The sequence below is a fragment of the Taudactylus pleione genome, unplaced genomic scaffold (assembly GCF_031769625.1).
Source record: "Taudactylus pleione unplaced genomic scaffold, aTauple2 ptg000274l, whole genome shotgun sequence".
Taxonomy (NCBI): Eukaryota; Metazoa; Chordata; class Amphibia; order Anura; family Myobatrachidae; genus Taudactylus; species Taudactylus pleione.
The window spans coordinates 3,191,751-3,313,646 of NW_028284676.1; the positions used below are offsets into that span (position 1 = coordinate 3,191,751).

Genomic DNA, 121,896 nt, shown 5'->3' on the forward strand with positions numbered 1-121,896 from the left:
TGTGGGTGGTAACCCACAGCTATGCGAGCGTCCATGAGGACGCTCCAAAAAAAGGTAGGAGGGCCCTGATTCAGAGCGAGTGCTCTGGTCAGAGCGTTAGTCAGCCAGCTAGCTCTGTGCAACCTTTCACGTAAATTAAATTAAAACAATAATGTGAGCTGTGAGGTGGTCAACATTGACTGGAAATGAATGTTATTGCAGGGAATAATACTGTAGGAACAAAAACAGGCCTAAATTATGTGATTTTTAGCTGTTTTTATAAATTTTTAAAAAAATACAAATCCAAAACCAAAACTCATGGTTGTGGCAAAACCAAAACCCGATGATGAATTAGAACCGAAACCAAAACACTGGGGTCGGCGCACATCTCTATTTTAAAGCACCTGAAACTTTCTATCAGGCTTTAGCCAGGCCACTGTCAGAGTGTCTGCGAAGTGAGAAAATGGCAGCAAGTTCAAAACATGTTTTTTTTTTACACTTAGACAATGAAGCCTGTCTCAGAAACCTTCTCGTCCTAAATATTGAAGATTTAATGGACTGTGACAATCAAATCCTGTATTCCCAACCAGGCTGATCCTCCCAACGTGGATCCTGGAGTTCACCCTCCTCCTGGATTCCCCAGAAAAGGTGGTTTGATGGGATTTAGGACACGTCCTAGTTAAGGACGTCCCAGCGGAAGCTGCTATCTGGACCATGGAAGCTGAAACCTTAGAGAGGCATTTCTTTATATTACGGGCCCATAATAGTTACTTGTATGAGGATGCTAGAGCTCTGGGAGAGGTTCCTGGGAGAAGAGAATCACTAACCTCTGACTGTTTATCTACCCTTCTAGAAAGGTCCGCAGTGGCCTCTGCCATGGACTTAGCCCAATCCAGGATGGTGGACTCTTGCAGCACCCATGGGTGGTTCTTCATGCACCCTAGGAGCACAAGGAGTGCAGAGGGCCCCTGGTTCCATGTTACCTTCAGATACTTTGGCATCATTCTTACAGCATGAATATAAAATGTGGAGGAGTAGCTCCATTTAAACTTTGAAGCTTTCTCCCCCTATTCCGGCCATGTTGCCTTAAGCTGTTTACACACTGGCAGATATATTGTCTGATCAATTGATCAGCCAATATATCTGGTGCCCGTCGCCCAGTGTGTACCAGCGATATGTCTGTGAATAACGGAATTCACAGACATATCGCGCCAGCCCTGCTGTACAGCCCCTGCCCAATATTTCTACAGATATATTTGTGCATCGTTCTGTGTGCATGGATGACCCCCCGACATGCAATAGGTTGGCGTTCATCACATCACCTGGGTGGGCCGGATTATTCAGATGATCTTCTTGGAGTCCACGTAGGAGCAGCAACTTCTGCAGTCCAGTGTGCATCCATCGGCGTGGGACAGGATCTCAGAAAGGATCTCGCCGCCAGTCTCCTGGAGGCTTGGTAGGTGAGTAGATTACTTCCAGGGGGTGCTGGGACACTGTTGGAGGGGAGGCAGATGTCAGAAAGCCTGTTTAGAGGGAGCCATAACCTTTTGGGGGAAATATAATCATTGGGAGGCATGGTGGAAGAAGTGAGGGGGAGCTGTGACCTGGGGGAAGGGGGAGGGTGATATTCCGCTTTCAGTCTGAAAGCTGTGACTTGGGGAGGGGGGGTGGCGGTGTGCAGGTGCCGGAGCTGTGTCCTCAGGAAGGGGTTGATGTGTCCATCAAGAGGCCTGATCAGAGGGAGCTGATAGTGGGATCTGTGACAGACATGTGGGTGTGTGACTCTCCCCTCCAATCAATGCAGCTCATTCATCAACGTGGCACTACCAGTAACCCTGCTCTGTGTCAGACTGACAGTGTGAGTACAGTGAGCAGCAGCCCTCTGTGTGAGAGGCAGCCCTCAGTGTGAGCCAATGCCAGCCTGGAGCTGTGACCTATGGGAATGGGGGGGAATACAACCATCGCAAGGCACCATCAGAGGGAGCCTACAGTGGGAGCCTCAACCAGTGGCCCTTTCTGCAAAAAAATTCATTATATATATGTATGCGTTCAATATCCCAATCAAGGGGATTCCGGCTATCAGAATGACAGTCCCAGATTCCCGACACTTGTCAGAATCCTGGCGCTGGCATCCTGACCGCCGGAATCCCAAAGAAAAGTAGTGGGGTTGGGGGAGGGTTAGCGTTAGGGGTTAGGCACTAGGGCAGGGGTGGGGAACCTTTTTTCTGCTAAGGGCCAATTTGATCTATATAACATTATTTGTGGGCCGGATGCAGGTCACGCCCCCTCTGTGTGATGTCACATAGGGGTGGGGCCACAATCACCGGTGATTACAGCAATGCCTGGAGCATCCTGAGGATGCTCCGGGGAGCTGTAAGGGCAGTTTTGTGACTGTCTGAAGCATCCTAAGAATGCTCCAGGCAGCACTGCTGCATAGATTCTGGCTGCAGGATGCCATTCTAGGCACTCTGCTAGCCAGATGAGGCTAGCAGAAAAAAGCTCTGAGGGCCAGACCAAATGATACCGAAGGCCTTATACGGCCCCATGGCCTGAGGTTCCCCATCCCTGCAATAGGGGGAGGATTAGGTTTAGGGTGAGGGGAAGGTTAGGTTTAGGCACTAAGGGGGGAGGTTACGGTCAGGCACCGAGGGGATGCAATCGGGAAGCCGGCTGACAATTTACCGACAGCCGGCTTCCCGACTGTCATATCCCGGCGAGGGTGAAGTGCCCGGCATCTAGATGTAGACGCCGCTCATTTCCCCGACGCCGGGAGACCGGCGCCCGGCATCCCGATCGAAGGGATGCCAGGCGCCACGAGTGGACAGCCGCGGGGGGGGAGGGTTAGGTTTAGGGCTCCCGGGGGGGACTTAGGGTTAGGCACACCCCCAGGAAGTTAGGGTTAGGCTAGGGGGAAGGAGGGTTAGGCACCCCCGGGGGGCACTTAGGGTTAGGCACCCCCGGGGGACTTAGGTTTCGGCAGCAGGGAAGGGGGGGTTAGGTTTAGGCACTTAGAGGGGGGAGGTTAGGGTTAGGCACCCCTAAGGGAGGATTAGGGTTAGGGGGGAGGTTAGGTTAGTTAATACTTACCTAGGGACGATCGGGATTTCCAGCGCTGCCGGGATCTGTGCCAGTGTCGGGCTGCCGCTGCCGGGAATCGAACCATGCGGGGATGGCTTGCTGGGACCTGTACAACTGCAAAAGACAATATTTGTAACTCTTCAATTGCACCACACTAAACACTATCAAACTGATACCCACCGCGCTAGGGGTGCCGGGGATAGCCCAAGGCTATCAGCCTAGGCCTGGTGTGCCCTGGAGAGGGGAACCCATTTATCGGGGGGTGCCCAACTCCCCAGGAATCCCTCACCTTGACTGACTAGAGGTCAGGTGTAATGTTTTGGCCGGGGGACCCGGTGAAAGGGTCCCCCTGGTTGTGGCATTACTCTCCTGCTAGAAAGAGTTTGGTGCTGGTTATGGATAATACAGGGGACCCCTAGGCTTTTTGTCCCCTGTATTTCCGATACCAGGACCGGCTCAGAACCCAGTGCTGGTTGTGCCAAATACAGGGGACCCCTACGTCTTTTGTCCCCTGTATTTAGCACAACCAGGACCTGCTGTGAAAAGCCCGGGGCTGGTTGTGCTTTGGGGGAGGGCACACCATTTTTTTAAATTTTATTCATACACTTATTTATATTTTTTTTAACAGAATCAAGGACGGATCTCACTGATCCGTCCCTACATCTGTGTCTTATTGATTGATTGATTTTTTTACAAAGATGCTTGCATCATGGATCTCCCTGATCTGTGCAAGCATCTGTCTCCTATCATGCACGATTTAATGACATGCTAATCATTAGATCATGCACGATAGATCTTGTGTCACATTGTGCAACTTTTGCTGCACATCGTGTCCTGGAGTGCCGGGGAAAACTGTTACGATATCGCATCGTTGAGCACATCGTACCGTGTGTAGGGGCCTTTAGAATTCCGGAATATTTATAAATAATGACATTCAAATAAAAAATATTGAATTATAATTCTCTCCTGGTGGAACCCAGGCACATATACTACTGTTCTCTCCTGGTGTAACCCAGCACATATACTACTGTTCTCTCCTGGTGTAACCCAGGTACATATACTACTGTTCTCTCCTGGTGTAACCCAGGCACATATACTACTGTTCTCTCCTGGTGTAACCCAGGCACATATACTACTGCTCTCTCCTGGTGTAACCCAGGCACATATACTACTGTTCTCTCCTGGTGTAACCCAGGCACATATACTACCTTTCTCTCCTGCTGTAACCCAGGTACATATACTACTGTTCTCTCCTGGTGTAACCCAGGCACATATACTACTGTTCTCTCCTGGTGTAACCCAGGCACATATACTACTGTTCTCTCCTGGTGTAACCCAGGTACATATACTACTGTTCTCTCCTGGCGTAACCCAGGCACATATACTACTGTTCTCTCCTGGCGTAACCCAGGCACATATACTACTGTGCTCTCCTGGCGTAACCCAGGTACATATACTACTGTTCTCTCCTGGTGTAACCCAGGTACATATACTACTGTTCTCTCCTGGCGTAACCCAGGTACATATACTACTGTTCTCTCCTGGTGTAACCCAGGTACATATACTACTGTTCTCTCCTGGCGTAACCCAGGCACATATACTACTGTTCTCTCCTGGTGTAACCCAGGCACATATACTACTGTTCTCTCCTGGCGTAACCCAGGCACATATACTACTGTTCTCTCCTGGTGTAACCCAGGCACATATGCTACTGTTCTCTCCAGGTGTAACCCAGGCACATATACTACTGTTCTGTCCTGGTGTAACCCAGGCACATATACTACTGCTCTCTCTTGGTGTAACCCAGACACCTATACTACTTATACTTTACAGTTTTACTATATTGTTTGCAGCTTGAAGTAGGAAGCAGAAAAATACATTAAAAAAAATTGTGAGGCAGAGCTGCTCTAATGGGGCCTCCATCTTAGGTTCCTGAAGCCACACCCCTGACCCATATATTAATCTTTTAAAGTATATCTAAGCATAGATAGTATTTATTTTTATTTGCCTTATGACACAAGGTACTATGACTAAGACTAGTGGGCCTATTGCCTTTCCCTGTGTGATCTTCAGTAAGCCAGCTCACTATGTAAATGAAAGAAATATTTGGCACATTTCACAAAAACGATCTGACAGTGTGTACGGAGTAAAAGATTAATTGGCCAATGTCCTCACAATAGATATATCTTTAGATGGCAATGATGGTTGGGCAATGACGGGTGGTCAGTGTGTATGAATAACCATCATCTGCAGATATATCTTTCAGGTGTGTACCCAGCTTTAGGAAAGATACACACAAAAGATAGGTGGAGAGTGGAAAAAAACCTGCCTGATTCACAGAGAAAATGTTCAGATACAAACTATCTTAAAGTAAAATATTAACACAAACCTACCTAAATTCACACATAGACAACTGGAAGAAATGCAATTAAATGCAGTGGATGCAGCAGCACCAACAGACTGAAAACTGTAATCAAGTCTTTATAACAGGTGTGAAAACCCCTAGAAAAACAGTTAAAGTAAAATACCTGTTAGCATTTAGCCTATGTGCATATAGAACAGAGAGTCTAAGGGCCTGATTCAGACCCACTCACAAGCGGCTGTCCGCTCGCAAGTGGGTCGATGTTGTGCACTGAGCATGCGCACGACGGCGGGAGCTCCATCGTGCGCATGCGCCAGACGCGACGAGAGAAGGACTTTTCTTCGCTCGTTGTGTCTGATCAAAGGGGGCGTGCTGTCGATGTTGATTGACAGCACGCCCCCTTTGGTGGGCGTGCCGGGGGCGTGCCTCCCTGACGGGGGCGTTCCCAAGGGAACGCCTACCGTCAGAAGCCGACCCCACTGACATCACTAGTGATGTCAGTGGGAGTGATTTTGGCTCTGATAGAGCCAAAGTCACTCCGGGCCTTGCGGTTGAAAAACTCAACCGCAGGCTCCGGCTCGCAGTGGCGATGGTCGCGATGGTCAAGACCATCGCGGCCATCAAACTGCACGCTCGTATAGGCTGTGGGTGGTGACCCACAGCTATACGAGCGTCCAGGAGGACGCTCCATAATTATGGAGGGCGGCCCTCATTCAGAGCGTGCGCTCTGCTCAGAGCGTACGGCTCTGAATGAGGGCCTAAAATCAATGTAACAGCCTAAGACTGAAGGAGCGTACACATGGGACGATTTTTTGAACGATTTCTCGTTAACGACGCCGTTGATGACAAATCGTTCAAAAAATCATTCAGTATTTGCCCTAAAACGATGAACGAAAACTACAAATGTGTGCTACCTTTTGCCGTTTGTAGTTTTCATTCATCATCCGAACTTCCTGTCCGACCTGACGATATTGTAAGGTTGGACATGTTCGGGGATGAGGGAGGGAGCCCGGCACTGAACGAAATCACTCTTGATTTCATTCAGTGTGTGTGCTCAGTGTCGTTAACGACGATGAGCACACCCCTGCCGGGGACACACGGGACGATGAGCACACCCCTGCCGGGGACACACGGGACGATGAGCACACCCCTGCCGGGGACACAAGGGACGATGAGCACACCCCTGCCGGGGACACACGGGACGCTGAGCACACCCCTGCCGGGGACACACGGGACGATGAGCACACCCCTGTGAGAGTTTTAGAAGTAGAGATGATGCCCATAGCAGCCATTCAGATTCTAGCTGTTATCTTCTAGAAGATGCTAGTTAAATATTAACTAGAATCTGATTGGTTGCTATGGGAAACATCTCCACTTCTAAAAACTCTCACTTTAGTAAATTTCCCCTTTGGGTGTTTTCTTGGGTTCCTCTTCAATATAAGTTGAATGAAAGTAATAGTTCTGCAATCCAAAAGTATTTTGTCATCCTATTTAATATGCATTTTATTTTGACCTGAACAAAGTCCTGCTAGTTAATGAAACTAACTAAATAATGGCAACTTTGTTAAATGACTTAGAATGGTTGGTCTTAATTTTTCAGTAATTTTAATGTTTAAAAATCTTCTAAAAAAAATGAAACAATTAAAACAATTAAAATGACTTTATTACTCTAGTTCGACAGAAATAGTTCTCATATCTATGAGGTTATTTCAATGATCTTTTTTTGCATTTATCCCACAGCGCTCTTGAAATTGAAAAATACATAAACAATTTTGTACAATCGGAGGTATAAATATACTAATAAAATAATATATTAAGGTCATAGACACATGACCATACTATCCTGATGAAAACATATGTTGATGATTTCTGGAGCTCTACAATATATTATTATTATTATTATTATTATTATTATTATTATTTATTATTATTATGGAATTTGTGCTGTCAAAAAATTTAGATATTGGACTTATTACTGAACAGATAGGAAAATGGGCATTTTCAAGCTGGGGTGAGCAATGCATTGTTTCAATTGCGACTTTATTATAACACAACTTATATAGATCAGATAAATTAATATTAATTGAGCTTTGTTATAAAATCCATAAGAAACTCTAAACTGCATGTTATTAATCTCTTATACATTCAGTGCTTGAGTCCCAATTGAAGGTTAGTACGGAGCTGCCTCACTATAAGGTTAATATGAACATATAGTCTACCAGCGGTAATTTACCTTCTTTTGTTGGTATCACTCTGGCTGTCCTCCAGTAGTTTACACCAAGCTTGCAGCACTCATGGGGAGATGCTGGTTGCATTAGAAGCATAGCATGATCCCTGTCAATAGCCAGCCGGTCTGACAACAAAAGTTCTCCAGGCTGCAAAAGCAGACAAGCAATATTACTGATGTTGATTAAACCAGTGGCTGTAGTGGTTTTAATGGTATTTTATAACCAAGCAACAGTAGCAATTTCAGTGGTGCAATAAAAGAGTAGTGGACAGGTCTGCTTGCAATGGTCATAGGTCACAAACAAATACTTTTTTCACCAACACATTTCGTTGGGTTGATACTTACATTTTCTAGATGTACAAAACACAATATAAATTCAATATTTAAAACAAATTGTCATATCCAGTGAGTACATTTTAGTATTACTGTACTTTGTTTTAAGGTTCAGAGACATATATTTAATTACAGTAGTAAAACATTTATTTATTGTACACTTGTGAAGACATAAACACCACAATCACCATGGCAATTTTTTAAGTATTGAATTTATATTGTGTTTGTTACATTTTTATACTGCTACTGGGAGAGAAGAAATTAACACCCCTGTTATTCTGTAACAACTTATTCCTTAAAAAATCGGTTGGAAACATATATACTCAATTTGTTTTATATTTTATTAGTAGGCATAGCATTATGTTTCTTAGTGAATATCCAGCGTTGGAGAAAACCTTTTTGAGGGAAACTATGTTCCTTATATAATGTTTATCAATATCTGTCCTTTACTTACTTCTTTGTTATAGATATTATTATTATTATCCTTTATTTATATGGCGCCACAAAGGTTCTGCAGTGCCTTACACAGTATATAAATGAGCACACAAAAAAAACAGTTAATAGTAATATAAAACAATACAGGACAAGTACATGATTTATGCACATAGCTGCATAACACAAGCAGCAGGGCCTCAGCAACCAAATGTTAGGTGCCAATTGGGGAGTTAGGAGTAAAGATACTATAAGTTGGGGGAGGAGAAGCACGTGAGGAATTAGGGCCCTGCCCGTGAGAGCTTACATTCTAAAGGGGAGGGGCAGACAAACAGGGGTGACACAGATGGGTTAGATAGTGAGGAAGGAGCATGGAGCAGCGGGTTAGGATATGTGCTGCGGAATGTGTGTGTATAAGATGACCTGATGTTATGTCAAACTTAAATTCTTCATACATCTATCTCTATGACAGAAAATAGATTTTGTTTACGTGTTAGTTACTTGAGAGTTGCAACGCTTTAATTTTTGTGTATTCCATTTTATCATCTACATACATCCTGCTAAAAATGCAGCTATTATGGGACTGTCCTGCCATCCTAATACAGTAGTGAATACTTTAGTCCCAGCTGCTGGGTGCTATGCCATGCTTCTGTTAGTGGGTGCATCTCACATGCTATGTACCCTCCTTTCCTCATGTATTATATCCCCCCTTTTCCTTTTTGACATTCAATTTTTCTGTGAAATTGAATAGTTATCAGCCGCTGCCCAGGCTGGCTTCTGTGGCTACATGTCTCCAGGATCTTCTCCCACTCACTCTAAGATGTCTGATACTATGGCAGCGTACTCACGGTCAATGATCGACAGGCTTGGTGTGAGGAACTGCCAAATATCAGAGTGGAAGGTATCACCAACAAGTGTAGTTTCAGGAGCCAATAGGCAAATTTAACCCATTCAAAATGGTAAAGAGTCTAGCCATGAAAAAAACATATTAAAGACAATACACTGCAAGGTTAACTGATTGAGCAGGCAACAGAGATGTACCCTGATGATTTTTTGCCTAAATTACACTTGTTATTGCCCAGAATTCTACTGAGTGATCTTTCAAGTGGTGAGCCCAAAACTAAAGCACTAACACAATTGGGAAGAGGTCAAGCAAGGGTAATGTCTTGGTCAAACCTTCCTTGAACCCACTCAGTCGGCCAGGGCACAATGCATTAAGCACCAGCTATACAGTATATGCTCCAAAGCCCAGCTGGTGGCATCAGTAAACAACTGAAGTTGAGCACTCAGAACTACATAGGGTGGTGAAAAACAGATACCATTAAAATCAGCAAAAAAAGTGTCCCAAACCGCCAAATCAAACGTTATCTTAGCAGACATGCGAATCGAGTGTCACATTTGGAAAATTTCCGGCAGTTTCTTCCTGCAGAGACCCGACCCATCGGGATAACAATGCAGACAAAGTTAAGCAGCCCTAACAAAGACGGAAACTGCCACAATTGCAGTAGTTTGCCTGAAGCCCTGGTGAGCATCATATTCACCTTCATCATAAAAAGTCAGCAACTGTAGTGACGGGTATATGTGTCCTAAATAAACCACCTTAGATGATGATCCTTCCATCTTATACAGAGCAATCAGAACTCTAAATGTGTCAAACAAAGATTGCAACAAGAAAAGGAGGTCACTGTAACAGAGAAAACTGGTCAACCCTACCAATAGGAACTGGTCAAGATAATGAGCTAACCTGACCTCCCCAGTTCTCATAATATGCCACAAATTAAGAATAGTACAGCATGTGTCAAACTAAGCACAGTAAATCAAGCAACCCATGGAAAAGCATTTGTCTTGTGGGAGCCATATTTGAGGCAGAAGACAATAAACCTGAAAGAATCATGATGTCGGGTTAGAAGACAGAAAGCCGACTAGTGTTCACCTTACCTATTAAATCATTGGGGCTCATATACAGTATTTAACAAATGCCACAGCCTCATCAAAAGACTGATAAAAGATTCATCATATATGGCTTCATTCAAGGACACTCTGGGAGGTTGAACAAGGTGCTGGATAAGGCAGGACTTCTTGGAAATTATCCCCATTAGAGAATTAGTGAGGTCAGGCATCATAGGGGATCACACCATGTGGCTCAACCGCATTTCCTTTATTACCTTCTACTTCAGTATCTGAGGTAAGACAAAGGCTGACTGAGGTTTTTAGATATGAACTTTAGAGATCACCCCTGAAAAAGGCAAGTGAAAGCCTTTGCTAAAACCCAAACTAAATAGCCCAGCATCATGTCCTGTGAGGTACAAAGACAGTCAGCGTTCCATAAGCAGAAACGCACAGGACATTGGCCTTAGTTATGGGCACTAAAGCTCAAGGTCTCCTCATGGAGAAGTCCGAAGGACCCTTTGTACGCTACTTGAAGGGGGGGGTTACCCTTTCCACAATGAAGACAGTGGCATCTAAAGCCACACTGCTTGCCACTGGAGCAAGACCTGCTGTTAAAGGCATATCAACAGTCTTTTTACATTACATCCTGACAAGTGTGGCCTAGGAGCAGGACCCTGATGTGTAGTGATGGCTAACTCCGTCTTGACATTCTTGCAACCAATGTCCATAACCTTTAGGCATCCTGTTTACGACAATACACCTCATCGTAAGCAAGCATGAGAAGATCGGGAGAGGCCATGCACAAGCTACATACACCAAAGGAAATTAATATATTCTGCTGGTCTGGTCTCAAGGTAACAGGCCGCAAAGACATTCATGCCAATTAGCATAATCCCAAACAGCCTCCTTACTAATGCCGACCTTTGCCTTGACAGCAGCCAATTCCTTCTTCACTTATGAGATTAGATCAAACATGTCAACATATTTACCTTTGCTAATCCAGTGGCAGAGCCTCCAGCAAAGACCACACAACGCGGATGTGTTGTCAAAGTGGACAAACACATCACATACCAGCACCATCCTACACTGAGAACAGTTTTGAAATCTTTATGAGGAAGGTGGTACTCCAATTTGTTCTGTAGAGTGGGTAGGCAGCAGATTGAGCACACAGATAAGATATCCACTTCTATAACACCACATGAGCTATTCGCAGTACTCTTCTTGCCATTACCAGAGCTGGAAGAGCATAGAGACTGATGATGCAACGCACCACCTTGCTGGCCACAATCCTTACCTGATTGCGACATGACACAACTGAAGTATCCATACAGGAGGGCCATTGCATTGAATCTACTAACATTGCTAACAATTGTTATGCACCCATGAGTGATGACCAATGCGCTACTGGATTGCTTATTACACCTGAGTTACCCCATTCTTGTTGGCAGCCAAGAGGCAGAGCTATAGTATCAGTGGTGGAGGACTCAACCACATCAAACCAACCTGGAGGAAATTTAACCAACTCACAGGAGGTGCTAGGGAGGTACTCCATGCCATGGTCACCTGAGTGCTACAACAGCAACATTAAAGAATCCTTAGGAGGGTTAACAGAGGAAACCCAGGAAACCATAAGAGGGCTTGATTCTTGAGTTGATAAAGGTTGGGGGAGGCCAAAGAGAAGAAATTAAGAATCAACACCAGTAGGTGAACCACTAGTGCCCACATAGCACTGGCTGTGCCCACTGCTGTGAGAATAGTAGATGGGGCTGTGAGGATCCCAGGTTTATATATGCACTTTGTCCTGGTACCTTTTATTGATTCATAGATCACACAGATATGGATGCAATGGTATCTTCACTATACAACACATAGGGAAATTAATTTAATACAGTATACAGTATACAGATATATACAGGAAATGCCAGATATGCTACCAACTCCCTACGGGCACTTTTCACTACCCTGCAGGGTGTGTGCTACATTAGCACTGATAGTGCAAGTTCCAGCTCCTAGTTCCCATGGAAATTACTTTTCGGGTTGTGGATGCATTATTGCTTTGTGGGAAACCCTGAGTTTTTCCAGTTCTTGCAGTTCCAAACCACTTTGGCCGACTCTCCCCTCTACCAATATGGTTGGTACTAGCTATTAATCAGACTTTACTAGGTTTGCCGATCCATTGGCTGCTTCTGATGGATATGGAATAGTAGGACTGGACCCAAGTTCTGCTTTTCTAACAGTTCCAAACCGACAGCTAAGCTACTGTGTCACATCTCTAAGAAAACCCCTGTGTGTGTGCTTGCCAAGAATAATACTAATACTACCATGGTATAGTTGAACAATGATGTTTATTTCATACAGAGTATGTGCAGGAAAATGCTGAAATTAAGCAAGAAAGAAGTAGGCTGAATAAACAGGATCCAAATGATAAGTCTATAAGAAACTATTCCCGTTTGATTGATTACAATTTGTATGGAAGCAACGTCATAATCTCTTACGAGAGGAGTTTGCAGAACTTAACAATCTGAGCAGGGACAAATCCATCTTCATGCACCCTTTTATAAAGGTGGGACTTTGGTGATACAAGACTTATCGACATACAAAAGTGAGATGTACCATTAAGTACTAGATCCAGATGATTATCTACAACTTAATAGCGATCCCACCTGGGAGTTCAAACATGAATTGGATATTATACTATCAGAAGCTCAAGACCAAGGTGTTATAACAGAAGCAACTAAAAAGAATTTACAAATAGAAAAACCATTTGTTCCAGTTATTTATACAGTAAGTTGCCAAAAACACACAAATCTTTGATATTGCCCCCGGGTTGCCCAGTAATCTCTGCCAGATCATCTTTACACAGTAAAATCTCCAAATTTTTGGACCTTATTCTCCAACTGCTTATCATCTATTTATTAATAGGGATGTGCGCCGACCCCCATGTTTTTGTTTTGGATCTGGATCTCCCCCTGGTTTTGGATCTGAATCTGGTTTTGGATTTTTTTCCTTGGTGTTGTTTTTTGTTTTTGTTTTTGGATCTGCATTTTTTAAAAATATATATATAACCAGCTAAAACCACATAAATTGGGCTTGTTCTTGTTCCTGCAGTATTATTAACCTTAATTACAATCATTTTCAGGCATTTCTAAGTATTTTTAACCACCTCACAGCTCACAATATTGATTTCACTATTTTTCACCAATATAGGCCAAAGGCTACAGCGAGCTGGCTGGCTAAAGTAAGCAACAGAGCAGCGGCACAAACGCCCAGCAGTTTAAAAAAATATAGGACATCTATGAAAAATTGCCACACAGCAGTGGCAGACAGGATGGTAGTTTAATAAACTATAATAATGTCAGTCGGCAATGCCCCAAATTGTGCCAAATGTAAAGAAAAGAGGTGCAAGATAGAATTGTCCCTCCCACCCACTCTTATGTGGGATATTAAAAAAAGGACAAACACAGTTTAACAACAAGCACTTTAGCCACTAGGACTGACAATTTCGTGGCTGAACTCCTTGGTTTGTTTGGGCCCTCACAAAACAATTTTTGGAAGAACTACCTTCAATTATTAAGGAGGAGGTTGATGATGAGGGTGTTGGTTGTGGAGATTGCATGTTATGGTCCAAACTGCTGGTAGCTGATACTGGACTGCTTGTTATTAATTTACAAATTATTATAATTTTGTTAAACAAATTGCATGAACTCGCTGCAAATTACGTAACAGGGAGGAGGTGCCTAAATGGTTAACGTCCCTTCCTCTGCTAACTTTAGCTTTACAAATGGAACAGATACCTTCACAAATGTTGTCAGAATTTAGATTAAAATAATTCCACACTCAAGACGTGGGTTTTCTGGCTTTCTTTTTATCATGAGCAACAACTGCTTCCACTGGTGGCTGATTTACGCAAATAACATCCTCATCATCAACATCCTCATTCCCGTCAGATAGGACACAAATTTCTCCCTCATCCTCCTTTTGCACTTGCTCCACACTATCATCCTCATTTTTTGTTATTTCACCATCTAATACTAGTACAGCCATCATGGCATCAGTGATCCGCTGTGAAACTGAGTGTTATACGTACTTCCTCTATCAAAGGACTGTTTCATAGTCAATTGTTTTTTAAATTACTACTAGTAGTAGTCTTCTTGGTCCCTTTCTTGGATGAAGATTCACCCTCAGCACCAGCAACAGGCGTAGCACTCAAGGAACCTTCTAAGGAATCATGAATAGGAGAGGAGTCAGTTATGCTTATGAAATTGGATGCAGGACTACTTCCGATCACGAATGAGGATGTTGATGTTGATTCAGGTGTTGGTGGTGAAGATTGCAGGTGCTTGGATCCAGATAGAGGGGAGAAGCTAGGTGATACTGGACTGATTGTTGTTCATTTTTTTTGTCCCCAAAGTTTTAGAATTTGAAATACCCTTTTCAATTTGATGAATGCGCTGCAAGTGACGTAACAGGGAGGAGGTTCCAAGATGGTTAAGGTTCTTACCTCTACTCTCTGTTACTTGGCCAAGGTTACAAATGGCTTGGCAAAGGTTGTCCGGATTTGGGTGGAAATAATTCCAACATGAGATGTGGATTTTTTGGTCCTTTGCCCAGGCATGCCAACAATGGGATTTTTCTCACCATGGGCAACAACTGTTGCCTGATTGTGATTTACAGTTTGTGCACAAACATCCTCGGCATCAACATCCTCATCAACATCATCAACATTCTAATCATCCTTGTTGTTGTTATCGCCAACTACATAAATATCCTTCTCATCCTCCTCGTGCAATTCCACAGAAGCATCCTCGATTTCTACATCAGCATGTTGACTTGTGCTGCTCATCCCCACATTTGCAGGGGGCACAGAAATGGTGGAAGTACGATCCTCTTCAAGTACAGTATTAGAAATGTCAGGCTCACACATGGCAACCGCGGACACACTTGGACTCTCCTCGGGGATCTGTGACTTTTCGGAGACAAACAATTTTTTTTTACCTCTTCTACAAGCAGAAGGGCTTAAATCATCACAACTAGAACCACCAGTCATAAATAAACTAGACCAAGGCCTTATCGAAAGGATAACTTTCATGTAGTGAATGGCATATTGCAAATTTTTTGTTGCTCTAAAGCTGAGTTAGCTTTAGATTTTTTTACTTTAACAGGGTAAAAGTAGATTTTTTAGCCTGAATTTTTGGCCTGACTTAAGCCCTGGTACATCGGCCTTCATAGATGACGTTGACGGTCTTGCATCGTCATCATGACTGCAGACGGCAACTACAAGACTGGTATGTGGATCCTGCTCTCCAGTCATGTGACTGTCCTCCATACTCACTATGCACACAACCACACACACAAAATTTTTTTTATTTTTTGGGGGGGGCACCAGCCCCTTGACAGACAGGAACATAGCACCCCTGCGCACCTACACCGATGACAGGTGTGGCTAACAAGCACACAAAACAAATTGTTTATTTATTTTTTGGGCAGCAGCCCCTTGACAGACAGGAGCACAGCACCCATATGCACCTATGCTGATGACAGGAGTGGCTAACATGCACATAAAATAGTTTATTTATTTTTTAGGGCAGCAGCCCCTTGATAGGCAGGAGCACAGCACCCCTGTGCACCTATGCCGACAGGTGTGGCTAACATGCACACTAAAAATTTTTTGGTTTTTACTTCTTTTGGGGGGGGCAGCAGCCCTTGACAGACAGCAGCACAGCACCCCTGCGCAGCTATGCCGATGACAGTGACAGGTGTGGCTAACATGCACACCCAAAAGATTGTTGTTATTTTAATTTTTTTGGGGCAGCAGCCCCAGCACAGCACCCCTGCGCAGCTACGCCAATGACAGTGACAGGTGTGGCTAACATGCACACAGAAAAAAATATTTTTTTTTTCAAACTGGGAGTGGGTGAAGACAAGCACCCCTGAAGGACAGAGCACCGCCTGGACAACACAGCACAACAGCCAGCCCCTATATTGACAACAGTAGTCAGCCAGCCCCTGTATGAACAACAGTAGTCAGCCAGCCCCTATATTGACAACAGTAGCCAGCCAGCCCCTATGGTCAGGGGTCAGTGTCAGCAACAGATCCCAGCTCCCTCCCTGTGCACGCTCCACAGCCGGAATTAAAAATGGTGGCGATTGCGGGACCTTTTTATAGAATCCAAAATCCGTGAGAATCCGACAGCAGGATGATGACATTTTGCCTCGTTTTCAGATCCGAGCCAGGCGGGAAAACCCGAGCCGGCTCGTATCTAACTCGGATCCCCGATGTTCGGACTGGTTCGGACCTCTGAGAACCGAACCCGCTCATCTCTATTTATTACCCGCTATTTCTATAGCGCACACATATTCCGCACTGCTTTACAGAGAATTTTTGTCCATTCGTATTAGACCCTGCCCATATTGAGCTTTCATACTATATTCCCTACCACATGCTCACACACATATACACTAGGGTTAATTTTTGTTTGGAGACTATTAACTTACCAGTATATTAGTGGGTAGAAACCGGAGCACCTGGAGTAAACCCATGCAAGCACAGGGAGAATATACAAACTCTAGGGCCGTAGTGGGAATTGAACCCATAACCTCAGTGCTGTGAGGCAGAAATGCTACCATTACACCGTCTTATCATGAAAGAAAGTATGTTTTTGCGTGATACAAACATGTTATTGGAGAAATTGGATGGACTACATGATGTACCTCAGAATTTACTTTTGTGCACTATAGATATGGTCTCATTATCAGGGCCGCAACTAGGGGGGAGCTAGAGGTGCACGTGCACCGGGTGCCAGATTGCAGGGGGTGAAAAAAGCTGACTCAAGGTGGCTTGGGGACTGCAGACTCAGAAAACGGCCATCCAAAAATGGCTGCCGCCAAAGAGGAGACAAATGCTAGAGGTCCTTACTGGCCAGGGAGGTTTATGCTCATTGCCAGGGGGTTTATGCCAGCCATCCGCATGGACGAGCAAGGACAAACTTCAGGTAGAGGAAGGGAGGGGGCGCAAAATTGTTGCCTTGCACCAGGTAACAGATATCCCAGTTTTGGCCCTGTCATTATACATGAGCATCAACAGGGTCTTGATTGTGCCAAAGCATATTTATATGGACACTCTGACTACAATGGACTTGACGTGACATTTTTCATTTGTCTACTTGAAAAGACTCTTATGCATAACTACTTTTTGTTCAATTATACATTTTTTGTACAGCTGCGAGCATGTGCCATGGGGTCATATGTGGACCCCTCATTTGCCAACATTTTAATGTTTCAGGTTGGGAAGGGTTTATTTTTTGAGAATTATGAATTTCATCCACACGTTTCTTTTGCCATTACATTGACGATATACTGGTATTATGGAACGTCACTGAGAATCAATTTATCAGTGCCATGGAACACATTAACCAGCATCACCCAGCCATAAAGTTTACCCACAATCAAAGTCATAAAGAGATTCATTATTTGAATGCAACCATCGAGCTCAATGGGAACACCTTTAATACTACCGTCTATCACAGACCCACAGACTCAAACACGATACTTCATGCTCAGAGCCTCAATCCAATCTCTTTTAAGAGAGGACTTCCGTACTCCCAGTTTTTAAGAATCATACGCATCACAAGAGATGAGAATGTGGCAATTGCAGAGTTTAACAATATGACAACCAAATTTGTGGAGCATTGCTTAAAAGAGTTAGAACTGTCAAAAAAGAAGGTTATGGATCAAACACGTGACGACCTCTTCAGATCCACATCAATGAGAGACAAGAAAAAAATATCAAGAATACCATGTTATTTGTCAATTAATTCAATACATCTACCAACTTTGTAAGTGCCACAGCCAAAGTACTGTATTCTGGTCCATTATTAATACTGACCACAGTATAAAACCTTTGGTAAACTCCATATTGATGATGTGTTACAAAAGAGACAGGAACCTGCGCAATTGGTTTGTTCATAATAATATAGCAGATTCTACTTCCAGTGTGCATCAACACCTTTTAACAAGAAAACATGACTGTTATAAATGTACAGGCTGCACCACTTGCCGGTACCTTTAAACGGGAAGCTTTGTCAATCACCCAAGGTCAGGCAGACGCATTCCTATAAAACATGTGGTGTTGTGTACCAGCAAGTACATTGTTTATTGCATTAAATGCCCTTACAGAATGATGTACATAGGGAAAATCATGTACAGATTCCGAGAACGCATGGCACAGCACCACTCTGCAATTAGCTTGAAACTTACTGGTAGAGAAGTGTATCAGCCAGTTGCAAGGCACTTCAGGAACTTTAAACATTCTCTTGCCACATTAACACATAACACCATAGATCATGTGGCAGTTAATAAAAGAGGAGACTATTACAGTTGGAGTCTGCGTGGATTCATTCTATGAACACCTTGCCCCCATTGGGCATGAATGAAACTCTTTAATTATCTTGCTTTTTGAAGTTACTATGTCTCATTATTATTGACGTAAATGTCCAAAAATGGATGGTGATATGGTAGCAGGTATTCTGAGTAGCACTGGAGCTGAATGCTGTGAACCAGCATTGGAGCAGAATGTTGAGAAGCAATACCAAGTAGGTTTTCTAGATAGTTCTGTATACAGTAGCACTGGAGCAGAATTCTGAGAAGCAATACTGAGCAGGTTATCTGGATGGCAGTTGAGCAGGGTGCAAAACAGAACCAGAGCCAAGGTGCAAGCTTCTGGGAGAGCCGTATCCCGGTGACACAGCAAAACCAGGAGCCCAAGGAAAAGAAGCCAGAAAGTTGAAAGGGTTACCAGCAGCACAGGAATCTGACACAAGAACTTTGACATAATCTGGCCTAGATGGAATTATGGAGCAGGTTTAAATAAGACAGTCACTGGTGCAGCCCATAGCTGCTGGATCAGGTAATTAATACAGGTTTGTAGGATCACCATCATCAGCATATGGAACCAGACTGGCTGAAACAGTGCAGAATAGCACCACTGTGAAACAGTGGTACTGCAGCAAATCGTGACATGCTGGAGCATTTCTGGTAGGAACTGTAATTCCGCCTCCCAGTAATCCTGATCACAAAATATTTTTGCTACTTCTTTTAAAACCTGTTATTTTAACCTATGAGATGACACTCTGGGGTGTGTTTTACAAAGACATAAAGGCTGGTATTGTATGCTTTAAATAAAGGGACTGGCTAGAGGTAAGTCACATCACACCCATGTCTCCTGCTGCCTCTGGCACTAAAAAGTCTAGAAAAATCCCACCTGAAACAATGCCCATTCCATCATGTTGACAATAGAGGTTGGTCACCCAGGTACAATAAAACTACCCAGTTTGTGATGTCACAGGTCATTCGGCTGTTCCTGGTTTCCTGCATGGACCATAGAGAGGGGGCAGTATAGGCAGGGGCAGAACTATGGGAGACAATGGAGATGCTTGCCACCAGGTGCCAGTCCTGAAGGGGCACCTCCTCCATTACCCACATTATATTCACCCCACTTAGGGCTGTAAATATGTACCTGGAGTGTACCGTCATGGCTACCCAATACATGCCACCTCTTCCCGGCACCTGAGAAGCTACCATAACCATATACTAGTGGAGGGCTCCATGTCAGACCATCAGATGCCACTTCCATCTATCTATAGCCTCCCCCCAGTCATTAATGTTGCTGCTCCTCAGCAGCTTCTCATGCCAGTGTGACTTGGGCACCCCTCTCACCGACAACTCCCCGTCTCACTCCTCCCTGGTGGCAGCACCAGCCGCGGACCTGTGCAGCAGGCCCCAGCATAAGGGGGGCTGCAGATCTTCCAGTAGCTGGATGTCAACAAGGATGCACCAGACTGAGCTGTGGGTAAGAGGGCATGGGAGGTGGGGGGCCAGGGGCACCTGTGACTGAATCTGGGGGCAGATCTTTTGGTGGAGCAACTCCCCGGCATGTGAAGCTTTGGGCAGTAGACTGGGTATTTTGTGATTTGTAGTTCCACCACAGTAGCAGTCTTACTGTATCTTGACTCAAACTCAGTCCTCAAAGCCCTCACATCAGTTGGATTGCTCCTCTATCTGGGGTATCAGGAGGGCTCCCCACCCAATCAGTTGGTTTTCCCCTCCATCAGAGGCATCAGGAGGGCTCCATACCCCACATCAGGTGGCTTTCGCCTCCATCAGGAGGACTCTGAGCCTCATACTAATTGCACCATACAGGTCACTATCTTATCTGTGACTAACGCATAGCTGTATGTACCTGAAAAATGGGGGATATCCTGCAAATTTACTTTAGTAAATAAGCCGAATAGAAACAAATTCACATATCTATATCAGTGTTTTTGTGCGTATGTATAGATAGAAATGCACCATATTTATTTTCCCTTTTTTTAAGGGGAGGGGGCATCAAATTATAACTTGCCTCCGGGTGTCTGGGATGAACTTAAGCCACTGAGTATAGGGGCTGAAAGTTTGGGACTTCCTGTCCTGAATCCTGCAGAATACATTAATCACCTGGCTGGATGTATAGTATATCAGGCTAAACATATTTACAGTGTATAACAAGACATCATGAACCATAATATGTAATCAATAAATATACCTTTGGTTACACAACCTTAGTTGGTTCACGCGCATATATCTGTATATGGAAGCAGTATTGTGGAAATACTGTACCTAATTGTCACTGCAAAGCACATTGCATCCCCTTAGTATACCAACTTACAGTAGAAAGCATTGGGTCATTGTAAGTCTACCAAGCACACTTGCTAGGAAAAAAGGTACATATGAATGAAAATTTAAAACAAAAAATTATTTAGAATGTTAATAATGTTATGTATTGTATATAAAATATTTGCTAGATAAACATTTTATCACCAGGTCTAGTCTCAGAATCCTCTGCTGCATATAAGGGTCACTTGTTTAGTCAAAATTCCAGCCTGAGTCTTGCAGTTCCATGAACACAACACTATGGTTAGAATACTATACTGCTAGCATCTCCTGACATTCATTAAGTCATGGAGCATACACACGGTCAGATTTGTCAGATGAACGATTGAACGATTTCAACAATTTCAACGATTTTACCAAAGATTTGAACAATTTGAATGATTTGAACGATTTTTGACTACATTAAAATGAATGGAATCGTCCAAGTCTGACTGCAAACACATCAGATGTCAGATATCGTTATCTGACCATCGGGAACGCGCATCGTTCATCGTCCATCGTTCAGGCATGTCAGATATGTCAGATTTTCCTTCAGATATGAACGACTGAATGATTTTTAAATCGTTATCGTTCAGATCTGAAGGAAAAATCTGACCGTGTGTATGCACCATAAAGCTGCATACACACACAACGATTTTGTTACCAACGATTTTCTGAACAATTTTCTGTCAGATTATCTGTCAGATTTTTTAAAGTGTAATGAACGATTTTTTTGAACTACAAATGATTTTTGCATATTCCCTTAATGAAAATCGTTCAGTTGACAAGTCTGACTGAACTACAAACTACAAATGTGCACACGCATGAACGATAATAGCTCATCGTTTGACTCAGAAAGTGAACGATTTTTTCAATCGATTATTGTTAAACGATATAGTTTAACGATAATCATTAAAAAAATCATTGTGTGTGTATGCAGCTTTAGGGTCTGAGGGCCTGATTCAGAGCTGAACGCTCTGACCAGAGCACTCGCTCTGAATCAGGGCCGTCCTATTTAAATGTGGAGCGGCCTTTTGGATTCTCGCATAGCTGTGGGTTACCACCCACAGCTTATGCGAGCATCCATGATGATGGTCGCGATGGTCAAAGGCCATCGCGACCATCGGGCTTGCGACGAGACCCTGCGGTAGGGTCTCGCTTCCGCAAGCCCAGGAGTGATTTTGGCTCTATCAGAGCCAAAATCACTCCCACTGACATCATTACTGATGTCAGTGGGGCCGGACTCAGACGGTAGGCGTTCCCATGGGAATGCCTCCGTCTGGCAGCCACGCCCCCGGCACGCCCACCAAAGGGGGCGTGCTGTCACTCACCATCGACAGCACGCCCCCTTTGGTGCGAGACCCCGAGCGACGTATTTCTCGTCGCTCGCCGGGTCTCGCGCATGCGCACGACGGAGCTCCCTCCATCGTGCGCATGCGCATTCGCCCAACATCGACCCGCTAGCGAGCGACCTTCGCTCGCAAGCGGGTCTGAATGACCCCCTGAGTCAGAATTGGAAATAGAGTAAGTAGGTGTGAGTGTGTTAGGTATGCTGTCCGCCTGCTGACACTTTTAGTTCCACAAGGTCCAAAGGGCAGGCACGCTGGTACCTGTACTTCCACTGTAAAAAAATGCTAACAATTTATATTTTACACTATTACCCTTGCACCATTGACCAGGGGTGCGGGGAAGAGCCCCAGCTTCAGCGTAAGCCCACGGTGCTCAGGAGAGGGGGGACCCCTTTATTGGGGTGTCACCACCTCACCTGAGATCCTCAGCTTGGGCTGACTAGCTTGGGGTGTTAATGCCTTGGACTGGGAGACCAGGTGAATGGGTCCCTGACACCCCGGCTAGATTTGACTCCGGTGCTTGTTTTAAAAATAGGGGGAACCTCACGCCATTTCTTTCCTCTATTTTTAAAACCAGGGCTAGCTCTGGGAGCCCAGTGCTGGTTCCAAAAATACGGGGGAACCCTACACGTTTCCCCGCCCTCGTATTTTTAGTACAAGGACTAGCTCAGGAGCCCATGCTGGTTATGCTTTGGGTGGGGGAGGGGCACATTATTTTTATTTTTAAATTAACCATTTATTAACTAAAACACACACAAGCAGCCTGCATGTATCTCACTGCTATGTGCAGGTTGCTTGTTCGGGAGGGAACCACGGGCAGGAAACACAGGGATTAAATACGGGTAGTAATGTTCACATACACCATCATGAAAGACGATCTTGACAAAAACGGGAGCTTGGTAAATTCCTGAATATAATTTAAAAAATAGCTCCCGATTCTGATCGTTCCTACACGTATTTAAAAACGGACAGACACGGGGCAATCACGGAGCTTAGTAAATTTACCCCTAAGACAGAGCAAGTAACTGTGAACCTGGACAAACCATGCTGCATGCAGGGGGTGCAAATACATACATTATTTTGCATGTGGGGTAAACACTGGCTGCTTTTGTATGTAGCCCACAAATGCTGGACAGCTTTATTTTTGCACTGCAATTTAGATTTCAGTTTGGACATACCCCTCCCAAATCTAATGCTGGGTACACACATAACAATGTGCACCCAGCCGATGTCATCTGCAGCATGTCCCGGCGGGGGTGCCGGCATCAAGTGCGTACACACTTGCCAATGTCGGGAGCAACGGCGGGGGCCATGCTGCATGCAGGTCCAACAGGCGATGTCATAGACGACATATCGTCTAGTGCGTACTAGAGATGTGCGAGGTAAGAAGAGTTGATACTTGATAATTGGTGCAGCCACTGGCTGAAGAAAGAAGAGTTGATACTTGATAATTGGTGTAGCTAGGGGCTGAAGAATTGATAGTTGATAGTTAATTGTTGATGCAGCCTCCGGGCTGAGTAGTAGTGGAATACAGATCTATGATTAGGAAGGAACCAGTCCTGCAACAGCCTTGTGGGCTGGAACTCTTGGCAAATTGCGGCCGTTACAGCCTTGAGGGCTGATGAGGAGTGACGACAGGTGGCCTTTGGGCCGTGAAGCAGGATGCGGCCTTTGGGCCGTGTAGCAGCCTTGAGGGCTGGGAACCCTTAGCTAAATGTCGCTGTTGTGCGACTTGTGCCGCCGGGTTGACACAACAAGTAGCAGTTGGTTCAGACTTTTCTATAAAAAAAAATAAAAGGGGCATGCAGGAGATACTGTCTGTGGCCATTACAATTTCTGGACATGCATAAGCTATAACATTGAAATGTCAGGCAGCAATGCCCAAACCAGCACATAACGGAAAGGAAAAAGGTGCAAGATGGAATTGTCCTTGGGCCCTCCAACCCACCCTTATTTTGTATATATGAAAAAGGACATTCACAGTTTAACAAACCAATCACTTCAGCGACAGGGACTGCCACTTGTGGGTGAAATTATTAGTTTGTTTGGACCCCCCACAAAACAAGCTGCCAATGCGCAGTGAACATTGGTGGCAATGATCCCAAACACAAACTGGCTTTACAATACATTAAATTAGATGTCGTCATCGTCATCGTCATCCCCATCAGTGTGTGCATCCTCCTCTTCTTCACACTATATTAATTCGTCCCCGCTGGAATCCACCATTACAGAGGCTTCTGTATTTTTTGGATGTAAGTGCTAGTAAAGGTCTTCCTCGTCGAAATTGATGAATTTTAATTTTGATGAACATCATCTTTTCCACATTTTGGGGAAGTAACCTCCTACGCAGATCACTGACAAGGTTCCCGGCTTTGCTGAAAACTCTTCCAGAGTACACACTGGAGGGTGGGCAACTTAAGTACAGCAAAGCCAGTTTGTGTAAGGGACTCCAAATTGCCTCTTTTTCCTGCCAGTAGTGAAATGGACTGTCTGACATGCCTATTTGGATGCTATCCCTAAATGGTCATCCATCATTCTCTGAATGGTGACCTTATCAGGCAAAGTCACGGCAGACATGTCACTCATTGTAGCCAGTTCTTTCAGACCCAACCAGATGTCATGAGGTTTTGCTGACTGATCTGCATAACCACCAACAGTGGGTCTCTTAGGAAAATTTTGTTTTTTCTTTGCAGCTGTAGAAAATGAAGGGGGAGATGCTGCCATGTCACGTTCCGCTTGAGCTGACAATTTTTTCACCACCAGCTCTTTGCATCTTTTCAGATTTATGTTCATTGGAAAGAAAGACACAAGGTATAACTTAAACCTAGGATCAAGTATGGTTGCCAAAATATAGTGATCTGATTTCAAGAGATTGACGACCCGTGGATCCTGTCGAAGCGAATGAAGGGCTTTATCTACAAGTCTGACATACTTAGCGGAATCACTCAATTTCAGCTCCTCCTTCACTTTCTCCAGCTGCTTTTGCAAAAGTCTGATTAGAATGACCTGACTCAAGCTGGCAGTGTCTGAACTAACTTCACATGTGGCAAGTTCAAAGGGTTTGAGAATCTTGCACAACACAGAAATGATTCTCCACTGCGCTGGACTAAGGTGCATTCCCACAGTGTAGCCTTGGATGGCCTTTTTCTGCTCCTCCATCCGCTGAAGCATATAGAGGATAGAATTCCTCCTAGTTACTACCTCTTGCTTCAGCTGATTGCAGGGCAAATTCAACAGTTCTTGCTGGTGCTGCAATTTTCGACACGCAGTTGCTGAATGTTGAAAAGGTCCAGAAATCTTTCGGGCCACCGAGGGCATTTCCTGCATGTCCCTGTCAAGTGTGGTAAGCCATTTTGCAATGATTTCCCTGAGTTTCTCTATGAGGTTCTTGGTGGTATGCCTCTTAATGAAACCGGTGATACACAGAGTAGCCTGCCTCTGAATAAGCTGGCATTTGTTAGATGCTGCTACTTCTGTTTGCACTATTGGAGGCAATACATCTACCCAGTGGGCTGTCACAGTCAGGTAATCTTTAGTTTACCCTGTCCCACTTGTCCACATATCTGTTTTTAAGTGGACAGTGGGCATAACGGCATTTCGGAGGACATTAATAAGGTTTTTTTTAATGTCCTTGTACAGATTGGGAATTGCTATTTTAGAGAAGAGGAATCTAGAAGGGACACGGTAGTGGGGACACAGGACTTCCATTATATTTCTAAAACCCACTGCATTAATGGTGGATACTGGATGCACATCTAATACCAGCATAGCTGCTATGGCGTCTGTAATGCGCTGTGCAACTGGGTGTTTGCTGTGATTCTTGTTTGCCAATGCAATGGATTGTGTGATATTCAATTGCTTGGTTGAACTTGAACTACTAAAAGTAGTCTTCTTCATGGTCCCCTTCTGGGATGAAGATCCACTCATAGCAACAACAGCAGCAGGCGTAACACTCAAGGATCCTTCCTAGGAACAACGAATAGGTGAGGATTCAGTTCTTATGATATTGGATGCAGGACTACTTCCGATCATGAATGAGGATGTTGATGATGATGCAGGTGTTGGTGCTGGAGATTGCAGACGCTTGGATCCAGATAGAAGGGAGCAGCTAGGTGACACTGAACTGATTGTTGTTTGTTTTTTTGTCCCCTTTGCAATTTTATAAATGCGCTGCAAGTGACATAATAGGAAGGAGGTTTCAAGATGGTTAAGGTCCTTACCTCTACTCACTGTTACATGGCAACGGTTACAAATGGCTTGGCAAAAGTTGTCCGGATTTGGGTGGAAATGATTCCACACATGAGATGTGGGTTTTTTGGTCCTTTGCCCAGGCATGCCAACAATGGGATTTTTCCCACCATGCGCAACAATTGTTGCCTGATTTACAGTGTCTACCCAAACATCATCGCCATCAACATCATCCTTGTTGTTATCACCTCGTGCAATTCCACAGAAGCATCCTTGATTTCTACGTCAGCATGTTGACTTGTGCTGCTCCTCTCCACATTTGCAGAGGACACGCAAATGGTGGAAGGAGGATCCTCTTCAAGTACAGTATTAGAAAGGTCAGGCTCACACATGGCAACTGTGGACACTCTTGGACTCTCCTCGGGGATTTGTGATTTTTCAAAGCACACAGTTGGTTCTGGTGTCTTACTCATCTTAACAATTAAAAAATTTTTTGTACCTCTCCTACAAGTAGAGGAGCTTATATCATCACTAGAACCACCAGTCATAAGTAATAAGGGCCAAGGCCTTATCCTTTCCTTGCCACTTCATGTAGTGAATGGCATTTTGCCAATTTTTTGTTTCTCTAAAGCTGACTTGGGGTAAAAGTAGATTTTTGTAGCTTGACTTTTTGGCCTGACTTAAGCCCTGGTACATCGGCCTTCATAGATAACGTTGACGGCCTTGCATCATCATCATTAATGCTGCCGGCAAGGTTGGTATGTGGATCCTGCTCTTCTGTCATGTGACTGTCCTCCATACTCACTGCGGTCTTACAGCAGTGTCACCAAGCAATTATAGCGCGGCTAACGCACACAACCAACCACACACAAAAAAATTGTTTTTATTTTCTCACTGGTGGTGTGGCTAATACGCAATTATGCACACACAAAAAATTGTTTTTATTTTCTCACTGGTGGTGTGGCTAATACGCAATTATGCACACACAAAAAATTGTTTTTATTTTCTCACTGGTGGTGTGGCTAATACGCAGTTACACACACACAAAATTTTTTTTTTATTTTTTTCACTGGTGGTGTGGCTAACACGCACACATAAAAAAATTGTTTTTATTTTCTCACTGGTGTTGTGGCTAATACACAATTATGCACACACAAAAAAAATTTTTATTTTCCCACTGGTGGTGTGGCTAACACGCACACACAAAAAAATGTTTTTATTTTTTCACTGGTGGAATGGCTAACACGCACACAATTTTTTATTTTTTTTTCACACTGGTGGTGTGGCTAATATGCAATTACGCACACACAAAAATTGTTTTTATTTTTTCACTGGTGGCGTGGCTAACATGCACACATAAAAAAAATGTTTTTATTTTCCCACTGGTGGTGTGGCTAACACGCACACATAAAAAATTGTTTTTATTTTCTCACTGGTGTTGTGGTAATATGCAATTACGCACACACAAAAAAAGTTTTTATTTTCTCACTGGTGGTGTGGCTGACACGCACACACAAAAAATTGTTTTTATTTTCACACTGGTGGTGTGGCTAATACGCAATCACGCACACACGAAAATTGTTTTTATTTTCTCACTGGGAAATTGGCTAACACACACACACAAATATATTTTATTTATTTTCACTGGTGGTGTGTCTAACACGCACACACAAAAAATTTTTTTATTTTCACACTGGTGGTTGGATAATACGCAATTACGCACACACAAAAAATTGTTTTTATTTTTTTCCCTGGTGGTGTGGCTAACACGCACACATAAAAAAAAAAATTTACACTGGGGGTGAAGAAGAGCACCCCTGATGGACAGAGCACACCCTGGACAACATAACAGAACAGCCAGCAAGCCTCTATAGAGAGGACAACAGCCAGCCAGCCCCTATGGACAACAGCCAGCCAGCCCCTATGAACTACAGCCAGCCAGTCCCTATGGACAGGATAACAGCCGGCAACAGCCAGCCAGCCAGCCCCTATGGATAACAGCCAGCCAGCCCCTATGGACAGGACAACCTCAAAACAGGCAGCCAGCCCCTATGGACAACAGCCATCCAGCCCCTATGGACTACAGGCAGCCCCTATGGACAGGACAACAGCCAGCAATAGCCAACCAGCCAGCCCCTATGGATAACAGCCAGCCAGCCAGCCCCTATGGACAGGACAACCTCAATTATGCAGCACAGCTCCCAACACAACCTAGTAGTAGTCACAAAAAGTCACAATGCACAACAGCAGCCACACAGTAGTGCAGCACAGCTCCCAGCTCCCTCCCTCTTCACTCTCCACAGACAGAATGAAAAATGGCGGCGGTCACGGGATCTTTATAGAATCCAAAACTTGCGAGAATCCGACAGCGGGATGATGACGTTTTGCCTCGTTTTCAGATCCAAGTCAGGTGGGAAAACCCGAGCCAACTCGGATCTGACTCGGATCCCATACGTTTGGGTGGGTTCGGATCTCTGAAATCTCTAGAGTGTACCCGGCATAAGTCTCTCTACACATTTTACTTCTGTACCACCTGTAGTGCAGCATGGTTTTACCAAGATGTACAGTTACTTTCTCTATCTTAAGCTGGCCACACATCTAAAGATTATCTGTCCAACCAGTTGATTGGTTGGAATGAAAATCTGGTAAGGTATACAATCAGCAATTTGCTCCCAAACGCTGGAAAATGGACCAAAACTGTTGTTTGAACAAATTTTTTAGATCAAACATTTAACAAACTTGTCTGATGACCATTTTCATCTGTTTTCTGGCATTTAGGAGCAAATTGCTGATCATCAGTTACTCCCATACCTTACCAGATTTTCATTCCAACCAATCAACAAGTTGGATGGTTGGATGTAAGTTGATCTAGTGTGTGGCCAGCTTTACTCTATTCCCAATTCTGAATCTAAGTGTGGATGATTATACTATACTTGAAGGGATACACTTGTTCTCAGGAATTAATGATTGGCCAAGTGTTTAAAGTAGGTTATTAAATTCACCTTCAAGTGTAAATATATATCACTAGGCCTAATATGGGGAGTTTGGCTAACACAAGGGCTATAAAAGTACAAAGTTTACAATACTACAGAGGGAGAGATGAGGTGTAAGAATAAATGATCATGGTACATCCCCACTTGTCACAGGGGTCCGCATTTTCGACCCTTACCGGGCTGCAATGGAGGTGGCGCTTTTTCAGACACAAGACAATAAGGATTAATAACCTATTTTAATCACAATAACGATAAAAATGCAAAATACACATATCCTAAAAAAACATTCACATGTACATATTAAATATCCAAACAGTAAAATAAATCTCAGCAGGGGCCTAAAAGATGACCTATAAATCCTGATTCCACACAGTACTAAACAAATAGGTGCCTGTGTTGTTTCAAATAATTAAAAGTTTATATTTATGTAGCCTCTGCCTTTTTGAGAAAGTCTCCATGTGAGGAGAAACATGTTAAGGATACGGAATATATATTATATATACACAGTATATATATATATTATATATATATACTCATTGTGCCTGAGAATCAACCTATTTCTTATTGCACCTTGGATTTAAACCACAGAAAGTGCGGACAGAGACTACAAGTGCCAGACTTGGGACTCCGCTGCTGTTTGCCCCTCACCTGATTACTATTATTATGGAAGCCGTTATTAGAGGGTGCAGGCTGCTATAACTGAGCGTGAATACCCAGTCACTGTAGTAAGAACACTGTTGTTCCACTGCAATTTATTGTGAATACGGACCCTGCTCTCATTACTTTGTTGGAGACGCCGGGCAATTGCTGGAATACGCTGGGTCTCCTAGCAGAGAGCCGCACAGTTTGTCTGGTGCATACGGATGATCTGGACACGTCAGCTCACTCACACATACAGCCTAATTAGTGACGAGCTGGATCATTTCCTACATTATACTAATCCAGGATTGTGAGTCTATGAAATCCACTCAGGACATTCTATAAAAAGGACCTTTTAGAAGTGTCACTAGAACTTTACTACAGTAACGTATTAACTTTACTGCAACATTGTCTGCTACATTATAGACTCATTGTGGCTACATAAATATCAACTTTCAATTATTTGAAACAACACAGGCACCTATTTGTTTAGTACCGTGTGGAATCAGGATATATCTTTTAGGCCCCTGCTGAGATTAATTTTATTGTTTGGATATTTAATATGCACATGTGAATGTTTTTTTAGGATATGTGTATTTTGCATTTTTATTGTGATTGTGATTAAAATAGGTTACTAATCCTTATTGTCTTGTGTCTGATCAGCGCCACCTCACATCACTTCTTTGTTCTGATTTGAAAAGAGAAGATTGGCATACTGTAGCTTCTCGTGCAGGTGTGCAGCATTGTGACACTGTTTTGCAATACACCACTGCTAGCGCCCGGTCCATATTACTGTTTCTTGTCCTGCAATGGAACAGGACCCAGCGCAGAGACCCGTCAGTCAGCCTGTGACAACACCGAGCGCGATCCAAGACAAGACCCATTTCAGACACAAACTCCGTAGTGATAGGCAAGCATGTAAAACCTGTGAGCAAGCAGCCTGAGGGAGAATAAGACACGGAGGACATGCAGCTAGTGTGAGAACCAGCACCATATTTGCCTCCTCTCCCGGAAGTTGCCGGAGGCTCACGATTTTTGGGGTACCCCTACACACCCCAGAAAGAGTAGGCATATCTTCCTTATTCCGCCCACTTCCTAGAAAAGTGGGCAGGATGGGGAGATTTTGCCGGTCTGTAGGGAAGGAGCGGGACTAAATGACTAAAATTGCATAGAGGCGGGGGCTAATTATGTCTACAGAGTGGCCCCGCCCCCCGAAGCTGACAGCAGCATCTCCTCATCGCCTGGCTGCTCCCAGAGAGGATTTTTGGAAAGTTGGTAAGTATGACCAGCACACAAGTGGGAAGACCTTATCAAGGCCCTATTCCCAGAAAAGGTTTGGAGCAATGTAAAAAAGCAAGTTACTATTTTGCACAAAGACAACAATGTTGCAAAGTAAGAGGCACATATACATGTATTATTTTTGCATGCAGGGTAAATACTGGCTTTGCATGTAGCCCAGAAACACTGGGCAGCTTATTTTTACCCTGCACTGATTTCAGTTTGAACACGCCCTTCTCAAATCTAAATCTCTCTGCACATTTTCCATCTGCCCAAGGGTGTAACTAGACCTACGGGCGCTCCATATAAAAATGTTCACGGGCCCCCCTTAGGTCCTCGGCCCCCACCCATCCCACTCCACACCCCCCGCTCACCCCCCTGTGACTTACCTACACTTTGTGGTTGTCTCCTCCTTTAGCAGTGTGCTGTGCAGCGCAGGCACGTCTCCTCTCCCAGTGGGCTCCATCTTTCCTCAATGACTGACACTGGGAGGAGCTGTGCTGAGCCTGCCGGGACATCCCTGGCTCATGGCCATGCCTCCTCCCAGTATCAGTCAGTGAGGAGAGATGGAGGCGGAGCCGACCGGGAGGGCAGATGTTCCTGCCCTGTGCAGCGCAGCACACCGCTGCTGAAAGGGGACGCAACCACGGTTGGCCTAGCAGTGCATCTGCCCCATCTGCATGGTTACTGCTCTCTTCACTTCCTTCATGACTTTCTCCTGGAGCATCTCTGCTGGTACTTAAACCATTATCCCTCTCGTCAATGCCGGAACAGGGCTTTAATGCACTCTGTGCCGGCTCACCACCTTTACACATGGCTGCACGACATCACGCACCCGAAAGCGAGGCATTGCATGGAGCGTCTATTAGATGCTTTGTGCAGCTGAATACACAGCAGGGTGCCTGCCTATGGCATCCACAGGACCCTAAAGGTGGCACTGCCGCAGCGTTACTGACTGCGGCAGTAACGGGCAGTGGGGCAGCGACAGTGCCATCTATAGAGCCCTGCATTCTGTGCAGCAGTACCGGTCACACACCCCTAGTTACAGCTCTGACTCTTTTTATTATTATTCATATGTTTCATTTTATGTTAAAATGCAAAATGCATAAGCATAAACTTTTGACTGAACTGTAATAACGGAATGAGAGAGCGCTCAGGTAGCTGCCTCTACACTGAAATTAAAATGTGCCTAAAATAGAATTATTTATTCACACATTAGGCTACGCACATTAGGCTAGACACATCAGGCTACGCACAGTGGAACATCAAATAGATGAAACCACAACTAGAGATATATTCAGTAAACTAGGTCATAGCGCATAAGAGTCCGTCCTGGCTGATCGTAGCCGGAGATACCAGTGTAGAAGGTGAGAATGCAATAATCAGCTCATCTTATCTGCTGTCTAATAATAGTAATGTAACATAAGATCTCATCCATTAACCTTTTCTGTGCCTTCTTTGAGATCTGTTAGCAGTGAGTAATGCACATTGGTGAGCCCATTGTTCGGTAACGCACTTCAAACTGCATAAACCACCTATAAAATACATTCACAAAGACATTTCTGATACTGCGCTTCTCAATCGCAGCAACGTCTACGTGCGTACACGCTGCTCTGTATGATGTACGGATCACTCTAAGGGGTATATATACTAAAGTGAGAGTTTTTAGAAGTGCAGATGTTGCCCATAGCAACCAATCAGATTCTACTTAACATTCAACTAGCACCTTCTAGAAGATAATAGCTAGAATCTGATTGGTTGCTATGGGCAACATCTCCACTTCTAAAAACTCTCACTTTAGTAAATATACCCCTAATTGTTTAGAAAGTAAAAAAGGCCAAGGAGCTTAGCATGTGTAAAATGGAAAATCATAAACAACACAAGGCTTATCAGAGTACAGCCCCCTCTCAGTAGGATTGCAGGGTTTCGGATCTGGATGGAATGTGATGTCACTGTGATGTCACTGGGTGTGTGCGCCAAGTAGCTCCGCTCCATCAATGATTCCTACATAAAGTTTTTTGTAGTTTGTGGGTACTCAAATCCTGGTGTACTTTGTGAGATAATGATGACAGGCCCTGGCCACGTGTGGTTCCACAAATGCATCTAAGATACTCCCAATCTAATAATACATATAATAAAATGGTAACTTTATGCCTATTTCTGATGTGGACGATATTACACAGCTGCAGGGAAGCGGCTATGCAATACTGAACAACTAAAATGCAGAGGTGGCAGGAGGCGTCTGCAGAAAATAGGTGCCTCATGCATGCATCTGCGATCTGAGTGCTGTGTCCAAAGATGCAGCATCGAGTCACCATTGCGATCACTGCAACCATCGTTGGTGATAGTTGCAGCCCTCTGCTAGACAGCTTACTCAGACTGGCCAGCAGAACTGGTCAGCCGGATCCAGGAAGTCTGCGTCGACCCTGAGCCTGGCACACCTACAAAACGTGGCGAATAGGAATGACGATCATCCTCATCTGTTCCACAAGCGGCATCACAGAATGATTTGAGTGTAGAATTTCTAAGCTTGGTAAATTTCAACTTCGAACAAGATTAAACTTTTAGGTATGTTATGATTCTCTTACTGCTACCAGTGCTGTCTCCCATTAATGGCAAATTGGCGTTCTCTGCTTACTTCATGCATGATGTCAGGGCGAGTTCCAACACTTGCGTACATTAAGGGCTCTATTTATTAACATTACTTTTACTAAAATAAAGTGAAAAGGGGTGTTTTCACACCCTTTTCACATTATTTTATTATCACCTATAGTTATTAAAGGGCAATTGGAGTAGAATTCGTAAAATTCTACTCCAAGCCCTAATTATCACTTATTTTTAGTAAGCAGATCGCATTTCCCATAATTGTAATGTGAAATGTGATCTGGAAAAAGTTACTAAAAATAAATTGTGAAAAAATATCGGGGAAAGCCCTGTGATAATAACGCCACCTGGAGGTGGCGTTATCCAGGGTCTCCCCTGGTTACCGGACTCCTGCTCCGCTCTAACGGGGAGAGCAGAGCCCAGAGCCAGCCCCAGTGATCAGTTGTGTGGGCTACACAGACCACACACTGATCTCTGCTAAAAAAAAAGAAAAAAAAAATAGTAAAAAAAAAAAAAACTTACCTGAGTCCAGGGACCGGAGATGTCCTCCCTCCGGTCAGCTGGTCTCCCAGCCTGCACTGGTGCCTGGTCAGTATGGGATGCCCGGTCAGTATGGGATATCAGCTGACCAGAGCCACCACCGCAGAGGACATCACCGGAGCACCGATGACTGCAGGTAAGTGTAATTAAGGGAGGGGGGGGTCGCGGGGGAGGGAGGGGGGATGTTTGACATCTGTGATGTGCTGTTCTTGGTTTGCTAGTAACAGATCAAATATATATATATATATATATACACACACAACAAAAATAAAGAGTTTCTCATCTATATATTTGCGGAAGAGACAATGATCAGTCTTCGAATGCACAAAGGGTCTGATTCAGTAGCGATCGCAAATGCAACTACAGATCGAGTGATTGTTAGCAATTGCGCATGCAAATAAGCCGCACTGTGCGTGCACTGTGATCGCACTGTGGTTACGCACACACCGAGGATTCCATCGCAGAGTGAGTGACAGGCTGTGAGCATTTGGGGGGTGGTGACGGGGGAGTTGTCGGAAAAACGCAGGCGCGCCTGTCCATTTGAAAACCGTTTCATGGGCGTGCATAAATTACCCACAGAGATACGCAGCATGAGAGCTCTTTGCATGCGATGAGACTGGGCAGACCTGTTGTAAATACTGCGTGACCAGCGATTTGCATCGATGGTACCGATGTTTACACAGAAGACCGAAGTGGGACGGATATGAGAAGGCAGCAGTGGGCGTCTTTATACCGGCTGTGCTTTGGCAGTTATTAGCATATTTTTGCAGCTACGTTCCGTGCAAAATCGCGGCTCCGATCACATTAGCGATTGCTTCTGAGTCAGGCTCAAAGTCCATTTCTAGCAATACAGCATATAGTCTGATGTACCAACAATGGGCCTGATTCAGAGCCAGACGCTATTTGCGCTCACTCGTCCAGAAAATAGGGTTGGCTATTCAAATCAACCGTTCGCTGTTTGCGGTCTGCTCACGCCTCTAGGTCTGAACGAGCGAACAAAACCTGCGGTCGTTTTTTGGGAAACTACGCCCCCTGGCCGCTCGCATCCTACGTCATGTCCGCTATTTATTAGATTAATCGAGTACATCGAACAGGGTATGAGCTGCTCGCTATTCTTGTGGTTGGTTTTTCCTACCACAATTTTGCGAGCAGTACTGGCTATAAAATAACCCAGTGACGTGGTCAATGACGCTGCTGTTTTAAATATGCGCATCCATAAAACGCCCGTTTTGACCTTTAGGCACGCCTGCGATCGGATCTCCACTCCCCGTTTTCAAGCACCTTCCCCTGTTACCACCCACATACGCCTCATCCTGTCACTCAAATTAGCAGGCATTCGCTATTTTGCGAGCACATGAATTTCAGCAGCACTGCCTGGTTCGCGCATGCGTATAACGATCCGTACGCATGCGCAGTTGGGCAAACATCGCTCGGAGCGAACGAGCTGCCGCTTACGAGTGGCTCTGAATCAGGCCCAATGTCCTCTCTGTTTTAGATCATACAAAGCTTTCTTTAAGAGACAAACTTCTCCCTCTTGGAAGATATTTTCGTAGTAATGCTCTGGAGGTTCCATGTACATCTCTTCTGTCAATTCTCCATTCAAGAAATCTGAGTCAAAGTCCGATTGGTATAACAGCATATTGTGCAAGGCAGATAAAGCAATGACTTGGGACCTGATTCAGACCTGCTCGCTGGGATGCGCTCGCTCGTTGCTGGGCGATTTTTGCATTCTGCGCAAGCGTATGCATCACATTGCACGTGTGCGAACCACCGCGATAGACCGGGAATCACTCGCTCACTCAGCATAGACAACCCAGTTAAATGAGTGACAGGAGAGGCCGTTTGTGGGTGGTAACAGGGGGCAGACCACTAAAATGGGGGAGTGGAGGTGCGAATACAGGCGTGCCTGTGTGTTTCAATACAGTTTCATAGGCGTGCATAATTAACAGGCAGCATCATAGTACACATCACCTGGTTGTATTTCACACTGAAGGGATCGCAGTGCTTGCGCCCAGGTATAGTCAACCTCAAGTGCTGCGAGCATATCCGATGGTGCTCGATGTACCAATGTTTTCATTAGAGATGAGCGGGTTTGGATCTCAGAGATCCGAACCCACCCAAATTTTGGGGATCCGGGGCGATCTGAGCCTCCACGGAACCCTCACCCGGGGCAAAACCTCGCGACCCCGCTGTCGGGTCGTGAGGTTTTGTGTTGAGCGGGCTTAATGCTGATTGGCTGAGAGAGCCATCTGTCATGGCTTTCAGCCAATCAGCGTTAAGCCCATTGAAAATGCAGAAGAAAAAGATGGCGCCCGCCATCCCCCACCGCCTGACACAGCCGGCACGCCCCGCTGCCGGTATCCCCACTGGCAGCATCTTCCACTGCCGGCACCCCTGTACTGAGGACACCGTCAGCGAACCCCACACTGCCGACACTCCCACACTGAGGACACCACCATCACCCCTGCACTGCTGACACTGTCAGCACACATGCACTGAGGTCACCGCTGGTACCCCTGCTCTGCCGACACCCTGCTTTGAGAACACCCCTGCACTGCCAACACAATCAGAAAAACTGCACTGAGGACACCACTGGCATCCCTGCTCTGCCGACACCACAGGCACCCTGCATTGAGAACACCCCTGCACTGCCGACACAGTCAGCAAACCAGCACTGAGGACACTGCTGGCATCCCCACTCTGCTGACACCGCCGGTACCCTTCACTAAGAACACTGCCAGCACCGCAGCACTGCCCTTCCATATACTGCGGACACCGCCAGCAACCCCCACACTGCCGTGCCGACACAGCCAGCAAACCTGCACTAAAGACTCCGCTGGCACCCCCGCACTGCCGACACAGCCAGAAATCCTGCAGTAAAGACACCGCCAGCACCCCCGCACTGCCGACACAGCCAGCAAACCTGCATTAAAGACACCGCTGACACCCCCGCACTGCCAACATCACCAGTACCCTTCACTGAGGACACTGCCAGCACCGCAGCACTGCCATTCCATGTACTGAGGACACCGTCAGCAACCCCGCTCTGCCAACACTGCTGTCACAGTAAGCGCACTATTGGTGTATCCAACCCACACTGTATGACACACTGTACCCGTGTTGGAAATTAGAAGCTGAACTGCCACATGTTAGTGCCACCCACTGTGTCACTTAGCTTAGTCAGCCAGCTAGCTAGCTGGATGCAACCTTTTGGCCTTAACTATATGAAGTAAATAATATTGTGAGGTGGTCAAAATTGATTGGAAATTACTGGATATAAATGTTATTGAGGTTAATTATACTGTAGGAACAAAAAGGTAAATTTTATGTGATTTTAGTAGTTTTTATGATTTTTTAAGAAACAACCCAGATCCAAAACCAAAACACGAAAACAAAACACGGAGGTGAGGTTTTGGCAAAACCAATCCAGATCCAAAACCAGGGGGGATCCAGATCCAAAACCAAAACCAAAATACGAGGGTCGGCGCACATCTCTAGTTTTCATGCACTCCCTGGAGATGACGTGTGCTTGTGGGCGTCTACTTACGCAAATTGATCGCTTGCCAAGACATAGTGGGCGTGTTAATGAGCGATCGCATCTAGCGAACGGCTCTGAATCCGGTCCAAAGCACAATGTACTGTATCTACAGGAGAGTAATGCTGGCCATACACTGGACAATTTTTAACATGATTTTGGCATTTTCTACAGGTTGGTCAGACCAATCGTTTCCAAATAGTTGTATTTTGAGTCTTCTGTGACCCCAATGTGTCCCCGCCGTCGTCTAGTTGGACTGCAGATCAGATGGTTTTGCAGAGAGATATCTCAACTGATCGTGTACGATGTGATACACTTCAATGCATCTTATCCTATGATCTTAATGATCAATCGTACACCATTTGACCACATCTAATGATGAATTTCAAGGGAAATCGTACAACTGAACTTACCAACTTTGAATCTCACCGTGTATGGGGGCCTTAAGTTTCACCATAGTCAACTCCAGATCTCTAAGAATAACCCTTTGCAACAAGACAAGCTTTATAACGGCTGATAGTCCCACCTGCTTTCATCTTTTTGCAAAAGATCAACTTTCTCTAGAAAGTTTTGCAGTCCATGTATTGTTGTCCTAGAGCGATGTCATCTTCTTGTCTGTTGCTGATTTCCACTTACACCAGTTGCTTCTTGACTTTGTTTCCTGGTTATTTTGGGGTTCACAGACTCCTCATAATAGCTTTTAGGTGGTTTTCCACTGTTTGATCTTGCAGAAGTTCTGTTCTGTGATTGGATGTCCATGCTGGAAGTTTCTGTTTCAGACAAGCATCCAGCTGCTGGCATATCCAATGTCATATACTTGTTCTGCAACTCCAATTCCAGCTTTGTTTTACCTGGTGCTACAGTATCTTTTGGAATATAATATATCTTCACTTTATAAGATTTCTCTTTTTAGGATTTTAGAGTCTGTACCCTTTACTCTCTTGGCAATATCCAAGCATGATACATTTAACAGATTTGGGAACCAGTTTATGTCTTTTCTCCTTGGTGATAGGTACATACACATTGCACCCAAAAACTTTGAGATGGTGGATGCTTGGCTTTCTTCCAGATCACGCCTCTATTGGTGTATAATAACTGTGGAAACACGGTTATTTAGATACACAGCTGTAGATACTGCTTCTGCCCAAAAGCACTTGCTCAGGCTGGCATCTTTTAGCATAGATCAAGCTTTCTCTACTAAAGTGCGGTTTTCATGCTCACTTACACCAGTCTCCTCTAGTGTGTATGCAATGGTTAGTTGATATTCAATGCCATGCTTTTTCAGGAAGGTTTCAACATCTCTGTTTAGACATTCTCCTCCATTGTCAGACCTCAAAAACTTCACTTTGTAACCTGTTTTAGTTTCTACTCATTTTTTGTAGTCTGCAATCTTGCTCATCGCTTCATTCTTTACTCTAATTAAATAAATGTGTGTCATTCTAGTGAAATCATCAATAAATGTTAGGAAGTCTCTGTATCCACTTATCAATTTCACTTCCATTGGGTCACACACATCTGTATGCATCAATTCCAGGGGTGTCTCAACTCTGCTTGAGTTTAGAAAGGGGTAATGGCTTTGCTTGCCTATTGTACAGCAATCACCAGCTGGCCTTTTTGTGTCACTCACATATATTCCTGACACCATTCTATCAGGAATGTTCTGGATGCTATAACCAAAGGACTAAAAGACATCCGCACAGACTTCTAAACAAGGGCTTAATCATGCACGCCCCTGAAATGCCGTCCAAACGCACAGGCACGCCCGACCACTCCACCGCTACCAACCACAAGCGGCACTTCCTGTCAATCACTTGTCCCTGGGGCTGCGGACTTCGTGCGTATGCATACGCCGTCACACTGGCCGGTTCGCGCATGCGCACTGTGATGCGTACACATGCGCAGAGCAAAACCATCGACCGATTGCGTGCATCTGCATCCGTGCATTCCTTGCTGAATCAGACCCTTAGTGAGAGCAATCACTATATATTTATCCAGGACTAAGAGTTTTAGAAATAGGGAACAACTGTTTGTTATTCCTTCTAGAGCAAGAAAAAGGTAACGCTCCCTCCAAACAAACTGATTCAAAATGGATTTTGTAAGTAATTATACATATATATTTAGATTGGCCATGAAGCACCATGGATATAGGGTCTGATGCAGCAAGGATCACTATTGCAATTATGCACGCAGACGGCTGATTGTTGCGTACTACATTGCATTACATTGCAGTGCGTGAAAACTGCAGACCCATTGCAGAGTGATTGACAGGAAGTGACCGTTTGGGGTGTTGTCGGTGGAACTCAGGCGTGTCAGTGCGTTTGAACGCCGTTACAGGGGCATGCATAAATAATCCACTGCGATGGCATGCGCAGCTTGAGCTTTCACTGCGTGCGATGAAGTGTGTGTGTGAGGCTCCAATGTTACTCGATGTTACCTACGGTTTTGCAGACTTGCAAGGTATTACGGATGTCAGTAAGGGAAAGTGGGCGTTGTTATGTTGGGCTGCAATGGCATTGCGATTGCTAACATTAGCATATTTCGCAGTGGGTCTGCGTGTGTAATCGCAGCTGCGATCGCAATAACAATCCGTAATGATTCAGGCCCAGAGTGCGGTCGCATCTTCATTGGCAAAAAAAGCTCAAGTTCCAGTTTTGGGCCTTTGCAATGCAGCACGTTGGTCATTCATACCTTTTCTGGTCACTATCAATTAGATTTCTCATCAGCTACTGACTTTGAGTTGGGAGAAATGTTCTCCAGATAGCCAATGAATTAATGTTTTCATTATGCAACACTCTGTGGTGTTTGGTATATATGATTGCCCTCCACAGTGTATTGCTTGGGTACTGGCTGCCATGGAGTTTGAAGGAGAAATATCATGAATTATAACTTATTGATAATTCCTTTACTTCAAAGTACTCTATGGCAGCCCAAGTTTCCCACCCATGCTGTTTCAGTAAGAACATATATATATATATATATATATATATATATATATATATTCAAAGACAGATTGGGAGGTCACACGGAGGTTTTCAAAAATCTGTACTTTGACTTGATCAACAGAACCTACAATGATGGAATTATCACTAAATCTGAACACACTTACCTTCATGTAGAACATCCTAGATTGGTAACATTTTATCTTTTACCAAAGGTTCATATGAACTACAATACACCACCAGGCAGACCGATAGTGTCTGGCATTGGGAGTTTGTCTAAAAAAGCTAGCACTTTCATAGATTTACATCTACGACATTTTGTTCTAGAACTCCCATCCTATACAAAGGATACCTCGGATATACTCAAAAAATTACATGACATACATCTGGAGGAAGGGCAACTTCTTGCTAGCTTGGACGTTGAAGCCCTCTATACTAGCATCAATCACTGTCTGGGACTGGAAGCTGTGAGATACTTCCAGAACATGGAAGATCATAATGAGTTCCAAAATTTCCTATTGGAATTATTACATTTTGTGTTGCACTATAATTTCTTTACTTTTGAGGATAAATTCTTTTTGCAGACGAGAGGCACTGCGATGGGTGCGGCTTGCGCACCGACATATGCTAATTTCTATCTAGGCTGGTGGGAATGGGAACATGTGTTCAACGACAACAATGAACACTACACCAGCCATATTGTTGCCTGGCACCGATATATAGATGACACCCTGGTAATATGGGATGGTGAGGAGAAACTCCTCCTTGATTTCATCAAACATCTTAATAATAATAGTCTTAACCTCAAATTGACATATGAGATCAGCAACATTGCAATTACTTTTCTGGATCTGAGGATCTATAAAAATCCGAAGGGAACTCTGGAAACTGAACTTTTCAGGAAAAGCACAGCCACCAATAGTGTCTTGCATCAAACTAGCTCACATTTTCCACCCACAGTGGAGAATATTCCCAAAGGGGAATTTCTCTGACTCTATAGGAATTGCTCTGATTCGGAAACCTTTAAACAACAGAGTGTGACACTATCATCCAGACTTATGGAGAGAGGATATAGCAAGAGATCCATTAAGAGAGCATTAACCTCAACAAGGAAAACTAACAGAGAAAATCTTATTTTTGGAACAAACAGTAAAACAGATACAAGCACAAAGGAGACCATTAGGTTTGTAGGGGACTACTGTCAAAAGTGGAGAACCATAAAGAACATAGTCCAAAAACATTGGCATGTTTTACTTCTGGACAGTGATTTATCCCCAATTCTGGGTGAGAGTGTAGCAATGAGTTGGAGACGATCCCCAAACTTGCGAGATAGCCTCACTCAGAGTCACTACAGACGCACAAATCCCAGACCTCCACCAATTAAAGGATCATATCCTTGTGGGTCCTGTAAGGCCTGCCCACAGATGACTAAAAAGAAAAAAGTGGTTGACAGATATGACGCAATCATCCCAATCAATTATTATATCAACTGCAGAACAAAGGGGATGGTGTACTGTATCACCTGTGAATGCGGCACAAGATATGTGGGCATGACAACCAGGATGCTTAAAGAAAGGATCCTGGAACACATTGGCACCATTAGGAATGCCCATAATGATCTGGCAAGGATGAAGAAACTAACATCCGTGGCCAGACATTTTCATTATAACCATAAGGGGAATTTGAAGAATTTCAAGGCCTTTGGTCTAGAGGAGGTCAAACTAGGCATAAGAGGGGGTGGCCTAACGAAGGAATTACTTGAGAGAGAGTCAATGGACTTTCAGGCTGGGGACCCTCACACCAGGAGGATTGAATGAATTCTTTAACATCAGCTCTTTTTTCTAAATCTTTATGGTTCTCATAAATCATATCACCTATGTATCCCCATCCATTCTTTATCTTGTTGTATAATTAAAATACTTGTTTCTTCATATTTATTTTCTAAATTCTGCTGATCTATTCCCATGAGATATATCTGTATTATTACTGAACCAATTTTAGTCTCTGATCCACCAATCTAAACCGTGTTTGTTTGTTTGTTTGTTTTGGATGCTACACAATTTAGACCTGGTTAACAATTTGAATGGGAGACCAGGCTCCAAAGGTGTTTCATTTATTATAACATAGTAACCTATGCTATCCTTTCATATTAGGTCTGTTGATACTACCTATATTACTCTCTACGGACAGTAGTTATATTATATTATAACATAATACTCTCTAAGTTTGCGATCCTACCAATATTTATATCCCTTTTTGTTTCTTTATTTTGGTTGCATACGAATTAGGCATATAACTCCCTTCTTTTCTTTATCTTTGATGGCTTTGCACGTGAGCCTATCTGATACAAATATATCCTCTTTATCTCCACTTATTCAATAACATAGACAAACAGCCTATATAGAAGGATTTTATACCCATAATGAATAATTATATAATAGATGTCTCAATTTTCTCTATATTTGCCTACTAACATTATATAGGTTTAAGTTTTGCTCTAATTAAATATGCAATAATAACCATAATGTTTATAATAATAATTTGTTTTGATTCTATGTTTGGTTGTATAGAATACTGAAATCCAACAGGCATTGATATCTGTCATGGATGCAATTAACTTAATTACCTCTCATTAACATCCACACGGGGTATTTATACCCGGTCCCACGTACCACACTTCACTGGATGTGAACAAGCCTTTTGAAGGCGAAATGTACATCATCAGTGGTCAGGAAACCTGGAAGGCAGGGCACCATCCCTTCAGACGAGCATACGGAACTTCCCCCTGCAGTCGCATGCCACCCGGCTCCAGGCTAGCAGTCAAGACTGCTTGTCCTCCATGGTCACATAGCTACGCAAGCCATCTAGGCTTATACAAACCTCTATCCACCACCGCAATCGGGATCACCAAGGGACACGGACGCGGGCGCCATACAGCATACCTTGCCGCTACGTTCACCTGCACAGGACTAAGAACCATCAACCTCCATTCAGGGACTAGCAGGTATCAAAATACTATAATGGCTAACCAACACCGCAGGCACCGCGGACTGTACACTGTTACTCTTATTACGGAATTGGGACTTGTCTGCCTATATACACCCCATCTATCGGTAAGATCAACTTCTATACATTTCCTTTCATTTCAGAAATAGAATTGCTGTACAGCTGCCAACAATCAGAGGAATTCCCTATTATTTAGGGTTCCTCCATCTTTTGTCCCTAATCATTTCTATCATCTAGCAGCATACCTACCTCACATTCTCTCATCAGTCAGCCGTTCCTGCCTGTCCTGCAATGCCACAGGATATCAGGATAGCCAGGTTCTGTGCACACTGACAGTAGAAGTGCTCTATTTTCTTCCTTCCTACCAGCTACCGACCCCACTCTCTCATCCCATGTCCTCTGTCCTATACAAGATGTGGAGACAGCAGAAGTGGGGTGACAGGATCTGGGCCCCTTACTCATTACTGTTGCCATCTCTAACAGTAATTACCTAGAGTGGTACCTACGCAGTAGATCATTCCCTTGAATCATATCAGTTTGGAAATCGTATGTGTATTCAACCAATGTCCTGCTGTACTCATTAACCTGCCTTTCATATTTTAGGTGACATAAGTTTCTAACATCATCATTTGGCTCCTTATTTAGGAGGGATTTATATGTCCCTGGAAGTGGAATTAATATTAGAATCCCTTGTGTATACATCTGCCTGTCCAAACCTTTTTATTTACAGAGTGATGCATTAGAAATATTTTCAAGTTGGATCTCATTACACTATGTATTTCTGACTGCACATGAGATATCCATACATATATACCTTACCGTGTCTATCTAATGGTGTATGTTACCAATCCGACTGCATTGGCACATGATTGATTAATGTGGGTGGAATAGCAAGCTTACTATTACTCTAAGGAGTGGAATATTATAGCTATTTTTGCTGTATGTACCATAGTAGGAGGCTGTCTTGATATGCATAACCAATTCCGGTTATTATAATAGTAGTATCATACGGGCTGATACTTTGTAATATTCGCCGTCACACAGACCAACTTATGAATCTCAGTATCTGAGATCGTTTATTTAGCTTGGTGGAATTGCCCATCCATTTGATTTCCTCCAAAAGAGTTTTAGCTCTTCCTGGTATAGCACTGGCCAATGTTTGGCTTCAGGCGTTTCTTCTGAACCGTGCCTAAAAATTATTTTTCAAAATGAGTTTTTTTGTAATTTTGTGTATTAAGTGTCATGTGTGTTTTTGTGTATACAATATTTTAGACTATACAACTATTAAAAGTAAAATTTCAACTTACTTTTGTAGAGTGCCCCCAAAAAACAGTCTTCTTTTCTCTATCTATCCAATAGTGCAATTTAACAAGCTCCAGAGACCGAAAGTTTTCAGAGTTTGTCTGTGTAAGATAACACCATCTGGAGCTAACCTATAGGGAGCAGCACGGACAGAGAAGGATCTTGTGATCTCTCCCCAGCATGTTGAAGCTGAACACGATAGCATCGTTAATACTTTGCACTACACAAGTGCGGCCAGATGCAAACCTGCACGTAAAGTGTTGGCGTTGGCTACAGTATCACTCTACTTTTTATTTACCGCCAGGACAGGCTGTTGTCCTAACCCAGATCCCAGCGATAGCACCATGGTAAATAGCCCTTAAAGAGTTCCGATATGAATTGTTAATATTTGGGGCTGCCCAAAGTATGTTCAGAAATAGGCAATCGAGAGAGACTTAACTATAAATGAACTGTAAAGTACTGTAGTTCTCAACGATTTAGCACTAAATTTTTTATTTTTTATTTTTTTTTATAATTCACTTTACTCTTTTAAATAGATGGCAATACAAACCTGGAGGTGACACAACCCAAGGTCCTCACAGCTGAAGCTGGGCAGTCGGTGACCATCACCTGCTCCTTTTTTAGTTCTGATTCTTATACATATAAATGGACTTTAGGCTGCCGTCATAGTGTGTCTTTCACTGATCAACCTTACTACAAACACAGAATAAATGAGACTGTTCGGGAACCTGACCACACAAAGAATGACTGGGGAAAGTCAGAGAGGCAGGTGACAATCTCTATTGCCAACCTGTCAGAGAATGACTCGGGAACGTTCTGTTGCCACGTGGAGACTGCTCAGGGGGAAAAGGGAACTGGGAACGGAACCCGACTGGAGGTGACACCAAAATCATTTCCTGCAGGTATTGCATTACTAACTGGTATTCTATATAGCCAAGACTGATACATCGACATTTATATTTTACCATATAATGTCTTCTTATAGCACCCATTGGTCTATATGCCCCCCAATATATAAAAATCTGTTTGCCCCTCACTAGTTCTCCCTACCCCTTTACTACCATGGAATTATCCTCACTAATCACACAGGATAAGACTTTTACGTCCACATTTAAATATTTTCTCTGTTCCAGCACCAAATCGAGATAAGGAACTGTTTATTCTCCGCGTCATTGCAGGGACTGAAGCTTTTCTTATAGTGATCCTGTTTGCTGTGGTTATTAAGTATCGCCGGCAATGCAAGTGCCTCTCTCTGGATTTATCTCTCAATAATATTTCAACTGCAATACCTGTGTGATGCAGGCTTGCCTACCCTCCCGACTTGGCCGGGAGCCTCCCGAAAATCGGGTGCAGCTCCCGGCCCCCCCGGAAAGACAGGCAAGCCTCCTGGCAGCCGCCGATCCTCCCGACCTCCCCCGCAATTAATAGTTAAACCCCCGCAGCGGGGTCATTTTGGCTCCGCAACCTGCTCCACAATGCCTGTATTATCGGCATTGTGTAGCAGAAGCGGGGCCAAAATGATGTGATCACATGGCCCCACCCCCACCACGCCCACAAATGGTCATCATCCGCACGGCCACTCCCCCTTGTCCCAGTCACGCCCCCCCGTCGTGCCGACCTGGCTGCTCCCTCCCGGAAGGAGCAGCCAGAAAGTCGACAAGTATGGTGTGATGACAATCTGTAAAGGGGAACAAACATTATTTGAGTAACTATCTCAGAGATTGACCTCTTTTATAGTGTATGCTATATTTGTTTACTAGATTCCAATTTTTAAAAGTTATACATGTCCTGGTACCATTATAAAATGCTCCAATAATTTAATTGGTGGATTTAGTAACATAGTAGAATATGGGCAAAACAAAACACCCATTGCAAAATTTTGAAAGGGATGTTCTGAACTTCCTGCTCCGAGAGGAAGGGAGCATTGGCATTCTGGGGCGTCAAATGCCATGGATTGCCTGTGGTCACTTGGCAGGGGGCACATTGATCTTCCTACTGGATGCAGACACCATGCTTTCTGGTTTAGGTGGTAGAGCAGGGTTGGGATCAGCACAGGTAGCATTTACTCCTATTTATACCTCCTATCATATGGTGGAAGAGGAAAGAACGGCAAACCACCGGCGCCCACTTGACTTAGGCTAAAGATGTCCAAAACTTACCAGGGCCAACTATCCCAATTTGATGGTAAGTGAGATATAAAACACTTGCAAGGGCCAACTCTCCCTTTCAAAGCAAGGGTGGCGGTATCCAACACCCAAGCCAATGCACCATTTGGGCCCACTCGGTTGAGAGGTGCCGCAGACCCAGTAGGGTGAAATCAGCCTAACCAGCGCACTGAAGGGGTGTGCACTGCTACTACTGCAGCAATATAAACGCTTTACAGATTGCCGGTCTTTCTCTGCCATGAAATAAAGCAGACAAAAGATACAATAAGGAAGGGAGGGTGGGAGATCAGAATCAAAGAGGCAGTATATCCTTACAGACATTACCCATACTCCCAGTAACCACTCCCCCTTAACTGCAGCAACCTATCCCCTGTAACTTTAACAACTGTCAATCCTAAATAACTCCTCCTTTAACTTTATTTACCCCATCTATCCCTGTCTAGAGGTTTATATGCCCTCTGTTCTATGCAAACCTCGGTTATCTTTATGAGCACAATATCAGATTGGTTTAAGGGTCCATTACTGTTTTAAAAAAAAAAGACAACATTTATTTTTGTTATTTAAAAAGAGTTTTAATTTGTTACTAAGGATTCACAGTTTCAAACATTTTATAAGTTTCCCAAATTTGCATGTTCCTTCAGTGCTCTTCCATTGTTCTCCTAATTTGTGCTTCGTCCAGAGTTCTTGCAGCCTTCTGATGCAGCTTGTAAAACGTAGTGCAACTTATTGTGAGCGCCATAAGGGGTCTTTATCTATAATGTTATTTAGAGTTGGGCGTATGCCTGTGCTTTACTGGTTGTGAGATGCGCATTCCTGAACTGTGGATGGACAGCAAAAATGCATAGACCAGGAAATAGTCTTCTTGTGTATCATTGCGTCTCCCTACCCCTGGAGAGGCGGATCAGGCTTGGCAAGCACAAGCTAAGTACTGTAAGGAAGTATCAGGCAATTGCAGCACAATTAGACATGGCCTTTCAGGAGGCCGGGGAGTTACTGCAGTGATACACAATGATGATGACTATGTAAAATTTTCACCACAGAGGTTTGGCGATCATGTACCAGGGAAGCCCATTTGAGTGCTGTTGTCTCAAAGCCCCTTAGTCCATAAAACTTTCATTGTCATCTCTTCACACCTCTTATTGGATGGTTACGAAGCCTGGAGCACACAGTCAAAGATGGTCATTACGTCCCTGACAACAACTAAAATGTTCAATGGGTTGACACACTCCCTACTTCAAATTATAGGGATATTAGAAGTCACCAAGGAGTTTTGTAAACACATAAAAGCATAAGGGTGCAGTAAAAAATTTTTCATACAAGTCACATAAATTCAAGGTGACTAATATCCCATAATACCCTACAGCAGGGGTGCACTATTCCATATACTAGGCATAGACAACCTTTGTCACTAGTACCATAATGTGACACTCAGTCAGGGGCGTAGGGAGGGCGGTTCCAGTGGAGCGCAAGCTCCAGGCGCCAAAGGTGTCCTGAGGCGCTGCCCGCTGTGTACCCGGCAGCTGTCTAAGCTGACAGCTTGCCAGACAGAGGTGGGCTGGGCCTGGGGGCAGGGTGCCATGTGTACCCCGGGCCGCAGCGCCTTGCGGGCTGCGGGTAGTCTGTGTCTCTGTGACACAGCTGCACCGCACGCGTAGTACTGACCGGACAGAGTTCGGTCAGCACTAAACAGTGACTGACAAACACACAATGCTCCATCTTCCGGCTCCTGCAGTGGGTAATGGGAGGGACGTCATGACGTCTCTCCCATAATGCAGAGTGGGCCGGCCCGGGAGGATGGACAGAGGAGCAGATGGCGGCAGCGGGAGCGGGGATTCAGGTAAGTGTTTTTTTTTTCATTACGTGTGTCTACTGCTGGCACTACAAGAGGGAGACCACTACTGGGGGCCCTAAAGGAGGGGACTACTACTGGGGGCATTACAAGGGGGGACTACTACTAGGGGCACTACAAGGGTGGGGGGGACCACTACTGGGGGCACTACAAGGGGGGACTACTACTGGGGGCACTACAAGTGGGGACTACTACTAGGGGCACTACAAGGGGGGGGACTACTACTGGGGCACTACAAGGGGAGACCACTACTGGGGACTACTACTGGGGTCACTTCAAGGGGGTGGACTACAACTGGGGGGACTACTAATGGGGCTCTACAAGGGGGGACTACTACTAGGGGCACTACAAGGGGGGGACTACTACTAGAAGCACTACAAGGGGTGGAGACTACTACTAGGGGCACTGCATAGGGGGAGGGGACTACCACTGGGGGCACTGCATTTTGGGACCACTACTGGGTGCTCTATATAAAGGGCAATACTGGGGGTACTGCATAGGGGGGGACTACAACTGGGGCCACTATTTAATGGGCACTGCATAAGGGTTACCACTATTGGGGGCACTGCATGGGGGGCACTATATAAGGGGTACTGCATAGGGGGTACCACTACTGGGGGCACTGCATAGGGGGTACCACTACTGGGGGCACCATATAAGAGACTTACTACTGGGGGCACAAGGGGCATTGCACAGGGGAGACCACTAATGGGGGCACTGTATAAGGGGCACTGCATAGGGGGGATCACTACTGGGAGCACTACTGGAGGCCTGCATATGGGTGTCCTCTCCTGGGGCACAGGGGGCACTGCATATGGAGACCCCTAATCCTAGTTCCTTACAGGGGGCTGCCCCTAATCTTTATTTTTACTTTACATTAATCCCATACGGACCCGCCTCCTCCCTGGAACACTTGAGGAAGGGGGGTGCTGTAGCACGCACGTGCTCTGGGCACCCTGGCTACACGCTACTCCTCTGTGCTCAGTGATGTTCTGCATGGCACCTCAGGGTCTGTCCCTCTCCTACTATGTATATGGTGCTGCGCCTCCTCTCCTACTCCACCTATTTCCCTAACAGAGCAGATCGTGTCACCGCGCTAGACCATTTCCAAAGCACAGTTCCCAAGTGTGGCCTACATACACAGTGAAGCCTGGGCCTCTGGTGAGTGGCCAATTACACAGTTAATCCTGTGGAATTGATTAACATTGCCTACTCCTGCCTTATACTATACTACACAATTTCCCTATTGTGCACTGAGTTGGGGACCTCAGTACTCTTTGTACTCAGTATACAGTACATTCTTTTTACAGGGGTTTATACTGTGTATATTGCGATGGCATTTGACTCAAAGATGGCAGCCTTTTGGTCATTGACTAAGCTGTTGATTTAGAATTGGATACATTTGCCCACCAAACGTACATATAAAAAGAGGTACCCAAAAATGTGACCTTATGTGTCCAAGATGCATCCAGTCCAAAAAACAGTAGTATTTATGCTAGACATACAGTAGGTCAAGTGTACTACTTACTAAAGTGCGGGTTTTTAGAAGCAGAGTTGTTGCCCATAGCAACCAATCAGATTCTAGCTATTATCTTCTAGAAGGTGCTAGATAAATGATAAGTAGAATCTAATTTCCTGCTATGGGCAACATCTGCACTTCTAAAAACCCATTCTCTAGTAAATATACCCCAAAGTGTCTATACTTGCGCCCTGTGAGAGAGATTACAGAGGTTTTTTGACAGTGGGCCTGATTCAGCAGCGCACGTTCCTAGAAATGGGGTGTGTCCTCCCCGTTTTCCTGGGAGTGGCAAGCCCAGGGACTGCGTGGACATATGCAGTCTGCTGGGCTCGCAAGCCGGCCAGCCTGAGTAAGCTCGGCGTCGTCCACCATCGCGACCATCAATCCCCAATGGTCATGATGGTCGCGATGCTGATCTCAGCCTGCAATCTCTGTCGCAGTACTGAATTGCGTATGCAGCAGGAGGTGTCATACACCTCCTGCTGCATTTGCATTATTGCAATAATCGCAATTGCAAAGCTGCCTGTATGCATACATCATATATCTATAGCTTGCGTGCATACATCATATATCTATAGCCTGCGTGCATACATCATATATCTATAGCCTGCATGCATACATCATATATCTATAGCCTGCGTGCATACATCATATATCTATAGCCTGCGTGTATATATCATATATCTATATCCTGCGTGCATACATCATATATCTATGGCCTGCATGTATACATCATATCTCTATAGCCTGCGTGCATACATCATATATCTATAGCCTGCATGCAGCTTTGCAATCCTTGCTGAATCAGTCCGTGTTAATAAAGTTGTATTACCTTATTTGTACACAATATAATAATGTAGAGAAGTGTTATATACACTAGAGAGAATATTATATTTACAGATGTGATTCACATTTAGGAATCTTCTCTCCTGAAGCAGTGGAAATGGAAATATCAAGTTATGTTAATAGATGACTGCCACGTTATAAAAAGCCACGTTATATATAATGATTTAATACTATCAGCTGGAGGGGTCAGTACGCAATAAATCAAACAGAAGCATCTAAACTCTGTAGTTCTGATCATCATCATCATCAACACAATATGCAACAATCTAAATACGGAGGTATGCTTATATTTTGTAGGCAGGCACATCAGGGAAATGTTCATCTTGTGCAAAAGTATAATTAAATAAACTTGCCGTACATCCAATTCTAAACAAAAGAAAAAACAAAGTATTTAGGTAATTCAGATTGTGAAACACAAATTTGCTCAATTATAAACTGGGACGGCAACATACAGTAAAACTTGTTGAAAGAAGCCTTCAGACCCAGCATCCATCAGGAGTGTTTAATCACTTTTTCACCCATCTCTATTACAATAAGTAGCAAAGGTGGCTCCAGAGGTGGTGGCTCCCCTATTTGAATTCTTTACTGTGCTACAGCCCCACCCCTGGAGCCACCACTGATAAGTAGACAGCTTTCACTGTAATGGTATAACACAACAATACACAATCCTTTCATTGCTGAAGTTACCTCCTTGGCCAGTGTCAGTGGTATTTTGAATTGCCTCCAGCTTTACAAGGACAGGAAGTCCATCTCTCTCTCCTGGTTCCAGAATCCCAACCACCTGCATCCTGATGGTATTAAAGTTTAGAGGTTAGGGTTAGGCTACTTACGTACAAGCATTGTGATTCTGGCTGGCGGGATGCAGCTGTCGGTATTCTGACCACCAACATCCTGACCGGATCCCATACCCAACCCAAGAAAACTGTGGTTATTGATGTACCAGTATGTAACATCGTTGGTGATCAGTCCAGGAGATGTTAATATTCACAAGTATATTAATTGTGAAAGGTCGAAGCATGTGGATGGCAGATGGAGATTAGATCAGCTGTGCGCCTTCCCTGCCAAATAATAATATTCTCATATATATAAAACATTGGGGGGAGAACTTGCCCATAGCAACAAACCATATTCTATCATTTTATAGAAGGTGCTAGATAAATGATAGTAAAGGGGCCTATCCATTAGCAGATAAATTGAACAACATCATACATCGTTCAGTCGTTCAATTTATATGCTATGGATAGGCCCTGAACGATGACAGATGCGCACTCCGATAAATTGAATCTTTCATCTCTCCAACATGTTGGTCAATTATCGCATGTCACTGCCAGATATTAGAAATATCTGGCAGTTTATATGCGATAAGCGACGAACGACGAAAGATATTAGCAGCAGCTACAGAGCGCTGCAGAGAAAAAAATCCACTCCCTGAATGAGGTCATGCGATATCGTTCATCGTTCGTCTTTTGCCAAAATCTGTCATGTACATAACAGATATCTTTCAGCACAGCCCCCGGAATTTTCAATAGATATCTTTTGTCTGTCATCGCTCAGAAAAACATCTGCTAATGGATAGACCCCTTTAGAAGCTGATTGGTTGCTAGCATGAAATCAGTAAAGAATTACCAAGGACAATGATATGTACAAGAAGAACCACTTAATTCTATTGCATTTTATCTGTAGGCCCTATTGAGTTCAACAGCCATTGCTGTTAGTATCTGTATTCCTCCTTTAGTGATCTCCACCAGGGTAGTCGAGACACACGGTGATATTGAAGGTGAGTGGCCATATGTTGGAAGGTGTGGCAACGCCTCCTTTAAAAAAAAAATCAATGAGAACTACTTTTCATGATGCTGCAATGCAGTGGGACACGCTGTGAAGGTGAACCTTTGTCCCCCTCTCGAGCTGGTCTGGTGCCCTGCTGGGCCCCGCGAACAGGTCCAAGTAATTAGTACCTGATCAAATCTCCCACCCCGCCTCAGTGCCCCTGATTTCCTCTGTTTCCCTGGTGACAGCAGCTGCCACTGAACATGACCGGCGAGTCAGATGGTGAGCGGGATATCAGCTGGCACATGGAGGACACACAGAGGACCTACCCACTTCTGTGGTAACTACATAGCGCTACAGAAAATGAAAGAGAGACCAGCAAGGGAGAGAAATGACAGGCAGATATTAAGAGAGTCAGTAACAATAATTAGGGCTCTATTTATTAACATTATTTTGACTAAAATAAAGTGAAAAAGGGTGTTTTCACACCCTTTTCACATTATTTTAGTATCACCTACAGTTATTACAGGGCAATTGGAGTAGAGATTGAATTCTACTCCAACCCCTAAGTATCACTTATTTTTAGTAAAGCAGATCGCATTTCCCATAATTGTAAAGTTACTAAAAATAAATTGTAAAAAAATACTGGGGAAAGCCCTGTGATAATAACGCCACCTGGAGGTGGCGTTATCCAGGGTCTCCCCCGGTTACCGGACTCCTGCTCTGCTTTAAAAGGCAGAGCAGAGCCTCGAGCCAGTCCCAGTGATCAGCTATGTGGTCTAAACAGACCACACGCTGATACACTGGAAAAAAAGAAAAAGAAAGTAAAAAAAAAAATTCACTTACCTGACTCCAGGGAAAGGTGGTCGGGGCTCCGGTGATGACTCTCCTCCGGTCAGCTGGTCTCCCATGCTGCACTGCGGCCCGGTCATCAGGTGATCGGGTCCCAGTGCAGTATGGGATATCAGCTGACCGGAGGCATGGAAGACATCACCAGAGCACCGATGACTGCAGGTAAGTGCGATTAAGGGAGGGGGGGGGTCGTGGGAAGGGTGGCGGGGGGGGTCCGCTATCGCGGGGGGCAGGGCTTAGTGTCGGGGGCAGGGCTTAGCGCCTGGGGGGGTAGCAGCGGTGGCCGGTCGGCGCATGCGCGGGGCACTGGTCATGGTATTATTTTGCGAAAAATATCGTGACTAGAGTGCGGAGGGGATTCGCAGGGACAAAGCTTTCTCGCAAGCTCTGTCCCTGCAAGGGATTTGTAGTAAATCCCTGTGATATTGCCTGAATTCGCAATGCGAATTCAGTCGATAATATCACACTATAATCTGCATTACAAATGCGGATTGTAGTAAATAGAGCCCTTAGAGAGGGAAGTATGGGAAGTAGTGGAAGAATGTGAAAGTTAAACAGACATTTGACAATATTTTCTGAAGGGATTCAAAATTAATTAGTTAATGAAATATTTTTTTAAGAAATAATAATCATTACTTTCTTATCATTTGGATACTCTACTTTGTTTTGTAGTTTCCAAGTGCAGTGCCATATTTTAATTACAAGTCCTTCCTTATACTCTAAGGGGTACATTTACTAAGAATTGTGTTCTACCCATGTTTGTCCGTTTTAAAAACGAGTAGGAACAATCAGAATCGGGGGGTTTTTAAAAAAAAAAATTCAGGAATTTACCAAGCTCCCGTGTTTATCAGGATTGTGTTTCTTGATTGTGTATCTGATCGTTCCTACCAATCAACAGCCACATGGGTCACAGCCAATCAGCGGCCGCTCTAGAGTAAGAGGCCGCTGATTGGCTGTGACCCACATTGCTGTTGATTGACAGCCATGTGGTTCTCAGCCAATCAGCGGTCGCTTATTCAAGCGCTGCCTCTGATTGGCTGGCGGCCCGGCAAATGACGAGAACCACCTGGTCTGTGTCATTTACCGTGGTAGAGATATATGTGTTAACAAATATCTCAACATGTCGGAGGGGTCCGTGCAACTAATTTTTTAATTTTTTATCTCATTCGGGGTAGAGTGCGATCACACTGATCACCGCCCCCCCCCCCCTCGGTTTTGTCGCTGTCTTAAAGGCTCACAGCGTCCATCCCCCTCCGAAGCGACGCTACATGTCTTATATACATATATTTATTTTCATTTTATTTATTTATTTTCCCTAAGGGGGGACATGGCCACGCCTCCATATATATATAACCATATATAACCATGACCCTCGGACCGGCTCTCTACGTGCCTGCCCATAGCACCCAATCAGAACATACCTGTACTATTATCTTCTAAAAGGTAGTAGATAACTAAGTAGAATCTGATTGGTTGCTGTGGGCAACAACTTCACTAATAAAAACCCGCACTTTAGTGAATATATACCTTAGGGCAAAATTTACTAATCGGCAGGTTCTAAACCCCGGCGGTTTAGTGACGGTTTGACGGCGGTTTTCTAAATGACACCTAAACCACTGACTAGTAATTTTAGTCCTAGCCCTGTTCTATTCTGTTCTAAAATGTGTTTTGACGGTGGTTTTGCAGCAGTTTTGAAGCGGTTAGCAAAACCGCCACCAAACCACCGGAACCCGCTGCTTAGTAAATTTTCCCCATAGTGTCAACTCTTTGGTTGTGTCATTTTGATATCTCAGATGCCAGAAAGACATATTAGATTGCAAGCTCAATAGGGTAGGTGTTATCCCTTAAAAATTCAATGTATGGTACTGTATAGAATGTAAAAACAATGAATACATAAAATTAAACTATTTTTTCTGCTCATTTACAGGTTCATCTGGAACTGAGGACCAGGTGGGTGATTAGTTTATAGGAATAAATCAGAGGGAAAAGGCTACTTAATTAGCGCACTCAGTGTGTGCACATAAAAGAGTTTATGGCAAGATCTACATACAGTAATAGTGTCTACCTGAAAGTGAGTCCAGCTATGTACAACTGAGCCTGCCTACATAAAGAGTTACAGTGATTGGTGTTGAGTTCCAGATGTCAGAGAAGGCTTATAAGGATGCTATATATTAGTTGGAGGGGAAGCTCTATTCTATAACAGTGTGTTTGTTCTGTGTATATTAGTCAAACTGCATTCACAACTCTTACGTAATACTTCTATTATTTTAAATCTGACATTACAGGGTGCAGAGAAAACACTGGAACCCGAACCTGGACTTCACTATGCTGAGATCTGTAACAAGAGTCTTACTCAACGTCCAAGAGATAGACTCAGTGAGAACAAGGTTGTCTACGCACCTGTGAAGATTCACCAATAAACACATCTGACCAGCTCTTGATTTTGGGGAGCTTTAGTTGAGAAAAGGACAAGTTTGAAATATTTGAACAATGTGATCAGTCCTCAATATAAACACATGTATATAATAAAATTGACTGCTGATAAAAAATTATGTCTTCACGTTGGAATGTAATGACAGTTTTATGAACTCTGACCACTCCCACCAGTATCAGTGGTGTTATTTTCATAACACAAATCTATATAATCCCAGAGCTGGAGTAAGGGTTAGGGGGGCACAAGGCACTTAAGACAATGAGGTCTCTATGGCACAGAGCCATACAGATATGCAAAGTCACACTGACACAGAGTCACATAGACAGGCACAGGGTAACACATATACAGGAGTGTCTGACACATATAGGTACAGAATGAGACACACAATAAAACGTCCCTCCATCTTGTCCTTCTCACCTTTTAGGAGGTCTAAACCCCAGATATTCTTGTTTTCAATTGATAGTAATTTTAAATGGTGCTCCAACCAATCAGCTCCTAACTGTCTGGTTGGTTGGAGGAAGATGGGAAAAAACTGATTGGTTGGAGGAAGACGGGAAAAAACAGCTGGGCAGGACTTACAGATCTCAGTCATATTTAAAATTGATCCACCTAAAATATTCAGCAGAACATTAGGGCAAAATATTGATTGTTAGAGAATGTCGGGAATCACTGTCCATCCCTACTCCAGCCTGCTTATAATTCTGCAGTTGTACCTTAATGGTTCCTTAATGGTCCAGGGACCCAGTGAAAGAGGTAGGGCCCGAGGCACGTGCCAGCAGTGCAGACCCCGTTAAACCTTAATCTGAATCTACTCCTACAGATCCTATGTAGTCATGTTGACATTGTGATTGCTTTGGCTAAAAGATTTACAAGAATATTTAGTAATCTATATGTATAAAATTAAGCAGTGATAAAAAAATAGTATCATCACGTATGGTTAACTCCTGTCCACACCCCCGAATACACCAATGAGACAAAGGTTAGCCGCACACACACATACCTAACACTCATCTGCTTTTGACTGCCACCTTCACTCTATCCACACAGACCTGCACAGGCATAATGGTTCTATTGGTAGAGTTAGCAGAATTGGCCCGGCAGTACTCTGAGCCCTAGGAGTACTGGAGTGCTGGGCTGCACAGCAGGTGTGTAAAATAGGTTATTTGTATGTTAAATGCAGCCTAGAGCTATGGGGCATGCTGGGCATTATAGTGCACCAGATGGTAATGGAGCATACACCATGGTGGTGTGTCATGGTGCGCTCCTTGATACAAGTGGTGGTGGTATAGGGTAACAGGGAGATCTGTCGTATAGATGCCTAAAGAGAAAGATGCAAGCAGTAGTACATGTAGGAGGTCAGTCCTCCTGGCAGAGATGCGGCGGGTCCTAGAGACCACCGGCTCTACCTAAGTGGATGAAGGCAACACTGAGCGTGTCTCATCCAACACGTTCAAACATGTGCCACTGAGACTCGAACAAGTTTTAAAGTTTGCCATCCTTTTCAGTGTTTGGCCATCCCCTAATCTCTGGCCCATGTCATACCAAGATTAAGTGATGTAATAACCACTATCTCTACAGCTCCATCAGTCACAGGTCACTAAGAGACTTCTGTGCCGGCGGTGCCCAGCAACAAAGTGTCACATGCTGGCAACCCATTGCTGCATGGCACAGACCTCCAGAGCAGTGACTTTCACAGAGACCATTGCTACCCCAGCACATCCCAACACAGAGAGGGGGAGTATGAGAGACAGGGACAGGAGACAGGATGCCACCATAAATTGGAAAAGAAGCTGGAAATCGCATCCCGGAAAGTAGCGTGTTGTAGGAAATGGACATTTTCTTTCAGGGAGAGGGTGGACTTGTGCAAGGTTTACCTGATTCCAGTGTTCTTGTACATCAGCTATGTCTGTTTTTTGCCTCAATCAATGTGGTCTAGGATGAATTCATTCTTTTTCCTGATGTTGTGGGGAAACAGGATGATAGTCAAAAAGGACATTACCTACAGACTGAGGGAAGAAGAGGGCAGGATTACGGTCAACCCTGTGGGGTTTTTTTAACTACTTTTCTGAAACTCAACCTTGGGAGCCCCCATCGATGGGTAGAGGGCTTTAGGGAATGGGTGTTGCCCTCCCTCAAAGATTGGATGGAGGGAGGTTGAGCCAAGACTCTCTGAGGTCGGTGTAGATACCTCCCGATCTACGCGATCCTGTGCCTGAAAGTGACAAGGCGGTGGGGACTGGAGGTGGGTGATGTAAGAAGCTCAACCAGAAGGGAGTTGGGGTTGAGTATTCTGCGGACCTACTTTTACATTCCACTGTCACTGAAGGACTGCCCGGGTGAGATGTGCGCAAAGGGGCTGACTCTGATTAATACTCAGAGGATCCCCCTGAAGTTTAGAGACATGGTATGGCTCTCCTTCTTGTCAATCTTTTAAGGTTTCTTTCCTGTCATAAGAGGGGGGTAAATTATGGAGAAAATGCTTTACATACAATACATCTAGATGTCTATACTTAGGTTTCTGCTACTTAAGGGCTAGGTTAGGTTAAAAGTGTGATGTAAAAGTGTGATGCCATAAGCCCCCCATTCTCCCCACATGCCATCATCAGCCCTCGCACTCTCTCCCACTTGCCATCAGCTCTCCACATACCTTTCAGTCCCACACATGCCCATCAGCCCACCCATATACCAATCAGGCCTCCTAAGTAGAGATGAGTGTTTATGTTTTGGTTCGGATCTTCCCACCAAATTCGGATCTCGTAATTAGGCAGAACAAGCCAGAATGAGGTAAAACATTTCATAAATAACAACCGTGCCGAGATGTCTGTGAAAGATGACGTTTTGCCTCGTTCAGAGATCTTGTTGGGAAGATCCAAATCAAAATCAGTCAGCAAGGGCCAGGTCCAACACATAAACATATGTATGCTGAGACACATATGTAAAAAAAAATGGAAAAATACAGTAGGTGGGATCCCACCTGCTAACACCCAGGATTCAGTAGCCCGTTCAGTAGCCAGTAACCGTTGTTCCCAACGATGGCATGCATGCGATGACGGGCGTAATGCATCCCGCCCTTTATCTTCTAAAAGGTGCTAAGTAAATGAAAAGTAGAATCTGATTGGTTGCTGTGGGTAACATCTCCACTTCTATAAACCCGCAGTTTAGTAAATATACCTCTTATTGTTAAAATAAAGCTTCTTCTAGGTAGAAAAAGCGCAGTGAAATATATGTGCACTATACAGTTAACTGATAAAATAATAAATATAAATAGAAGCCATATGGAATGGAGGCTAAAGACGGATTGCATGTAAACAGGTCCAAATTAGCTGTTTTTACCAATTTTAAAGAAATCCAAAACCAAAACAGAAAAGAACCAAAACTCTTGAGGGTGGTTTTGGTAAAACCCAAACCATAGAATTTGTTGGTGGTTTTCTAGAACCATAACCGAAACAAGGGATCCACCCCAGTGGCGGCTCCAGAGGTGGGGCTGCATCGCAGTCCAAAATTCAAAGAGGGGAGCCACACCAACTGCCAGTGATTCGCAGCCGGCAATGTTTGGCAGCGTTTGGGGGGCAGTTGGTGTGGCTTCCTAATTTGAATTTTAGACTGCGCTGCAGTCCCACCGAAGCCGTCACTGGTCCACACAGATCTCTAATTTTAATGGAAAGTGCTTCTGATTTAGTAGTGTTAAGTTTGTAAAGAGATCAGCAATCCTGTTGATGAGGTCTCGAGACTAACTGCAAAGAGTTAGGTAATGTCTGTAAAAAAGATGTGGCGTTTGTGGTATGTATTTCCTATGCTTTTGATGGCATCTGTCCTTCTTATCTTTTCTACTAGTGGTTCTATGACCAGGACAGAGATGAGGTATAAGGGGACAGCCCTGTTAAGTTACATTTGTTAAAATTGAAGCTAGCACAGAGAAATACGTTAGTAAATATACATGCTGTGGGTTCTTTGTATAGCATTAACCTAACCTCAAGAAGCCATCTTGTAATTCAAAAGTTTTTTAAGACTCTAATGAAATAGCCCCAGTGGAGTCTGTCAAATGCTTATTCCGCGTCCCTAGAAATTAAAATCAGTGGCTTGGTCTTGGTCTTTGTGAGCAGCTTCCATGTTAAATGCTCTTTTTGTGTTGTCAGGGACTTGTCTACCAATTACAATTACTACTAAATACTGATTTACAAAACTGTCCATTTTTGGGTTCAGCCTATTTGCTGAGAATTTGGCAAATGTTTAGATGTTGGACTCAGCATTGTTATGGGGATACAGTTTTGACATTATGTCAGGTCCTTGCTAGACTTGGAAATTGTAATGATATACAGCACAGGTTCTCAAACCCGATCCTCAGAACCCCCAAGAGTGCATGTTTTACAGGTCTCTTCACAGAATCATAAGTGATAGAAATAGCTCCACCTGTGGATCTTCTAAAATGTGTCAGTGAGTAATGGCTACACCTGTGGACCTGTTGGGTGACCTGAAAAACATGACCTGTGTGGGGTCCTGAGGGCCGAGTTTGGGAACCACTGTTCTACAGTATGCTTCTCTCATTTCTTTAGGATAAGAATTTTCTTCAGTACCTTCATTAAATAATCTTGTTACATTTTTGAATGGAAAGTGATATAAAAGTTATAAGTGTATCCGTCAGAGCCAGGAGTCTGATGTTTTTTAATCATTTAATAGCCTATTTAACTTCTGTCCAAACAGTTCTTAAATGCTTTCAGAAGTGGAAGATGGTAAATTCACTGTCCTGAGAACCTGTTCCTTTATGTGAAAGAAATGGATCCCAAGTAGGGTATTGTTAGGTGTGCCCTCCGAGGTTTGTCTAGGTTTATGAAGTCTATGAACCCGATCTATAGTAAGATCTTAGAGTGACGCTGATGGAAGTAGCTTATTGAACTGGGCTGTAACGTAGTAATTAAGCCCTGCATTTGAAACTGATCCTGAAACACCAAAAATTTCAGTAAAATTACCCCGAGATATATTTTTCCAAGTCCGTCTGTTTGTCCTAATCAATTATAGAGAGGTAAGGAAATGATGGACCTTGTAGTGTATTATAAATTGAAATGCTCTAAGACTATACTGAAGTACAGTATATATAATATAAACTCCTGATTTTGGTAGGCCAATAAATTAATTCAGGATGGCAATCTTTGTTGATATGCCTGTTTGAACAGGAAGTCAGGCACTGGAGATTGTGCCATACCTTTATGCATAGGCCAAGGAAGTGTAGGGACAGAAAAAGCCTCTGATCTCAACTACAGTATGAAGTTGCTCATCTGAGTTTTAATGGGAAAGTCCACCTTTTTGGTCCTTATGTAGTGTGTTTAGGACTAGCGCAGGTTTTGTGGGGAAATGGCTCTTGCCTCTTATTTTCCACAGTCAGCAGATGCTATGAAAGCTCCCAGTTATGATGCAGCAGCCATGATGTAATAAGTTGAGCAGAGAGTTTGTTTGTGTAGGAATTTGATCTTCTTTCCCCAGCAAGGTGATAAGAGAAAGAGCTCGGCCCTGGGAATGTAATGCCATCAGAAGTAGTAGTACTGGGAGGACTCCAGTATCTGCCTGCATTGCATAGAGGAGTGCTATACCCCTCAGAATGAGCTCAGAAATCACAGTATTACTCCAGCTGTAATCTCAGAGTCTCATCAGGTTCATGTCCATCACCTGTGCAAGACTGCTTTCCATCTCTTGGATCGGTCCATCAGAACCTGGCTGCTTTCCAAATGAAACCTTGGTGATGGCTTGAGAAGATTTAATGAGGTTCACTACGAGGATGCTCTCAGTGGCATGCTGGTGCTTTTCAATGGGGTGCTAGTGCTTTCAATGGGGTGATTGTGCTTTCATTGGGGTGCCAGTGCTTTCAGTGGGGTGCCAGTGCTTTCAATGGGTTGTTTTACGGTTATAGTTAAAATATGCCTCACTCATCAGTCGGTAATGGCCCAAACAACTTATAGCTGAGTATGAATTTTTGGCTTATACTGTACCTAAGTTACATTGTAATTACTGTAGTAAATGTGTTGTATTATAACGAATGTCAAATATTTCATCATATATAAATACAAAAATATAACAGTGATAAAATCATATGAGAAGAACAGTAGGTTGTCTTTACTGTGTCTACAAGTCCTTTCCACTAGGATACCTCAAGGTGTAGAATTGTGGCGGCTGATATATCCAGGATGTTCCCCTCTCATCAAAGATCAGCCAACAAGAAAAAGGCCCAATGGCCGATCAGTAAATAATTGGCAATTTTTTCTTTTTGATAAAAAACAATGCATAATTTAAAAATATTACTTACATCATAAAGAAGGTGACAAAGTATCCACAATCACAATACAGTTGAGGTGATGATATATTCCTGCTGCCACCACCAGGATTCTCCCGATTAGTGAGTGGACACGACACCAGAAACCCTACGCATTTCATCCATAAATTGACTTCTTCAGGGGTAAGAAATCAATAATTATAATGCAATGTTGTGACTGATGTACTGGAAATCGTTCATAGATCATTCATAACAATAGGAAAAAATTGATTGCACGATCACACAAAAAAGTGCCATCCAAACATGGTGTTTGACTTTGTGTAGACTTTCATTACACTTGGAGAACATACATAAGTTTGGAGGGCACTTTCACATTGTTCTATATCTACCTTGAATCCAGTCCATTTTTGGGGATCCACTTATCCACTGGATTTAAATTCCTATTTTTGTGTGATCATGTAATAAATTTTTTTCTATTGTTATGAGTGATCTATGAACGATTTCCAGGACATCAATCACAACATTGCATAATAATTCTTGAGTTCTTACCCCTGAAGAAGTGCATTTATGGACGAAACGTGTAGGGTTTCTGGTGCCGTGTCCATACTCTAAGCGGGAGAATCCTGCCAATCGAGCTCACACCCGTAAGGGTGGTGGCAGCAGGAATATATAATTATCTCAACTGTACTGTGATTGTGGATACTTTGTCACCTTCTTTATGCTGTAAGCAATTTTTATATATGATGCATTTTTATTTATCAAAAATAAATAAAAATGCCAATTATTTATTGATCGGCCATTAGGCATTTTTCTTGTCGGGTGATCTTTTATTTTTAGGACCACCCCAGATATGTCGTCCGCCACAGTTCTACACCTTGTAGCACACAGTAAAGACAACCTACTGATCTTATCATTTGATTTCATCACTTTTATATTTAAATATTTCTTCTGTATAGCGCACTCTGGTTTTTGCATTTGTGTATTATTGTTTGATCCTTACTAACCAGGGATTTGAGAGGTACAGCTTTTTACAACTGTCTGTTTTAGCGCAAGATAAAGGCATTGTTTCCTTTGTTTCTTCTTTTTAGATAGATAGATAGATAGATAGATAGATAATGCTGACACAGTGACTTCCTGCAACCTCTTGATTAATAAGCACTGCTGGACCTCATGAGATAGTTCTGAGAGAGGGAACATGTAAAAATATACTTACTGGTCACCCTAGAGGTAGAGCTTTGATAGCTGTCACCATTTACCTAACCACATTTTCCATGATGTGCTAAGTACAATTGGGCTAGGTCAGAGAGGGCGGAGCTTAGGAGGGGGATGTAAGAGGCAGAAATCATCCAGTGATTAAATCATTTTGTCTTCATCGCTCTGTTCTACAGAATGGACCCCTATCTGCAGTCCTTCACATTGTCCTTTGTTTTACTACTTCTCCATTCAATTCCTCAAACTGGTAAGGAGATGACCACAATGATCGATTGGGAGTTGTTTTATATATACATATATATATATATATATATATATATTATATTATATTAGTATTTAGAATGATTTGCAGCAAAAAGTTATTCTGTGAAGATGTTTGAGTCCTCAGTAAAATTTAAATTTTACAGTTAAAACAGTTATTAAGAGAATAGCTAATTATCTTGGTTCCTCTTCAAAATATGTTGGAAGAAACTGTTACTTTTAAGTTGAGCCATTTATTAGGATTCTGTTCTATTTTCCAAAAATACATTTTCACCCCTTCCTATTTTATTTTCATGTTAGATTTGTCTTTGGAAATGCCAGAGTCAAACAATGCAATTAACTCAATAATAACAGTTTTGTTAAATCATTTAATTGGTTTAATTGTATAAATATTTCAGTAATTTCCAAAATCTTACAAAAAAATAAATTTTTGTTTTGAAACTGACTTTAATCATCGTGTTGGGCAGGAACACTTCTTATACGTACAGGATTGTAGTAGTGGTCTTGAAATGTATAACTGCATAAGCAATTTTTTTTCAATTAGATGTATAAATATACTAATATACTACATTAAGGTCAAAGACATATAACCATAATATTCAGTTTAGAATATATGGAGAATGTATTGATGATTTCTGGAGCTGTACAATATATCGTTATCGTAGTAGTTGTGCCGTCAGAAACATTTAGGGCTCTTGTATTAACCTTAGTTTTACTAAAATAAAGTGAAAAGGGGTGTTTTCACACCCTTTTCACATTATTTTAGTATCACCTATAGTTACTACAGGGCAATTGGAGTAGAATTCATAAAATTCTACTCCAACCCCTAATTATCACTTATTTTTAGTAATCAGATCGCATTTCCCATAATTGTAATGGGAAATGTGATCTGACCAAAGTTACTAAAAATAAATTGTGAAAAAAATACCTAGGGAGGCCCTGTGATAATAACGCCACCTGGAGGTGGAGTTATCCAGGGTCTCCCCCATTTACCGGACTCCTACTCTGCTCTAACGGGGAGAGCAGAACCGGGAGTCTGCCCCACTAATCAGCTGTGTGGTCTAAACAGACCGCAAGCTGATTCACTGTAATAAAAAAAAAAATGTTTGAAAAAATTTACTTACCTGACTCCAGGGAATGGTGATCGGGGCTCCAGGTGATGTTCTCCCTCCGGTTAGCTGGTCTACCATACTGTACTGCTGCCCGGTCCTCAGGTGATCGGGTCCCAGTGCAGTGCAGTATGCGATATCAGCTGACCGGAGGCATGGAGGACATCACCGGAGTCCTGGATCATGCAGGTAAGTGTAATTAAGGGAGCGGGGGGTCGCGGGGGGTCCGTGATCATGGGGGGCGGGGCTTAGCACCAAGGGGGGGTAGCAGCGGCGGCGGTTCGGCACATGTGCGGCACTTTGTCACTGTATTTTTTTGCAAAAATACCGTGACTAGTGTGTGGAGGGGATTCGCAGGGACAGAGCTATCTCGCAAGCTCTGTCCCTGCAAGGAATTTGTAGTAAATCCCTGTGATATTGCCTGAATTCGCAATGCGAAGTCAGTCGGTAATATCACACTACAATCTGCATTCAATATGCGGATTGTAGTAAATAGAGCCCTTAGAGAGGATATTGGACTTATTTCTGACTAAGATAAGAAAAGGGGCATTTCCAAGCTGGGTAATGGTGAGTGAGCAATGCGTTGTATTGTTTCACTTGCGACTTCATTATTACACAGTTCATAACTATTTGCACACTCCCGAGGAGGTAATTTGCATAACAGTTGTACAATATTTTTTAATGATTATAAACTAACTTCCTAATAACTATTTTAGCGACCAACTTAATTATTGATTATTATTTTATCTCCTTAAATACTGTTTATTTGTTTGGTTGGTACTTTATCTCTCTCCAATTTATCCCTCTCCAAAGCTTAGTACATAGACCCCACTGTTTATATATGAGGTGTTCAATGTAATGTAAATATGTAGACAAACAGAAGAGCAAACCTGTGAACCACCACATAACTGAACCTAAAGATGACAGGGAAGCACAATTTACTTCACTTTACTAAATTTTTTCAGAATTTTTCAACAACAAACTTTTGGCTTAGGGGTGCTGTGAAAACAGTGCTGATACTCTAAGGCGCCGTGGTACAAAAAAGTTTGGGAACCACTGATATAGCCTATTCTAGTGAACGTGGGCCCAAAGGACCTCTCCCCCCACCCTTACTGGCTGCACGCATAGTGCCACACCTTACATCTTACATTGATGATGTCAATAAATTTTGTTTTAGTTATTGCTCAGCTTTAATTTAACAGATTGAGATGAAACAAAGTGCAGGTTATTTCTAGGAGTTTCCAAAAAAAAAACATTTCCACTGTTGACCCTTTTCTCAGTACCGGACATGAAATCGTCACATCTCTCTTGCACTGTGTTGGTAAATTTGTAATTCAACAGAGCCGGGATAATGACGGTCAGTTCAGACTGTTATGTGGTGGGGGTAGTGTAGGATGGATAATATTTAGGACCAGTGGCGGATCTTAACTAGGGTCTGCGAGGCTGCAGTTCCCCCCCCCCCCCAGTAAAATCTTCCACTGTTCAGTGAGCCAGTGCAGTCCGTGACTGCACTGGCTTCACTGTGACTGGAGATAGCTTCCTATTGGAAGCGCCACCTGCCAGTCACGCTGAAGACATACAGTCCCCAGGGGAGGTGTCTCCTCCCCTGGACTGCCAGTCCGGGCTGCGATCAGCAGAGAGTGGCTTCCAGTGGATGCCGCTGCTCTGCCTTTCCGGCAGCCCTACAGGGCTTCTCGGGGCTGCAACTAATGTAGCCCTGAGAAGCTGGTGTTAGGCATGCGCATTGATCACAAAATGTCTTGTAAACAAAATTTGCAGTTTTTCCTTCAAGTATTAACACAAAATGCTTGGGGCTACTAACTCGTGGGCAAGCCACTTAACCTACAGTAACACTAAAAGGTTGCAAGTAACATGTGTAGCGACTCGATGATATGTAGTATTTGTCATGGTGCGCCATCTACTTGATTGACATGTATACTGCAAATTCATGAGTCAAGATAAGCTGCCTGATTAGTGTTTAATATATAGATGGACTTTCCTGCGAAAGAGACCTTAAGATATATATATGTCTATGTATTTATATATGCATACATATATAACTGTTTGCGTTCGGCGTGTGCAATATATGTGTATATTGTATATATTGTATATATTTATATACATATGGTCATTTTGGACTTGAGGAGCCTGTCCAAATTGCATTAAAAAACATATGTCCTGATTCGTTACTGATCGCAACTGTGATTACGCACGCAGACGGCCGATTGTTGTGTTCTGCACATGCATCGCAGTGCGCGAAGGCTTCACATCGACCATACTGTGAACGCAGAGACTATGCAGACCCATCACAGAGTGATTTACAGGAAGTGAGCATTTGGGGGTGGTGACGGGGGGGTGGTCATCAAAATGCAGACGTGCCAGTGCGTTTGAACGCCATTACAGGGGCATGCATAAATTAGGCACTGCGGTGGCATACGCAGCTTGAGCTCTCACTATGTGCGACGAGGTTAGCAATATCTGAGTAAGGTTTTGCAGACTTGAAAAGTATTACGGATGTGTGTAAGGGGAAGTGGACGTCCTTATGTTGGGCTGCAACGGTATAGCGATTGCAGTCATTAGCATATTTTCGCAGCGGGACTGCGATCGCAGTTGCGATCCATAATGAATCAGGCTCATAGTTCATAAACAGTCCCTAAAAGTACATTTGTCCCAAATATATATATATATATATATATATATATTTATATACATCGAGTCATTTATGGCTTGGGGAGCCTGCAGACTGCACGCGCTGAGTGTCAAGTATTTTATTTTTCCTTTATTGCTCAACTCCCCGATGTCACATAGAGATAATACATACATCAGATTCTTTCTAGGTGACTAAGCTATACAATATTGAAAATGCTTTCTAAATCCATTCCGTAATGTTTGTGTGATGCCGTGACAAACAATCAAAAATTCAGAATTTTTTTTTTGTCTCCATAGTTAATGACCAGTCCCAAGTACTTTTCTCTAAAAAAAAAATTCTATGTACAGACACAACCAATACAACTTTATTATAAATACAGATTAGGTGATTTACTAGTACTACCGATGTGTTTTCATTACAGGTTTTCTGTCTAACTTTTGTTTTTTTTAAGAGATGTGCGCTGACCCCCATGTTTTGGATCTGGATTCATCTTTGTGTTTTGGTTTTGCAAAACCACCCTTTTGGTTTTGGATTTCTTTTTTTTTTTCTTTTTAAATATAAATAAAAAAATTGAAAAAAGTTTTTAAAAACAGCTAAAATCATGAAATTTTTGCATTCCAAAAATTTGGATTTAAATTCCGATTTCTGAACCACGGGAAGATCAGAACCATGACTAGGATCAAACTGGATCTCTTCAGAAGATCAGAACTGCGACTCGGATCTGTCCGGATTCACAAAATTTGGGTGGATTGGGATTTCTGGAGAACCGAACTACACATCTCACATTCTTACTAAAACCCAAATTTTGACACCTAGACATGTCCTTTTATTATACTGTATATTAGTCATTTAAACATATGAATATTTTTTATTGGATTTAATTAAATTAAATAAACGTATTGGGCCTGATTCTTGGTTGGACGGACCTCTGTGCGCAAGAGGAAATGGCGAGCTTTAGCTTACATCGCATGTGCATGGGCGTTTATCTAAATATTCATGCACTCAGGGAAGGGAAGCCTGTCTCTGATGGGTCTCTTGCATCTAGAAGGGGACTGGCGCAAGTGCAGATACCAATGATGAGGGTAGCAGCGGTTTGGGTAAATTCAAAGGGTGGTGCGGCTCTCCGCATGCTGGCACACGAGACCCAGCCTTAGCCCTACAGAGTCTCAGCATAAGATAGTAAATCAGGCTTCCGTGGCTGTCCGCTGCTACAACCATGTTACATGCCACTCAGAATCATCCCCACTAAGGCTAATGCAGAATAGCATGTACGCAAGCATATGCCTATATACAGATTTATGCGCACTAGTCAGGTAAGACAGGAAAGGGGCAATCCTAGGTTTCTAAGCAAGGGCTTGTTTGCGTAATGGCAAACAGATGGAGACCTTCTCACAGATGCATACCTATTAGTAGCTGTGGGGTCTATGAACGACGGACCTGATTCAGCACGGATCGCACGGCTGAGTTCGCACGCAGCCAGCCGATGTTTGCAATCTGTGCATGTGTATGCATCACAGTGCGAGTGCACAAACCAGCTGCTGCGATCGGGTAGCGATCGCAGTGAGCACGCAGAGTCTTCACAGAGTCAAAAAGCAGAATTTGCAAGAGGCAAAAACTGGAAAGACAAATTCGTCTATTTGGGGCACTCTTAAAACAATTCTAGATATTTATTGTTGAAGTAGTTAAAATTTAACTTTTATTAGTTGCATTGGCTAAAATAAAATAAAGGCCCTCATTCAGACCCACTCGCAAGCGGGCGCACGTACGTTAGGCGTACGTACAAAATTATTTAAATTCAATGACTCGCTCGTATTTTCGTTCGCATCAAAAATTCCTCCCTAAACTCAGGCGACCCCTCCTCTGACTAACGAGCGTGCGAAATAGCGAGCGCACATCCCCGAAATGGCTTGAAGGGAACGCACGCACAAGTATAAACCGGAAGTGGCCTTGTCAGATGTCGATTACCTGCTCCTTTATTCTGCCTACCTCCATCAATCGGATCATGCCAATCAATGTATCAATTAGCTTAATTTTTTTTTTTTTTTCAACACAATGCAAGAAACTTTACTCTTGTCCGTTTTTGTGTTTACCCGCAGAATACGTACGGGTGGAACACTCGCTTTTATTGTTCAAAAAACATGTGAACCACAATTGAACAATTGTTCTATTGCTGTGGATCCCCGCATATTTCCCTGGGTTCATTTCTTTATTTAAATTTGCTTACGCATGTCACTGCATCAAGCCTATCATAACTCTCCAGAGATTTCTGGCCCTGTTGAACACATGACTCATACACTAACCAATAAAATTGCTCCTGTTAATTTCCAAAATACATTAGCCAATCAGAAATTTTTTGCACACTTTATCAAAACTGTTTTGTATGAAAAACACCATTGCCATCATGAGAGCCTCCGCATTCACCAGGCGCGAGCTGCTGGTGCTTACGGAGGTGATGGATCGCCGTATCACCAGCCAGCCTCCACCCATCACCAACCGGCAGAAGAGCTCCGCGTATGCGGAGGCACGGTCCCGCCTGCGGTCCTTCGGTTCACGCCGCAACATCGGGCAGCTGGAGCGTAGGTGGTCAGACCTGCAACGGCGAACGCCCCACTTGCTGGCATGCTTTCGCATGCAGATACAGGAAAGTAAGTGTTATGTATTGTGGTTTTCATGTTTGTGTTTGTGGGGCAAACTGCGTGTGCATGTTTTCCTGTGTGTCCTATTTATTATTTGTCCTCATATCTGCATGTGCATGTTTTCCTGTCTGTCCTATTTATTATTTGTCCTGATATCTGCGGGTGCATGTTTTCCTGTCTGTCCTATTTATTATTTGTCCTCATATCTGCATGGCCATGTTTTCCCTCTATTTCTGTTTTTTTCATTCTACTCCTATTTGCATGTTTTTTGTGGGTGGGTTTTTTTTTTTTTTTTTGGGCCCCGGATTTGGCCAGAAACTAACCTCAATTTGTTTGACATATTTTAGGTGGACAGCCAAGACTACGCCGTCACCGTCCGGCCAGACGGCGTTCCCGCCCACTATCCCCAACCCCCAGCCAACACTCCACCCCAAATATTTCCCCTATACCCCACTCCTCCCCAGCCTTCCAAGACCCTCTCCCGGAACTGTCGGGCCTCCTTCCCCTCCGTCCCACTTCCCCCTCTCCTCCACCCACCCCTCTTACAATTACCCCCTCCCCGGAGTCCGTCATTACCCCTCCCCGTTCTTTGGGGAATGAAGGCTCCTCCGAGGAAGAACATGGAGGGACTTCCGGAGCTCCCGTTTTGGCTCCCTGTATGTTTTTATTTCGCATTTTTTTTTAAGCACAAACTGTTTGTATGTAATCATGTGTCGTGCCTTTAATCGTGTTTTTTTGGTTTACTTTTGGTGATTTAGCAGTTTGCCTTTACCTCTTCCTGCTGATTTCCACATACACATATCACACCTGTGGGAATTTGTACATAGGCCTTGTATTTTTGGCAGCACCCCCTTTTTGTTTTGGTTTCTTTTTTTTAGGTTTAGGAGTGATTTCGTTGTGTTGTTGTTTTTTTAATGTGGATTCCCTATTGTTTTATTAATCCACACACTTTTCTCACCCACAGAGGAACAGAGGCGTCGGCAAGAGGTGGCCGAATGTGTTGGCGAGATGCGCCAACATGTCATTGGCGTTCTTGTGGGCCTTGACCGGCTGTCTGGCATCCTTCGCCAGTAGTTTTTTTTTGTTTTTTTCGTTTTCTAAATACATTTTTAATTTCGAATATACGTTCTGGCTCATTCTTTTTTTCCAAAACAAAAATAGTTTTCCCAGACATAAGTAGACTGTTCCTGCAAGGATTTCCCTTTTTTAAAAGTTAGATTGTGTTTTGTATTTGTATGTAAAACAGCCACAAGAAAAACATAACAGTAACAATGTCATTTCCCTTTTTGGGTGTAGTGTCAATTAGATATTTCTACATTTTACAGGTTCCTAGTTGGTGTGCAAGCTGCTTAGGCCAATCTTCCAAATCCAAAGGTTTGGACAGGCTTCCTTTTGGTGTGGGTTGGGAACCTGAAAACATATTTCAGTTTACATCAACTGGTGTCAGTACTGGATTACCTCTTCGTCAAATGTAAGGTGTGTTAACCTGGTTACACTTGCTGTTAACGTCCAAAAAAAGGAAGACCATTTCACTCTCCAAACATTTATTCACAACATAAATGAGAAATCAAAGTGGTCACTCCCTCAAAAAAAAACACAGTGATAATCTCAAATACAACACATACAAATAAAATATTTAAATAAAAAAAACAATCAAGAACTGGTTGACGAAGGACCATGCCAACATGATTCCACAAACATGGCGATGCGATATGGGTTCCAGAATATATGCCCAAAAACACCAGATCCAGGTTTGGTAAGGGTAGCAGGAAGTAGTGAGCGTTGGAGTGCCAAAGATTATGTGAACAAACAGAAGATGGTGAAAAAAATAAAAATAAATTAGATGTTCGAAAACAAACACAAACACATTAGGTATAAACACTGTAGTTTTGGTAAAACTTACCTAAAAAATCTGGCCACCACATCATCGCGTATGGCCCCCCCACATACTGACCTCCGACCAACCTCGGGGGGGCCATCCTCAGGTAAGGCATCCTCTGGCTGCATTGGGACACCACTGCTTATGGCGATGTTGTGAAATATCCCACACAGGACCACAATTTTCGACACCGTATCCGGCAAATACATGAGCTCGCCACCAGAGCGGTGGAGGCAACTGAATCGGCCTTTTAAAAGGCCGATACAGCGCTCCACCACTTGCCTGGTGGCTGTAAGTGCGGAATTATACTCACTTTGTGGGCCTGGTGTGGGAGCCAAATAAGGAGTGAGCAGCCAGGACATGCAAGGGTATCCACTGTCTCCTGTGAAAAATAAGAGACAACATCAGGAACACTGTGTATCAAGCTTAACATTGCTATGTACTAAAGGTCTCCACTTACCCAGAAGCCACGCATCACCAGCTTGTAGGTTGGTTAATTTCTGCCATATCCCTGATTGCCGGATGACGAAGGAGTCATGTGCACTTCCTGGTAATTTAGCATTCAGGCACAGGATCTGGAGGGAGGCATCACATACCACCATTACATTCAGGGAGTGATAGTGTTTCCTGTTTCTAAATATTGCCTCCAGCCGTGCTGGAGGCTGAAGTGGTATGTGAGTACCATCCACAACCCCTATGATGTGTGGGAAGCCAGCTATTTGGTAAAAATTGGCCTTGGCCACACGAAGGGCACCCATATCCAAAGGCATTTGAATAAAATGATGGAGGTGCTTGAAAAGTGCCTCCATCACTGCCCTCAGGATCCGGGAAAAGGAGGATTGGGAGATGCCCGCCACTATTCCCACCGTTTTTTGAAACGATCCTGAGGCACAGAAATGTAACACCGCCATAAATTGTGTCAGTGGTGGTATTGCTGTTGGACTGTCAATTTGCCGCTCAAGATCACTTTCTATTAATGAGAGAGTGTCTATGATGATTTTGGAGGTAGACGGTAGCGTCTTAAAACCTCATCATCGGGCATTCCAAAAAGGGTGACACGTGTTCAAAATATCTGGGGCCTTGCATGCCTACGATGCCTACGCCTGGGACGAGATTGAGGTTGGTCGGCTTCCTGGAGCATGGCCAGAACAATCCGCCCCAGATCAACCTGAAATTCAAAGATTTCAAAGTAAGGCTTTTGACCCACCCCAAAACTATATTAAAACAACTTAGCTTGATGATACCATCCATTGCTGCTTACATGCCGGGGTATTGTCATGATACGTCCAAACTGAAAATAAACACCAAAATTACTTGACACATTTCACTCTGTGCATTTTTGTTTTTAAATTTTGTGCTAGACCAAAGTTAAAATATGCCAAACACCCATTTAGCAAAACAGCAAAGCGACATTTAACACAGTACATCAAAATGGGTCGAAATGTTGGAACAAAAAGCGAAAGATAAACCACCAAAAAGTTAGAATGATTATTAAGCAGTTAAAAATTCGCTAATTAGTTCGCTAATACAAGTCACAAGAGTAACTACTACAAATGCGCTAATTAGTTTGCAAATACAAGATAAAAAATGGACTTACCAAGAGCAAATATCTAAGAGTCAAAATCAAAAGGTCTTTGGGGTCGAAAATAAACAAAATCTAAAATAGAAGAAATTATGGATCCAAAAATTACAAAAAATAAGAAACACAATGAAACAACAATTGAACAAAAGTTAGACTTCACAAAACTTACCAAATCAAGAAACGAGGTCCCAAAAATATAAACCAACAAAGATAACGGGAAAAAAAAATGCAAATCTAACCAACAAACGAATCTCCAACCGCCAACTCCTTTCTACGCAATCAATAAACTCCAGCCAAGATAACCTCCAACAATCCAAAAACGCCACCTCGACTTGAGACACACCAAGCCATAAATAGTGTTTTGTTTCCCGCACAAATTAAGGAGGGATCATAGGGCCGCACAATCAATGATGCGGCCGCAAAATAAGGACGCATGTATAAATACGTCACGAAAACACATTCTAATTCTGGTGTATTTCTTGTTTGGACCTCAGACATGGCGACAGACCAGGGAAAAAATGCCCAAGAGTCAGGCGGTAAGTCTTTCATGCATTTTGTATCAATGATTAATTTGAAACATAAGATTAGGCAAGTTGTGATTTTGTGAATTCTGTAAATTTACACAAATAGGTGAGGAGGATGACATGGAAGAGGCTGCTGGGCCCAGTATTCCGGCCAAAGCGGGCAAAAAAAAAAGGCAGCCACATTTCACAAGAAAGGAGATGGAGGTTTTGATCCAGAAGTGTGTGGACATCCTGCCACAGGCAGACTGGAATATGAGTCTAAGCCAGAAGTGGAGAATGTGGGAAGAGGTAGCCGTTGCTGTCAATAGGGTGGGTGATTATGTCCGTCTAGCCTGGGATGTCAAACGGCGGTAAGTAAACCCTTGCCCCCCCTAAAAACAAACCCCATTTTAAACCAAAGGATAATGGCTTCCATTTTTCCCCACAGATGGGGCGACTTCAAATATCGCCTAAAGCAAAAACTCGCGGACAGGGCTAGGCATGCAAGGGGGACAGGTGGGGGCCCCATCCGTGTCATTGGAGTTGACGGATTTAGAAGAGCTGGCACAGGGGTGTGTGCAGCCTGTGGAGGTGTTTGGCGTGTCCAACATGGATACGGACATGCCAGACTTTGCGGCTCCTCATGTTGTCCCAGGTAAATCTTTGGATGTCATCAACTCTGAAATTTTATTGTGCCAATATGTAGATTGTAATGTGAGGCTTTTCTCTTTTTTCCTAACAGAGACACAGGCGGATGAGTCTGCTCCAGAGGGGAGCCTTGGCCGCAGAATTTCTGCTGGCTCTGCAGGGGAGGAACCAGTACATCCGGCTGAGGACCCTGCAGAAGCCAGTCCAGGGCGTGCCCCCTCGCAGGCAGTGGGCCTCCTCACAGAACTCAATTTCAAATCGGATTTCCATACGGAGATTCTGCAGAGGATGGACGCCAGTCTGATACTGGTGGCTGAGGCCCTGGAGCAAAATGCTGCGGCCAACGTGACCATTGGTCAGGCCCTGGCGGAAAATACCAGGGCCAACATCCGCATCGCCGATGCCCTGGAGCAGCTCGTTCGCCAGCACATGGTGGAGCCGACCTCCCTTCCTGCCGGAACATCCGGATCCTCCACCTCTGGCACAACATCAGCCAATCCTCCAAATGTGCCTAGCCCTGTGCCTAGTCCAGAGGCCACAACATCTGCTTCTGGACAGGCCAGCCCGATGGCATCCCGGACCCGGTCTGGCGTCCACCCTCCCCCATCCAAACGGGCGAAAAAACGGTGACAGCAATGGCGACTTTTCCCACACTCCTTCTGTGCTTGGCTCATATTCCTTTCTGGTCAAAACTTCCCTCTCCTTTCTTGTGAAATGTTTTTCATTTTTTTTTGTACGTTTATGTTAGCAGTTATTGATTATTTTTTTTTGAGAAAAAGTATCTTTGCCAGAAAAAAAGTCAACAAAATATTATGCCAATTGGTTTGTGTTTAAACAATAAATTTATGATAAAAATCTGACATTGTATTGTGACATTATTGTACAAATGGGTTACATTTAATCCTGGCCCTAAAGGCAAAAACTGACAAAAAAAACAATCTAATTTTTTTTTTAAAAATGCCTCTTGAAGGAACGTTTAAAAATTCACATAACGATGCAAATTCCACAGTAAAAAAAAAAAGGGGAGCTAATTAAAACATGATGACATTATTGTCACAATAGGCCATAAACAACAAATTGAGGCCAAAATAAAACCCCAAAAATGTACGCAAATTGATTCTGTAATCCTGACATTAGCAGGTATGATTTCCACCTGCGTGCGCTTTTGTGCTAGCCCAATAAACTGCTTTCCAAACACATACCAAGCCGGTTTTCAATACAACACTAATTGCTTTTGTGCCCACCCGCCATTAATCGCTGCAACATCGTGGAGTCCCGGGACGGAGGAGAAGGCCATCGCCAATGTGGTCGAGTAATCCAGACCCTAAGCTGTGCGAGCATTTTGAAGGGAAAGAGGATGTTCCAGTGACGTATGAGACGGTCCGAACACATTTGACGTTCGCATCTGCTAATGTATGTACGCCCCAAAAACGCCTCGCCACGCCTGCGTTTTTCCATCTCCACCCCCGTCAACACCCAAAAACGCCCTGTTCTGTCAATCACATTTGACATGTCACTTCCTGTACGCTATTTTAGGAACGAGAGAAAAAAAGCTCGCAATCTGCCGTACGCACATGCGCAGTGTAACACCGACGCATGCGCGGTTAGTCAACATCGGAACGCAACGAGCGTACTGTTATTAACGTGCGCCTCTGAATGAGGGCCAAAGTTCCTATCCACAATAAGAAATTTTTTTTAGAACAAATATATAACAAGTAAATGACATACAAATATACTTTAAGTGAAATTATTGTCAGGATCGTATTCGCCTATGGTATCATGCACATGTTGGTATAGTACCGATGGTTATTGGATTAGCGAAACGAAAAGAAAAAAGTAAAAAAGAAGGTAGGCGAACATTTGGTGATTTATCGGGTCCAATTCCTTTTACCTACTGAGTAAATCTCTGAGGTAAGGAAAGAAAAATACATACACATATAGTTTATGAATAATGTGACCAATTTAGTCACCTTAAAGTAGCAATATTAGGTCCTAAAAATCACATTGATTATTATAACAATAAATCTCATGCAGCATAATGATCAGTTATCAACACATAAATACTGTTACATCTGATTAGTTGTACAATAAAAAAGATTTCATAATTTTAGGGCAGGGAAGGTGATCGCTTAATAGTCAACCAATAATAATACCTCTGTACATGTGATAGTTCATACATATACTCCTGAAAGAAGTGATAATTATTATTTGGTCTGCACCGAGGGGTAGTTTTCAACTCAGTATAGGTGCAGATATCGATTCACAATATTGTTTAGTGTGGTATCGAGAATAACCTATTGCACAGTATATGTAGTATAATAATTGCTCTAAACAGATACTATTCTAACTCTGCACAGATGTTGTATAGGATACAAGAGGTATATTTATCCCAATTGATCTATGTAAGGAGATCCCTAGGGAAGAAAGTAAGATCTGTGGTGCTGTAAACGCAGTGCCACTTCTACTTTCTCCTCTCTACATCAGAGAAGGGATGAGAGAGTAGGGCAGCGTGACTCACAGAGGAAACAACAATAAGCACTTCTGCTGTTTGAGAAGAAGCTGGGTCTCTCCCCTGTTACCTATGCGGCATTGCGGGGGGAGTCACACGCAAAGAACTCAAATGAGAGAGTGCATAGAAATTGACAGAAAAAGTACCTTGCCCAGGAATGGAGAGATCAGCGCTGCATGAGCTGTGTGAGGGAACTCTGGTGCCGTGCACCGTTCAGTCAAATACACATACAGTTTATAAATAATGTGACCAATTTAGTCACCTTAAAGTAACAATATTAGATCCTGAAAATCACATTGATTAATATAACAATAAATCTCATGCAGGCATAACCTGTAGTGATCAATTATCAATGCATGAATACTGATACATCTGATTAGTTGTACAATAAAAATAATTCAGAATTTTAGGGCAAGGAAGGTGATCGCTTAATAGTCAAGCAATAATAATACCTCTGTACGTGTGATTGATCATACATATACTCCTGTGAAAAGTGATAATTATTTTTAAGTCTGCAGCGAACGGTAGTTTTAAACTCAGTATATGTGCAGATATCTTCACAGAGTGACGGACATGAAGTGACCGTTTGGGGGTGGACAAATGGGGGTGGTCGGTGGAACGCAGGCATGCCTGTGCGTTTGAACGCCATTACAGGGGCGTGCACAATTAAGCCCCTGCGATTGCAGACGCTGGCAGAGGTTTAGATGGCGACAGGAAGTTTAGCAGTGTGTGAGGTAGGGTCAGGTCAACCACAACTGTGCGAATGGTTCCGATGTTACTGATGTTTTCACTGACTTGCGGATGCATGTCATGGGAAGTGGGCAGGCTTTATACAGTGATGGGCGTCTTGGTATAGTGCTGCGGTTGCCATCCGATTGCATTCATTAGCATATTTTCGCATCTAGCGGGTGCGTGTGAACGCAGCTGTGCGATCCGTGCTGAATCAGGCCCTAAATCTTGGGGAGAGATAAAGTAGATGGAGAGAGCAGAAGTATCAACCAATCAGCCCCTAGCTGTCATTTTCCAAACACAGCCTGTAACGTGACAGTTAGGAGCTGATTGTTTGGTACTTTATCTCCACCCACTTTATCTCTCTCCAGGGCTTAGTACCAGGGCCGGATTAACGGCTGGGCGACTGGGACATTCGCCCCCGAGCCGCCACACATAGGGGGCCCCCCATAGTGTTGGTCTGAGCCACCAATGGCTGAGAGCAGGTGTAGCTCCCGGACGGTCACAAGGCTGGGGCTGTGATTATGCTTCTGAATGTAAGTGCATACAGAGCGGCTCCTGTCCCTTAAGCTTGACATAACGTCCGCAACGCTTAAGGTACTCAGAAGCTGCTCTGTATGCACTATGCTTACAAAAGCAACGGCAGCCCGTTCTGGGTGCATGGCTATCATCAGGAGAAGAGCCCATCCCAAAAGTTAAGTACTTGGGGGCTCAGTCACTCTGTGTGGTATACTGAGGGCATAATATTAATGCTGGAGGGGGCACTGTGGGGCATATTTAATACTGGGAGGCATATTATTAATTCTAGAGCACTATGGGGCATAATTTTTAATACTCGGGGCATAACATTAATTTAGTGAGGACACTGTGGGGCATATTAATACTGGGGGTACTTGGGAGCATAATATTAATACTGGGGGTATTATGTGGCATAGTGGGGGCTTGTGGGGCATAATATTTATTACTGGGGCGGCATAGTATTAATGCTGGATAATGCATTGCGGGGCATTACATTTATTACTGGGGCATAAAATAATTTCTGGAGAGGGCACTGTGGGACATAATATTTATACTGTGGGTATTGTGTGGCATAGTGGGGCATAATACAGATGTAATAACGCTCATCCATGCTGGTGCATGGATAGCGAGACTCGCATGTCCGCGTCTATGAGGTATGCATGTGCACACAACTTATAGACTTCAATGGGGAGAACGCCGGGCAGTCAGGTGAGAACTCCACTATACCGCAATGTGTGACGCTGTGCGCGCACATTGCTGCAACGATGACGGCGGCTACATCTGTATTTATTACTGGGCATAATATTCTGAAGGGGGCATGTTAGGCATAATATTTAATACTGAGGCACTGTGGAGCATAATATTAAATGTTTAGGGATCATAATATTTTCTACTGGGGCACTGTGTAGCATAATGTAATTTTATTGGTAGGGGCCCCGACAAATTTGTTGCCTTAGGCCCCCACAAACCTTAATCCGGCTCTGCTTAATACATAGACCCCTGTATCACTGACATCTTCAATTGTATATCTGCATTACGTTGTGGCACAATAAATAGCCACGAGTCTCAGTGAGATTTCTCACGTATTGGGCCCCATACTCACACGCATACAGCAGAGGAGGACGCAGTAAGGGGATGGACCAGTAGACACTACGCTCTGGTAAGTAAGTTTCTCTTACCTAACACTGCCACTTAGTGTGCAAAAATCCTGATACTGCGTTCCTTGTTTTTGAGGTGACTGGAGCAGAGACGGTGGTGGCTACCTCATTTCTCATTAAGAAACGACTGCAGTATATATTTTAACAATACCCTCCCACAAGTTACTGCCGAGCTGTTCAAATCAACATGTGGGACTGACTTCCCCATTGGGACTAGTATACTATAACTAATGATTATTATCCATTAATCATCTATTTGGATACATATATTCCTTTGAACATTGATGTACAACACCCAGCCTCAAGTTTTAGTCTACCTGTATTAACCACTGACTATCATTCATTAACCATTTATTTGGATTTATGTTTGGAACATCGATTCACAACACCCAGCCTCAAGTTTTTGCCTACCCGTATTATCAATTTCCTGCTTCATGTACAACATACTAGGACACTTATTTTGAATCTACATAATTCTAATTAGTAACTCTCGTCAGCATCAGTGACATTATTGATTTGACATCATCCATTTAGACATATTTAGTGCAATTTACACACTGGCTATCTCCTTACGTATAGATACCACAGAACGCTCCCTCCTCAGATTTATCTGCTGTTTTAGGAAGTTGGGACACTTCCTGAGGTAGCTGCTAGTGGTATCAATCAGTTTTCCCTATCCTGTGAGCGCTGACCGCCTGTTTATTATTTCATTACATCACTATGCCTGTGTGCCATGATGTCAGTGAGAGCGACGGCACTCCCCCAACACTACAGAAAAAAAATCTGAACTGCAGGGGAAGGGATACAATTTGTCAAGATGCTACATAAAGAAATTGCTAATATATTGCGATGGATTCGGTATGATACGCCGCCGGCCGCATGGTTCAAATCCCGGCAGCGCCAGCCCGACATGGAAGGAAATCCCGATCGTCTAGAAGGTAAGTACTTACTGACCTAACTCTACCCCCTAACTCTAACCCTCCTTGGGGGAGCCTAACCCTAACCTCCCCCCCCTGTGTTTAACCCTAATCCCCCCTCTAAGTGCCTAGCCTAACCCCCCCTTTCCCTGCCACCTAATTCTAAGTCCCCCGGGGGTGCCTAACCCAAACCCTCCCTCCCCCTAGCCTAAACCTAACCTGCAGGGGGGGTGCCTAACCCTAAGTCCCCCCAGGGAACCCTAAACCTAACCCTTCCCCCCCCCCCGCACGGCTGTCCGCGCTCAGCTCCCAGCATCCCTTTGATTGGGATGCCGTAGGTTAGTTAACCCTCAACTCTGTAGTCTAGATGCCGGCGGACGGCATTGTGACCGTCGGCATCATAAACGTATACCATTATGATGTGAGAAGCCGAAAAAATGTTCAAGTATGCTCAGCACAGGTGTGAGAAGACACGGAGTTGCAAGGGATTAAAAAATATGATAATTTTGAAGGAAGTATGATACTGATGAATAACATTTAAATTAAAATATAAAGGCAAATTACGTTGTTGTAGGTTTAGTGCTACTATATCAGTGGTTCTCAAACTCGGTTCTCAGGACCCCACACAGGTAAAATTTTACAGGTCACCCAGCAGGTGCACAGGTGTATTCATTACTCACTGGCAAATTTTAAAAGATCCATCAGGGGAGCTAATTATTTCACTGATTCTGTGAGACCTGGAAAATATGCACTGTTTGGGGTCCTGAGGACCGAGTTTGAGATCCTGTGTACTACAGCCTAATATAAAGTTGTTGAGCAAATACTCCCTCCCAGATCTGCATATTCAAATGGATGTGTGGCCAGCGGCGGTCCCTACTATTCTTGATGAGAGGGGCTGCCTGCTAAGGACAATTGGGAAAACACTGCCAGTGTACCTAGGGCCTGATTCAGAGCCGCTCGTTCGTTCCGAGCGATGTTCGCACATCTGTGCATGCGTACGGATTGTAATACGCATGCGCGAACCAGTCAATTCGTGTGCTCGCTAAATAGCGAATGCCTGCTATTTTGAGTGACAGGAGGAGGCGTTTATGGGTGGTAACAGGGGAAGGTGCTTGAAAACGGGGAGTGGAGATCAGAACGCAGGCGTGCCTAAAGGTCAAAACGGGCGTTTTAAGAGTGTACATAATTAATAAAGCAGCGTCATCGACCACGTCACTTGGTTGTTTTATAGTCAGAACTGCTTGCATGATTGCGGTAGGAAAAACCAACCACAAGAATAGCGAGCAGTTCATACGCCGCCCGATGTATTCGATTAATCTAATAAATAGCGGACATGACGTATGATGCGAGCGGCCAGGGGGCGTTTTTCTCAAAATGACGTCCGCATGTTTTGTTCGCTCGTTCAGACATAGAGGCGTGAACAGACCACAAAGAGCGAACGGTTAATTTAAATAGCCACCCCTTTTCTGGACGAGCGAGCGCAAATAGCATCCGGCTCTGAATCAGGCCCCCTAGTGCATGCACTACAACTAGCTTATTGGAGGTGGTGGATTTTACTGAGGGGGCTGAAGTGAAATCCGCCACTGGGTGTGGCCATAGCCCCACCTATCCCTGCATGATCTTGTCACATCTTTCTAAGTAATGGAGCCCAATATTTTCTTGGCACCCTTTGGTGGCATAACGTGTTAGGTAAATGCTAATAAATGATGTGTTAAATATATCAATGTTTGTTTTTTTTCTATATATTGTATAAAAGAAGTTTGTTTCTTTGCTTGTTTGTTTGTTTAGGAATATCTTCCACAGCTCTCAAGATACAGCTGCCAAATCTTACTTATGCTGGCCATACACGCTACAATTATCGGGAAGATCCGCCCGATATCGGCGGATCGCCGCGATAATTGTAGCGTGTGGGAGGGCGACCGAGGGTTAAATATTGCTTGGTCGGGCATGCTGGATTGTCCAGCATGCCCGTCCGATGCGATATTTCCTGGTAAACTGTCGGACGCATCGGGCAGTGTATGTCCAGCGCAGCCGACAGACAGACATTTCCTGTGTTCCTTCCTACGGAAGGAACAGGGAAATGTCTCCTCCCCCGGGGGCGGAGTGCGGATACACTCTGAGAAAAATCTCAGTGTATGGCGGCGACATCTGCGGCTGGCAGGCTGCCAGATAAAATGTCTGTCGGTCTGACAGACATTTTATCTGGCAGTGTATGCCCAGCATTAGTTATTTAGTATCAAAAAAGTAAGTTACCGAACCACATAGCGACAATGCGACAGAGCAACAAATCTTATATATAACATTCATTGTTATGTTTGTTTGTTTGATTGTCTGTGCAGTTATGCATTCGGACACCCCGGGGATGCAACCAATGCGCGGTTGTCCAGTTGGATCCTGCGCAGGCTTTAGGGGGGTTAGGGTCCCGGTCGGTCCGTTGGGGTTCACTGGGCAGCACTTTGATCCAGGGAGCCTGTCCTGAGCCTTCCACTGGATAGAGTTGGATGAAAACTTCACAGAGTGGTAACATTGGATCCCAGAAGACATACTAGGGGGTTGAGGTCCCAGTCGGACATGGGTCTTCTACTGGATGGATTTGGATGAAAACGTCACAGAGGACTGGCAATTGGTTTGAGATGCCTAATGGAGTGTTTGGGGTCCCAGTCGGACCTCACGGTGGGGTGCGCCAGGAAGATCATTAACCCAGGCAGCCTGTTCTGGGTCTTCGACTGGATGGATTTTGGCGACAGTACATAATAGAACTTAATAACTTGAAGATTTAAACCCAGGCAATGACGATACTTCAGCTAGTATAACAATAAAGCCCATAGTTTTGGCGCTATAGCCTTAAAATAACACTGAAAATAGTAAAAATAATAATACGTAACCAAGAAAAATAAAAAAATAACGAAAAAGTTAAGGAAAAAAGTCTTATAGAAATGTGAATGCCTCCTTTGTGTGGAGGGTGGCAACCAATCTTCGAAACGGTTGTACTTCCCATTAGTGAAATCTGTGAAACTTAGAATAGAGGCGCCAACTAGTTGTAGTATTTTAAAGATATTCAGTTGAAACGTTAGACTGACAAAAGATAGAATAAATATGCTCGTATGAGACCTAACAATAAGAGAGCTTACCTGTGTGATACTTGTGACAATCAGCAATCGTGGAACTTGTGTAGCAAATTCATCTCCAATTGCTTCCTATAGAAAGAGAAAGTGACACAGAACATTGTGCAGTAATGCTTAAAAAGCTTTATTATAGCACAAAGTTGCATGAACCAAATGTAGTGGAAGATGTCCAGCAACCGCAACGCGTTTCATCTCAGAGGGACTTCATCAGGAGGATTGTAACCACAAAACTAGAGAGGTTTATATTAGGGGTGTGCACCGGCCACTTTTCGTGTTTTGTGTTTTGGTTTTGGATCTGGATCTTTCTTCGTGTTTTGGATCTGGATTGGTTTTGCCAAAACCACCCTTCCGTGTTTTGGGTTCTGGGTTTTGTGTTTTGGATCTGTATTTTTTTGAAAAAAAGCATAAAAACAGCTAAAATCACAGAATTTGTAGGTTTTTCTGCTCCTATGCTATTATTAACCTCAATAACCTTAATTTCCACTCCTTTCCAGTCTATTCTGAATACCTCACACCTCACAATAGTGTTTTTATGTCCAAAAGGTTGCACCGAGGTAGCTGGATGACTATGCTAAGCGACACGAGTGGGCGGCACAAACACGTGACCCATCTAGGCGTGAAACTGCAGTGGCAGACAGGATGGCATTGAAAAACTAGGCCCCAAACTGTACATAATGCAAAGAAAAAAAAGAGGTGCAAGATGGAATTGTCCTTGGGCCCTCCCACCCACCCTTATGTTGTATAAACAGGACATGCACACTTTAACAAACCAATCATTTCAGCGCCAGGGTCTGCCACACAACTGTGGCTGAAATGATTGGTTCGTTTGGGCCCCCACAAAACAAGCTGGCAATTAATCTGTCCCTGCACAAACTGGCTCTACGGAGGCAAGAAGTCGTCCTCATCCTCCTCATCCACAGATTCCTCACCCTCTTCAGTGTTATGTACATCCTCATCCTCACAGAGTATTAATTCGTCCCTGCTGGAACCACAGGTCCCTCTGTACGTTCTGGAGGCTGGTCTCCCTGGAAGAGTTGATCATTCATTTTATGAACATCATCTTCTCCACATTTTGTGGAAGCAACCTCCTACGCCTTTCGCTGACAAGGTTCCCGGCTGCACTAAACACTCTTTCGGAGTACACACTGGAGGGGGGGCAACTCAGGTAAAATAGAGCCAGTTTGTACAGGGACCTCCAAATTGCTTCTTTTTCCTGCCAGTACAGGTACGGACTGTCTGACATGCCTACTTGGATGCTGTCACCGATGTAATCCTTTAACAGACAGATGCACGCTTGTCGCTGCTGCTTTGAGGATTCAAGTGCGGCTACAGCCCACACAATTCACAAAGACAGAAAAAAAAAAGAATATTTTTATTGTTTGTGGAGCACACTTTGAGGGTTACACCACCCTCTAACAGACAGACGCACGCTTGTCGCTGCTGCTTTGAGGATGCAAGTCCGGCTACAGCCCACACAATTCACAAAGACAGAAAAAAGAAGAAGAATATTTTTATTCTTTGTGTAGCACACTTTGAGGGTGTCACCACCCTTTAACAGACAGACGCACGCTTGTCGCTGCTGCTTTAAGGATGCAGGTGCGGCTACAGCCCACACAATTCACAAAGACAGAAAAAAGAAGAATATTTTTATTGTTTGTGTAGCACACTTTGAGGGTGTCACCACCCTTTAACAGACAGACGCACGCTTGTCGCTGCTGCTTTGAGGATGCAAGTGCGGCTACATCGCACACAAGTCACAAACACATAAAAAAAATAGTTTTTTATTTTTTGGAGCACTTTGAGAGTTACACCACCCTTTAACAGACAGACGCACGCTTGTCGCTGCTGCTTTAAAGATGCAGGTGCGGCTACAGCCCACACATTTCACAAAGACCGAAAAAAAAGAACAATATTTTAATTGTTTGTGTAGAACACTTTGAGGGTGTCACCATCCTTTAACAGACAGACGCACGCTTGTCGCTGCTGCTTTAAGGATGCAGGTGCGGCTACAGCCCACACAATTCACAAAGACAGAAAAAAGAAGAAGAATATTTTTATTGTTTGTGTAGCACACTTTGAGGGTGTCACCACCCTTTAACAGACAGACGCACGCTTGTCGCTGCTGCTTTGAGGATGCAAGTGTGGCTACATCGCACACAAGTCACAAACACATTAAAAAAAAATTTTTGATTTTTTGGAGCACTTTGAGAGTTACAACACCCTTTAACAGACAGACGCACGCTTGTCGCTGCTGCTTTGAGGATGCAAGTGTGGCTACAGCCCACACAATTCACAAAGACAGAAAAAAAAAGAACAATATTTTAATTGTTTGTGTAGCACACTTTGAGGGTGTCACCACCCTTTAACAGACAGACGCACGCTTGTCGCTGCTGCTTTAAGGATGCAGGTGCGGCTACAGCCCACACATTTCACAAAGACAGAAAAAAAAAGAACAATATTTTAATTGTTTGTGTAGCACACTTTGAGGGTGTCACCACCCTTTAACAGACAGACGCACGCTTGTCGCTGCTGCTTTGAGGATGCAGGTGGAATCTAGACGGGATTTGGAACCGAGGACACACTACCTCCATCAATTGTCTAAATCCCACTGCACTAATGTCGGATACCGGACGCACGTCTAACACCAACATAGCAGTCAAGGCCTCAGTTATACGTTTTGCTTCAGGATGACTGCTGTCGTACTTCATCCTCATCGCTAGGGACTGTTGGAGGGTCAATTGTTTAGTAAAAGTAGTGATGTTCCTACTTCCTCTCTGGGATGATGAACAACTCCCAGCAGCAGCAACAGCACTAGTAGGAAGTGGTTCTTGATCTTTCCCTATTTTCTTTTTATCAGAGAAAGTTTGGTCCTCCATTTATGTTATATTGATATATATACGTGCGGCTAAAGCGCACACAAACACAGAAAATATTTTTTTATTTTTGCTGGAGAGTAGTGCACTTTGTGGGTTACACCACCCTTTAAGAAATGAGCCAGCCGGCTCTTTACTTATGGGACACAGGCGCACGCTTGGCGCTGCTCCTTTGTTGATGCACGTGCAGCCACAGTGCACACAAGTCACAAACACAGAAAATATATATTTTTTTGGTTTGGAGTGTACTTTGGGGGTTACAGAACCCTTTAACGGTCAAGCCAGCCGGCCCTTTACTTATGACACAGGCGCACGCTTGGCACTACTTTGTTGATGCACGTGCGGCTACTGCGCACACAATTCACAAACACAGAAAATAATTTTTTTTTTGGTTTGGACTGGAGTGTACTTTCGGGGGTTACAGCACCCTTAACGGTCAAGCCAGCCGGCCCTTTACTTATGACACAGGCGCACGCTTGGCACTACTTTGTTGATGCACGTGCGGCTACTGCGCACACAATTCACAAACACAGAAAATAATTTTTTTTTTGGTTTGGACTGGAGTGTACTTTCGGGGGTTACAGCACCCTTAACGGTCAAGCCAGCCGGCCCTTTACTTATGACACAGGCGCACGCTTGGCACTACTTTGTTGATGCACGTGCGGCTACTGCGCACACAATTCACAAACACAGAAAATAATTTTTTTTTGGTTTGGACTGGAGTGTACTTTCGGGGGTTACAGCACCCTTTAACGGTCAAGCCAGCCGGCCCTTTACTTATGACACAGGCGCACGCTTGGCACTACTTTGTTGATGCACGTGCGGCTACTGCGCACACAATTCACAAACACAGAAAATATATTATTTTTTTAGCACTTGGGGGGAGCACCCCTGATGGACAGAGCACCCCCTGGACAACACTACAGCACCTCTTTAGGACTGGGACACTGCACAGGACTTTGGAGTGGACACAGCCCCTATGGAGAACTGACTGCACAACACAGTCCAGCCAGCCCCTATGGACTTTGAAGTAGTGGACACAGCCCCTATTAACAACAGCAGCACAGCACAACACAGCCAGCCCCTATGGACTTTGAAGTAGTGGACAACAGCAGCACTACACTACACTACACTACACTACACAGCCCTAACTCCCACCCTCCCTCTTCACTGTCCACAGCCGAGTGAGAAAATGGCGCCGACGTGGGTACCTTATATAGGATCCAAAACCCGCGAGACTCGGAAGGCGGGAAGATGACGTTTTGCCTCGATTTCAGAATCCGAGTCAGGCGGGAAAAGTCGAGCCTGACTCGGATCGGACTCGGATCGGGGGGGCTCGGGGGGGTTCGGATTTCAGAAATCCGAACCCGCTCACCCCTAGATTATATACCCACAGTAATAAAACCATAATGACCCAAATATGGCAATGTGGGTAAAAAAAAAATGGAAGTATGACATCCTAACTTCCACTTTCTGAAACTGGAAATAGTATAAAATACTATAAGATTTAGTTTGAGAAGTGGAATAGAGATTTACTAAATTTAAACATTGAATTCCATCCTTAAAATAATCAACTTAATTTAAAAGATCCTTAATATACTATACTCCAGTAATTTATTTGCTATATTCATCCATAGAGAGAACATATCAGACACATGCCAGACTTTGCGGCTCCTCATGTTGTCCCAGGTAAATCTTTGGATGTCATCAACTCTGAAATTTTATTGTGCCAATATGTAGATTGTAATGTGAGGCTTTTCTCTTTTTTCCTAACAGAGACACAGGCGGATGAGTCTGCTCCAGAGGGGAGCCTTGGCCGCAGAATTTCTGCTGGCTCTGCAGGGGAGGAACCAGTACATCCGGCTGAGGACCCTGCAAAAGCCAGTCCAGGGCGTGCCCCCTCGCAGGCAGTGGGCCTCCTCACAGAACTCAATTTCAAATCGGATTTCCATACGGAGATTCTGCAGAGGATGGACGCCAGTCTGATACGGGTGGCTGAGGCCCTGGAGCAAAATGCTGCGGCCAACGTGACCATTGGTCAGGCCCTGGCGGAAAATACCAGGGCCAACATCCGCATCGCCGATGCCCTGGAGCAGCTCGTTCGCCAGCACATGGTGGAGCCGACCTCCCTTCCTGCCGGAACATCAGGATCCTCCACCTCTGGCACAACATCAGCCAATCCTCCAAATGTGCCTAGCCCTGTGCCTAGTCCAGAGGCCACAACATCTGCTTCTGGACAGGCCAGCCCGATGGCATCCCGGACCCGGTCTGGCGTCCACCCTCCCCCATCCAAACGGGCGAAAAAACGGTGACAGCAATGGCGACTTTTCCCACACTCCTTCTGTGCTTGGCTCATATTCCTTTCTGGTCAAAACTTCCCTCTCCTTTCTTGTGAAATGTTTTTAATTTTTTTTTGTACGTTTATGTTAGCAGTTATTGATTATTTTTTTTTGAGAAAAAGTATCTTTGCCAGAAAAAAAGTCAACAAAATATTATGCCAATTGGTTTGTGTTTAAACAATAAATTTATGATAAAAATCTGACATTGTATTGTGACATTATTGTACAAATGGGTTACATTTAATCCTGGCCCTAAAGGCAAAAACTGACAAAAAAAACAATCTAATTTTTTTTTAAAAAATGCCTCTTGAAGGAACGTTTAAAAATTCACATAACGATGCAAATTCCACAGTAAAAAAAAAAAGGGGAGCTAATTAAAACATGATGACATTATTGTCACAATAGGCCATAAACAACAAATTGAGGCCAAAATAAAACCCCAAAAATGTACGCAAATTGATTCTGTAATCCTGACATTAGCAGGTATGATTTCCACCTGCGTGCGCTTTTGTGCTAGCCCAATAAACTGCTTTCCAAACACATACCAAGCCGGTTTTCAATACAACACTAATTGCTTTTGTGCCCACCCGCCATTAATCGCTGCAACATCGTGGAGTCCCGGGACGGAGGAGAAGGCCATCGCCAATGTGGTCGAGTAATCCAGACCCTAAGCTGTGCGAGCATTTTGAAGGGAAAGAGGATGTTCCAGTGACGTATGAGACGGTCCGAACACATTTGACGTTCGCATTTGCTAATGTATGTACGCCCCAAAAACGCCTCGCCACGCCTGCGTTTTTCCATCTCCACCCCCGTCAACACCCAAAAACGCCCTGTTCTGTCAATCACATTTGACATGTCACTTCCTGTACGCTATTTTAGGAACGAGAGAAAAAAAGCTCGCAATCTGCCGTACGCACATGCGCAGTGTAACACCGACGCATGCGCGGTTAGTCAACATCGGAACGCAACGAGCGTACTGTTATTAACGTGCGCCTCTGAATGAGGGCCAAAGTTCCTATCCACAATAAGAAATTTTTTTTAGAACAAATATATAACAAGTAAATGACATACAAATATACTTTAAGTGAAATTATTGTCAGGATCGTATTCGCCTATGGTATCATGCACATGTTGGTATAGTACCGATGGTTATTGGATTAGCGAAACGAAAAGAAAAAAGTAAAAAAGAAGGTAGGCGAACATTTGGTGATTTATCGGGTCCAATTCCTTTTACCTACTGAGTAAATCTCTGAGGTAAGGAAAGAAAAATACATACACATATAGTTTATGAATAATGTGACCAATTTAGTCACCTTAAAGTAGCAATATTAGGTCCTAAAAATCACATTGATTATTATAACAATAAATCTCATGCAGCATAATGATCAGTTATCAACACATAAATACTGTTACATCTGATTAGTTGTACAATAAAAAAGATTTCAGAATTTTAGGGCAGGGAAGGTGATCGCTTAATAGTCAACCAATAATAATACCTCTGTACATGTGATAGTTCATACATATACTCCTGAAAGAAGTGATAATTATTATTTGGTCTGCACCGAGGGGTAGTTTTCAACTCAGTATAGGTGCAGATATCGATTCACAATATTGTTTAGTGTGGTATCGAGAATAACCTATTGCACAGTATATGTAGTATAATAATTGCTCTAAACAGATACTATTCTAACTCTCTGCACAGATGTTGTATAGGATACAAGAGGTATATTTATCCCAATTGATCTATGTAAGGAGATCCCTAGGGAAGAAAGTAAGATCTGTGGTGCTGTAAACGCAGTGCCACTTCTACTTTCTCCTCTCTACAGGAGAGAAGGGATGAGAGAGTAGGGCAGCGTGACTCACAGAGGAAACAACAATAAGCACTTCTGCTGTTTGAGAAGAAGCTGGGTCTCTCCCCTGTTACCTATGCGGCATTGCGGGGGGAGTCACACGCAAAGAACTCAAATGAGAGAGTGCATAGAAATTGACAGAAAAAGTACCTTGCCCAGGAATGGAGAGATCAGCGCTGCATGAGCTGTGTGAGGGAACTCTGGTGCCGTGCACCGTTCAGTCAAATACACATACAGTTTATAAATAATGTGACCAATTTAGTCACCTTAAAGTAACAATATTAGATCCTGAAAATCACATTGATTAATATAACAATAATCTCATGCAGGCATAACCTGTAGTGATCAATTATCAACGCATGAATACTGATACATCTGATTAGTTGTACAATAAAAATAATTCAGAATTTTAGGGCAAGGAAGCAATAATAATACCTCTGTACGTGTGATTGATCATACATATACTCCTGTGAAAAGTGATAATTATTTTTAAGTCTGCAGCGAACGGTAGTTTTAAACTCAGTATATGTGCAGATATCTTCACAGAGTGACTGACATGAAGTGACTGTTTGGGGGTGGACAAATGGGGGTGGTCGGTGGAACGCAGGCATGCCTGTGCATTTGAACGCCATTACAGGGGCGTGCACAATTAAGCCCCTGCGATTGCAGACGCTGGCAGAGGTTTAGATGGCGACAGGAAGTTTAGCAGTGTGTGAGGTAGGGTCAGGTCAACCACAACTGTGCGAATGGTTCCGATGTTAGTGATGTTTTCACTGACTTGCGGATGCATGTCATGGGAAGTGGGCAGGCTTTATACAGTGATGGGCGTCTTGGTATAGTGCTGCGGTTGCCATCCGATTGCATTCATTAGCATATTTTCGCATCTAGCGGGTGCGTGTGAACGCAGCTGTGCGATCTGTGCTGAATCAGGCCCTAAATCTTGGGGAGAGATAAAGTAGATGGAGAGAGCAGAAGTATCAACCAATCAGCCCCTAGCTGTCATTTTCCAAACACAGCCTGTAACGTGACAGTTAGGAGCTGATTGTTTGGTACTTTATCTCCACCCACTTTATCTCTCTCCAGGGCTTAGTACCAGGGCCGGATTAACGGCTGGGCGACTGGGACATTCGCCCCCGAGCCGCCACACATAGTGTTGGTCTGAGCCACCAATGGCTGAGAGCAGGTGTAGCTCCCGGACGGTCACAAGGCTGGGGCTGTGATTATGCTTCTGAATGCAAGTGCATACAGAGCGGCTCCTGTCCCTTAAGCTTGACATAACGTCCGCAACGCTTAAGGTACTCAGAAGCTGCTCTGTATGCACTATGCTTACAAAAGCAACGGCAGCCCGTTCTGGGCGCATGGCTATCATCAGGAGAAGAGCCCATCCCAAAAGTTAAGTACTTGGGGGCTCAGTCACTCTGTGTGGTATACTGAGGGCATAATATTAATGCTGGAGGGGGCACTGTAGGGCATATTTAATACTGGGAGGCATATTATTAATTCTAGAGCACTATGGGGCATAATTTTTAATACTCGGGGCATAACATTAATTTAGTGAGGACACTGTGGGGCATATTAATACTGGGGGTACTTGGGAGCATAATATTAATACTGGGGGTATTATGTGGCATAGTGGGGGCTTGTGGGGCATAATATTTATTACTGGGGCGGCATAGTATTAATGCTGGATAATGCATTGCGGGGCATTACATTTATTACTGGGGCATAAAATAATTTCTGGAGAGGGCACTGTGGGACATAATATTTATACTGTGGGTATTGTGTGGCATAGTGGGGCATAATACAGATGTAACCACGCTCATCCATGCTGGTGCATGGATAGCGAGACTCGCATGTCCGCGTCTATGAGGTATGCATGTGCACACAACTTATAGACTTCAATGGGGAGAACGCCGGGCAGTCAGGTGAGAACTCCACTATACCGCAATGTGTGACGCTGTGCGCGCACATTGCTGCAACGATGACGGCGGCTACATCTGTATTTATTACTGGGCATAATATTCTGAAGGGGGCATGTTAGGCATAATATTTAATACTGAGGCACTGTGGAGCATAATATTAAATGTTTAGGGATCATAATATTTTCTACTGGGGCACTGTGTAGCATAATGTAATTTTATTGGTAGGGGCCCCGACAAATTTGTTGCCTTAGGCCCCCACAAACCTTAATCCGGCTCTGCTTAATACATAGACCCCTGTATCACTGACATCTTCAATTGTATATCTGCATTACGTTGTGGCACAATAAATAGCCACGAGTCTCAGTGAGATTTCTCACGTATTGGGCCCCATACTCACACGCATACAGCAGAGGAGGACGCAGTAAGGGGATGGACCAGTAGACACTACGCTCTGGTAAGTAAGTTTCTCTTACCTAACACTGCCACTTAGTGTGCAAAAATCCTGATACTGCGTTCCTTGTTTTTGAGGTGACTGGAGCAGAGACGGTGGTGGCTACCTCATTTCTCATTAAGAAACGACTGCAGTATATATTTTAACAATACCCTCCCACAAGTTACTGCCGAGCTGTTCAAATCAACATGTGGGACTGACTTCCCCATTGGGACTAGTATACTATAACTAATGATTATTATCCATTAATCATCTATTTGGATACATATATTCCTTTGAACATTGATGTACAACACCCAGCCTCAAGTTTTAGTCTACCTGTATTAACCACTGACTATCATTCATTAACCATTTATTTGGATTTATGTTTGGAACATCGATTCACAACACCCAGCCTCAAGTTTTTGCCTACCCGTATTATCAATTTCCTGCTTCATGTACAACATACTAGGACACTTATTTTGAATCTACATAATTCTAATTAGTAACTCTCGTCAGCATCAGTGACATTATTGATTTGACATCATCCATTTAGACATATTTAGTGCAATTTACACACTGGCTATCTCCTTACGTATAGATACCACAGAACGCTCCCTCCTCAGATTTATCTGCTGTTTTAGGAAGTTGGGACACTTCCTGAGGTAGCTGCTAGTGGTATCAATCAGTTTTCCCTATCCTGTGAGCGCTGACCGCCTGTTTATTATTTCATTACATCACTATGCCTGTGTGCCATGATGTCAGTGAGAGCGACGGCACTCCCCCAACACTACAGAAAAAAAATCTGAACTGCAGGGGAAGGGATACAATTTGTCAAGATGCTACATAAAGAAATTGCTAATATATTGCGATGGGTATGATACGCCGCCGGCCGCATGGTTCAAATCCCGGCAGCGCCAGCCCGACATGGAAGGAAATCCCGATCGTCTAGAAGGTAAGTACTTACTGACCTAACTCTACCCCCTAACCCTAACCCTCCTTGGGGGAGCCTAACCCTAACCTCCCCCCCTGTGTTTAACCCTAATCCCCCCTCTAAGTGCCTAGCCTAACCCCCCCTTTCCCCGCCACCTAATTCTAAGTCCCCCGGGGGTGCCTAACCCAAACCCTCCCTCCCCCTAGCCTAAACCTAACCTGCAGGGGGGGTGCCTAACCCTAAGTCCCCCCAGGGAACCCTAAACCTAACCCTGCCCCCCCCCGCACGGCTGTCCGCGCTCAGCTCCCAGCATCCCTTTGATTGGGATGCCGTAGGTTAGTTAACCCTCAACTCTGTAGTCTAGATGCCGGCGGACGGCATTGTGACCGTCGGCATCATAAACGTATACCATTATGATGTGAGAAGCCGAAAAAATGTTCAAGTATGCTCAGCACAGGTGTGAGAAGACACGGAGTTGCAAGGGATTAAAAAATATGATAATTTTGAAGGAAGTATGATACTGATGAATAACATTTAAATTAAAATATAAAGGCAAATTACGTTGTTGTAGGTTTAGTGCTACTATATCAGTGGTTCTCAAACTCGGTTCTCAGGACCCCACACAGGTAAAATTTTACAGGTCACCCAGCAGGTGCACAGGTGTATTCATTACTCACTGGCACATTTTAAAAGATCCATCAGGGGAGCTAATTATTTCACTGATTCTGTGAGACCTGGAAAATATGCACTGTTTGGGGTCCTGAGGACCGAGTTTGAGATCCTGTGTACTACAGCCTAATATAAAGTTGTTGAGCAAATACTCCCTCCCAGATCTGCATATTCAAATGGATGTGTGGCCAGCGGCGGCCCCTACTATTCTTGATGAGAGGGGCTGCCTGCTAAGGACAATTGGGAAAACACTGCCAGTGTACCTAGGGCCTGATTCAGAGCCGCTCGTTCGTTCCGAGCGATGTTCGCACATCTGTGCATGCGTACGGATTGTAATACGCATGCGCGAACCAGTCAATTCGTGTGCTCGCTAAATAGCGAATGTTTGCTATTTTGAGTGACAGGAGGAGGCGTTTATGGGTGGTAACAGGGGAAGGTGCTTGAAAACGGGGAGTGGAGATCAGAACGCAGGCGTGCCTAAAGGTCAAAACGGGCGTTTTAAGAGTGTACATAATTAATAAAGCAGCGTCATCGACCACGTCACTTGGTTGTTTTATAGTCAGAACTGCTTGCATGATTGCGGTAGGAAAAACCAACCACAAGAATAGCGAGCAGTTCATACGCCGCCCGATGTATTCGATTAATCTAATAAATAGCGGACATGACGTATGATGCGAGCGGCCAGGGGGCGTTTTTCTCAAAATGACGTCCGCATGTTTTGTTCGCTCGTTCAGACATAGAGGCGTGAACAGACCGCAAAGAGCGAACGGTTAATTTAAATAGCCACCCCTTTTCTGGACGAGCGAGCGCAAATAGCATCCGGCTCTGAATCAGGCCCCCTAGTGCATGCACTACAACTAGCTTATTGGAGGTGGTGGATTTTACTGAGGGGGCTGAAGTGAAATCCGCCACTGGGTGTGGCCATAGCCCCACCTATCCCTGCATGATCTTGTCACATCTTTCTAAGTAATGGAGCCCAATATTTTCTTGGCACCCTTTGGTGGCATAACGTGTTAGGTAAATGCTAATAAATGATGTGTTAAATATATCAATGTTTGTTTTTTTTCTATATATTGTATAAAAGAAGTTTGTTTCTTTGCTTGTTTGTTTGTTTAGGAATATCTTCCACAGCTCTCAAGATACAGCTGCCAAATCTTACTTATGCTGGCCATACACGCTACAATTATCGGGACGATCCGCCCGATATCGGCGGATCGCCGCGATAATTGTAGCGTGTGGGAGGGCGACCGAGGGTTAAATATTGCTTGGTCGGGCATGCTGGATTGTCCAGCATGCCCGTCCGATGCGATATTTCCTGGTAAACTGTTGGACGCATCGGGCAGTGTATGTCCAGCGCAGCCGACAGACAGACATTTCCTGTGTTCCTTCCTACGGAAGGAACAGGGAAATGTCTCCTCCCCCGGGGGCGGAGCACGGATACACTCTGAGAAAAATCTCAGTGTATGGCGGCGACATCTGCGGCTGGCAGGCTGCCAGATAAAATGTCTGTCGGTCTGACAGACATTTTATCTGGCAGTGTATGCCCAGCATTAGTTATTTAGTATCAAAAAAGTAAGTTACCGAACCACATAGCGACAATGCGACAGAGCAACAAATCTTATATATAACATTCATTGTTATGTTTGTTTGTTTGATTGTCTGTGCAGTTATGCATTCGGACACCCCGGGGATGCAACCAATGCGCGGTTGTCCAGTTGGATCCTGCGCAGGCTTTAGGGGGGTTAGGGTCCCGGTCGGTCCGTTGGGGTTCACTGGGCAGCACTTTGATCCAGGGAGCCTGTCCTGAGCCTTCCACTGGATAGAGTTGGATGAAAACTTCACAGAGTGGTAACATTGGATCCCAGAAGACATACTAGGGGGTTGAGGTCCCAGTCGGACATGGGTCTTCTACTGGATGGATTTGGATGAAAACTTCACAGAGGACTGGCAATTGGTTTGAGATGCCTAATGGAGTGTTTGGGGTCCCAGTCGGACCTCACGGTGGGGTGCGCCAGGAAGATCATTAACCCAGGCAGCCTGTTCTGGGTCTTCGACTGGATGGATTTTGGCGACAGTACATAATAGAACTTAATAACTTGAAGATTTAAACCCAGGCAATGACGATACTTCAGCTACTATAACAATAAAGCCCATAGTTTTGGCGCTATAGCCTTAAAATAACACTGAAAATAGTAAAAATAATAATACGTAACCAAGAAAAATAAAAAAAATAACAAAAAAGTTAAGGAAAAAAGTCTTATAGAAATGTGAATGCCTCCTTTGTGTGGAGGGTGGCAACCAATCTTCGAAACGGTTGTACTTCCCATTAGTGAAATCTGTGAAACTTAGAATAGAGGCGCCAACTAGTTGTAGTATTTTAAAGATATTCAGTTGAAACGTTAGACTGACAAAAGATAGAATAAATATGCTCGTATGAGAACTAACAATAAGAGAGCTTACCTGTGTGATACTTGTGACAATCAGCAATCGTGGAACTTGTGTAGCAAAATCATCTCCAATTGCTTCCTATAGAAAGAGAAAGTGACACAGAACATTGTGCAGTAATGCTTAAAAAGCTTTATTATAGCACAAAGTTGCATGAACCAAATGTAGTGGAAGATGTCCAGCAACCGCAACGCGTTTCATCTCAGAGGGACTTCATCAGGAGGATTGTAACCACAAAACTAGAGAGGTTTATATACCCACAGTAATAAAACCATAATGACCCAAATATGGCAATGTGGGTAAAAAAAAAATGGAAGTATGACATCCTAACTTCCGCTTTCTGAAACTGGAAATAGTATAAAATACTATAAGATTTAGTTTGAGAAGTGGAATAGAGATTTACTAAATTTAAACATTGAATTCCATCCTTAAAATAATCAACTTAATTTAAAAGATCCTTAATATGCTATACTCCAGTAATTTATTTGCTATATTCATCCATAGAGAGAACATATCTGTAAGTAAATACTGTGGCATATAGAAGGGTAATGCCCTCAATGTAAAGTTACATGCATACATTAGATGCTCTTTTTGGACTTATAATGAAACAATATGGAATTTGCAGAGATTAACTAGATTTTAGTGGGTCCCAAAAATTTGGCAGATGCCTCTATCTACAGCATAATGATAAAATAGTTTGTACATATAAAGATTTGACAGCGAAGATGAGCCCCCAAAATTGCGGACACCATAAGATCTGCATTACACCTATGATAGTTACCCCCATGGCTGGCAGTGAAACGCGCTGTTTTATTATTTGGATCCCTGGGAGACTTTTCTTAAAACTTATTTTCTAGTTACAGTGGTTATATACGAGTAATAAAGAGTCAAATTCTTAGGCAATGGATCAAAAGGAAAAAAAATCCTATCTAATTCAGAAACAAAATCTGAATTTTTGATGCGACTCATTTGGACTTTAAAACACTTGTTGGGAATGAGATGAGAAACAGAGTGTGGAAAGGCCATTGCTTAAATTTAAATTTTGCTAACTTAATTTTTATTTGGAAATAGAAACCTTACTTTACATAAATGCTTTACATGTGTGAAATTAAGTATTGTGTTTTGTTTGGAAAATAGTGAATAATCATAATCTTCGTGCAGTATCCAAGTGTTTTTTTTTTTTTTGCACTTTCCTTATATTTTGTTTTTAACGATCTTTGATTGTTTATAAGTGTGATATAAAACATATTATACGGGGTTATTTTAAGAGCACATTTTTAGGTGTACGCCCACTCGACATTATTAGAAAACACTGCACAAAGCATTGTGCTCCTACTTCTGTGGGTGAGGGGATAGACCTCAAATATACCATGGTGGGATCAGTAAAACTGTCACATCATCAAGACCACCCTCTACTCACAAATGCATAGTTTTCTGATAACATACAAGGATCCAATACCACTATTTTATTGGTGGTAGAAGATTGAAGGCTTGTACGTAGCTTTTTTCAGAATGAAGCCAAGGAACCTCACATGTTTTTGCTCCCATCCCATAATGGACCAAGCAACAAACAAACAAACAAACAAGCAAACAAGCAAGGTTTTCCTCCAGTAATAACTCATTATGGGTCTAGTTCAGAGGTGCACGCAATTCAAACTCATTCGCCAATGTTCATGTAGTTCAGCGATTACTGTATTTGTTATTGGACATGTGCGAAAAGACCTGAAAACTCCTACAATGCTTGTGTTACACAGAGTGTACGATGTTATTGCGACTGGGTGTCAGTGAAAGTTGCTGCGTTCTCAGTCGCAGAGCCGCGACCGCAGGGGCCATGTTCAGATGGAGACACTACACATGTAATAGGGCTGGTGCAAGTGTGGATAGCGTGCGCAGTGGTGGGGTGTGAAGAATCACTGGCGGTGTCACATCGAGCAGAGATGCTGAAAGTGGGCGTTTCAGTGCATGCATGTTCAGATGCTGGCTACTGCACCATGGGAGGGCTGACACCAGCATTTGCATATTATCGCAGCCGCGACTCTGCAAGCAGGTGCAGCAGTGTACATCCATGCATGGGCGCCGAGAGGGGGGGGAGCGGGTACAGTTTACCTGTGCTTGCTAGAGGGGCCTGGGTCCAGCGTCACCCACCCCCCGCTCCCTCACAGCAGCTCAACACACAGCTTGTGCTGGGCTGCAGTGCGAGACTACTTGCGGCTGCTGCAGCAGCCGGAGCAGTCTCCCATGGTTGTAGGGGGGAGCGATCACACTGATCGCGCCCCCCCCTGCTTAGCACCGGGCTGGGGGGCTTACAGCGCCCCCTCCCCAGCGCACAGCTGCAAAAGTGATTTATTTATTTTTTGTCAAGAGGGCGTGGCCACACCTCCCGCAATTAGGCCACGCCCCCTCCTTTACCTGGGCCCGGCCGGGCTCTCTACGGCCCTGCATCCACGCACTCACAAACCCCACCATCTTGGTCCACAAACGGATGCACTTCGGTGGCTATCTGCGCACACTTATGCAATCCCGACGAAAGATGTAACAATAGACCACATGGGCTGTAGTTTTGCACTTTGTGCTTTTGCAAAAAACTCTTTTATCGCTGATTATTTTTTCCCATGATGTTGCTTCCAGAACCCGTCTTTGCAACTTCTCTGGACCTGTCATAAAACTACCCACACTAGATAAGTTATAGCATAAGTTTCTGATTTGGAGTAGGGGTGTGCACCGGCCACTTTTCGTGTTTTGTGTTTTGGTTTTGGATCTGGATCTTTCTTCGTGTTTTGGATCTGGATTGGTTTTGCCAAAACCACCCTTCCGTGTTTTGGGTTCTGGGTTTTGTGTTTTGGATCTGTATTTTTTTGAAAAAAAGCATAAAAACAGCTAAAATCACAGAATTTGTAGGTTTTTCTGCTCCTATGCTATTATTAACCTCAATAACCTTAATTTCCACTCATTTCCAGTCTATTCTGAACACCTCACACCTCACAATAGTGTTTTTATGTCCAAAAGGTTGCACCGAGGTAGCTGGATGACTATGCTAAGCGACACGAGTGGGCGGCACAAACACGTGACCCATCTAGGAGTGACACTGCAGTGGCAGACAGGATGGCAGTTAGAAAAACTAGGCCCCAAACTGTACATAATGCAAAGAAAAAAAAGAAATGGAAGATGGAATTGTCCTTGGGCCCTCCCACCCACCCTTATGTTGTATAAACAGGACATGCACACTTTAACAAATCAATCATTTCAGCGCCAGGGTCTGCCACACAACTGTGGCTGAAATGATTGGTTCGTTTGGGCCCCCACAAAACAAGATGGCAAGTAATGTGTCCCTGCACAAACTGGCTCTACGGAGGCAAGATGTCATCCTCATCCTCCTCATCCAGCAATTCCTCACCCTCTTCAGTGTGTACATCCTCATCCTCACAAAGTATTAACTCGTCCCCACTTGAATCCACCACCACAGGTCCCTCTGTACCTTCTGGAGGCTGGTCTCCCTGGAAGAGCTGATAATTCATTTTGATGAACATCATCTCCACATTCTGTGGAAGCAACCTCCTACGCCTTTCGCTGACAAGGTTCCCGGCTGCACTAAACACTCTTTCGGAGTACACACTGGAGGGGGGGCAACTCAGGTAAAATAGAGCCAGCTTGTACAGGGGCCTCCAAATTGCCTCTTTTTCCTGCCAGTACAGGTATGGACTGTCTGACATGCCTACTTGGATGCTGTCACCGATGTAATCCTCCACCATTCTGTCAATGGTGACAGTATCATATGCAGTGACAGTAGACATGTCAGAAATTGTTGCCAGGTCCTTCAGTCCGGACCAGATGTCCAAACTTGGTCCTGCCTGCCCTGCATCACCGCCAGCGGGTTGCTTAGGATACCTAAGTTTTTTCCTGGCAGCCCCAGTTGCGGGAGAAAATGAAGAAGGAGCCGTTGACGTGTCACGTTCCGCTTCAGCTGACAGTGTGTTCACCAGCAGGTCTTTGCACCTCTGCTGGCTTGTGTCGGCCGGAAAGAGAGACACCACATAGGCTTTAAACCTAGGATCAAGCACGGTGGCCAAAATGTAGTGGTCTGATTTCAACAGATTGACCACCCTGGAATCCTGGCAAAGCGAATGAAGGGCTTCATCCACAAGTCCCACATGCCGAGCGGAATCGCTCCGTCTTAGCTCCTCCTTCACTTTCTCCAGCTGCTTCTGCAAAAGCCTGATGAGGGGAATGACATGACTCAAGCTGGCTGTGTCTGAACTGACTTCACGTGTGGCAAGTTCGAAGGGCTGGAGAACCTTGCACAACACGGAAATCATTCTCCACTGCGCTTGAGTCAGGTGCATACCCCCTCCTTTGCCTATGTCATAGGTGGATGTATAGGCTTGTATGGCCTTTTGCTGCTCCTCCATCCTCTGAAGCATATAGAGGGTTGAGTTCCACCGCGTCACAACCTCTTGCTTCAGGTGATGGCGGGGCAGGTTCAAGAGTGTTTGCTGGCGCTCCAGTCTTCGGCACGCAGTCGCTGAATGGCGAAAGTGGCCAGAAATTTTTCGGGCCACCCAAAGCGTCTCCTGCACGCCCCTGTCGCTTTTCAGAAAATTCTGCACCACCAAGTTTATTGTGTGAGCAAAACATGGGACATGCTGGAATTTGCCCAGATGTAATGCCCGCACAATATTGGTGGCGTTGTCAGATATCACAAATCCCCAGGAGAGTCTAAGTGGGGTAAGCCACTGGGCGATGATTTCCCTCAGTTTCTCTAAGAGGTTGTCGGCGGTGTGCCTCTTACTGAAACCGGTGATACACAGCGTAGCCTGCCTTGTAACGAGCTGGCGTTTCTGAGATGCTGCTACTGGTGACGCTGCTGCTGTTGCTGCGTAAGGTGATACATCTACCCAGTGGGCTGTCACAGTCATATAGTCCTTAGTCTGCCCTGTTCCACTTGTCCACATGTCCGTGGTTAAGTGGACATTGTGTACAACGGCATTTTTCAGGACACTGAGGACACTTTTTCTGACGTTTCTGTACAGTCTCGGTATCGCCTGCCTAGTGAAGTGGAATCTAGACGGGATTTGGAACCGGGGACACACTACCTCCATCAATTGTCTAAATCCCACTGCACTAATGGTGGATACCGGACGCACGTCTAACACCAACATAGCAGTCAAGGCCTCAGTTATACGTTTTGCTTCAAGATGACTGCTGTCGTACTTCATCCTCCTCGCTAAGGACTGTTGGAGGGTCAATTGTTTAGTAAAAGTAGTGGTGTTCCTACTTCCTCTCTGGGATGATGAACGACTCCCAGCAGCAGCAACAGCAGCAGCGGCAGCAGTAGGCGTAGCAATGCAGGATCCTCCAGAGGAATCCCGGATAGGAGAGTCAGTCATGCCAGTGACATGGCCTGCAGGACTACTTCCGATCCTGACTAAGGAGGAAATTGACGAGGAGGGAGTTGACGGTGTGGTTTGCAGGCGCTTGGATACAACAGGACAACGGGATTTAGGTGTCCCTGGACTGCTTACGGTCTTAGCCAAAGTTTCTGAACTTGACAGTAACTTTTTATGAACGCGCTGCAGGTGCCGTATAAGGGAGGATGTTCCTAGGTGGTTGACGTCCCTACCCCTACTTATTTCACCTTTACATATGGTACATATGGCAAGACAGTTGTTGTCCGGATTTGGATAGAAATATTGCCAGACCAAAGAGGTGGAATGTTTGGTCTTCTGCCCAGGCATGACCGTGATGGGCTTTTTCATCCCACGGACAACAACTGTCTCCCCCGGAGCCTGATTTAAACAAACCACATCACCATCAGAATCCTCCTCGCCAACTTCCTCCTCAGCGCCAGCTACACCAGTATCCTCATCCTGTTGTACTTCAACAGTGACATCTTCAATTTGCATATCAGCAAGTGGACTGTGGGTGCTCCTTTCAGCACTTGCAGGGGGCGTGCAAATGGTGGAAAGAGCCACCTCTTCCCGTCCAGTGCTGGGAAGGTCAGGCATCGCAACCACCACCACACTTGGACTCTCCTTGGGGATTTGTGATATCTTCTTAGAAAGCACAGTTCTTCGCTGTGCTTTTGCCAGCTTAACTCTTTTGATTTTTTTAGTGGGAGGAGGGCTTCTATCGTCATGTGAAGCTGAACCACTAGTCATGAACATACTAGGGATCGACCTTAGCCGTTCCTTGCCACTCTGTGTCGTAAATGGCATATTGGCAAGTTTACGTTTCTCTTCAGCTGATTTAAATGTCTTTTTCAAGGTCATTTTCCTGAACTTTGCCATTTGGGATTGTATGTGCCCTCTACTATGACATTGGGCATCGGCCTTGGCAGACGACGTTGATGGCATGTTATCGTCTATGTCATGACTAGTGGCAGCAGCTTCAGCACTAGGAGGAAGTGGTTCTTGATCTTTCTCTATTTTATTTTTATCGGAGAAAGTTTGGTCCTCCATTTATGTTATATCGATTTGATATATACGTGCGGCTAAACACAGAAAATAATTTTTTTTTTGGTTTGGACTGGAGTGTACTTTGTGGGTTACAGCACCCTTTAACGGTCAAGCCAGCCGGCCCTTTACTTATGACACAGGCGCACGCTTGGCACTACTTTGTTGATGCACGTGCGGCTACTGCGCACACAATTCACAAACACAGAAAATAATTTTTTTTTGGTTTGGACTGGAGTGTACTTTCGGGGGTTACAGCACCCTTTAACGGTCAAGCCAGCCGGCCCTTTACTTATGACACAGGCGCACGCTTGGCACTACTTTGTTGATGCACGTGCGGCTACTGCGCACACAATTCACAAACACAGAAAATATATTATTTTTTTAGCACTTGGGGGGAGCACCCCTGATGGACAGAGCACCCCCTGGACAACACTACAGCACTCCTTTAGGACTGGGACACTGCACAGGACTTTGGAGTGGACACAGCCCCTATGGAGAACTGACTGCACAACACAGTCCAGCCAGCCCCTATGGACTTTGAAGTAGTGGACAACAGCAGCACTACACTACACTACACTACACTACACAGCCCTAACTCCCACCCTCCCTCTTCACTGTCCACAGCCGAGTGAGAAAATGGCGCCGACGCGGGTACCTTATATAGGATCCAAAACCCGCGAGACTCGGAAGGCGGGATGATGACGTTTTGCCTCGATTTCAGATCCGAGTCAGGCGGGAAAAGTCGAGCCTGACTCGGATCGGACTCGGAACGGGGGGGCTCGGGGGGGTTCGGATTTCAGAAATCCGAACCCGCTCACCCCTAATTTGGAGTTGCACATATGTTGGTTGCAATTTAGGCCCCTTCCTGCAGTTGTAAATAAATGTGAGCATTAATATTTAGCTGCATCTATGGCAGGGATGGGCAACCTCAGGCCCGGCGGGCCATATAAGGCTCTCGGAATCATTTGGTCTGGCCCTCAGAGCTTTTTTCTGCTAGCCTCATCTGGCTAGCAGGGTGCACCCTGCAGCCAGAATCTAAGCAGCAGTGCCACCTGGAGAAACCTTAGGATGCTTCAGATGGTCACACCGCTGCCCTTACAGCTCCCCAGAGCATCCTCAGGATGCTCCGGGTAATGCTGTATTCACCGGTGATTATGGCCCCGCCCCCATGTGACATCACAGAGGGGGCGTGGCCTGCACCGGGCCCGCAAATAATATTATATATATCAAAATGGCCCTCGGCAAATCTATGCAATAGTAACATCCCCAGCCCTCCGCTAGTGAGCAGCCATTGTACATATTCGGTATGTTAACCCTGTCTGGATCCAGGCATCGGGATTCTGAAAGCCAGGATCCCAACTGTCGGTATTTCATACAGATTCCCTTTGCACATGCTCACCTCTGAACATATTTGCCTACTCACCCAGAATGTCCAAGAGACTCTTGAATTTTGGTTGGTTCTCCTGGCCCCTGGAATTCAATCATTGTTGCCCCACCTCCTGCTTTTTACAATGCCAGGGAATTGTGGCATTGTATAGCAGGGAGTGGGGCACTATAATGTAAATGCTAAACGACTCCCACTGCACCATCCATTTAACTGCAGCACACCCCCACTCTGCCAACCTTGTTACCCCTCTCTTGAAGGGGGCAGCTGCAAAACTGGCATACATGCCTCTGAATAGAATGCAATGCTGTTTACATGACCAAGACACATCCATGTACAAATGTTACAACCCCATCAACACCCAGTTCCAAGATGTCACATTTGTGGGACATTTGTAATGATTTGGGACAGGTAAGGTGAGGTGTTGTAGTGATGGGAAATGGGTATAATGATGTGGGACATACAGTATATGGTTAAGTGTTGTATTGAAGGGAAATGGGTGTAATGATGTGGGACAGATAAGGTGAGGTGATGAAGTGATGAGAAATGGGTGTAATAATATCGAACATGTATGGTGAGATGATGTAGTGATGGGAAATGGGTGTAATGATGTGGGACGGGTATGGTGAAGTGTTGTATCAATGGGAAATAGGTGTAATGATGTAGGACATGTATGGTGAGATGATGTAGTGATGGGAAATGGGTGTAATGATGTGGGACGGGTATGGTGAAGTGTTGTATCAATGGGAAATAGGTGTAATGATGTAGGACATGTATGGTGAGATGATGTAGTGATGGGAAATGGGTGTAATGATGTGGGACGGGTATGGTGAAGTGTTGTATCAATGGGAAATAGGTGTAATGATGTAGGACATGTATGGTGAGATGATGTAGTGATGGGAAATGGGTGTAATGATGTGGGACGGGTATGGTGAAGTGTTGTATCAATGGGAAATAGGTGTAATGATGTAGGACATGTATGGTGAGATGATGTAGTGATGGGAAATGGGTGTAATGATGTGGGACGGGTATGGTGAAGTGTTGTATCAATGGGAAATAGGTGTAATGATGTAGGACATGTATGGTGAGGTGATGTATTGATGGGAAATGGGTGTAATGATGTGGGACGGGTATGGTGAAGTGTTGTATCAATGGGAAATAGGTGGAATGATGTAGGACGGGTATGGTGAAGTGTTGTATCAATGGGAAATAGGTGTAATGATGTAGGACATGTATGGTGAGGTGATGTAGTGATGGGAAATGGGTGTAATGATGTGGGACGGGTATGGTGAAGTGTTGTATCAATGGGAAATAGGTGGAATGATGTAGGACGGGTATGGTGAAGTGTTGTATCAATGGGAAATAGGTGTAATGATGTAGGACATGTATGGTGAGGTGATGTAGTGATGGGAAATGGGTGTAATGATGTGGGACGGGTATGGTGAAGTGTTGTATCAATGGGAAATAGGTGGAATGATGTAGGACATGTATGGTGAGGTGATGTAGTGATGGGAAATGGGTGTAATGATGTGGGACGGGTATGGTGAAGTGTTGTATCAATGGGAAATAGGTGGAATGATGTAGGACATGTATGGTGAGGTGATGTATTGATGGGAAATGGGTGGAATGATGTGGGACGGGTATGGTGAAGTGTTGTATCAATGGGAAATAGGTGGAATGATGTAGGACATGTATGGTGAGGTGATGTATTGATGGGAAATGGGTGGAATGATGTGGGACATGTATGGCGAGGTGCCAAGTTGATTGGGATGGGTGTAATGACGCGGAATATGTATGGTTAAGTGTTGTATTGATTAGAAATTAGTTTTTGTATTTGTAGATAGGAGTTACAAGTGTTTTTCCCCCTCTATACAGTAATTCACTTTATTTGCTGAATGCAACACCTGGTTATCATTTTTCCTTCATGAATAAAAGTTGTTAAAATCAAGCATTTGATACCTTTATAAATGTCCCAATATTTTTCTTATGGCCACTACCTGTCGACCTTCTGTACTGTCTTACTTTTGTCATGTTGACCTTCATCCATGTCGACCGTCTTGTATCGACAAAATGGTTGTTGACCATTTCATTGTTGACCTTTTGTATGGAACCCATACATGAGGGGGTGGATAGATAGCCAGAGGAGGGCGTATCATGGTCAGCAGCTACATTTATTTCCACAGTTGCACTGATTTGGCTACCGTGTTCGGATGGACATTCTGCACCTCCATGGGGGCTGGAGCAATATTTGACTGATGTTCAACCAATGGTGAGTCTTTGCACGTACAGTGACAGATTAGCGCCGCAACCAGTGGGGTGTCTCTATACACGTATCATCAGCTGTGGCATTAGTATAAAAGCGCAGTCACATTGCAGTAAAAACTCACAGTCGTGGCTTCATTACAGTCCAACTCTGAATCAGGCCCTAAGTGGGAGGAACAGGAACAGAGGATGTTGCTGTACAGTATGTGTAACACTGCACGGGCTGTATCAAATCCAGCTTCCTGTCTCTTGGTTTGTGTTACTATACGTCAATCACTGAGGACTACGACCACTAACTACGGGATGTGTAGTTCATTAACCATTGCACATTTTCCCTAGTTCACCGGATTCTCTCAATTTCCGCGTCTGCATCCTTAATTGTACTAAGGAACCTTTTGCTCTATGCACGCAACTCCGAACTCTCTCCTGGAACATCTTTGTCGCAGCTTGGTTAGCTGAACGATTGAATAGGAGTGAGGCAAGTGAAACCCTGAGGCCGCATCTTTTGCATGTTCAGCTAGGTTGTGTGAAGGGTTAAATATAACATTATTATTATTATTATCATTATTAACATTATATTTTTATATTATTATTATTAACATTATTATAATTATTAATATTATTATTAACATTCTAATTATTATTATTAATAATAATAATAATAATCATATTTTATGCTTCCTCTCTACACAGAAATTATAATGTGTTTAAAATAAAATTATTATTTAATTATTATTTAATCACAAAATAGGCTACACACAATGGAACAAATAGTTCAAACCACAAATTTGTGAGAAATATCCAGTGAACTAGGTCATAGTGCATAAGAGTCCGTCCTGACTGATCATAGCCGGAGATACCAGTGTAGAAGGTGAGAATACAATAATCAGCTCATCTTATCTGCTGTCTAATAATAGTAATGTATCATTACATCTCATCCACACTTCAAACCTTTACTGTGTCTCCTTTGCTGGCTGTCATTCAACATAAGAGATCTGTTAACACCGATTAATGCAGATTGGTGACCTCATTTTTTTTACCATAGGTCATAGTTTGGTAAAACCACCTCAAACTGGTTAAATGTCCTATAAAAAAGATTCACAAAAATACAGCTGAATTATGTACAACCATTTATAACCAATATAATAGAATGCATGAATGGCCCTAGGAATTTAGTTGAATTAAGTAACTTGAACATCACTTTACTTTCATGAAATTGTACCTAATTTATAACTATATAATAGAGTGTGAGTTGGAGGATGCGAGTGTGCAATAAATGCGAGTGAGTGTGAGTTTTTCTGAGTGAAAACTTGCAACTTGTATTGCGAGATTTATTATAAATTGCGAGTTTAGCAGAAGCCTACCAAGATCAGTGAGATCTGCGTAGACTTATGTGGTTAAAAATGCCATTTAAGTGTTAAAATGTAAAAAAAAAAAGTGATGTGGGACGCCCCCCCAAAAAGCACAACTAGCACCGGGTCCCAGTATTTTCATCAACCAGCACCAAGCTCTGTGAGCCAGTCCTGTTTGTGAAAGTGCAGGGGACAAAATTAGTAGGGGTCCCCATATTATCCTCAACCAGCACTAGGCTCTAACTAGCACTGTAATGCAGCATCCGGGGGACACGCTTCACGGGGTCACCCGGCCAAAGCATTAATCACTCTACACTAGTCAGCCCAGGTTGGGGATCCCTAGGGAGGTGGGGATCCCCCCAATAAAGGGGTTTCCTCCTCCAGGGTTCCCCAAACCTAGACCTAGGCTGAAGCCCCGGCTATTCCCTGCATCCCTGGGCAGGGTTGATTGTGTAAAAAAAAAGAAATAAAATAACATTGTCTTTTACAGGAGGATTAGAGGTCCCAACAAGCCTCCCCCGCATGCTGGTACTTGGAGAACCACAAGTACTAACATGCGGAGTATTAAGGGCTCTCTGGTAGCTGTATTTCACCTGAAAAATAAATATTTAAAAAATGACAAGATGCGCACACCGTATATTGTATATTTTTATTACACATACATACACTCACTCAATCACACGCATTCTCACTACATACTTACCTTATCCCTAGTGCCGGTCTGTCCCCTTGTCCAGTAGAAACCACAATCTGTACCTGTAAAAAAAAAAATACTCACCCAACACTTGGTTCTGCTCCTCTTCATTCCCTGTAGACATCCTACAAGTAATGGAGAGGGTAGTTCAGTAAAAAAAAAAACATACGTAAACTAGCAGCTCTATGAGTATTTCTGCTATCATTGGGCTCCGCTCTAGGGACCTGACTCAGACCCGTTCGCTAGCAAGCGGCTGCTCGTTGCAGACGATGTTCGCTAATGTGCACATGCGTATAGCTTGCAGTGCGCGTGCGCAAACTAGCACGAGCGATCGGAATGTGCTCGCTCACCTTGCCAGGACAGCCCAGTGGAATGAGTGACAGAAGAGGCCGTTTAAGCGGCAGGGCAGTAGTAATGGGGGAGTGGAGTTGCGGACGCAGGCGCGCCAGAGTGTTTCGACGCTGTTTCAGAGGAATGTATAATTAACAGGCAGCGTTATAGTACATGTCACCTGGTAGATTTTTACACAGAACTGCTCACAGTGCTCGTGGTAGGGTACAGTCCACCGCAAGCGCTGCTGTCTGATCCGATGGTTCCCGATGTACCGATGGTTGTTTATACTTCCTGGAGATGACGTATGCTAGTGGGCGGCTAAAGACAGGCTGGTGGGCGTCTATAAACGCAAAGTGATCGCTCGCCAAGACATAGTGGGCGTGCTTATGCCTTGCTGTGCGAGCGGATGCCTCGATGTCATTTAGCTGAATTTCCATACGCTGGGAGCGAGCGCCGCAACTAGCGAACGGGTCTGAATCAGGTCCTAGGGCCCTACCCATCAACATCAACATATTTAGTAGCATATTTAGTAAGATAATAACAATGCATCGTAATGCTCAGTAGAGTAATTCCTTCATCATCACAAGTGAGACTATATAAGCAGCTATATGCTTTACACATTGATTGGGAGTAAATCCTTTTGAGGCTTACATCTTCTTATTTGTGTCCAACATTCTTTTCTCGGGAAGCCACCAATGCCATGGGCAGAAGAGTCACTGTAACTAGAAATATCTCAAGGTTTTCAAATAGTCCTTGTAGGTGCTCTGGTTCTTCAGGGTGAACATTTTGTCATCTTTTATGCCAGTAGTTTGCACAGAATGTCTCATTGTAAGAGGCTCACGTTCCTGCAGAGCATCTAAGGGCAGACAAGGGCAAGTGTAACCCTGGAAAAGGTCTGAGAACAGTTGCAGATAAGCCCCAACAAAGACACTTTTAGGAAGGGCCTGAATGCATTGTCTGCTTTGATTTGAAATAAATACACCCAGCAAATTACGGGTCTTATTCAGCATATCTTACATGATTTGGTTCTACACAAGCTCATATAACAAGCACACACATCTGATACTTAGGAATCCACACTCCCTATGCTCAAATTTGTTTTGCTTCTCCCTGCGGTAACCATCGGGGACGCATGAGCAAGTGCTACAACATCGACCAACAGCGAGCGTCATCAACGCTGTGTCCAACTGTGAATCAGGCCCTAATCGATCTACAAACACGATGACCACCACTAATCGATGACACTAGTGATGTCAGTGGGAGTGATTTTGGCTCTGATAGAGCCAAAATCACTCCGGGCCTTGCGGTTAAAAACTCAACCGCAGGCTCCGGCTCGCAGTGGCGATGGTCGCGATGGTCAAGACCATCGCGGCCATCAACCTGCACGCTCGTACAGGCTGTGGGTGGTGACCCACAGCTATACGAGCGTCCAGGAGGATGCTCCATAATTATGGAGGACGGCCCTCATTCAGAGCGTGCGCTCTGCTCAAAGCGTACAGCTCTGAACAGCGTACAGCCTTAGTCTTTTGCATCATGGAACTTTGCATTTTTAATTGAAGTCCCTTCGTTATGCTGCCCCCTAAAACGTGTTGCCTCCACAAGCACCTTTGCTGATTAGTTGAAATATAGGACAATGAGAGAGAGAATTAACTATAAGTAAACTGTGAACTAGTTCTCAAAGTTCTAGCAATGACAGATGATCTCTGAATTTCTCACTTTACCTTTCTATAAATAGATGGGAAGACAAACCTGCTGGCGGTGACACAACCCGGGGTCCTCACAGCTGAAGCTGGGCAGTCGGTGACCATCACCTGCTCCTTTGTGAGTAGTGTTACTTCTTACAGTGTGAAATGGACTTTAGGCTGTGATAACAGTGAGTCTTTCATTGAGCAACCATACTACAAACACAGGGTAAATTTATCTACTCCGGGAACTTCCCATACAAAGAACGACTTGGGATCGTCCTCCTATGATATACAGACTAATATCACTGTTGCCAAACTATCAGAGAATGACTCGGAAGCGTTCTGTTGCCATGTGGAGACTGTCCATGGAGATAAGGGAACCGGAAACGGAACCCAAGTACAGGTGACACGAACACATAAACTACCAGGTATTGTATCACTATGATATTATATAGCCAAGACTAATACATAGACACAAATATTTTACCAAGTTGGACGCAGTAGTTTGGCCGTCACCCACCTGCGACTTTACAAAGTTCTTCCCTAGTGTACTGTACATCTGTGCATCCGAATGTGCATGGACAGACACCCTCTGTCAGCGTCTGTAGACAAAAAAATATTGCTTGATACGTCTTTTGACACACCATCGGTAGCACCATAAAAACTTGCACCTGCCCTATGACAGATGCAGTTGCTCCATCTTCGTACAGTGGGCCTGATTCAGAGCCGGACGCTCTGAACGAGCGCCCGCTCTGAATCAGGGCGTGTTTTTTTTAATAGCGAAGCGGCCTTTTGGACGCTCACATAGCTTTGTGTTACCACCCACAGCTATGCGAGCGACCATGATGATGGTCGCGATGGTCAAGACCATCGCGACCATCGGGCTTGCGACGAGACCCTTGCGGTAGGGTCTCGTCGGCCGCAAGCCCTGGAGTGATTTTGGCTCTATCAGAGCCAAAATCACTCCCACTGACATCACTAGTGATGTCAGTGGGGCCGGACCCAGACGGAAGGCGTTCCCATGGGAACCAGTAGGGTTTTACAGCGCTCTGGGTCTCTTTTAACAATAGTATGAACCAGTAGGGTTTTACAGCGCTCTGGGTCTCTTGAAAAAGTCCGTGAAAAACGGATGAAACGCGTTGGGTCACGCCCCCTATTTGATAAGAACTTTCCATGAGAGACTTTCCCTATACATTCCCATTATTGGGCATGTTCTTAGCCTTATGCTTCCTATGTCAGGAAGCTTTTTTTAGAAGTCAATACTGACTGGAATCCTTAATCAGTTACAATAAATCAGTTCATTTCAGACCGGAGTCTGTAGTTGTTTATAGCCTTTATTAGTGTGCATCAGCAGTCCTTACCCACCATAGCCCCTCATACACATCCATACAAGCACTGGGACGAGGAGAACCAGCAGGAGCAACACAGCACACGGGGTAAGTACGATTCCTTCTTACCTACCTGCATGATAGCGTTTTTTAAGATCCCTGATACTGTGCCACTGTATTGTATTTGAGGTGGAGAGGAGGTAAAGGCGGTTCCGATACCTTGAAGCACACTGTAAGAACACCCACCCTACAGATATTACTACAACTTTATTGATGGGACTATCCAAGGACAATTTTTAGCATTATTTCCTATACAGTATCTACTCCGGATAGGGGTATACATCGTAGACTATCCAATGACTTAATCATAACAACGTTTTTTAAAGAACACCCTGCCTACAGTTTGACAGATTCTCAGCCGTATAGTTGGGACTTTGGAATCTATTTACAGGACATTGCACAAACCCGAACCACTAATACATCGACACATTCATTGAGTTACATTTATTTATTGTCCCAGAGCGCACCACTACTATTTACTTTGTTCCCATGGGAACGCCTCCGTATGGGCAGCCACGCCCCTGGCACGCCCACCAAAGGGGGCGTGCTGTCACTCACCATCGACAGCACGCCCCCTTTGGTGCGAGACCCATAACGACGGCTACCCCGTCGTTATTCGGGTCTCGCGCATGCACGCGACGAAGACGCCTCCATCGTACGCATGCGCATTTGGGAAACATCGACCCGCTTGCGAGCGTACAGCGCTCGCGAGCGGGTCTGAATGACACCCAGTCTCCTATGTAAGCGGTTGAGCATTTCTGTACGTAACCACTTTTACTGACACTCCCATAACCTGCTCATAAGACGGACCATCTCTGTAGGTGCACTAAGCGACCTCTCTGACACCGCCCAGGAACCCCCAATACATTTCAACAAATGTATGAGGCCGCGCGTCTCCATCACAAATCCTCTATGTGCGCGGTATCTGGACACAGGACCTGATTCAGACCCGGTCGCAAGGCTGCGTTCGCAATGTAGCCAGCCGATATTTGCTATCTGCACATGCGTACACATCGCAGTGCGCTTGCGTGAACTGGCTGTTTAGATTGGGAATCGATCGCAGTGAGCACGCAGAGCCTTCACAGAGTGACTGACATGAAATGACCGTTCGGGGGTGGTGACGGGGGGAGGGGGGGTGGTCGGAGGAACGTAGGTGTGCCTGTGCGTTTGAACGCCATTACAGGGGCGTACTTAATTAAGCCCATGCGATTGCAGACGCTGGCAGAGGTCTAGCAGGCGACAGGAAGTTTAGCAGCTTGTGCGGCAGGGTCAGATAAACCACAAGCGGTGCGAATGGTTCCGATGTTACTCAATGTTTTCGCTGACTTGCGGATGCACGTCATGGGAAGTGGGCGGCTTTATACAGTGATGGGCGTCTTGGTTTAGTGCTACGGTTGCCGTGCGATTGCATTCATTAGCATATTTTCGCAGCAAGCGGGAGCGTGCGATCGCTTCCGTGCGAACGAACCTGAATCGGGTCTGCAGTGGTACAGACGCATGCCCAGAAGGAAAAATCTGCTCCACTGCAGCCGACATGGGCGGTGCCTGTGACTCAGAGTCATGTAACTTGCTATAGCATCCAAAGGTCTATATGTCACCCAATAAATACATATGTTTGTCCCTCACTGCTTCTCCCTATTCCTTTTACTACTATGGAATTTTGGGTTTGGTATGATTCACCACGGCCGCATGGCCAGCGGTTCAAATCCCGACAGCGGCTGCCCGGCAGGGGTGAAAATCCTGATCGTCCAAGGTAAGTATTTCCTAACCCTATTCTATCCCCTAACCCTCCCTTAAGGGTGCCTAACCCTAACCTCCCTCCCTTCCAAGTGCCTAACCCTAACCTCCCTCCCTTCCAAGTGCCTAACCCTAACCTCCCTCCCTTCCAAGTGCCTAACCCTAACCCTAACCTCCCTCCCTTCCAAGTGCCTAACCCTAACCTCCCTCCCTTCCAAGTGCCTAACCCTAACCACCCCCTCGGGGGTGCCAAAGCCTAACCCTAAACTCCCTGGGAGGGTGCCTAACCCTAAGTCCCCCCCAGGAACCCTAAACCTAACCCTTCCCCCCTGCGGCTGTCCGCGCCCGGCTTACCTTCGATCGGTAAGCCGGGTGACGGCCGGGCTCCCGGCATAGGTAAAATGACAGGCGTCGAGATTTCGACGCCTGTCATTTAACCCTTGCCGGGATTAAACAGTCGGGAAGCCGGCGGTCAGGATTCCGTCCGCAGGCTTCCCGACTGCATCCCAGATTTTCCATCTCACATGTCACCCAGAATGACATTTTATGGCCACATTTATACAATACAGCATATACAGTATATTACAGGTTGAGTCTCCCATATCCAAATATTCCAAAATACTGAATATTGTCCCTCATTCAGAGCCGTACGCTCTGAGCAGAGCGCACGCTCTGAATGAGGGCCGTCCTCCATAACTATGGAGCGTCCTCCTGGACGCTCGTATAGCTGTGGGTCACCACCCACAGCCTATACGAGCGTGCAGTTTGATGGCCGCGATGGTCGTGACCATCTCGACCATCGAAACTGCGAGCCGGAGCCTGCGGTTGAGGTTTTCAACCGCAAGGCCCGGAGTGATTTTGGCTCTATCAGAGCCAAAATCACTCCCACTGACATCACTAGTGATGTCAGTGGGCCGGCTTCTGACGGGAGGCGTTCCCTTGGGAACGCCCCCGTCAGGGAGGCACGCCCCCGGCACGCCCACCAAAGGGGGAGTGCTGTCAATCAACATCGACAGCACGCCCCCTTTGATAAGACACAACGAGCGAAGGACTTTACTTCGCTCGTCGCGTCTGGCGCATGCGCACGACGGAGCTCCCGCCGTCGTGCGCATGCGCAGTGCACAACATTGACCCACTTGCGAGCGGACAGCCGCTTGCGAGTGGGTCTGAATCAGGGCCATTGTTAGCATGACTGAGATATCGACACCTTTGCTTTTTGATGGTTCAATGTACACAAACTTTGTTTAAGGCACAAAATTATTAAAACTATTGTATAAAATTACCTTCAGGCTGTGTGTATAAGCTGTATATGAAACATAAATGAATTTCATGTATGTACAGAAACTTTCTTTGAGCCACAAAATTATTGAAAATATTGTATAAAATGAGCTGCAGGCTGTGTTTATAAGGTGTATACAACACATAAATGCATTCTGTGATTAGTTTTGGGGCCCATTCCCAAGATATCTCATTATGGTATGCAAATATTCCAAAATACGGAATATTCCGATATCCAAAATACCCCTGGTCCCAAGCATTTTGGATATGGGAGACTCAACCTGTATATGATGTATATTTCATGCCCTATGTCTGAAACAATTGATAGTGCTTTGTTTTTTAATCTTCAAACACCGCTCATTTTAAACTAACCCACTGAAGTCACATATACATGTTGGATATCACTGCCTTTGTCTTTCTGTCCATATTTACATATGTTCTCTGTTCCAGCACAGAATCGAGATGAGGAACTACTTATTCTCTACAGCATTGCAGGGGCAGAAGCTTTACTTATAGTGATCCTGTCTGCTGTGATTATTAAGTATCGCCTGCGAGGTAAGTGCCTCTCTCCAGCGTTATCTGTCGGTGGTATTTGCACTTTAATAGTTGTGTGGTGACAATCTGCCAACTGTTACCAAACTCCCTCCATGAGAGGCCCAGAGGGGACAACCATATCGGAAGTGCGGGGAGTGCAGTAATGTGATTGCATCATCGTGACCCCACCCCCTGCGCTGTTCAAAGCCATGACTCATGGCATTGTACAGAGGGGGGCAGGGCCATGATGAAATTAATAATTGTGAATGGCATCATCAAAATCTTGGGAGGGGGGTGCACTTCCTAAGTAAGCGACATGCAGGAGACTGCACACTCTGGACCTCATTCAGAGCCGCTTGCAAAATGCAAGCGCTCGCTCTGAATGAGGGCGGCTGCTTCTCTTTAATGAGCCATCCTCCTGGCTGCTCGCTAAGCTGTGGGTGACCACCCACTGCTATAGAGAGCGGCCAGGTTGATGGTCGCGATGGTCAAGACCATCGCGACCATCGGGGCTTGCGACGAGACCCTTGTGGTAGGGTCTCGTCTGCCAAAAGCCCCAATGAGCTTTCAGCTCTAAAAGAGCCGGAAACTCACCACTGACATCACGAGTGATGTCAGTGGGGCCGCCCCAAACGGCAGGCGTTCCTTCGGGAACGCCTCCGTTTGGCCAGCCACCCCGCCTACAAAACGGTGCGAGCTGTCGATCACCATCTCTCTTGTTCTGGGCTTGCGCACGCACAGTGCGGTCGCTGCGCGTGCGCAGGGCCTTAACATTGACCCGCTTGCGAGCGGGTCTGAATGAGACCCTCTATCAGGAGTCCAGGAGAGTCCACTGAATTCAGGACTCTGCCGGACATTACGGGTGAGTTGGTAAGTATACTCTAAAAAGGGATCAACCATTATTTCAGTATGTATCATAGACCAACCCCTGTTTCAGAGTATGCTATAAATGTTTACTAGATTACAATATTTGTTATTATTATGTAATTGTTAGGTACCACAAAGTCCACGCAGCATTGTATAAGAGGTAGACATAAAAAGAAAGTATGAATACAATGCACAAAAGAGCATTAGTACAAAGCATAAATACAAACATTTGAATACAAACCACGAACAGGTAGGGATGGCTGGCAACCATCGATGATTTACCACCACGGGTTGATGGTTTTGCTATTGATGGTGGAGATTTGATTGTTGTCCACCATCGATGGCAGAGAGTATAGCACAGGAGGCACAGCGCATAGTTCAGCTCTCCGTTATGCCATTTAGCCACCACACCCACCTCCCTGATTGGACTGCCACCCAATGTGTGATGGCCTGGTTTCCCATCAATGGTTTCTTGCCATTGATGCTATTCACCAATGACACATCGATGGTGACTATGTAGAGTTTTTAGGCATTCGTGCACCAGGGAAGCCCATTTGAGTACTAGTGTCCCAAAGCCCTTTAGGAGGTGTCCATAAAACTTTCCTTGTCATTTCTTTACACACCTCTTATTGGCTGGTTACAAAGCCTGGAGCACTCAGTCATTATGTCACTGACATGAACTGCAACGTTTGATGGGATGACACACTCCCTACTGCAAATTATACGGATATTAGAAGTCACCAAGGAGTTTTGTAAAGATAAAAGCATAAGGGTGTGGGATAAATGTTTTTCACAGAATTTTAAAATGACAAAAATACCATAATACCCTAAAGCAAGGGGTGCTCTATTCCCTATAGTGTGCAAATTCACTAATGAACACTGAACTGGTAACCTCTGAACTCTTCTATACAGCTGTTATTTACATGCAGCCTTGGAGCCGATGCAGCCTTGGAGAGTAATAAAGTGGAGAGTACCAACCAATCAGCTCCTAATTTACATTTTTCAAACCCAGCCTGTAAACTAACAGTTAGGAGCTGATTGGTTGGTACTTTATCACTCTCCACGGCTTACTGCATCTTCCCATTATGATTGCACTTATCTGAAAGATATCAGCCTTTAAGTCAATGACTAAAGTGCTTATTAAGAGTTTCAGATATTTGTGCACCAAACATAAATAAAAAGGATCAATCCAAAATGTGATTTTATGTGTCCAAGTTGTGTTCAGTGTAGTATTTGTGCTAGACGCACTGTAGGTCAAGTCTACAATGTCTATACTCCCCTTGATAGAGTAGAGATGTTGCGTGACCGAGTTAGTAGTTAATATTGAAATTACCCTATTTGTACGCAATATAATAATGTAGTCATATTCTTCATACTATGGGGTTAATGTATCAATCAGTGAAAAGAGTGGAGAAGTTGCCAATAGAAACCAGCTAGCTTCTACTTACCATTTTGTAGAATGTACTTGATAAATGCTACCTCAAAGCTAAAGGACATCATTCAACTTTAAATAAAGCAGGCCATACACGAAGATTATCTGTCCATTTATCCAACTAGTTGGCTGACTTTAATGAATATCTGATAATGTACAGTATGAGATGACAATCAACCATTTTCTCCCAAACACGGAAAACGTACAAAAACGGTTGTTCAGACAAATTGTTTACATCCATAACTTCAACCAATTTATCCAAATGACGTTTTTTTGTCCATATTCTGGTGTCTTGGAGCAAATAGTCAATTGACATTTGCTCCCATACATCCCCAGATTTTCTTTCCAACCAGCCAATGGACAGATCATCTTAAAGTGTATGACCAGCTCTGTTTAAAGTTGCATGATATGAGCTCAGAAATGACATCCTGCCTTGCCTTTTTCTGACAGTGCAGACACATCAGGAGAATGATTGGTAAGTGTGTATGCACTTATCAATCGTTAGATAGGTACCCAGCTTATGGCTGATTAGTCTGATTATTTTATAAAGACTTGGGCCCTCATTCAGAGCCGTACGCTCTGAGCAGAGCACACGCTCTGAATGAGGGCCGTCCTCCATAACTATGGAGCGTCCTCCTGGACACTCGTATAGCTGTGGGTCACCACCCACAGCCTATACGAGCGTGCAGTTTGATGGCCGCGATGGTCTTGACCATCGCGACCATCGAAACTGCGAGCCGGAGCCTGCGGTTGAGGTTTTCAACCGCAAGGCCCGGAGTGATTTTGGCTCTATCAGAGCCAAAATCACTCCCACTGACATCACTAGTGATGTCAGTGGGCCAGCTTCTGACGGTAGGCGTTCCCTTAGGAACGCCCCCGTCAGGGAGGCACGCCCCCGGCACGCCCACCAAAGGGGGCGTGCTGTCAATCAACATCGACAGCACGCCCCCTTTGACCAGACACAACGAGCGAAGGACTTTCCTTCGCTCGTCGCGTCTGGCGCATGCGCATGCGACCCACTTGCGAGCGGACAGCCGCTTGCGAGTGGGTCTGAATCAGGCCCTTGTTGGACATACTGATTTGGGTCCAAGTGTCAGCTCCTCGGTGTATCACTTTGAACTACACATTAGATTGCAAGCTCAACTGTACAGGCATTTTGTCTTAAACATTCAATATGTGGCACTGAAAAAATTGCACTCTGTAAAAACAATGAATAAAATTAAACTCCTTTTTCTGCTCATTTACAGGTTCATCAGGAAGTGAGGACCAGGTGAGAGAATAGTTTATAGGAATAAATCACGGGGAAAAGGCTACTTAATTAGTGCAGTCATTAGTGTGTGCACATAAAGAGTTTATGGAAAGAGCTACATAATGGTGTCTACCTCAAAGTGAGCTCAGCTATGTACAACTGAGTCTGCCTACATAAAGAGTTACAGTGACTGGTGTTGCGTTCCAGATGTCAGAGAAGACTTGGACAAGAATGCTACACTATGTAGACAAAAGTGATTGAACGCTGACAGCAAATAGATCAACAAGATGTTACTGACGTCAGTACTTTGTAGGTCCACCACATGCAGTGATTACTGCAGATGCCCTTCTTGGCAAACTGTCCACAAGTTCCTGGACAACAGTAGGCGCTATGTTTTGCCATTAGTACAGTGACCAACTGTGACACTGAAGAAGGTTGAGTCGGCCTAGAACGCACCCGTCGCCCCAATTTGTCCCAGATGTTTGAAATGGAGTTAAGATCTGGACTGGTTACCGAATTTTCTGTATATCAATCCAGCTTCGCCCTGGAAACATGACAGGTGGCATTATGGTCCTGATAAAAACATTTGTTGTTTCCAAAGAACTGCAAATGCATGGGCCTCCCTATGAAGTGTTCTGGTCGAAACTTCCACATTAGTGGCCATTTGGAACTTGTGTGCAATGGTATACATGGTATGCATTTTGCTTGCACGGGGGGTGTCCAATTACTTTTGTCTACATAGTGTATATATTAGTTGGAGTGGGCAGCTGTATTCTATAACAGTGCATTTGTTCTGTGTACTAGACAACCTGTGCTCACGATCCTTACGTAATACTTCTGTCATTGTGACTCTGACATTACAGGGTGCAGAGAAACAGCTGGAACCCGAACCTGGACTTCACTACTCTGAGATCTGTAATAAGAGTCTTACTCATCATCCAAGGGATAGACTCAATGAGACCAGGGTCACTTATGCACCTGTAAGGATTCACCAATAAACACACCTGACCAGCTCTTCATTTTTGAGGGGTTTAATACAAAAAGAACACATTTCAAATATTTTTTGAATAAAGTGGTCAGTTCTCAGTATAGACATATCTATGTAATATGCTTGTTACCTGTAAGTATTCTATGTATGATCTCCCATTGTATTCTGTTGTGTCATGCCTCATCTTTTTAACCACGTTGTACTGTAGATAGAAAAAAACATGACAACAATAGCATTGAAGTCAAAATAAAACAAACCCCTTCCACCTGTACAGTATGTAATATATTGTTTAGAAAGTGTCATTCATTG

At 44.3% G+C, this 121,896-nt stretch overlaps 1 protein-coding gene across 1 annotated transcript; it reads left to right on the forward strand.

The window, feature by feature from the left end:
* The first annotated feature begins 43,763 nt into the window (after positions 1-43,763).
* On the forward strand, positions 43,764-121,597 carry LOC148513689 (uncharacterized). Its single transcript, XM_088481576.1, has 6 exons — positions 43,764-43,779; positions 45,897-46,262; positions 112,165-112,542; positions 116,968-117,072; positions 120,598-120,620; positions 121,463-121,597. The coding sequence occupies exons 1-6, from the start codon at positions 43,764-43,766 to the stop codon at positions 121,595-121,597; spliced, it is 1,023 nt and encodes a 340-aa protein (XP_088337702.1).
* Positions 121,598-121,896: the final 299 nt, after the last annotated feature.

Coding starts and splice junctions, on each gene's coding strand:
- LOC148513689 (XM_088481576.1), top strand. Junction 46,263..112,164: donor ACCAAAATCATTTCCTGCAG/GTATTGCATTAC, acceptor TTCTATAAATAG/ATGGGAAGACAAACCTGCTG. Junction 117,073..120,597: donor TATTAAGTATCGCCTGCGAG/GTAAGTGCCTCT, acceptor GCTCATTTACAG/GTTCATCAGGAAGTGAGGAC.